Source organism: Eptesicus fuscus, chromosome 18, assembly GCF_027574615.1.
Source record: "Eptesicus fuscus isolate TK198812 chromosome 18, DD_ASM_mEF_20220401, whole genome shotgun sequence".
Taxonomy (NCBI): domain Eukaryota; kingdom Metazoa; phylum Chordata; class Mammalia; order Chiroptera; family Vespertilionidae; genus Eptesicus; species Eptesicus fuscus.
The window spans coordinates 6,007,347-6,145,525 of NC_072490.1; the positions used below are offsets into that span (position 1 = coordinate 6,007,347).

Here is a 138,179-nt window from a genome sequence, read left to right on the forward strand (position 1 = left end):
TCCCACGTGCTGCCCACGGTGCCCAGGCCAGCCCGTCTTCCTGTCTCTCTGTCTGTCGCTGTTTCCCTCTCGCATGGCCCACAGCTCAGAGTTGGTGCCCTGGTCACTGTCGCTGATCGCTGCTTCTGCCCCATCGCCTCTGAATGCCACTGGGCCTGTCCCTTGGTGTCATCACGTTTTCTGTTGCTTGAGACCCCCTCTCCATGGTCACCGTGCCTGCCGGTCACTCGTGCACAGGCCATCGGCTACAACAGCCGTTCTGGGTACAGTTAGAGCTCATGGTGACCTTCCTTCTCCCCCCCCCCCCCCCCCCCCCCGCTTTCCCTCGGGGCAGTCCCAGGCCACAGGTTTCACTCATTCAACCGCTAGTTGCCGGGGGAGAGGCAGCTGGGAGCAGGCAGTAACCAAGACAAGCCCCTGGCCTCTGGAATCCATACCGACAGCCCACGTGGTCTCCAGAGTGTGTTCCAAGGGGTCCCGGGCTCCAAGCAAACCTGCTTTCGCCCCTCTCCCTCCTCCCTTCTCCTTCCTCCCCTCCCCCTCCTCCCCCTCCCCTTTCAGGTCCACCGTGGCCCTCTTTGAGAGGTGGGTGTTCCCCAGGGAACTCCGAGCTCCCCAGGGCCTGCGCCCTGCCCTCTGGGCTGGCTTCGTTGCACCTGCCACGCCAGGCCTCCGCTTCTGTAACTCTGTATCTCTGCTCCGGCTGCTTCCCCTGGTCACGCAGGGTCACGGGCCAAGGGTGTCCCTCCCGCTGATAAGACCCGGTGGAGCGGGGCGGGGCGGGGAGATGAGTTGAGCCAGGGCCACTCGGGATGAGAAAGTCAGAAAGGAGCGACTTCTGGGTCTGGTGAGCAAAGCAGCAGAACGAAGAAAAGTCGCAGCTAGCAGGATTTAGGTCAGATGCGGAAAGAACTTGCACGGATGGAGGAATGAGCAAACCTCACACAGAGGTTTCCGGAAGAGTGGTGCCGGGGAGCCTGGGGTAGTTGAGAGTCACCTGCCGAGACGTAACAGGATTGAGAGCCCGTTCTTCCCCAGGTACCTCCCGTTCCGCGCTTCTCTCCCCTGGAACCGCAGGGCACACACTCAAGGGGCTGTTGGCAGAGTCTGTGCTTCTGACGAGTTCGGGAGTTCGGTTCCGTTTGCAGGGTTAAGAGTGTCTGTGCCTGCTTTGCCCGGCCGGCTCCCGGCTCCCGGCTGCTAAGCCTGCGCTCGCCGCAGCCTGTCCGCGTCTTCAGAGCCCCGCGTGCCGAGTCTGTCCTGAGTTTGCAGAGCTTTTGTCTTGTCCGAGGAGCCTGTGTCTGCCCTGAGCCTATTTTCGGAGCCTTGTTTTCAGAACCTGGGTCTCCTTAGCGTGCCCCTATCTCCCTGTGCGCGAGCCTGGCTTCGTGATTGCAGAAGCGGCTCTGCGTGTGCAGCCTGCCCCGTTGCACAGAGCTTGTCCGGGGTCCTTGTCGGGGACACGCCTTTCTGCCTAAAGACACTTCCTGTTGGCAAAGCGTTGCCCGTGTACGACACCTGTCCCCGTCGGAAGAACCTGTCTCCTCTGAGTGTCTCTAGACACTGTCCGTCTTTGGGGTCTGTTTCTGTTTCAGAGCCTGGTTCTGTCTCCAGAACCTGAGCCCTTTTGGTCCCGTCTGTGTCGTTTTCCAAGGCCGCTGCCTGCATTTCCCTGGATAGAAACGGCCTCTGCTTGCAGGACCTATTTCTGATGAAGAGCTTATCACGGTCGGGGTCACTGTCCCCCTGGGAGCACCGTGACGTTCTGCAGAGCCGGTGCCCGCCTGCACCCTTCACTCCTAATCCCACGTGTCCCCGCTAGCAGAGCCTGTCTCCAGAGCCCGTCCCTTTCTAGAAAGCCTGTCCCTGTTTGCAGAACCCGGGATCTCTCAGAGCCCCGCCGTGTTGCGAGAGCTAGCCCGTGTCTGCGGCATCTGTGCTTGATCACAAAGCTCCTTTCCCTGCCGGCTGCTTTCAGCAAACCCCCGTCTCTGAAGGAACTTTCCCTGATACAGAGCCTGTCTGTTTGCAGAGCCTGTGTGGGCTTGGCCAACCTCTCCCTATCTGCAAGTCCTGTCTCTAGAGGCCTGTGTCTGGGTCTTTTTTCAGAGCCTGGATCTCATTGTCAAGTTCATGAATGTTTGCCCAGGCCCCTCCCATCTCCCTGGAGGCTGGCTTCCAGTCTGCATCCCCCCCTCCCTCGGCCCCACCCTCCCCCTCCCACCCCTGCAGAGCCTGGCCATGCCTAAAGGGCCTCGGACTCAAGCGCCTGCTTCTGCCTGGGAAGTGTTTCTCTGACCGAAGATGCTGTGCCTGTTTGCAGACCTTAACTCCCCACCTCCCTGTCCATGTCCGCAGAGTCTGTCCCTTACGTGGTCTGCCCCCCTGTCTTGAGGATTTGTCCCCAACCACAGGCTGCAAAGCTCCCCAGACCTGCAGACCCTGTGGCTGCTGGCAGAGTCCTTTTCGGCATCCACCGTCTTTGCTTGTTGGCAGCCTGAATGAATTTCCCCGGGACGGTCCCTGGCTGCAGACCTCATTGTCGTTGGGAGAACCTGTGCCTGTTGCATCCTGTTCTTCCTCCTGAGGAAGCTGTGGTCCGCGTTTGCAGAGCCTGTGCTTGTGTGCCCAGCCTTCTTCTGTCCGCATCGCCTCTCCCTCTCTGCGGGTGCCTGGTCCCTTTGCCTTGCCTGTTCCTAACGGTCCGCAGAGCCTCTTGCCTGGTTGCAGCCCCGTCCCTGTGTGCGGAGCATGTCTGAGTCCGTAAGATTCAGTCTCGTTTCAAGAGCCTGTCCCTGTTTGCAGAGCCTGTCCCTGCCTCAGACTCTATTCTCACTAGCAGAGCCGTGACCTCTCTGCATAACCTATCACTGTCCACTGCAGATCCGCTGTCTGGCTGTCTGGCTGTCTGCATAGCCTGTTTCTAACTCCCGACTGTTTGCAGAGGATGTCCCTATGTCCAAAGCCTATCCCTGCCCACAGCGCTCAGTCCTGTTTCAAGAGCACAACCACGGATGACAAACCACGTCCCTGTTTGCCAAGCCTCTGTGTGGCCGTCTGCGGTCACTGTCCTGGCTCGCGGGCGTTTGTGCGTTTATAGAGCCCTCCTAAGGACCGGCAGGTGAAGGGCTATGAGGAAGGTGCTTCGGAGAGCTGCAGGCAGGGCGAGTCCTTGCTTGGAGGCCAGGGTCTGAGAACTCTGGCTCTGGTTTCCTTCCTCGCTCCCGTCTGGCCTAGGATGGACATCGGGAGCCTCCCAGACATCGAGAGCCACAGGGACCTCCAAATCTGGATCCTTAAGGTGAGGGGCATGGCCGGCCAGCAGTGTTGTGCCACAGAATGGGTGTGATCTCCGGAACTCGGCTTCTCTGGGCCTCAACTCAGAGTCCCGCCCACCCCAGAGGGCCATGGGTGTGTGTGTGTGTGTGTGTGTGTGTGTGTGTGTGTGTGTGTGTGTGTATGTAGGTGGGGGGGGCCTCCTGAGTTGTCACTAGGCACCTTCCTCTCCCAGGACCTGAAGTTGGTGCCCGTGCCCGAGGGGGCTTATGGGAACTTCTTCGAGGAACACTGCTACGTCGTCCTCCACGTGAGCACTGGGGAACTGGGGAGTCTGTCGGAGGGGGTGGCATGGCCCAGGTGAGGAGTCTGTTGGTGCAGAGTAAGCTCCGCCCCGGGAAGAGGCCTGCTAGAGTCCGTCCCACAAGGGGCTGCGGCCTCGGAGGCCTCTTCGCCCTCTCCTCCCCATTCCCGGTCCCCCGCCCGTGCTCCCCAAGGCCCTGGGCACATCTCGGACCTTGACCTCAGTGTTCACTCATGCCTTAGCCCTCAGCCCCTCCCCCACCCTGGAACCTCAGCTCCTTCCCCACCCACAAACTCCTGGGCCCTAGGTCCCCCAGAGCCTGAGGGCCACACGGGGGACGCCCAAGGACCTGCACTACTGGATCGGAAAGAAGGCAGACAAAGAGGCGCAGGGCGCGGCGGGCACCTTTGTGCAGCACCTACGGGAGACCCTGGATGGCGCCACGGTGCAGCACCGGGAGGTGCAGGGCCACGAATCCGACTGTTTCTGCAGTTACTTCCGCCCAGGGGTCATGTGAGTTCAGCCAACACCCATTATTGCGTACAAGTTTTGGTGTGGACGCGTGTTTCTCAGTTCTCTTCGGTACACACCCCGGAGTGGACACCCATGTTCTGAGTTTGCTTTTGTGTTACTGTGCCCAGTACAAACATGCCTTTTGCTGTAAATATGTATTGAATTAATAGTTGCAATACATTAGGTTGAACCATAGGAAATGGCCAATGTTCGATCATTTCTGTTTTATACAGTTGAATCTAATACATGCATATACTGTATATATAAACACACACACACATGTGTACATGCACATGCAGGAAACATGCCACTTCTAAATATGTTCACCTACAGATGGGCATACCCACACACACTCATCAATACCTAAGTAAAATGTGGTAATTCATATATCATGTGTTATATAATTCCATTTATATGAAATGTTCACCTACATACATATATGTTGTTGCCCGAATTCCACACACTCACATCTATACTCACATGGATGAACAGATCACATTATGCCCCCACAGGTATACATGTATATATGCATGCATGTGTCCACATGTTAACACATGGATAAACACATACACACTGTTGCACCACATGTAGCCACGTGCTTGCACACGTGGTCATATCTACTTGCACACATGTATTACGCACATGTGTGTCCCCACTTGTGTGCATGCATGTGCTCATGCCTGCACTCACTCCTGCACATGGCAGTGTATGTTCTTACAGGGACCCCATTCCCTCCTCAGCTACAGGAAGGGAGGCCTAGCCTCTGCCCTCAAGCATGTGGAGACCAACATGTACAACATCCAGCGCCTGCTGCTCATCAAAGGGAGAAAGCACGTGTCAGCCACTGAGGTGAGGACACCAGAGATGCCACTGGACTTCTGGGTCAGCTCGGACTTCGCGTACTGAAGCGCAGGGACGTGCAGAGGGTGCCGGGGGAGGGGGGAGGGGGACCATGGGCTGGCATCATTCCCAGATGAGCTATCTTTTCTCTAAATTTATTTTTCAGTCGCAGCTGACGCACATATTGTATTAGTTTCAGGTGTACAACATAGTGATCAGACGTGTATATAACTTACAAAGTGCTAAGGCCTATCTTGAATGAGGAGAGAAGGCAGAGCCAGGTTTTAGGCCCCACCCCTGCCATGGCCCCTGTGACGCTCTGTTTCCCCATCATCTCGTGGCCATAGTAAGAAGCTGGGGTGGGAAGAGGGGCGAGGCAGACAAGAGGGTGCACCTGGAAGGTCCTTCTAAGCAGTACCAGGGGGAGAAGCGTGGTTTGGGGTGGGGGTGCACAGCCCCACATTCGCATACACGTTGTCACTGTCACCCGTAGGCACGCACACTGTCTCCCACTGTTAGCCCTGGGGCCACTCTAGTGCGTTGAGTGCCCTTACGTCCATCTGTCTGAAAATTAGTGGGAAATACTGATCTTGGTAGAACAAGACCTTTTACTGCCATCCGACAGGAATCTGGTGCAATGAACATTCAGGTGTTGGATGTCTATGATGTGCATGGACCTGAGCTGTACACGTTAATGTCTACACGGCATGTGGCAGCCCTGTGACTCAAAGACAATCCCACACAGGCTCACACACTGTCCCCCACAGACTCAGGGGCCCACATCCCTGCTCCTTCAGGGACACCATGCAGCCCCAGTCTTTGCCCATTATCCGAATAACGGTTTACTCTCTGGATGCTAACTATGCTTATCCATAGATAACACACTGTTCCCCACACAGACACCATCACCCATGAGCCCACACACTTGTTCGTATTTTGTGTTCCCCGCATATATACAGGTACATGTACACACATGGGTAAACATGCACACCCAAATGGTATACATGTGTGCATATACAGCTACAGACATGCATTGCGTGCAAGTGTCATGGTCATGTCCGCCCTGTGAAATGCAGCATTCCCTGCAGCCACCCGTGCCTAGGGATGCACACAGCCACGGAGTGGCCCTCAGGGTGCCATATGGTTGCACAGATGTACGCCTGCACACCACAGTGGTCGTGTCATGGTCATACGCGCATACAGTTGCACACAGCTTCATGTACACAAGTGACATACCCGAGCTAGGTAGGGCCGGGCTGGGGAACCCCTCCACTCGGGTGCTGGAGGCCCGACGCCCCGCCTCCCGCCCTGCCCTCCTGGCTCTGGCAGGTGGAGCTCTCCTGGGAAAGCTTTAATAAGGACGACATCTTCCTGCTGGACCTGGGCAAGGTGATGATCCAGTGGAACGGGCCCAAGAGCAGCGTTTCCGAGAAGGCACGGGTCAGTGTCTGCCCCCGGAACGAAGGGGTGCAGGAGGTGGGGAGAGGGGTGGTCCTCCAGGGGTCCGTTCTCCGGCCTGGCTCTCAGCTCCAACCAGAAAAGCAACTACTAGATGTGGACGGGGTCCAGACCCTGCCCTGGTGGTCCCTCTGGGTGACAGGAAGGCCCCAGGAGGCTGTCTGAGGGGTAAGGGGCATGCTGGGGAAGCCCTGACCACCAGGTCCTCTCCCTCAGGCCATGGCCCTGACCTGCAGTCTTCAGGACAGGGAGCGTGCTGGGCGTGCACAGATTGGTGTGGTGGACGATGAGTTCAAAGCCACTGGCCTCATGGAGATCATGGAAGCTGTGCTGGGCCGCAGATTGGGCAGCCTGTACACCGCCATTCCCAGCAGAAGTATCAACCAGCTGCAGAAGGCCCGCGTCCACCTCTACCAGTGAGCAGACCTTGGGAGTGGGCAGGGCGGGTAGAAGAGGCCAGGCCTGCATGCCCACCGTTACAGCAAGAGCACAGGGTCCCAGAAAGCCCTTCAGAAAGGGCTCATGGGCTTCTGGGGCAGGCCATGTGGGACCTTGGGCCAAACCTATACTCTTGCACAGCTGCCTTAGAGAAACCCATTGTACAGACAGGGTGACTGAGGCCCTGAAAAAGCCAGGTGGTTGCCTAAGGCTCCACAGCTAGGCTGCAGTGAAATGAAGACTTCACCTCAATGCCCCAGCCTCCATGCATCTGCCTGGGGGGTCAAGGGACGGGGGAGGGGGGCTGAATATAGCTGGTGAGGAGCCAGGCTGAGCTGGAGGCTGAGCTGACCACATCTGGATCCCTGCCCCCCAGTGTCTACCAGAAGGATAAGGACCTGGTGATCCAGGAGTTGGCGACCCGCCTACTGACCCAAGACCTACTGCATGAGGAGGTGAGGCCGGCCTAGCCCCAGGCACCCTCTCTGTCCCCCACCTACCCCACCGTCCCCTCTGCCCAGCCTGGACCACCTACTGACCAGCCCCACTCTTGCTCCCAGGAGTGCTACATCCTGGACCATGGGGGCTGTAAGATCTACGTGTGGCAGGGGCGCAGGTCCAGCCACCAGGAGAAGACCATCTCCTTCAGCCAGGCTCTGGTGAGGCTGTGGGGGCCTGTCTCCGAGGGCCAGAGCGCCGCCCTGGTGCTGGGGGGGAGGCAGCCCTTCCCTGCAGTCTGAGCCAGGAGACATCCGTGTCCTGTCTGATGGAGGACATGGCCCTGCATGGAGCTAAGCCTGGAGACACACCTCCCTGTCCGAGGGAGGAGAGGCAGCTCTGCCCAGTGGTCTGAGGGGGGCACAGGGCCCTCTCTAGGGAACTGGAGGCATGTGGTCTGCCCTGGGAGCCCCGATGTGGGAGGGGTGGGGGGGCCAGTTAGCACCCAAGAAACCATGTGTCAAAGGACTATGTGGCCTTGCCTTGAAGTCTGATGAGCCCAGGGCACTGGGCGCCACCCCCCCCAACTCCTTTTCGAGGAGGGAAGACAGGCTCATGGCGGGGCCTTCCTGAGACCGGGACTAAGGGACCCTGCGTGTCCTCAGAGACCTCGGAGAAGTCGCTAGCGGCAGAGCCAGCTCCGAAAAGCGGGTCGTGAGCTCGGTTAATGACTGCTGCTCAGGGCTCGGCCGGCCCTGCAGCCTGAGCGGCAGGTCCCCACGGGTGGAGCGCGGGGAGCAGGGGGCCCTCGGACATGGATGTCTCCTGGCTCCCGCCCCAGGGCTTCATCCAGGCCAAGGGCTACCCCACCTACACCAACGTGGAGGTGCTGAACCAGGGCGCCGAGTCCGCTGCCTTCAAGCAGCTCTTCCGGACCTGGTCTGAGGAGCCGCACAAGAACAAGAACCTGGGACTGCTCCGTGAGTGGGCGGGGCGGAGCTGCGGGGGCGGGGCTGTGGGCGTGGTCTGGGCGGGGCTTAAGAGCTTCACCCAGAGCCTTGGCAGGATGGGTGAGGGGCGTGGCCTGTGGGCGTGGCCTGTGGGCGGGATGGGCGGTGGGGCGGGGCCTGGGGCGGTGCTGTAGGGCGGCACCCAGAGCCTGGGCTGGATGGGTGAGGGGGCGTGGCCGGAGGAGGCTCTTGAACGATGGGGGCGGGTCAGGTGGAGGCCGCTGAGGGGGCTTGTGGGGCCTGGACAGCGCAAGAGGCGCCTGTAACCTGTGCCCCACCCTCAGGTAAATTGAATCAGGTAAAGCTGGACGTGGTCAAACTGCACAGCCAACCTGAGCTAGCCGCCCAACTCAGGATGGTGGACGATGGCTCTGGGAAGGTGGAGGTGAGGGGCCCTGGCTTGGGGGGCTGCGAGGACAGGGGAAATGGGCACACAGCAGGGGGTAGGCTTTGTCTTCAGGTGAACGGTATGGCTGCTTAAAGCGACCCCACTACTCTCAAATACACATCTACGCACAAAAAGGGACACTCAGGGGCGTGGGTACATATGCATACACCCTCCCGACAGCACATTCATATCATGCCTAACCCATCCTACACAGACATGGCCACTCGCTCACATAACGCTCACAGTAACCCTCGGACACTTACTTGTGCCCTTTTGTCATATGCATGAGAGCCATACCTATGATAATACAGACACACATACACCTTGTAATTGCACTTAATCACAACCCAGCACACAACGGCAAGAATCAATTGCACAAATTCTACATCACACATGATGGGTCACATACAACCCCGAACCCACAGGGACACACCAACACAGGGACACAGTCCCATGATCAGTCATAGCCCCACACCCCCAACACACAGTCACATACCTGGCAGGCAAGAGGCAGGATTCTGGATGCTCTGGTCGGAGGAACCTCCCCCAGTGGCAGCTGTCAGCTCTGTGTGGGCACAGGATGCCCAGGCACTGTTTCCTGCCATGTCCAGGTGGGCGCTGTTAGCCCCCCCTTCAGGTGGGAAAAGGGAAGCTCACATAGGCTGACTGGGATTTGGCCAGGTTTGCCTGGTTCCAGAGCCCTGCCCACTACCCACAGGAACAAGAAATCACGCTGTTGAGTGTGAGGAAGAGTATTCATTGCAGTCTTTGCACAGGCTTTGTGTTGTCAAGTGACCCTTGAAATAGGGAATTTCTCCCAGAGCCCTAAGGCCTTGCTCCTGCCCAGCTCCCGCTGCCCTGGCCTGAGCTGCGATCAGTTCTGCCAGGACCTGTCCACCCCTCACCCGTGCTGTGGCTGATGGGGTCAGGCTGGGGGTGCTGTGGGGCAGGGGGCAGGTCAGCCTTGGCAGCCCCTGGAGTCCTCACCATTTGTTTGTCCCAGGCACCACATGCCGACTCAGAGTCCTGGCTGAGAACAGCCCAGCACAAGTGTGTGTGTGTGTGTGGGGGGGTCCCAGGGCCCCCCGGGGGAAAGGGTCAGCTGCAGATCCTTGCACAAGCCCAGCACAGAGCATGGGGTGGGTGCAGAGTTGGGGGTCGAGCCCCTTGCCTGCACAGACGAGGCTGAGAGCTTCCTGGCTAGGCACCGGGTGAGCTGGGGTGGAGGAGCCACCTGTGCCCCTTGGTCCCTGTTCCCCAGGTGTGGTGCATCCAGGACTTAGGCAGGCAGCCCGTGGACCCCAAGCTCCATGGACAGCTTTGTGCAGGCAACTGCTACCTTGTCCTCTACACATACCAGAGGATGGGTCACATCCAGTACATCCTGTACCTGTGGCAGGTGCGCAGGCCCCAGGGGGTGGCAGGCACCTCCCAGACCCAGAGCTGAAGATCTGAGAATGGGTTTGTAAGAGTTGCTCCAGGCCCTCTCCCCCCGGCCCCTGCCCCTGTCTGCAGAGCCACCAGGCCACCAAACAGGAGAAAGCGGCTCTGAAGAGCAACGCCGAGGAGCTGGACCTCATGTACCATGGAGCCCTGGTGCAAGCGCATGTGACTATGGGCAGCGAGCCCCCCCACTTCTTTGCCATCTTCCAGGGCCAGATGGTGGTCTTCCAGGTAGGACCCACCTTTGCTGCTGTGGCCGCAGCCTCATGGCTTCTCCCTGGGCCGGTGACCGTTATATATATACACTAGAGGCTCAGTGCACGAATTCGTGCACGGGTGAAGTCCCTCCACCTGGCCAGCGATCGGGGCCAATCAGGGCCATCTCACCAGTCCTGATCGGGGCCAATTGGGGCCGGTGGCTGGTGACTGGGGAGGACCCAGGGGAGGGACTTCAGGAGGGCTCTAGGGTGTGTCTGGCCCCATCTTGCCCAATCCCAGTCAGCCGGACCCCAGCAGCAAGATAACCTACCAGTCAGAGCATCTGTCCCCTGGTGGCCAGAGCATCTGTCCCCATAGTGACCAGTTGGTCAACAGGTTGGTCAACCGCTCGGTCAGACACTTAGCATATCAGGCTTTTATATATATAGATGCTATCACCTCTCCGGCCAGGGCCCAGTTGACACCTGCCCCCACTCTGGTTTCTTGGTGCTTGTCCAAGGCCCAGGAGTTCCAAGGGTGATCCCTGCCTAACTCCCCGCCCGCCATCCTCGGTCCTCAGAGCCAGCCACAAAGCAGGAGCACAGAGGAGGAAGTTTAATGGAAAGCCAGGACCTTGCCTGGGGTCACACGGGGGTGGGGGGGGGAAGCTGGTGCCCACTTTCTGCCTTCCAGCTGGGGGGACGATGTTATGCCCTGACTCCTTGGAGATGGGGCGAGGGATCCAGTTAGAAAGGCCTGGCTCTACCCTAGAGACAATGGACTCCTCACACTCCACACCCAGAGGGTCCAGAAAAACAGTGGTAGCTTGATCCCTGGGCCTCGAGGCAGTTTGTCCCCCGCTGGGGCGGGGGGGGGGGGGGGAAGCAGCCCCTGGGAGCCCTTGCCCAGCTGATGCCTAGCCCTCCTGCAGGGGAGCCCCAGGCACAGTGGGAAGGGGCGGCCAGCATCCGCCACGAGGCTGTTCCACGTGCAAGGCACCGACAGCTACAACACCAGGACCATGGAGGTGCCGGCCCGGGCCTCCGCCCTCAACTCCAGCGACATCTTCTTGCTGGACACCGCCAGCATCTGCTACCTCTGGTTTGGGAAGGTACCACCAACCCTGACCACTCCGGCCCCGGGCAGTGGTGCCGGGCAGGGATGGGGCCACTCCACAGGGGATGCAGACTTCTGTCCAACCTTAGATGGGCCTGGAGGGGGTCGGGGAGCATGAGTCCCCTCTGGAACCTGGGGGAAGTTATAAAGTGACAGGGGGGCCTGGGGCTGCACAGGTCAGAGCTAGGCTAGGCCCAGGCTGCCTCCCCTCCCTCCCGCCTGGAGTAGGGAGCCTACCCCTTCTCACGTCTCCTGGGAAAAGGAGGAGGCCTTTGCCAGAATTTTCCCTGATCTTCAGCCTCCTAAACCATAAATGATCCCCAAGCCTGGGAGTCCCCAGCCCGTGCTCTGGACCCAGAGAAGGTCCCCGTCCCTGTGATCCTGATCAGCTGGGGAGACAGAGGCCAGGAGGGGGCAGGAAGGGCGATCCCTTGTTCACGCCTGCCCCCCCTCCCCATCAGCCTAGGCGTCCTGTGACTCGCACCCCTGTGAGTGGGCGGCTGTGGGGCTGGCGGTGAAGACCCCTCCCCTGCAGGGCCTGACCCAACTATTTGCCTGCCAGGGCTGCAGCGGGGACCAGCGTGAGATGGCGCGGAAGGTAGTCACTGTCATCTCTGAGAACGACGAGGACAAGGAAACGGTGCTGGAGGGTCAGGAGCCTCCCCACTTCTGGGAGGCCCTGGGAGGCCGGGCCCCCTACCCCAGCAACAAGAGGTGACAGGGTGGGGAGGAGGTGGTTCTTACGCAAAGGATGAATCTGAGGCCCAAAGAGGGTGGACTAATTAAGGGTCACACATGGAGCTGGAGGAGCCAGACTAGAACTGAGGACTCTTGGCTCCCCACCCCAGGGGGTCCCAAGAACACAGCCCCTTCCAGCTTCTCTCCCCAGCCCTGGGTAACTTGCATCAGGAAGATGCAGGGCGAGCAGGGCAGTGGTGCCCTCTGCTGGTTGAATGTGCTCCCTGCATGGTCCCAGTCCTGGACCACTGGCAGAAGCCATTCCCCAAGCCCACAGTCCCCAGGAGGGTGGGGCTGTGTGTGTGTGTGTGTGTGTGTGTGTGTGTGTGTGTGGTGTGCAAGGACAGTGTACATGCGTGGTGTTTAAGTGCACAAGGGTGTGTATCAGGGAGGAGGGAGCTGAATCCTGGGCCCTTTGTATTGTCTGCAGGACCCGGTTTATGCACCTCACTCCCCCAAGTCTCCTGAGCTCCTAAGTAGCACTGTCGCCCTCTCTCAGCCTAACTTCCCTCCTCCCGCCTTGGGCCTGAGGCTGATCCCCAAGGGGTGGGACCAGGGGCTCCTCTCTGCCAAGGACAGCAGGGCTCCGGCTCAGGCCACCCCACGAAGCCAGCGTCCCTTTCTGGTGCCCACTCCTGGGAAACCTGGTGGCACAGCTCGTGCCACAGCTGGCTGGAGCTAGACAAATCACCCAATCTGCTTTCCCCACTGACAGACTGGGACACCAGGCCCAGAGAGGAGCAGGGCGGGTGGACTCAGAGGAGGGCCAGCCCCTGGGGTAGGCGCCCCTGTGCTGCAGGCTAGCTCGGCCCAGGCCGTACCCCTCACGGCCTGTGCCCACACTGGCCAGCCTCCCCGAGGACGTCTCCGGCTTCCAGCCACGGCTGTTTGAGTGCTCCAGCCATCATGACCACCTGGTCCTCATGGAAGTGGTGTTCTTCAGCCAAGAGGACCTGGACAAGTATGATGTCATGTTACTGGACGCCTGGCAAGAGGTGAGACGGCCGCCCCTGCCCTACTGGGGTGTGTCTGTATCTGTGTGACCGGGTGCGAGCGTGTCTTGGTGTGTTCCTCACCCTATGAATACATGTAAGGCTGCAGGTGAGTCTGTGCAACTGTGACTCCGAGTGTGCACAGACTGTGTGACCAAGAGTGTGAGACCCTGGATGACTATCACAGTCAGCCTTTGGGAGACTATGACTGTGGTCGGGAACGTGTGTGCGATTGTGACTGGCTTTGTAGTTCTGTGTAGCTCCCTCTGCCTTCAAATGGTGTCTGACTCCAGGTGACTGATGTGTGTCCATGTCAAGTGAGCAACTGTCAATTGAATGACTGACCATGTGTGAATGTGAGATGCGTTTGCCTTTGTGTGGAATGGCTATGTGGTCAAGTTACTGCCTGTAACTGGCCAGACCAGCCACAACTGAGACTGTATGTGTATGAGGCCGACTGGCTGTGGGTGTGACTGAGTGACTGTATTTTTTTTTTTTAGCATTTTTTTTTATTGTTTAAAATATTACAAATAGTAGTACATATGTCTCCTTTTTTTCCCCATTGACCTTCCCCAGGCCTCCCCTACCCCCCAGTACATGCCCTCACCCCAACCCCCCCCCCCAGTGTCTTGTGTCCATTTGTTATGCTTATATGCATGCATACAAATCCTTCAGTTGATCTCTTACCACCCACCCTCCCACCCCACCCCCGCAACACTCCTCAGCCTTCCTGCTGTAATTTGACAGTCTGTTCGATGCTTCTCTGCCTCTGTATCTATCTTTTTGTTCATCAGGTTATAATGTTGTTTATTATCCATAAATGAGTGAGATCGTGTGGTATTTTTCTTTCACTGACTGGCTTATTTCGCTTAGCATAATGCTCTCCAGTTCCATCCATGCTGCTGCAAATGGTAAGAATTCCTTCTTTTTTACCGCAGCGTAGTATTCCATTGTGTAGATGTACCATAGTTTTCTAATCCACTCATCTGCTGATGGGCACTTAGGCTGTTTCCAAATCTTAGCTATGGTGAATTGTGCTGCTATGAACATAGGGGGTGCATATATCCTTTCTGATTGGTGTTTCTGGTTTCTTGGGATATATTCCTAGAAGTGGGATCACTGGGTCAAATGGCAGTTCCATTTTTAATTTTTTGAGGAAACGCCATACTGTTCTCCACAGTGGCTGCACCAGTCTGCATTGCCACCAGCAGTGAAGGAGGGTTCCTTTTTCTCCGCATCCTCGCCAGCACTTGTCATTTGTTGATTTGTTGATGGTAGCCATTCTGACAGGTGTGAGGTGGTACCGCATTGTTGTTCTGAGGGACTGCATTTGCGTGGCCGGATAACTTCTGTGTGGCTAGATGCAATCGCGTTTGGGGCTCCCTGTGTTTTTCAGGCTGCATGTGTGCGACTGTGTAATCGAGTGCGGTTGTTTTTGTGCACAACGGCGTGTGACTGTGGGTGACAGTGTGTGGCCGTGATTTGCCGTCTGACTGTGGCCGTGGATAACTGTGTCTGTGTAGCTGTGATGCTGTGTGTGTGTCCGTCACTGTCTGTGACAGTCTATGAATGTGATGAGGCGTGTAGACCTCCATGTCACTCCGGGCAACGCCAAAGCCCCCGCTACAGCCCTGCATGGCCTGGCAACCCCACTTCCCCCGGGCCTGCCCCACTTCGGCCGCGATGGCCTCTGTGCCGCTCCTCCAAGAGGCCGGGGGGGGGGGGGCGGGGGGCTCAGGTCCTTTGCACTGGTCCTTTCTTCCGGTCACACTTTCTCCCCAGACATACACACGACTTGCCCCCTCGCCCTGGGATCTTGATTCAAATGTCATCTTCTCAGTAGGGCTCCCCTGACTGTAATTTAAAATTACATTATTTCCACCATCACCACGCTTATATTCTTTCCCTGCCTTATTTTCCTCCATCTGATATATTACACAGTTTTCTGTCTCCCCCAGTAAAAGGAAAGCTCTGGCAAGGGCAAGGATTTTTTGTCTTTTTTTTTTTTTCTCTCACTATTGAATCCCCTGGCCCCCCATAGGTACGCAGTAAATATGTGTGGATTGAATGCATGTATACACATATGCTTGTGACCTTCTGGAGTGTTTATGGGTGTGTGGACATGGCAGCCAGCCTGCTGTGTGTCTGGTATGTGTTTTGGGGGCTCTGAGACCAGCCGATGGACAGGGGTGGGAAGGATGCGGCCAGCTCTGGCAGCCCCTCCCCCACCCCCCACCCCCACCCCCCACTCTGTGGCCCAGATCTTCCTGTGGCTCGGGGAAGCTGCAGCCAGGCAGAAGGAGGAGGCGGTGGCCTGGGGCCAGGAGTACCTGAAGACCCATCCGGCAGGGCGGAGCCAGGCCACGCCCATCGTGCTGGTCAAGCAGGGCCATGAGCCCCCCACTTTCACTGGATGGTTCCTCACGTGGGACCCCTACAAGTGGACCGAGAGCGAGGTCTGAACCCCCAGCCCCACCCTAATCCAGGGGAGGGGGGCTTGCCCTGTGCAGACTGAGAGGAGGCATTGCCCTGCCTGTGGGGTGGGAAGGCCGGGTCTTGTCCTCAGGCCCTTCCCTCTCATCCCCTCTCTGACTCTTGCCCCCAGAACAACCAGTCCCACAGGGAGCTGGTGGAGGGCAGCCTGGAAGTAGTGTCTGCTGTCGCCGAGATAACAGCCGTGAGTCCCGGGGCCTCCCAGGCCTCCCCGGGGGGCTGCGCTCGGTTGGCGTGGTCCTGATGGGCAGAACGGGAAAGGGGGGAGCCAGGCCCTGGAAGGTGGCAGGGGTTGCAGCTGGGGGCAAGAGGGCCAGGGGGCTCAGTGTGGCCTCCCCGTGGGAGCCGACCCCCCACCTCCCCCAGCCTGAGTCCCCTCTCCGGACAGGAGGTCAACAACTTCCGGCTGTCACGATGGCCAAGCAACAGCAGGACAGGCTCCGTGGCCCCGCAGGCCCCCAGGGGCCCCCAGGACAGGTCAGAAAAAGAGCTGGAGCTGGGCCCCAAGGCGGGCGGCAGCGGCACCAGCACCGGGACCAGCACCAAGACCAGCACCAAGACCAGCACCAGCACCAACAGCTACCAAAGCAGCCCCAGACCCGTGGCCAACGGGTGCCTGTCCCGCAAGCAGTTGATGCACCAGGCCGCCAAGGACCTGCCGGAGGGCGTGGACCCGGCCCAAAAGGAGGTAGGTGCCGAGACCCCGCCACTCGCTGCCCCCGCCCTGGTACACCTAAAACTAAGCTGGAGGCGCCTAGGGCCGTGGTCGGCAAACTGCAGCTCGCGAGCCACATGCGGCTCTTTGGCCCCTGGAGTGTGGCTCTTCCACAAAATACCGCGGCCTGGGCGAGTCTATTTTGAAGAAGTGACGTTAGAAGAAGTTTAAGTTTTAAAAAGTTGGCTCTCAAAAGAAATTTCCATCGTTGTCCTGTTGATATTTGGCTCTGCTGACTGATGAGTTTGCCGACCACTGGCCTAGGGTGACGACACCCCGAGGGTGGGCAGTGGGCGGGCTGTCCAGGGAGTTGTGTGTTCCAGAGACAGCGGCGGGCAGAGGGAGATGGGAGAGGGGAGCCCTGAGCCCTGGGGTGACACCTCTGGGCAGGACGGAATTCTGGGCTCAGGGGCCCCCCTTCCCTGGCCCACAGTTCTACCTCTCAGACTCTGAGTTCAAAGACGTCTTTGGCAAGTCCAAGGAGGAGTTCTACAGCATGGCCAAGTGGAAGCAGCAGCAGGAGAAAAAGCAGCTCGGCTTCTTCTGAGCCCAGGCCCTGCCCCGCCAGGGCCCTCCCGTGGCTGAGCCCCCGCGGTAGCTCCCCAAGCGGACCTGAGCCCCCCAACCCATCAATAAAAGCTCGTGGCCCTCACAGGGGTGGTGCGTGCGCTTTCACGTCGGGGTCACTCCGCGGGTCCGCCTCTGGGGAAAGGGCCTGTGGGGCTGGAGGGGGTGGTCGCTCTGTACCCGCCTCCACGGAGGGGTTCGTTTCCTGGTCCCTCCCGCCCAGCGGAACAGATGGAGCCCTCGGTACAGTGTGAGAGTGGGAAGGGGGAGAGTGAGGTGCTGGGGTTCCAGGGCTCTGACACACACACACACACACACACACACACACACACACGTGCGTGCACTTACAGGAATTTGCTGGCGTGCAGGTAAAGAGGCCACGGAACTTAGTCTTTAAGATTTTTATAAAAACCCTCAACCGAGGGCCGGCCAGAGGGTGGAGAGGGCTGCAGTGTGTTCTTAACGGAGGTGAGGACAGATCCAGGGCCCAGACCAGCTCCTGGGACCCGGGAGAGGCAGCAGCACAGATAATGTGTTGGAGCTGAAGGCGGGGCGGGCCTCCAGCTCTGAGTGCGAAGCTGGGAGCAGCCGCGCCCGCCCTGCCCTCGGCCAGGGACAGAGGCCGGGCCGCTCCCAAGCCTAGCCCTGCAGGGACACCTTCACAAAGAGAGTGGCAGATGGGTGCTGGTCTCCGCTCTTGGACAAGAGGTGGACGTGGCGGTATCCTGGCAGGCGAGGGGGTGGGGAGGAGCACACAAGGAAAGTTCCAGTCACTCAGGCAGGATGCTGCGAGGGACAGCCACCCCCCGCCCAAGAGATGCCAGGCCCTGCCTCCCCCCTTCCCCCCAACCTGGCCCTCCCCTCCCCTCGACAAACACTCACCCTGCTTGAGGCTGTTCAGGGGGATGGTGCTCTGGCCGATGAAGTCGTTCTTGGAGGAGGCGTCGTAGTCCTCGACCACGAAGCGCACGAGGGCCAGCTCGGGCACCGCCACGTCAAACTCAAACTCCGTGTCCCACCACGGGTTGAAACCTGGGGGCACAGGCGCCGTGTCAGCGAGCGGCCGGGACACCAGCGGCGGTCGCCGGGCCCGGCCCCGCCTCGGCACGCACCGTTGTTGGTGACCACGGCGGTCTGGCGGCTGGCCGCGTCCCGGCCCACGCCGTGGACCTCCACCGTCACCTTGGGGTCCACAATCGAATTCTTACTCTTGTTGACTTTCGGCAGCTGCTGCCCTGTGATGACCTGGGGAAAGGGGATGGGCATCAGGGATGGTACGGAGGGGGAAGGCAGGCCCGCGGGCTCCTGGCCCTTCTCTGGCTGGCCATACCCGGATGTTGAGCCGCTTCCGAATCCACCAGGGCCCCTGAGCCAGGCTGCGCGGGTTGAAGGTGGAGTTGGGGTCTCGCAGGAAGGCAGGCTTCAGCACGTACCCACAGGCCCCGTTGTCCTGGAAGCGGCCCTGATAGACGTCCATCTCTGGCCCAGGGGTCTGGAAGTTCAAGGCCACTGCAGGTAGGACAGAGCGGTCACCGGCTGTGGGTTGGCTCCAGGGGCCCTAGAGCCCAGCCTCCTCAGGGCACACGGAGGAGGCCTCTGAGTCACACGGTGAGGCAGCAGCAGGGGCCAGGATCGCTGCAAGGCCTCCTGCCCTCCTAACCGACCCTCCGCACCAACCTCACAGCCCATCGCTGGGGCTAGGACTCCAAGGGCTACGATGCTAAGGATGGGGCTTCAGACACTGTCTCGCTGGTAGGGGGATAGTTCCCAAGTGAGGTCACCAGCTCCTAAGCCCACACACTCCGGCATCTGGCCCTCCCTAGGTCCCCCACCTCGGCCTCCTGGTCCCTGGCCCTCTGCACTGAAACCCTCAGCCCGGCCTCCTCCCGGGCCCAGCCCGTGCATACCGATCTGGCAGCCCCCGTTCCACATCTCCACGGGGCTGTAGTTGGAGGAGTCGGTTCTCCACCCAGCAGGGTAGATCCTGCTCAGGTGGTTCACGTTGTGGCGGACAAGGCTGTTTCCTGAGGGGGGTATGGGGTGGTCAGCCATGGAGGCCTCAGGTGTGCCTGAGTCCCTCCCACCAGCTCGGCTGGTAACAGCTGGGAGTGCTAACTTTTTCACAGGCAGTGGGGGGGGAGGGGGGGAGCCAGGTCGGCCCTGGCCAGCCCGGATAGTCAGACAGGGGCAGCACCCTCAGGGTGCGGGCCGGGGCTCACCTGATTCTTGGAGCAGTCGGAGGACACGGTTCTCGGAGAAGGACGCCATCTCGTAGAAGGCCTGCCCCGGGCTGCCAGGGCTGGAGAAGCCCCGGAAGTGGACGCTCTTACAGTAAATGACCATGTCAGAGAGCTCCTTCACTAGCCTGAGCTTGTCCTCCTGGGGGCCACGGGGAGGCCCGGGTTAGATTCAGAGGTGGGGGCAGGTGGGCACTGAGAGAGCCAGAAACCCAGACACAGAGAGACAGAGAGGGAGACAGACACAGAGAGGGGGCAGAGGGTCTGAGTGGCAGCCACAGAGAATTGAGACAAGGCAACCACCCCACCGGGTGATGGGGGGTGAGGATGGGGGAGGGCCCAGGGATGCCCTCCCCCCACAGCTTCCCCTCGAACCTTGGGCGTGTGCTGCACTCGGGTCCTCACGGCCTCATCCTCCATCTCGGCGGCCTCATCCTCGTCCGACACGACAATGGCCTCAGGGCCACCTTCCCCGCTGGGGGGCAGGAGTCCCCCAAGCTTCTTTCCCTTCAGCAAGATCTTCCCCTTCAGTTGCTACGGATGGAGGGGCAGCTGGTCAAGACCCAGCTGGCCTCCCAGGCAGTCCCCCTTCCCTCTTCTCTCGGCACCCCCACGCCCACTGTGCACCTCAGGGGATGGGAGGCTGGTGGTGGCCCCATCCAGCGGCCGGTCCAGCAGCATGGAGCCCAGAATAGTGCTCAGGTGTCGCGCCATCACGCGCTGCTGCTCCAAACTGCAGTGGTTCTCCAGGGACAGGATGACGGGGTAGGGGGACGCCTGGCGGACCAAGGCAGATTAGGAGGGGTTGGCCACCCCTAGCCTTCCCCTCCTCACCCCCCAGGGGTGTGGCCACCTTGAAGGCGTAGTCCCGAATGGCTCTGAGCACGTCGCAGAAGAGGATCTTGGAGGTGAAGGTGTAGCCGTGGTAGATGATGGGCTCCTGGTTGGGTCCGTCCCAGCAGTCCAGCTCCAGGCAGCGGCAGCCTTTGCACAGCGCCCTGTAGGGGGAGTGGCGCTAGGAGCCCCGCCCCCGCCGGAGCCCCGCCCCGCCGGAGCCCCGCCCCGCCGGAGCCCCGCCCCGCCGGAGCCCCGTCCCCGCAGGAGCCCCGCCCCCGCCGGAGCCCCGCCCCGTCGGAGCCCCGCCCCGTCGGAGCCCCGCCCCCGTCGGAGCCCCGCCCCCGCCGGAGCCCCGCCCCCGCCGGAGCCCCGCCCCCGGCCTCCACGGGCTGCCCCACCGGATGTAGGCCTCGGTGCTGCTGGGCCCCTTGAGCTGGTCCTCCAGCAGGTAAGTGTTGTGCGAGGAGGACACCAGGTAGTGGCTGAGCGGCTGGCCCATGTCCTGGTAGACCCGCCGGTGCGCCAGGTTGAAGGCGCTGCCGTCGGCCGAGAGCAGGTACATGAGGAAGCCGTCCTTGGTCATCTGCCGCTGTGCCTTGGCTGGGAGGGAGGCGGGGACCAGTCAGAGCCCTCCACCGGCTAGCCACCGCCTGGGGCCCTGTCTTCTCCTGTCTGCCACCGCCTGGGGCCCTGTCTGCCACCGCCTGGGGCCCTGTCTTCTCCTGTCTGCCCCCCACACTGTGCGGGGCCCTGTCTTCTCCTGTCTGCCCCCCACACTGTGAGGCCCTTGAGGACAGCGCTTCACCTCCTCCGGCTCTGTGCCCGCACACAGGAGCCCCCTCCAGGACAGGGCCGGGTCTCCAAGGTGGGCCCAGGATGGGCATCAAGAGGGAAGCAGGGACAGTGCCTGCTTTCCCAGCCTCCCCTCCCTCTTTCCTGGGAGAGGGCTCCTCAAAACCCCCTGAAGGAGGAACTGAGGCAGGTAGTGATCGCGTCTGCCCTCCGCCTGCTTTCATGGGCCGGCAAATACCGGCCGGGTCCTGAGGCTGCCCGAGCACCCCCGTTCCTGCAGCTCCCTGTTTTGGGCTGCAGTGTCCCCAGGGGTTCTCCCAGCCTGGTGTGGCCCTCACCAGTCTCGTTGGGCTCGTAGCGCTCAATGAGGGAGAGGGCCAGGGCAGGCCCGGCCGCCTCCTCCCGCTGCTGGTGCTGCAGGAAGCTCACTAACTGATCCACGGACAGCCTCTGCCCCGAGCCCGCAGCCTCCTCGAAGGTGCGGTCGATCTCCCTCCGCTGGGTCAGCATCTTGTAGAAGGCCTCAATCTCCTCGTCCTCCAAGGAGTCTGTCTGGGAGTGGTCACATTCCTGCAAAGCCAGGGCAGCCCCGTGGGCAGGCTCAGAGCTGGCCCTGGCCTAGGGCCCGGAACCCCACTGCCAGGGCGCCCTCCTGCCTCACCCTGAAGATCTTCCGGGCGTAGCTGTCGTCCACCTGGATGTTGAGCTCCTTCAGGAAGTTCTGCAGTTCCTTGAAGCTCATCTTGTTATCCTTGTTTTTGTCAGCTTTTCGCAAGCAGGAGTGAATCCAGCTGGGCAAGAAGTAAGGAAAGAACCCGGGAGCCCACATACCCCCAGAGCCATGTTTTCAGGCCCAACATCAGCTCCTGGGCCCAGGCAGACGGAGGCCACTGTACTAGTAGACACAGCTCCCTGCAGGCCCCACTTCCTGGAATCCGAATCCCAGGGGCAAGGCCTGGTGGCCTCTTGAGTGGAAATGTTACATCCTAGAACGGGGTCTTTTTCCTATTAGCTGGCTTTGAACCCTTTCCAATTTTAAAAATATGTGTTTTCTTTCTATGAAAGGTTTTATTGTAGATAATTTAGAAAACAAAGAAAAATAAACAAATCCCCCGTAGCCTCAGGGATAACTCTGTTAATATTTCAAGCTGTGTCCTCTCGTTTTCAATATATAACCGCTCGCCAACTTGACTAAAGCACTTGGGGCTTACTTTATAGGAAACAGCAAATGTCAAACCACTGATCATGTTGTGATGGGGCACTCAACCCCCAGGTCTCTCTTACCTCTATCCTCTCTCCCCTCAGCCTTGACCTTGAGAAATAGATGATTTAAATGCCAGAGACTAGGTCTCCCACTGAGGCAGATGACTCCCCTCAGCCTCCCAACTCCGTGCTGGTTACAGACGGGGGGATGAGGGGACATCGGGGGCCGCATAGCTCTCTGGTGCTTGGGTCAGAGTGGACCAAAAACGGCTCCAGAGGCCTCCCCTGCTTCCCTTCTTCTAGGGACTGAATTGCGTTCCCCCAAAATTTGTGTATTGAAACCCTAACCCACAGTATGTTGGTATTTGGAGATGGGGCCTTGGGAGGTTTAGATAAGGTCATGAGGTGAGGCCCTCTTGATGGAATTAGTGTCCTTATAAGAAGAGACACCAGAAAACTTGCTCTCTCTCCCTCTCTCTCTCTCCCTGCCATCGGAGGACACAGTGGGAAAGAAGGCATCCCTCCAGAAGCTAGGAGAAGGGCTCTCACCAGAACCCAACCATGCTGGCCCCCTGATCTTGGACTTCCAGCCTCCAGAACTGTGAGAAAAGGTATTTCTGTTGTTTGACCGAATCTGTGCTATTTTGGTATGATGGTCCGAGCTGGGCATCTTCCATACCCAGGCTGACCTGGGGACCACCACAGCCAGAATCCACAGGCTGGGCCTGGTCCCACCGCCACCAGAAGGATACTGCTGCAGCTTCTGCTGCTGGTCCATGGAGCCTGAGTGGTGGATGATCTTGCGCAGACCCTGCACCCAGTGCTGGGCGTCAGCTGGGGATGAGGCGATGAGGTCTAGTGTGTTTCGCTGGTCTTTAAAGACAATGGAGAAGCAGCGGTCCTCGGGCACGTCACGGGCAAACTTCTCCAGGCCCTCCGTGCGGTGTCCCATCCGTACCTCCTGAATGTCCTCGATGGAGACTGTGAGAAGGCGATGGGGGCAGAGAGAAGCATGAGGCCACCCCCTGCCCCCGACACGGTGGAGGCCACCGTGGAAGGGGCCACAGTTTAGAGACAGAGGCGGGGCTGGAGCTCAGGCATTGATGCAGAGAGAAAGGAGCCGGCAGGAGGACAGACAATGGCAGGGAAAGGAGGAAGGAAGGCAGAGACGGCGGTGGAGAAGGAAGGTGAGACACAGCTGTAGTGGGCAGAGTGAACGCACAGAGCGGGACTGACTTCAGGGTGGGCAGGCATAGACCCCAGACCCCATTGTTTCTGTGCTGTAGGGAGCAAGGCCCTGGGAGGGGATTGGGGCGGAGCAGACCATTCTGGAGCTTGGGGCCTGTGACCGAGAGGAGGCCACATACCCTCCTGATCGGACTGACTTTGGACCCGTTCTCCCCTCAGACCGTCGTGTGAGCCTCCAGGCCCCTCTCCTGACCATTCAGGAGACGCGAGCCACCCTCAGCCAGCCCTGGCCTTGGGGTCTGGGGGCACAGACAGAGGGAAAGGTGCTGTGTCAGAGGGTAAAGAGGACTGCACCCCATTTGTGTCTGTGTGTGTCCAGAACTCAGGGGACCCCTGGGCCAGGAGGGTGCAGGAAGGCTCTGCCCTCCAGGATCCCAAGAGGCAGACCAGAGCATGCACACTGGGGGTCTGAGAGATGACACCATTCTGCCCTTAGGAGCCAGGCCTTCCAAGCCTCAGGGAGCAGCAAGGCCCTGCCTACCCTCCCCAACCCCCGATGTATCTCCCCTGATCTGCTGGGAGCCAATCCCACCAGGCGCTGTGCCTGCCCTCCCCCATCCTGAGCCATCCACCTCCATCTGTCCTGGGTCCGAGACCAGCTCTAGCTGAAAGCCGCTTGTCCCCCCCTGGTGCCCGCACATACCCGAGTGCCCCGGAGTCTCCTAGCCACCTGCAGGCCCCATGTATGTGCCATGTGCCCAGCCCGGACAGCAGGCCCTGGGAAGTGGAACACGTGAGCCCTGGGCCATCTAATGTTCAGGGGATATCCCTGCTTAATCCCTGTGCCCAGAGCCTCCTGTGCCCCGCTAGGCCCCACACCAGCTGCCCCTGACCCAGGCTGGAGTGCAAACAGGAAGCCTGAGCCCTGGAGCTCCCGGGCCGGCACCCCCACCCGCACCAGAGAGAAAGTCCAGATGCCTCCACTGCTGATAATGCCTGTCTGCCCCTGGGAACCAGAGTGGGGTGGGGTGTGTGGGGGGGGGGGGGGGCGGGGGGCGGGGGTGGTCGGGGGACTAGTGGTGACAGAATCAGGGGAGACTTAGGGATCAGGGAGCAGAGGCAGAGAGAACCACTACTCCCTCACCTGGCCTCAGTTTCCCTGCGGATAGAGTACCGTTGAGGACAACAGTCTCACGCTCAGCAGGGAAGCAGCCAGCAGGCCAGCACAGCCCAAGGCCTGCCTCAGTGGCTCTGACATGGAAGGGAGCCTCTTGGGCCACTGTCCTCACCTGACCACACCCGACGCCCGACCCTGGACCTGTCGCCCCTGCAGCCCCCTCACTCATGTCCCGTCCTCAGTCTCGCCCTGCTTCTTGCTCACACTGGGTCTCCTGCTGGAATTCTATCCTGCCCTCTCTGCTCATCGCCATCCCAGTGTGAGGGTCTCACCCCGCCAGGGCAGGTCTGGAAAGGCCCGAGTCTCTACTCCGCTGCCGCCCCCACGCCCAGCCCCACCAGGTGGGAGGCACACACTGGGAACCATTCAGATGGACTGGCTGCTGGCCTCCCAGGAACCCCCAGGGCTCAGAGCGTAAGATGCCCCATTCCCACGGTGCCGCCACCCACCCACCAGCGTCGAGCAGGAAGCTCCATATCAGGGCAGAGGCCTGTGAAGAAGCCTGGCTGGTGCCCCAGAGGCAAGGTCAGGGTCACTCCAGTGCTGAGTGGCAGACATGCGCGTGGAGGGTGGTTTTCTGAGAGCGCTTCCGTCTCCATCCCCTCAGACCCTGCCCTGGCCCACAGCCCCAAGGCCCCCACCCAGCTCCCCGCATCTGCCCCTGCTCCTGTCCTGCCTCACCTCTGGCCCCTGAGGCCACAGGTCAGCAGGCCATACCTCCTTCTGCTTCTGCCCAGTGACCTGAGCCCCGGGCAGACCCTTCCTGGGGTACCTTCTGTGGGCTGACCCGCCCCTTCCTCCTGTGACCCTCCTACTCCTACCTGGGGCCTCTCACCTGTGTCTGACCTCATTCCCTATGGACCTGCCAGTGTGCTGACCCTGCCTGTCCCCAAACGGCCGAAGGCAGGTGAATGGGTGAGGGATTTCCTGAGGTCTGGGCTGTGAGAAACCCAGCTGCACTGGCCCGTATGGCAGCCACCAGCCGCATGTGGTCATTTAAACAGAAATTCATTAAAATTCAACCAGTGAAAAGTTCCGTTCCTCGGTCACACCAGCCACATTTCAAGTGCTCCGTGACCACAGGTGGCTAGTGGCAGCTGTGACAGACAGCACAGATCTCGGACATTCCCATCAGCACAGCTCTCGGGACAGCCTTGGTCTGAGATTTTCCCACCATGTAGAGGTGCAGCGTAGATCTCGCATTTGACAAAGACTTTGGGGCATTCTGTGTGAAGCAGTCATCAGAGTTTCCCGCGAAGGCCTTGTAGGGGACACTCTCCATTTGCAGGCCTGAGCCTTGGGTTCCTGGGCCATTTCCGAAGCTTCTGGAAAGCCCTCGGGCCCATGCCCTTGAGGGAGCTACCCTGCTGAGGCCTCTGTCTTTGTGTCCTAGCCCCGCTCTGCCCCATCTCCCTGCGATGGCCCCAGTCCTAGGGAAGGGCTGCCTCCTTCGGGCCCCACCTCACACCCTGACCAGGCTTTATCTGCCCCAACTTCGGGCTGGCTTTGGCCTCACCACACCTGGAGTCCTGTCCACCCAACTTCCCTGCTCCCCACAACTGCCTGGGCGGATACTTATGCGTTCACACAACACTGTCCAGCTCCCTCCCTCCTCGGAACCTGCTTTCCCCACCTGTGGTCATGGGTACGTGCCCCTAACCCCCAGAAGCCTTTAGCATCTCCATCTGTAGTCCTGGGTCCATGACCGCGCTCGCCAGCCCAGTCCAGAACTCAATTTTCACTGCCTCCTCCCCCAGACTCTGGCTAGCTGCAGTGTCCCCATATCTGGTCCTGATTGCTTGACGGACCTATGCCCCACCAGGCTGGGACTCAGTTTCCCTATCTGTGGTCCTGGTCCATGATGGACCTCCACCCCCAGCCAGCACCAGTGTCCCCATCCAAGCATGGGCTGCACACTCTGCCTCCTCCCCTGCAGCCCCGGGGCACTCACACAGCTGGGACTCGGGGCTCCGCATGACCTTGCGGGACTCCTGCCAGATGGTCTTGCAGTCCTCCTGCAGCTTGTAGAAGCGCTCTCGCCGCCATGAGTTGGACTTCACCTTCAGGAGCTGGGTGCCCTTCAGCAGCGCCTGGAGGTCCTCGTCATTCTGTAGGCCTAGGGGGCAGAGCTCGTAAGACGCCACCTCCTCCAGTGTCCCTGCTGTCCCAGACCCCACGCTGGCCACGCCCACGTCCAGACCCTCTAGGAGCCTCGTCCTCATCTCTCTGTTCACGTCTCCCTCCTTCAGCCATGCTCCACCCTGCCCTGCCTCCACCACGAAGCCATCTCTGAGCCAGCTGAGGCCATGTAAACCTTGGGATGCCTACCCACTCAAGGCCACACTTCATACACTGACCTGCCCCCCACAGCTGAATGGACAAAGGGAGGGCAGCTAATCTAAGAACTCCTGGTCCCTGGGGGATGTGGAAGTAGCCAGGAAGTAGCCTGGCTCTGAAAGACGAGGTGGGCCCCTCCTGGTCACACATAGGGGTCAGAGTGACCTGAAGGAAGTGGGACTAAAAGATCGGGCAGAGCAGAAAGAAAAGGGGCAGACACCGATGGCAACAGATCCTGAGCATCTCACAGCCCAACAGCCTCCCAGCTCCAGGGGCTATGGAATCACCTGTGCCTACGTCCAGGTCCCCCCCACCCCCACCCCCGACTAACTGTGTGACCTGGGCAAGTGGCCTCATGTTGCAGGGCCCCTGTGTCCCATCTGTAAACTGAGGATAAAAATAGCAGCCCCCTCAAAGGGAAGGGCTATGGTTCAATGAGATGATGCGCGATGCTGGGAAGGTCCCGAGGTAAAGCAGTGGTAGTTCTTAGTGCCAACACTGTCGTTACTGTGGGGCCCTTGTGCCCATCCCTGCCACCCCCACCACGACTATCGCCACCCCTGACTTGCACCTGCTTGAGTGGGTCTTGATCCTGGCCCCAGGAGTGAGGAGCCCACTGCAGCCTGTGCTTATCCCATTGGGGTGCCCCTGTCCCTGCACGCCCACCCCATCACTGAGTGTCCTGGGTCCGGGACGCCTCCGGGTCCAGCAGCCTTAAGTCACAGTGCAGCCCTTTCAGCAGCTGGGGCCAGGCCCAGCCCCACAGCGAGGACCAGAACCCTGGCTGCTTGGCACCCCCTTGCTGCTCTCAGAGACCCAGGCTGGCCTGAGGCATGGGCTCCCAGAGCTATGGTGCCCCAGCAAGAGGCACCAAAGGGATACTGTGTCCCTCCCCAGGAGCCCTCACCCCCAGCAGACCCTGTACCAAGTGTGATCAAGGAGAGACCCCCCCAACCCTAATAACCCTAATAATCATAGTCATATAGAGTGAGATCCATCCACAGCTGTGCCTGTACATATGACCCTATATCTGTATCTATAGCTCTGTATCTGCATGTATCACCCTGTATCTGTATCTATAGCTCTGTATCTGCATGTATCACCCTATATCTGTATCTCTAGCTCTGTACCTCTATATATCTATATCTGTGTTATCACCCTAGCCACATGCAGTCCAGCAGCCAGCTCCGTTCAGAGCCAGTTGGCCATTTCACCTCATGTCTGTCACCAACATTAAAATGATGTGGCCACTGCCATCTTTACCCTCTGCTCCAGCCAGGACTGTGTGGGTCCAGTCTGCGGGGCCTGTGCGTAGGCCTGTAGGCTTTTCTTTTCTGAGCCCAGATTCCCAGCCCCTCATAGCCTCTCCCGCTGTGTCCTCGCCTCCCCACTCCCTAGCCAGGCCCACACACCCACAGGACCCACAGAACTTTCTGGACCGCTTCTGTAAGCCCCCCGTCACCACATCCTCTTCCCCCTTGCCAGTCTCCTGCCTCCAGCGGGGACAAAGCCCAGGGGTAACGCCCGCCTCCCTCTCGCTTTGGGCAACTCCCTTCCCAATCTGTGCCCTGCTCCCCATCAGCCCTGGGCGAGGACAGTGTTGGAGGAGGCGTCTCTGAGCCTTCTCAGAGGCGATCTTCTGATGTGACCTCCCCCCACCTTTGTCCCAAGTCTCTCCACCCCAGGAGACCCCTCTGCCTGGGTGGGAGCAGTTCCCCTTCGGCCCCAGGGGAAGCCCAGTGGAAGAGAAGGGGGCTCCGTCCGGCAGGATGTCCTAAACTGCTGGTTGTGTCTGTGGAGCTCCAAACCAGAGGAAGGGGGAGGGGAGCCCCCAGGCTGCCAGAAGAGGCACCTGGGCCTCTGCCGGGGATCCCACGGTCCTTTCTGGGGCTGAAGTGCACCTGGGAGGGGCATCTTACACTCAGTCCGCACCCACCCCCCAAGCTGGGCACACATTAGGACCAGCCCCTGCCCACAGCACGGATGGGACTGTGGGGGAGGGGGTGGGAAAGGAGAATGTGAACCCCACCCTCCAGCTCTGGAAAACACCGCGAGGAGATGACATGTTCATCCTGTCCCGGAGCCAGGCTGTGGCCCTGTCTGCAGTCAGGCAGAGATAAGCCCCCTGGCTGCCGACGTGACTTCCGCACACAGACCTCCGCACACAGACCTCCCTCCCAAGGTGGGCGTTGATAACACTGCCCTCTGGGCCACTGGGCCACCTGGGCAGGCACCTCCACCTCCGAGCCTCATGGAGGCCCTTTTGTTTCGGAGGCTCCTGGGCTGCCCGCCCCCACCGCCCAGCAAGTGTGGGCACTCCTCACCCAGCCCCATTCACTTAGCTCTAGTGCTCTCTCCTGTGGGAGGGTGGGGGAGAGGCCTCTGAGCTCAGGGGCCCTGGGTTGACCTTGCAACCTCACTAACCCGCCCAGGCCCGCTGCACACAGCAAGGTGCCCAGGGGAGGGTGCTGTAGGCACCAATAGGAGGCTGAGGGGGATGCCAGGAGTCCTGACCATATACCAAGGGCGGGAGGGGGTGCATAATGGAGATGAACTGGGCTTGGGACTCATACTAATACATAGCAATACTGAGATAAAGTCACACAGCGATGTGCATTGTTACATGGAGTCACACACAGCCACACAACATACAGTGCCTTATCATCATCCTCATGATAATAATAGCATCCACCGTAATGTTAGTATTTGAATAAGATCCTGTTCTTAGCGCATGTATTTAACCTCCCTAACAACCCTATGAGGGAGGCACTGTCACTATTCCCATTTCACAGATGAGGAAATTGAGGCTCAGGGAAGTTACATGGTGGAGTCAGGACTCAGAAGCCTGCCCACAGGGTCCATGATAGGAAACATTACCGGATGCAGCCACCACGCAGGAGTACACCGTCACAAGTAGTAATGTCAGAAAGTCCACAAAACACACATCATAACGCAAAGTAATAGAATCACTCAGTCGCCTGGATCACCCACTGTCACATCTGTCACCCGTAATGCACACAGCATCACATTGGACCCCACATGGTTGCAGATCATCTCATAGGATTACAGTCATACCAGTTACGCACCAGGCCACATATCCAGTGTGCCTCATAAATCTATAAACAGGGAGGGAGGGAGGGGTGACAAGGAGCAGGGAGGCTTGGAGGAGCGGGGGTATGTCAGGAGGAGGCGTAACCAATGCCCCCAGGACTCACCCCACATGCCACCCCTGCAAACACAGCCCCACCATAGGTCACACACTCACAGGAATACTAAACAGGTCCAGTCAAAGGAACATATTTCTGCCTCCTGCCCCAACTGCCATCCCAGTCTCCACAGATCGCGGTGTTCCCTGCGACCCTTACCCAGCCTCTGCCCATTGAGCGCCGCCACCTTGAGGCTCTGCTCCTGCAAGTAGAGCTCTCTGGAGTGGCTCCGGCCCCGCAGAAACTGCATGATGCTCCGCAGTGGCCGCGCCGCCGGCCGAGCCTGGCCCGGGACAATGCACTAGTCTCCAGATGCCTAACAAGGCGGGGAGCAGGGGCGGAGACCAGGGGCGGAGACCAGGAGGGGGCGGGGCTAGAACCCAGCTGGAGGGGCGGGGCCTCCGCCCTAGAGGCGGGGCGAGAGGGAAATCTGGGCTGAAAGGGGCGGGACCGATAGGCCCTGGAGGTGGGGCGAGAGCGGAATCCAGGCGGGGAGGGGAGGAGCCAGAGCCCAGGGGGCGGGGCGCCCCGGAGGAGGAGCCCGTTCCAGGAGGCGGAGTGGGACACATCCATAATCCAGGAAGCGGATCAGTGACGAAAACCAGAGGCCAGAAAGCGGAACGAGGGCACAGCCAGAGCCAAAGAGGTGGGGACGGGGCGGAGCCGGGCTTGGGGGGCGATGTGGAGGCTGAGCTATACCCAGAGAGCTGACCCGGGACGAGTCAGGACCCGGGGGGCGAATCCGGGGCGGGGTCCTCCCTGGAAGGCGGTGCTCCGCAGAGGGGCGGGGTCCGACCCGGGGGTGGAGCCTGAGCCTGGCTTCCAAACACCAGCTGGGGGCTCCGGGAGGAGGCTGTGCCAGACAACCTAGCCAGCCAAATATTTTACCAAAATTACTCAACGAATTCATTGTGACTCAGCTGGCTGTCGCCTCACTTGTGGACCTCAGGCAGGCCTGTTTCCCCACCTGAGTGGGTCATCTCCAAGGTTCGGAATGCGAAAGGAATTCTTGGGGGGGGGGGGGAAATGCTGATCTTAAATGAGTCCATTAACACAGGCTTACTTTGATAAATACATCAGGACCACTGCCACTTTATACACACTGTGCTGCCAGTGTGCAGGGCAACAGTGGGGCCTTTCACTAAGGTACAACTGCTCTGTCACTCACCCAGCACGTTATTTATTGAGCCCCTACTGTGTGCCAAGGTCAGGACACCACCCCGGCAGGCCTGACTCACTCCTCTCGCGCTCCCTGCCTCTGAATAGTTCGCTTCACTTCAGCTCCAGTCCCCGGCGTTGGCAGTGAGTCACTGGCAAAGCCACCGAGTAGCACAGGCAAGCATAGCGACGATAGACTGGAGCACCAGGTGACCTGCGTACAGTCACTCCACAGAGAGTAAGTCATGAGAACGTGTTCGTGCAGACGAGCTGCAACATGGGCACAGACAAGTGGTTACTCATTTTGGAAAGGGGCGGGGAGCGGAGTGTAAGGGGACCTCTGTTTGAGAGAAACCATGCAAGGGTTGGTAACTGGAGGACCGATGATAGAATCACATCTCAATGTAATGTGCTCCTTTTGAATGATGTCTTTTATTGTACATTTAAAAACAAGATCCTGAGAAGGGCCTGAGGCTTCACCAACTGCCAGAGTGGCCTGTGGCACAGCAAAGTCACTGATCAGTGTGTGTCCGTGTAGTGTGGGCCTGGAACCCCAGGAACAGAACTTAGGACCATAATTGAGGTGGATAGGGGGTCGGCCACCCCAACTTGCTATGATGGTTCTGGAACCATTGTCTCTTGGGGACGGTGGCTTTTTAGCCAACCTAGCGCTCCCATGCCCAATTAGTGCCTTTATCTTCACACCTGTGAAATGGGTATTGTGATCCTGTGGATGAGAAAACAGGCCCAGAGAGGCAAATGGATTTGCCCAGGGTCACGATAGAAGGCCAAGCTAGGACTGGAGCCCAGGTCTCCAGAGGCCAAGATGAAGCCAGGGTCTTCCCAAATAGCCGCCTTCCCCTTTTTAAAAAATTTAATCCTAACCCAAGGATATGTTTTTATTGATTTTAGAGAGAGAGAAATGGGGAGAGAGGAAGAGAGAGCGAGAGACAACCAACTGAGCCACCCGGCCAGGGCACCTGCTTCCACTTTTACAAATGCCAGTTCTTACAGCGGGGCGGGAGGGATTCGGTGTAGGGAGTGTTCGTGGGGGTGGGTGTGCTCAGTGAGGACAGGGCCCTGGAAGGGTAGGTCCTTTCAGGCACATCTGGGGACCTGCGGGAGAAGCCAGTGCACCCCTGGCCACAATGGAGAGAGCAGAGGAAGGGCGTTAGGAGGAGGCGGGGGCCTGGAACTTCCGTCAGAGGGCTTCAGACTTGGGAAGGAGCCCCTTGATTCTTGAACCCAGTTCTAGTCACACTTTTTTCTGGCTAGGGATTGCCTGATGGCGTACCCTCATCTCCCAAAGAACTAGGCAGCAACGCACAGGGCATGGTCACGTGGGGGAACGTGCACAGGCTGGGTCCCAGGCACCGTTCTAATGGCCTGACAGGTATCACCTCGTTCAATCCTCACAGCAACCCTATGAGGTAGGTAGTATTCTTAGCCCCCATTTTACAGATGGGGCACAGTTCAATCAAGGGATTTGTCTTGATGAAAAGGCCAAGTAGTTTGCCCAGAATTCACGCAGGTCCACTACACTGCCTCTGCATGTATCTGGGGGTGAGGGCAGAAGGGACATGTCATATCCAGGGAGGCAGGTCTCAAACAGGATGGGCCAGGGCGGCCGAGCCCACGCCACAGGACTGGGAGGCCCCGGCTGAGCTTGCAGGCGGCCTCCCCTCCAGGGGAGACACCGGGGCTGCCAGCGGGGAGAGACTGGACAAAGGCACAGATGCCTGAGGTGGAGCCCATTCCGACATGGGCTGAGGCCGCAGCCGTGCCAGAGGCGACCGAGGGCTTTTAGGGGGTCTGGGTGTGAGGCAGGCGTGTGAGAGGTGGCAGTGTGCAGGGCAGGCAGCACTAGACCAGCTAAGGGATGATGAGAGAGAAAGCAGAGGTCCCCGGTGCGGTCCTCTGAGCTGCCAGTCTCCCCTCCTGCCAGGCTGGCAGGAGCATTGGGCACGTCTGGCCTGAGGAGAGAAGAGGGAGCACGGGAAGGAGTGGGGACCCCATGGCACGAGGTTGCCTCGAGGAGCCCGGGCTACTGGTATGAGGGTAACAGCTCTGGGCATGGAGCCAGGTCTCTCTGGGCCACGGGGACCAGGCCTGGCCAACTGGGAAAGGAGACAGACTGGGACTGGCTGATAAGAACACCTCCGAGTCGGACAGCTTGGGGGGGGGGGGGGGGGGCGGGCTCTGCCTTTCTCTTTTCCAACTATTATCTCCAGGTCTGGTTTAGAAGGATGGGTAGTGGACAGGAAGTCTCTAACCCTAAGGGTCCTAGGAGACTGAAGGAGGTATGGCTAAGCAGTGATTGGTGTGAGAGGGGCGGGGCTTGCTGAGCTGACTGACGGTGGGGTTGGGGGTGGGGACTAGAGGGTAAGCTCCCCAAGTGTAGGCGAGCCCCCAGGCTGGAGCAAAAAGATGCCAGGTCCAGGTTGGGGGTCCCGTCCAGCCATAAGGCCTCCAGGTCCTGGGGTCGGGAGCCCCCGGCTGCTCTCCCTCCAGGAGGGACCGCGTCAGGGCCAGGAGCCGGCTCAGACTCCGTTCGGGGTCGGAGGAGACAGTCCGGCTGGACACAGGATGGAGGCTCAGGGTTTTTCCAGCTGAGACTTGGCCCTGTCCCGCCAGGAGGATGCGCAGATGGAGGAACGAGGCTGCCCCCCACCCGCACCCCCAGACTGGGCATCGCGGGCTGAGTTCTGCGCGGGGCAGTTACGGCCCGACCGCGGCCAGCCGTGCACACCTCCCCGCCCCCCCATCCACCCCCCCATCCCCCCACCCCGCCACACCCACGCGGCCTGGAGCGATCCGGGCACGCCGGGGCTTTGCGGAGCTTCTCCGGGAGCCCGGACGGGGCGGGGAGAACTCGGTTATTCGTGGATGCTGGTTCCTTCCCTCCTCGGCCCCTCCGTGCGCGCTGGACCAGGGGCCCCGCCTTCCGTGACCAGGATGAGGGGGAGTCCCCAGGCTGGGGGGACCCGGGAAAAGTCTTCAGACCCGCACCCCGACCCCCGACCCCGGTTTAGATCTGGGGGACTGAACTGGAAACGCCCCGGGTCGAGCCTGGCAGTCCCACCCTGAGTCCTGGGCCGAGATTTCCCCGATGGGACCGGAGGGCCGCGGGGCGGGCCAGGACGGGGCGGAGGGGGGACGGAGGAGCCCGGGGTCTTCCTCCCGGAGCCGGGACGGCTCGCTGCGGGGCGGACCCTCGCAGGGGGTCCCCCGCGCGCCCGCCGGGCACTCACCGTGCAGGGTCAGGAAGTCCCGGCCCGAGTCCATGCCCGACGCGCGGCGCCTCCGCGGGGCGGGGGCAGCGCGGCGGGAGTGGGGCGCTGCGGGGCACACGCGCGCGGCGACGGCGCCGGCGGCCTCGGGTCCGAGCCGAGCGCGGTGGAGACGCGCAGGGACTGCGGTGGGAGGAGGCCGGGGGTGGGCCCGGGACACCGCCCCGCCCCCGCCAGCCCGCCGGTGCCCCCGCCCCTCCGGTCCACCAACCCGCGTCTCTCCCCGCCCCGTCCCGGGAGCCGGAGGGAGGGCCGAGGCAGGGGCTGGGAAGGCCGCCTAACCCCGGCCGCCGGAGGGTGGACGCGCCCCGGCCAGAAATAGCCGGCTCCCTCCCGCTTCCTCCGCCGCTGCCACCCACAGCGGCCGGCCCTGTCATTACCGAGGGCGCCCAGCCCCACGCCCTGCCCGCGGGCGCCTCCCCGGGCTGGAGGTGATGCTCCGAGGACTCTGGCGTCACCCTCGGGAAGGGACAGCGCCAGGTCCGACGCCCAGCCGGACGGTGGAGAGGGAGGTCCGCGTCCAGGCGTCCAGCCGCTGCTCCCCGCGGGGCTGCTTCCCTTCTGCAAAACGGGGGCGCGCGTTCCGAGATCCTCAGAGAGGGTTCCTGGACCCTGTCCGGAGGAGGGTCCCCTCCCCGCCAGCTGGGAAGTTTCTCACCCCAGGAGCGCCTTTGGTGGGGGCTGTGTGGGGCGGGGGCGGGAAGCTCACAGCAAGGGAGTGCAGGGAGCTCACCTTTGAGACCCCCCAGTCCCCACCCCAAACTCTGGCAATCTGTGCAGCAGAGTGGCTGACAGGTGCAGAGCCTGGGGTCGGGTGATATTCCCAGGCTCCATTCTTTGGATGGCCTCCCAAGAGGCTGTCTGGGCAAGGGGTCCCTATGTGGACCCCAGACACCCACCGTCAATTCTTGAACCCAGACACCCTCTTTACAGGGTACTTAGAGGACCCCCCAGGGAAAGTCTGGGGATCCTGCTACCCATCGCCCTTTGGGAGGGCCCCTTGGGAGAGCTGGGCTAAGTGTGGGAGAGCCCCAGAGGGCCTCCCAGGATGAGGGGTGCGGGCCCCTCCTGGGCCTCCTGGGCTGCTGAGCCCATGGGAGAGTCTGGCAGAAGCCAGTTGGGCCCTTCTTCCCAGCACAGCCAGCCTGGGCGGCCTTGTCTCTTGGATCTGAGGGTTGGGAATGGGTCGGGACTTCAGGACTTTGGAGAGCCCCTCCCTCCCCAGACCTCCCTCAAGCCCTTTACCTGCGTTCACTGTGGTTGTCCTGTCCTCCACCCCCGCCTGGCAGACCTGGCAGAGCCCTCCTGGGTTTCCCTTCTGCTCGGACCTCACTCTGGAGCCCGGCCTGGGGGTGGGGACGATGAGGGAGGATCCTTTCTCTGTGCTCACCTCTCCTCTCCCACCTAAGTCAAGATGCACCCTTCTAGGCCTGCCCTCTGGGGGCCTCCTTGAGGTACCTCTAATGTCCTGGGGGGGGGGCGCGGGGAGGGAGCAAGTCCCTCTATTCAGCAAGTCAGGCCTCCTCAAGCCCTGCTCCTCTTCCCGGGCAAAGACCCAATGACATTCTGACACCAGCGGTTGACTTGGCTTCATCTGAAGCATCATTCCTCTTTTTTCACATCCCCTCCCAGTTCCGAGCCTCAAGCCCAAACCGGGGCGTGACCTGGGACCGTCACCTCTCCCTGTGCCCCAGATGCCCCTGGTGAGGGCTGCAGCCGGGCTCCTTCTTCCTTTGCACACCCCCCCACCCCCCCTCACATGGGCCCTCTTTTGGCCTCTGGCCCAGACAGAGGAGCTAAGCCCCTCCCCGGCCAGGGTGGTTGGGCAGGATAGGCGTGGCTGGCTCCGAGTTGGCACATGCAACCAGGTTCTGCCAGGAGAGGGCTGGGCACACCCTGCTGCTGCTCCGAGGGGTCAGCCCACACTCTAGCACTCTCCTCACCTCTCCTGTCTGCCCCTTTCTCTCCTCCAGGCTGGGAGGCACTCTGCTGTGTCTGCTGAGGAAAGCGTGTGTGGTGGTTATGCCTGTACCTATGTGTGTGGAGGGACTAGAGGGCCCAGCAAGAGGCTTTGCACCCAACCACAAAGTTGCTGGATTCTGCTCCCTCAGCCTAAACTCGCCAGGTGCCTAAATGATCCGCCTCCCCACCCCATGCACCTCTCCCCTCTTGCCAAATCCCAGCTCTCAGCTACCTCTACAAGATGCCCCGGGATCCTGGTGACTCAGCAGGCTCCGCCGGGTGCACAGAGAGGTCATGCCTGCACCAAGACTAGTTGCCCAATGGTGGAGTTTTCAGGCATCTCCCCACCTCCCCAGCTGCCCATCCTGTCTTCAGGGTGTGTGTGAGGTGGGTTTGGGGGGCGGAGGCTCTGGGAAGACGAGACAGGTGAAACCCAGTGTATGGGCCAGTGACTGCCTCAAGTCACTTCCCTTGGCCCCTCGCCGCTTTTGAATGCCAACTCTCAGGAGGGTCAGGCTCCCCGTGTTCTCAGGGCTGGCCCTGCCCAATGCCTACCCCCAGAACAAACCTAGACAAGCTGGTGAGGTGGGTGAGGTCTATTCTGTCCCCTCCTTGTCTTTGGGGCCCCAGACCCAGGACATGAGGGGTGAGGGGCTGTTTAAACCTTGGCTCTGCTGTTTCCTGGTCTGAGACCCTGAGCAAGTCCCATCACACCCTGCAGCTCTGCAGTCGGAATCAGCTAAAGAAACAGACGTTGAGTCCTGGTATGAATACATGCCTTCTGGACAGACAGGGACGGGAATCCCCTCTCCCCACGGCTGTCCTCTTCCGGCCTCCTCTACTGATCCCGCGGCTCTTGGCCCAAGAGTGTGCCCGATGCTTGTGAAGGCTGAACACCCCGTCTGAGCTCCCTCCAGAGGGTTCCGGACCCAAGTCTGGATGCTTCGGGAGGAAAAGTGGAGGCTGCCTCTCCCAAGGGAGCAGCTGTGGCGAAGCGAGGGCGCTCAGATCAAGTCAGGAAGAGACTACTGACCGTGCAAGGATCAGGATGCCACGCCAGACCACAAGGTTTCTGGGCCTGTGGGTAATCCCAGGTCAGTATGGGACAATTTGGAGTCACTTTTCTATAATTATATTTGTGGGATCTTATTGCATATTCATTTGTGAATGTAACTGTGATTTTTTTTCAATCCTCACCTGAGGACATGCTTGTTGATTTTAGAGAGAAGGGGCGAGAGAGAGAGAGAGAGAGAGAGAGAGAGAGAGAGAGAGAGAGAGAGAGAGAGGAGAAACATCAGTGTGAGCGAGAATCATTGATCAGTTGCCTCCCATATGTACCCTGACCAGGGATCGAACCTGCAACCTAGGTATATGCCCTGACTGGAAATTGAACCCACAACCATTCAGTGTACAGGATGATGCTCCAACCAATGGAGCCACACCAGCCAGGGGTGTAACTGTGATGTTTATTTCACTGTGGACTAAGTCCCAACACTCACTCGCACCCTGCCCCACTCCACAGGCAGAGTCCAGTGCTTGATGTGGGGGAACAGTCAGATCCTCATCTGAGGGAGGAGGCACAGCCTTGAGGGAGGAGGCACACTTAAGGAATGAGCAAACTGAAGAAGAACTGAAACTCCAGTTTGAAAACTATTCTGTTCTTTAATTTAGCCAACAACTATTTATTGAGCACCTGCTCTGTACCAAGCACTGTTCTAGAGGCTTGGGAATCATCAGTAAAAAAAATATACCAAACCCCATGCCTCATGGAGCTTATATTCCAATGGAAAGAAGAGACGCTGTAAGAAACAAAAGAAGTAAATTGTTTAGTACATTAGATATAAGGACAATTTAAAGAGTAGGGGGGATTCAAGAATGGGAGAGGGTTAACTTTTAAATAGGTTGGCCAGGCTGGATCTTCTGGGGAAAGTGACATTTGAGCACAGACTTGAAGGAGGTGACAGAGTGGGCCATTCGGAGACATCTGTAGTAGAGGATTCAGGGCACTGCCAAGACCCTGAGGCAGGTGGGCGTGGTGGTTGGAGGACTGGCAAGGAGACCCTGTGGCTGGAGCAGAGAGAGTGAGGAAGGAGGATCCTGGGGGAGGACAGAAAGGTAATGGGGCCCAGGTCCTGTTGGGCCTCCCAAGGGCGTCCACTTGTACTTGGGGGGAAATGGGAAGCACTTGGAAGGTTTCACGCTGTGGAGGGACACGACTGACTTGTTCTAAAAGAATCACTTTGGCTTCTGGAAGGAGAAGTATCATGGAGGGACAGGGCTGAAGCAGGGAGCCCCCTGAGGAGGCACTTACAGCCATTCAGGTGAGAGTGGGTGGTGGCTCAGACCTCAGAGGGAGGCTGAAGGTCATGAGAACTGGTAGGAGTGTGGATGCAGTTTGATGGTAGAGCCGACAGGTGGGGGCTGTGAGAGAAAGAGAAGTCAAGGGTGACGCCAAGCTTTGGGCCCGGGCCACAGGAAGGCGGAGTTCCAGTAACGGAAATGGCGCTCTGTTTTGGACACATTAGGTTTGAGGGGCCTTCAAACACTCAAGGCTAGGTGTCAAGTTCAAGATGAATGTACAAGTCTGGAGTTTTGGAGGGAGTTGTGGGGTGGGATAGAATTCGGGATATGGCTTGAAGCATGTTTTCAATGTCCATCAGCCCTCACAGAATGCTCGTTGAGTCTTCTCTGGGATAATCTTTCCGGAGGGCAATTTGGCAACATTTCAAATATTTAAATGTGCATACCCTTGGCAAAGCAATTCTAATGCGAGGATATTATATTGTTGTCTAATTCTAGGATGTTATATAATACAGAGATATGATATTATATAGAGATATGATAGTGTCTCTATACTGTATACAGAAACACTGTGCAAGGTAAAGTTCATTAGCAGGGACCTGGTTACATAAGTTACATTCCAACATTAGGTCCCCTTGCATCTGTTTAAAAAAACACACACACACACAGTCTTCTGTGAGTTGATGTAGGACATAAGTGAAAAAAGCAAATGGCTGTGTGTGTGTGTGTGTGTGTGTGTGTGTATGTGTGTGTGTGTAATGTACAATAGGATGTCATTGGTGCTTTTCAATAAATTTTTTAAAAACTATAGATATTGATATTTGTGCAGGCAGGAAAAGTAGCTGGAAGGATGCAGAACTCATCCAGGGAAAGAGTTTGAGGACACTTACTTTTATTCTTTATGCACTATTTTATTTTTTTTTTTACCAGGATGACATATAACTTTTGAATCTTAAAAGTAAAACAATTAAAAAGGCCAAACAACCTGTGTGGGAACCCAGAGATAAACAAAGAAAAATGCTGGTGAGCAGCACACGTTAGGAAGTGAAGAAGGCAGCGGGAACTCCCTTTGTGCTGCTGAGTCCCTCCCGGGGGAGGGGCGGCCAAGTGGTGCAAAGGTGGCCCCGCCCTCGTTCCTGTGCCTGGTTTGAACCATTCACTTATTTGGTTGGTCAGAGAGCAAACAGACTGAATGCTGGGCACGGTGGAATCAGGGATGAATCCAGCTTATCCGGCTGAAAGATACCAGGAGAAGAGGGAGAAGAGAGGAGACGGGGGAAGCCACTTGGTCTGGGTTGGCCCACTCCTGATATCAGAGCTATGGCGGCCCCCAGACCGTTCCAGTTCTCCGGCCACACACACCTGCCTTGTGCACCACTGGGGACCCTGCATGCGTGTAGACAATTGGACAAAGCAGCCCACTTGCCCAAACTCCCTCCACCTCCCACCAAAGCTACCCCTTCGTGCAAACACCAGTGAGCAATGGGAGGAAGGACTTAAAGAGGCCTGCACAGGCCCTGTCAATGGCTCAGGATGTTTAGGCCAGTACTTTTGGGGCACGGTACCTCGGCCTCATGGTACCTCCTCACTCTGTAGAGAAGGCTGCGACTGGAGGAAAGGCAGAGCAGGGGCCTCTCTCAGGCACATCAGCAGCAGGGGCCCGAGATTGCCAGCTCTGAGGACAAAGTTCCGGGAAGGACCCATGAGGGAGGTAGGCCCAACCAACAGAAGCGGAAGTGGGCCAGGTCTGTGGGCAAGCATCCTGGGCTCATCTCAGGAAGTGGGTTTCGGGCTGTAAGGCACACAGACTCGCCCCAGGAGTAAAAGTGGTTGGTTGTTAGCGCCCGTGAGCAGAAGCCACGCTGTGCCAATGATGACAGTCCCTGTGATGTCAAACTGCTGCCCTGGACAGGAGCAGCCCTCCTCCCGAACATCTCATTGAACGGATCTTATAGGTGTCCACCTGGTTGCACATACAGGATATGAGGGAGTCATTCCTGACCCCTCTTCTGTCTCACTCCCATTATCCACCAGCAAGTCTGGTCCATTCTACCTTTCAGGTCTACCCCTCCCTCATCAATTCCGCTCCTGAACTTCTCTATGTCCTCCCGTGTGCCGTGTTCTCTCCCAGCTTTTGCACAATGAGGACCTTCTGCAGGGACTGCCCTTTTTCCTTCTCTCCTGGCTTACGCATCCTTATTTTTTTTCTTTTCACTTAAAAAATTGAAGTAGAATTTATATACAGTAAAATGTGCCCTTTCGAGTGTACAGATAGAGAGGAAGGAAGAAAACTCAGAAGGGCTGGCAGCTGGAGGTTTGTGGTCCATGAGGTTTGACAAATCCATAGTTTTGTAACCACCACCACAATCAACATAGATTTCATCACCCCCAGGGAAATTACTTCATGCTCCTTTGGAGCTCACTCTAATTCTTACCACCAGCACCTGACAACCACTGACCTCTTCTCTGTTTGCATTTTCCATGTCGTATAAATGGAATCATTAGTATGCATAGCCTGTTGGAATGTTGTTTTTTACCTAGCATGATGCATTTTGTGGATGAAAAAGGGGCCACATGCTAACCTGACTCACTCAAGGAGGGTCTGTGTGTGGTGGCCTTGCAAGCTCAGAGACCTAAAGTAACCACAAAGGATGGTCTGAAATGAAAACTTTTTAAATTTAAAAAAGCAGTTTACAGTGGGTAGTCATGTCCTAGGCCGGTATCTTCCCTGACAAAGATCAATTTTGATCTTAACTGAGCCTACTGTGTTTTGCATCTCCGATAACATACCTTTGGAATGTCAGGGTAACTTGTAACTTCCTTCAGGGCACAAGCAATGCACCAGGGCGAAACCACAAGTTCCCTCATTGTTACTGTTATCGTGTTGACTGTTAACTATCCTGTACTCTCCTGTGTAAAAGAAGCCTGTGTCTATCATTTTATTTTTTATCCAATCCCAGAGGTCCCCTCCCCCCGCCCTTTGCTTTCTCCCACCTCCCTAATCTATCACCAGTGGATTTCATGTGACCCTCTTACATCTCCTCCTTTGATGATACTTTATAAAAGTAGGTTAAAAAAAAAAAAAAACACAAAAAAAAACAACTGCCATTCTCTGGAGCATTGTCTCAATACATTGAGATTCTGTTTCCCGGCAGGCAATTGTCAACAGTTTGGCGCAAATAAACGCACAAAAATTCTTTGCAGGTTTGAATGTTTCTTAGGTGAGCAATTTGATAATTCACCTATGCTGTTGTGTATCAATAGTCTGTTTCCTCTGTATTGTTGATATTATTCTATTAGATAGATGTACCAATTTATTGATTCTTTCACCAGTGGATGGGACATTTGGTTTTTTTCCAGTTTTTGGAGGATACGAATAAAGCTGCCTTAAACATTTGTACATGGGATTTTCTGTGCCCATAAGTTTTCATTTCACTTGGGGAAATGCCTAAGAGGGGGCTGCTATATGAGTAACTTTATAAGAAGCTACCAAACCGCTTTTCCAGAGCTGCCACACTAGTTTGCATTGCCAGTGCAACATGTGAGAACTCGAGTGGCTTCACATCTCACCCGCACTAGGTTGGTTGGTTCATTTGTTTTTGTTGTTGTTGTTGTTTTTAAGTATATTTTATTGATTTTTTTTTAGAGAGAGGAAGGGAGAGGGAGAGAGTTAGAAACATCGATGAGAGAGAAACATCGATCAGCTGCCTCCTGCACACCCGCTACTGGGGATGTGCCCGCAACCAAGGTACATGCCCTTGACCGGAATCGAACCTGTGACCCTTCAGTCCACAGGCCAACGCTCTATCCACTGAGCCAAACAAGTTAGGGCAGTTCATTTGTTTTTATTGATTTGTTGATTGATTGACTGATTTCATATTCTACTAAGTGTGTAGTGCTTTCACATTGTGCTTTTAATTTCCACTTCCTTGATGACTATGGTGAGTCTACTCATTCTCTTAAATCTCTGCTTGGCCTTCCCTTCTTCCAAGCTCCACTGTTCACTCTCACTTTAGAGGCCGAGTAAGCGCCTGTCCTTTGTGGTTCCACGACCACCAACGTTTCTCTCCAGCTTGGCCTTAACCTACTAAACTGGAATTGTTTTCCTGCTCCCACCTTGTTCACCACCCTGGTGTCTCGCTCTCTTAATTACACACACACACACACACACACACACAGACACACACACACACACACACACACACACACACACACACACACAGTGAGCTACCTGAGGAAGAAGCAGCATCTTACTTCCTTTGGTGTCTCCAGCCCCCGGCACAGACCTGAAACAGAATCTTTATACAATAAATATTAAAAGAGCGAATTAATGATTGCTTAACACGTTAGAGAACGGACGGATGAAGGTAGGCAGCTAGGAACAAGGTTTTGCAATCAGACTGTCCTGGCTGTGTCCCTTAACCCTTTCTCCACGGAGTTCCACTAGCCTTTTCTCCAATAAGCTCACCTGCATTCCGGTGACGCGGACGGTGAGCCTATTGATGACGATGACGACACCGACGACGCGGTGGAAGAGGGAGGCAAAGCGGAAAAGGCGGGGCCAGGAGCGGAAGTGCAGTTCGCGGCGTCTTCGTTGCCATGGAGCCCGGACAAGCCAGAGACCGCCGCTCCTCCAAGTCTGGATCCTACGCGTTCGCGGGGGCAACATGGACGACAACCTCGCGTCTGTCGCGGATCTGCAGCCCCAGCCAGTCCGTCTGGCTGTCCTCCCTCGCTTACCCCGAGTCTTTCCATCACAGCTTCAGGGGGCGGCCCCGCCGCTTCTCGCAGCCCACGCTCCCACAGCTGCCCGAGCCGCAACTGCTGCGCCTGCGCCCCACCTCCCTGCGCACCCAGGACATCTCGCACCTGCTCACCGGCGTCTTCCGCAACCTGTACACGGCCGAGGTGTTCGGCGACGAAGGGAGCACAAATTTGATCAAGGCCCGCGGCAGCGAGGATGAGGTCCACGAGGAGTTCGTGGATGAGCTGCAGCAGGTAACACGAGCCCGCGGCCCTGCGCCCCCGCGCGCTCCCTACAGGTGGGGCCCGTCGCACCTGAGGACAGTGCTGGGGGCCCAGGACGCGCCCCCCAGAAAGCTGCCCCCCCCCCCCCCCCCCGCGGTATTCGCTGCTCGACAAGTGTGAGCACCTGCCGGCTGCCAGGCGCTGTTCCGGGCACCGGGGATGCAGCCGGGAAAGAGCCAATTCCCTGCCGCATGTCCCCGACGTTCCAGGAACACAATTAGACAAATACATGCTACACACAAAAGGCCTAAATCTGTAACACCTACCTTTCTCTGCACACACACACTCACACATTATATACAGGCAGACCTCGGAGATACTGCGGGTTTGGTTCCAGGTGACCGCAATAAAGCGAGTGGTAATCTTTTTGCTGGTGGAAGGTCTTGCCTTCAATTAGTAAAAAAACACACACACACACCTGTGAAGTGCAATAAAGTGAATCAAAATAAAACGAGGTATGCCTATATTTTATGACTAGGGCAGATGGCCGAATAATGGTTCCCTGGAGATAAAGCTAAAAGTCACCCCCCCCTCCTGGGAAAGTGTCTGCCTTTGTATCAGAAAGCACAGTCCTAACCGGGGCGTCCGTGCCCAGATTTTAGGAGGCATGCCCAGTCTCTGGAGCAGCAGCTCCACTTCCTCATCTGTGCAAAGACGAAAGCAGACAACTTGAGGCCTCTCTGCGGGGCTGACTGCCGACCGCACTGCTCATGACTCCCTGAAGGGAGGCTCAGCTGAGAGCCCTCGAGCAGCCCAGGTAAACTCCGAAGGGCTGGCAGCTGTGTGCTCGCTAAGCCCCCTGCAGCTCAGGAGCAAGTCCTTTGCACGGGGACCTGGGTGGCACAACCCTCTGTCTACCACGTGGTGTGCTAACTTGTATTTGGAATTTCAGGATGTGGATGGCACTCTCTTTCCTGTGAAGTCAGGAGACAGGTTTTCCTGCTGGCCTCTGTCCCTGACTTTCCTATGAAACCTTTAAACCATTTTCCTCTGTCGCTCTCAGTTTTCACATCTGTCAGGCTAGGCCCGACGGCCTCTCTAGTTCTGTGACTGTTCTGTGCTTCCCAAGAAGCCCTGATGCCGGGGTGAGGTTGAGTAAAGCTATATGTGATCTCACACTTCTGTGCATTTGATCCTCCACCTGCCAGATTCGGAAGTCCTATAAGCAGCGGTTGGATGAGTTTGAAATGTTGGAGAGACACGTCATTCAGGCCTGTGCACGGGCCATTTCGGAGAGGGAGCGGGCCATGTACCAGGCTAAAGTCCAGGAGCTTGAGCCCATCATCAAGATGCCTCCAGGTGTGTATAAACAACTCCCTGTCACCCTGACTCCCCAGCTGTGAGTACTCGTATATTACCGTATTTGCTCCGTTGCTCACTCTAGTCATTACCTGAACATGTGGACAGCAAGTTGCAGACACGATATTTCATTACCACAAAACACTCCAATGTGCATGTCTCCAACACAGGGACACTCTCCTACATAACCAGCATACAACCCCCCAAGCCAAGCAATCAGCATCGGTGCCACATTAATCTCCAGTTCGCAGACCCCATTCACATTTCTCAGCTGGTGGACAGTGGCTCTCGCTGGTCAGGCATCCTGTCCAGGAAGTCGTGTTGCATATGATTGTCATGTCTCTTTTATTAGACTTGTCATTTGGTGCAATTACTTTATCTCTTCCTGTCTTTCATGGTATTGATGGCTTATTTTTCCCCCCAATTTTTTTATTGTGGAAAAATGCACATAACATAACATAAAATCCACCTTCTTAGTCACTCTTAAGCGTATGTAGTTCAGTGGTTGATATAAATACATTGTAGCCCAGCTGGCGTGGCTCAGTGGTTGAGCACAGACCTATGAACCAGGAGGTCACGGTTCAATTCCCAGTCAGGGCACATGCCCAGGTTGGAGGCTCAATCCCCAGTAGGGAGCATGCAGGAGGCAGCGGATCAATGATTCTCTCTCATCGTTGATGTTTCTATCTCTCTCTCCCTCTCCCTTCCTCTCTGAAATCAATAAATACTGTGACATTCAGAAACAACTGGATACATGGGGGAAATTAAAATATGATTGCACACGCCCAAGGAAAGGCTCAGAAAAGACCCGAGAAGACCTTAAGTTGACACCTCAGGCGGACCCTCGGCACACAGAGCCTACAGGGATTTAAATTCACCGAGTTCGATGGTAATTTCTTAGTATTTCTCGGAGAGGCATCCTCGGGTTTCTCCAACATCTTGCTCCTCATCAAAGCTCCATCACCACACCACCAGCATTCACTGAAAACTCTTTCTTAATCAGCCGCCTCGACGGGGGTACAGTCTGTAATCAATGCATTTGTTAAAGAAACGGTGTTCTTTTTACTGCCGACGTCTCCACGGTCTGCTTATGCTGATTTCAACATTGCGGTGGTGTTGAACCTGTTCTTATGATGCCCCTATTGCCTGCAACTCAGTCATTAGTTCTAGAGGCTTCATGAGGTTTAGGTACAGTTTTGGGGGAGAGGCGCAGGACCAGTTCCCTGGTGCCGTGTGCTTCCTTCAGGAGGTACATGGTATCTGACGTCTCTCTCTCCATGACGCTGGCAGCTTGTGCCTGGACCTGTTGTTTCCTTGGGGGGCTGTCAATTATAGTAAAATGCTAATGGTACTGGAATACGTCCATAAAGAGAAACTTTTCAGCAACGACTTTGGTTACCCCCAAGAAACGTGCAGAATTAATTCTTTCCCCTTATTGGCCAGTTTTTAAAATAATAAGTTGGTCCCCCTGGCAGCACCTTTCAGACATGACTGATGAGGTTTTATTTAGTTTGTTTTCAGTACCATGATGAACTCATGGATTTCATAAGTACAATTATATTTATTACCCTTATTGATGCTCCAGCTGTCCCATCTTTGGCCCATTTGAGCCTTTTCAGGTTGACTCCTAACTCTTGGACACATTGTCTTTGATGATTTTCTTACCTTCTGGAACGGTCAGAAGGCTCATCTTGTGTGTTTATTGCCCCAGACCTAGAATCAGCCATTTCTCTAAGAAGCTCTGGTTCCCTTTATTCTCCCCCCCAAAAAAAACTTTGATCTATCCTCCTGCATCCCTGAGAGTCATTATTTTCCTGTGCAGGAGGCAGCAGGGACAGTGGTTTTAGGGTTGGAAGACCTGACATATTTGTGGCCTAGAGGGAGGGAGAAGTAGAAGATGCAGTGGCTTAGGAAGGCATTACACTTATGGGATGCTCTTAGGGACCAGATGCTGCCCAAGATGCTTTGCATAGGTTATGCCAATGAATCTGTCCAACGATTCTGTGAGGTAGATTTCTCTCCATTCCATTTTATAGGTGTAGGAACTACACTCAGAGAGAGGATCAGATAACTTCCCTAAATCCCCACAGCTCAGAAGGGCCGGGACCCAGATTGGAAGAATCGTTGATCAGACATAATGTCACGCTTGGTTAGATAACTTCCCTTAGGGGGTGGCTCTGAGCAGGAGGACCTGTCCTTTGTCAGGCCTGCCACCTCAGAGGCTCAGGTCCCATTAGATAGTAAATACTCAGCACAGCTTCCACATCTCCGCCTGTTCCCCCTCCACCACAGCAGAGCCATGGAGCTGCCAGAATCCCTCCCTCAACCACGTGTTTAGGCAGAGATTTTTGGTAGCAGATTCTCAGGAGGTCTTATTAATTGCCTGATAATCATCCCTGAGCCTTGGGAGTCGGTGTGTCCCTGTCTTTCCTAGGATTCCTTTGGCTAGAGATCAAAGGAGATTAAGTAATTGGTTGGTTGTCTGTGTGTTTTTTTAATGAAACTGAAATAAAACATTGAGAACTGGGAAACAAAGATCAGTTAGAAGAACTTTTCAATGACCTTCATTTTTTTACTCCAGATAATATTGAGTCATAATCAGATATTTTCTGCTCGGGTTTCTGAACCTTCTGCTGATAATGTTGTTTTTTTATTTCAAAAGTAGTAGAAGTAGAGATCTTAATCCAGTTTCCTGAACATGCCTCTGGTCCCTTCCTCTCAGTGTGGGGCAAGGTGACACAAGAAACTCTTCTTTTAATCCTCACCCAAGGATATGTTTTTATTCACTTTAGAGAGAGAGGAAGGGAGAAAGGGGGAGGAGGGAGGAGAAGAGAGAGAAAGAGAAACATGGATGTGAGAGAGAAAGATTGATTGGTTACCCCTACCCCACTACCCTACATGTGCCCCGACTGGGGGTGGAACCTGCCACCTTTTGATGTACTGGATGATGCTCCAACCAACCAACCTACCCAGCCAGGGCCCAAAAACCTTTTAACTTAGATCAGTGGTCAGCAAACTCACTAGTCAACAGAGCCAAATATCAACAGTACAGCGATTGAAATTTCTTTTGAGAGCCAAATTTTTTAAACTTCTTCTAACGCCACTTCTTCAAAACAGACTCTCCCAGGCCGTGGTATTTTTGTGGAAGAGCCACACTCAAGGGGCCAAAGAGCCGCATGTGGCTCGCGAGCCGCCGTTTGCCGAACATGGACTTAGATGATTGATGGAGAGGATATTCCCCTGAAACTTTCCTTGAGACCCAGAGGCAGCCTCCCTCTGTTGGCTAATACAGCTGTCATCACGTGGGAAACATACACAAATGGCTCCCAGGCAGAGGGAGAAAGATCAGAATTCTGCAGAACAATTCACGCTTTCATTCCCTTCCCTTGCTGGTAAACTTTCCACGTTACCTTGGGGGACTGGATGACCCAACCCCTTACAGAGCCGTGCTCAGGGGCCTGGGGTCAGTGCAGGAGGCCCACCCTGTCCAGTTCGGGGAGGATGGCCCCAAGGCCAGTGCAGGATTCTCCAAGGCTCACCTGGTACATAATCCAGGCCCAACCAGGAGAGAGACTTTCCAAAGATTCAGATAAACAAACTGCTCCCTGCTTCGCAGACCCAACACCCAGCCACCCACGCCCCGGGGGAGGACTGTGGAGGCAACGGTATCAGAAGGGAGAGGGTACATCTCCTTCCCACGTGGTCTTTGCGTTTCGTATGAAAGTTTGAACTCATGATGTTTCAGATACACCATCACCAAAGCCTTTGAGAACTGGGCTAGATTGTGTCAACTTGGCCTTGCAGCCACTCCCTGCTGAGGTCTCTGTGTTGAAAGGAGAGGCCCCGGGGAGGGGGGAGATGGGGGTGCAGTTCCCAGAATGTGCCTTTTCCCGACGGTGAGAGGCCCTTGGTGAGTTTTGCAAGGAGAGGCCACCGTTCTCAAGAAGCAGTAGCAGGCAGATGACTGAGCCGCCATGAATTTCACAGTAGCTTCCGGGGCAACTCCTCAAGAGCCCCCAGCCTCAGGGCTGCTGGCTGAACTTGATAATGACGGTCCCCTGACTTTCTCTCTCCCCCTCCATAATCCCCTGCATTCAAACCAACCCTTAACACATGAGTCACGTAGAGTGATTTCTGTTTTCCTGATTGAACCCTGACTATTACAGGGACTAAGCCAAATCTCAAAATCCCCAAACAACATATGATGGGAGAAACATGCATTCTTCACTTGTCTCTCCTCTACCCTTGGTTATAGGACCCTCCAAAAGGGAGGTCACTTAAAATCACCATGCTGGTTCATGGAGCGAGCAACGAAGTTTGCAAACTTCCAAATCTTCCACTCATCCTCTCTATTCCGTAATTTTTTAGCAATGTATTACTATACATGGTTTAAGAAAATGAAGTTATTCAGGAAAGCTTCTAGTGAAATACAAAAAGCCTTCACCCATGAATGTCACTTTACACTTGTCCAACCCCTAAGCATGTACAGCACCAAGAGTGAGCCGTAGTGTAAACTGTGGACCTTGGGTGATAATGTGTCAGTTGTAACAAATGCACCACTTTGGTGGCGGCCTCTGATAATGGGGAGGCTATGCATGTGGGGGGGGGGGCGGATAGACAGAATACATGGGAAATCTCTGTACGTTCTTCTCAGTTTTGCTGAGAACCTAAAACTGCTCTAAAGATAAAGTCCATTGGAAAAAATGCTCCACCTCCCCTCTTTCAACCTCAGTCCATTTGCTAAAGGTGGCCGTTGCTAGCTTTAATTCTTCTGTTCTCCTCTAAATAAGATGTCTTGACTACTATTTCTTGGCTCATCAACCAGAAATATTAATCATTGACGCCCCACGCTGTTCAGATGAGATGTTCTCTCTCACGTGTCTAGGGGTCAGCTGGGGGTTAGATGACCTATGTTGGCCTTGGTCGGCTGGACCAGCTTCAAGCTGTGGGTCTGGCTGGACTTGGCTCCTTGCTGCAGGTTGGGCTCAGGTCTGCTCCACGTGGATTCATGCTGGGGTCCAAAATGAAGGGGCAGGAGCTTTCCTCCTGGGCAGAGAAGCTCTCCTCATGATGTTGGCAAAGACGCAAGAGGGAGGAAGCTCAGCTGTACAAGCACATTTCAAACCACAGGCGACATCTCATCAGCAAATCCCATCCATCGTGTGACCAAAGTCAAGGGCGAAGTGAGCTCTGCCTAGAGAAGCAGGAGCCACATGGCAAAGGATGTGGCTACGGAAGCAATGAAGAACTGTGGCCCTTCATTCACTCTACCACACTTCTCTCAGTGCTGTTTTGTTAACAGGCCTCTCTGTCGGTAACAATATTTTAGCTCAGACCATATCACAACCCGGCCTTGCCCCATGGTTGTCCTCTTTGAAGTGGCTGGTAAACTTGCTGATTTGTTTCCTAAATCTCAGAATTACCACGGGGTTCTGAGAAAGACTTTGGTTAGATGGTTATGCTCAGAGGATGAGGGGAGCTTGGGGGTAGCTTCTCCAACGTCAGTCTGGCTTGAACCAGCCTTGTCCTTGCTCCCTTCCACTTAGTGAAGACCATCTTCAGATGGTGTGTGGACAACAAGTTGCTGCAGAAGTACCACATGATCTGCCCGAACGATTACTACAGCGACCCAGTGCCCTTTTCCTCGGCGCCTAAAGGTAAGGCTTCCGCGCTCCTTCCGAGCCTCTGCCGTGGTCCCAGCGAAGCCGGTCAGTAGCAGGACCATCTTTGCTGCCCTTTCCTTGTTCACACGGTTCGGCACCCCCTTTTCCTTTAAGTTTGATAGTGACTATTGGGAGGGTCAGGTCTGAGCATGCTCCTCGACACCTGCAAGGCAAAAGGCTCAACTCTTCAATGTGGAGTAGGGTGCTCTTGTTAGCTACCCGATGCCAAGAGCTAGAGAAACGGCTAGAAATGTATTTGAAGGAATCATAATACAAAAATCAAATACAAAAGCCACGTGTGTTTCAGTGAGACATAGATAAGCAAGGGAGCAAGTTCCTGATGGAGTTCGAGCATGGCCCTAGGGGTTTTCCCCTATCCCGTACAGGATCAGAACACCTTTTCTCCCTTTGCGTATGGGAGGATGGTTGGGGAGGAAGGCAGAGAAGGACGAGCGTGTGTGTATGACACGGGCGGCGGCGAGGGGGGGGGGGGGGGCAGGGGTGAGAAAGAGACAGAGAGACAGAGAGAGATTGGGCTAGTTTCTTGTGATGTGGGAGGTATAATCTGAGACTGAATGGGGTGGGAACCTGGGTTGTGGGCTTAAGCAGGGAGGTAGTTTTGGGGGGAGCCACTGTTTGGATTTTGTGGCCAGACATCAGGATGGCCTACTGGTGGCAGGCTCAGAAGAAGAGCTCCCAGCAGCCCTGGTCTGTGAGACTCCTTGCTGATCTCTGGGGCTTTGGAGCTGAGAAGGCATTTGAGGTGGGAAGATTGGGATCCAGGGAGCGGAGCGTGCCGATGCGGGAAGAGTCCACAGGCGGACTGAGCTGCATAGAGATTTAAGGCCGGAAAGCGGCAGTAGCATCAAGTGTCCTGGGAGGCTAAGCCGCTCAGACCTTTAAAGTTAGTTGGACACCCGCTATCTGATGCAGATAAAGGAGGAGGGACCCCCACTCTCTGATGCAGATAAAGGAGGAGGAAGTTCACATGCATTGAGGACTTATCAGGCGTTGTGCTAAGGAATGTGCGGGGTACCAGTTTCACTGCATTCTTGCTAGCCATGGATGTTCTCATTTAACCTTTAGGGGATGTTCGTAAAGGTATAAGAAGCCAATACAAACGGTGACTCCTGTGTGAGCTTTTAAGAAGCGTGTTCTCATATGGGGTATGTGAACATGCGTGTGTGGGTGACAGTGGCCCACTCATGTTCCACAACAGACACTCTACCACTCAAGTCCTAAGCCAGCAGGGACCTAAAATACGGTCCAGGAGCCACCTGTGTGCTGAAGAGCACGTGCATCTGGTAGTAAATGTGAAAGTTTAGGGCAAAACCTCGAGTGGCCTGTTCAGTCCACCGGAGAAATGCCCCGCCCCTCCCCTTGGCGTGGTCCTCAGTTGGCTTCCTCGGTGCCTTAGGCAACCGCGAGCCTGGATATTTGAAACTGACCTTCAGTTGTGAGAAGCGTTCCACCCCGAAGAAGGAGTGGACCAAGAAGCCCGAAGCTCGGTGCAGGAGGATTCGCCGGAAGACTGAGGACGAGTCCGACTACACCATGGACAGCCTGACGTGGGAATCCTCTTTAAAGGCCAAAGGCGGGACCACAGAAACGGCCAAGGTGAGGGCTGAAGCCTGTGCACAGGGGTCGGGGGGGGGGGGATGGGAGAGGGGGAGGGGGAGCAGGGAGATGATGAGGGGAAGGAGTTCCAGGGACGCAGGATGATGCTGTGCTCAGTCCACAGCCGAGCAGAGAGGAGAGTTGGCCTTGGCCATCCGTGGGTCATGCGGTTGCCACGATGTCAACACACACATCCCTCCGGCTGGCACTGACTCTGGACTCTGTTTGTGCCTCAAAGAAAGCAAGCCCACCGCAGAATAAGAGCTGGATGAACCACCTGCGCATGCCCCAGAGGAAACTGGAGCGGCAGCTCCTCGCCAAAATGGAGAGCCGGACCTGCTTCCTGAGAAACCCTCGCTTCTTCCCTCCTAACACGCCGCGTGGAGGCAAGTCCCTCATCTTTCCTCCCAGGAAGCCGGAGGGAGGCTTCCAGAGTGGAGAGCTGAGGTGTGTCTTTCCCCGACTCGCATTCTCAGAAAACCTAACCGTCAGAATCTTCACAGCACGCACTGCCTGACTGTTTAGCCGGGGCCACTGACCTCTCTTCCCTCAGGCCAGTGGTCGGCAAACTCATCAGTCAGCAGAGCCAAATAGCAACAGGACAACGATTGAAATTTCTTTGGAGAGCCACATTTTTTAAACTTAAACTTCTTCTAACGCCACTTCTTCAAAATAGACTCGCCCTGCCGAAACCGGTTTGGCTCAGTGGATAGAGCGTCGGCCTTCGGACTGAAAGGTCCCAGGTTCGATTCCGGTCAAGGGCATGTACCTTGGTTGCAGGCACATACCCAGTAGGGGGTGTGAAAGAGGCAGCTGATCAATGTTTCTCTCTCATCGATGTTTCTAACTCTCTATTCCTCTCCCTTCCTCTCTGTAAAAAATCAATAAAAATATATTTAAAAAATAGACTCACCCAGGCTGTGGTATTCTGTGGAAGAGCCACACTCAAGGGGCCAAAGAGCCGCATGTGGCTCGCGAGCCGCAGTTTGCCGACCACGGCCTTAGGCTGTCAAATCAAAGAATGACCACAGCCAACCCAACCACAGCTGTCCGGTGTAAATGAATCAAAATTATACCTTTTTTCTTTCTTCTTTTTTTTTTTGTCAGATCGACAAAACATCTGTTTTTTGGGGTGCTGCAGAGTTTTAGTAATTAGTTTGTGTGCGCCCTGAGTTGAAAATCGCTGCTTTAGAGTAAAACCCCAGAAGGTCCGGGTCTGGTCTGAAGGATCCTAGACTTTTGCAGGGGGACAGGGTGTCATTATCGGAACAGAGCAGGGTTTCAGGGCTCCCCCTAGACGTGACCTTTGGGTGTCCCCAGAGTCCTGGGTTTGTGCTTTTCTGACCTGCCAGAGTCTTGAAGAAGAGGGCTCAGTGTTAGTCCGCTAACATCTGGACAGACTGAGTCAAATGGGAGGAATCCCTACAGCCACGTGCTCCTTCCATTGGGGTTCATGTGCCTTAGATAATACAAACGTTTAAAATTTGATTAATCACAAATAATTAGTATAAATTGTGCTTTTTAAGAGAGTGCCTTTAGCTATATTCCCATAATTGTCCTTAAGAAGGAAATGAGTTGCTTCGTGAGTTAATAATCTTAATGGGCTTAAAACTATTAACCTTTCTTTATTAGACAAATACTATCTTTTTTATTAAGAAAAATTGGAAAAGACGACTATATTAAAATCTCAGTTAACATATTGGTGTTTAAGCATCCAGAGTTTTCCCCATGCATACTGAAAATGACATAGGTAGCTATAAATAGTTTTACAATGATTCAGTGATGCTGTGAAATTATTTCGTAGCCTGCTTTAACAACAACAGAAACCAGCCAGTGACATGTTGTGAGTCTCTGTGCTGGCTCAGATGTATTTATTTTACGTGAATCAGTCACTGTATGGCATTTCACCACGTGGACGAGACTGACGGCCTTTCTCCCCGCTTTGCCTGCCCGCAGCCCTGCCGATGTGCCGGTGTTCATCGCCCACCCACCAGTCGTATTTTTCACAGATTATGAAATTGGATCCGTTTATGAGGTAGAAATCTTATTTCTTGATATATCCTACTCCATCTGCTTCCTTATTTTTTAAAAGCTTTTATTATGAAATTCTAAAACCATACACAAGACTAGGAAAAGACTATAGTGAACCCTGTGTGCCCACCACCCAATAGTTAACTCCAGTCTGCAAATGTGGTTTCATCTATTACCCCACAATTTCCTCGTGTGTGTGTGTGTGTGGCTGTCTGTCTGTTTGTGGGCACGTGCGTACATTGGAGTATTTTAAAGAAAAGCCTGGATATCATGTCATTCTTATCTAATACTTCAGTATCTCTAACAGCTAAGAACTTAAAAAAAAAAAAATAACGATTATCACAGCCAGCAATATTAATGATGGTTCCTTAATATCAACTAAAATCCACCCATGTCTGATTTTCCTCCATTTGTTTTGTTTTTAGAAAGTCAATTTACAATTGGTTTCTTTGCATCAGAATTCAAATATTACATCTGGTTAAAATATCTCTTATTTCTCCCTTCTTTCAATTTTATTTATATTTTAATATATTTTGATCGATTTCAGAAAAGGGAGAGAGAGCGATAGAAACATCAATGATGAGAGAGAATCATTGATTGGCTGCCTCCTGCACACCCCACATGGGGATCGAGCCCGTAACCCAGGCATATGCCCTGACCAGGAATCCAACCATGACCTCCTGGGTCATAGGTCGACGCTCAACCTCTGAGCCACTCCAGCTGGGCAGATCCATTTTTTTTTTAATTAGGGGTTACAAAATGGTGATTTCTAATTCTGTTATTCTTCTGCATTTGATTAGCTGTGATTCCCTGTTCTAAAGACAACTTTCCCTCTAACTTCTATTCCTGTCCCCTCTTCCGTGTACTCTCAATACCTCTTTAGTTGACTATTTCATGGGTTCTTCCATTGTTTCTTTTTGGAATCATAAGCAAATATGTAGGTCTATTGGAACCCCGTCTCCTCCTCACTGTCCTCTGCACCTTGTTCCTTTCACTTAACAGCATATCCGGTGATTCCTCCAAGAGCCGTAGATAGACAATTTTCCTCATTCCTTTTCCCCAATAACCTTCTCAAATTAGTGCTAGCCTCCCACCGCCCTGGAGAATCAGGTCAAGACCAAGCCTAGCAGTTGCCAACTCTGCTCACCCGGTGCAAAAACACCGAGGCCTAATCATGACAATCCCTCCACATCCGCGTGAATTGTGCTTTGCAGTTTAAGGAGTGCTACTTGCAAAGCCGTAATTCTGATATGTTAGCCCTACATGTGAAACGTTAAATCATTTCACTTTCCTCTTGAACTTGTTAGTTATATGTTATCTTCGGGACTTCTGTGTCTGGTTATCACATTTCAAAGACAGTTGGGGAAGTTGGCAAAGACTCAGAGAAAGGGAGATAAAATAATTTTCGTTGGGGAGCGATAGGGCGAAGGGGGAGCTGCCCGGGACCCTATGAAAGCCAGTTCCATGCAGGGCTGGCCGGCCTCGCCTGCTGCGCATCCCTTGCCGCTTGCTTAGTTGTCACTTGTCTGGAAGACCACCCTGCCCTCTCCTGACGGGATTAGATTTCCCCATGGCAGCCTCTTTCTGTACCATTGGCTCTTCCGTGGCTCAGTTTTATTTTGATCTTTCCCACTAGGCTGTAAGTGAGCCCGACAAGGGCAAGGCTTATTTCTAGGTTTGTGTTACCATCTCATTATCGGTGCCTGCACACAGTAGGCCCTCAGCAAATAAGTGCCAACCGAATCCGTGAATAGTTGAATATGGGTCTACCTCTCCGTCTTGTCGACCCCTGCTAAGTAAGGTAAATCGAGAGCCAATGAAGGATGCCCTATTTTACTTTTAAAAATTGTGTGGTGTATGCGCGCACTCGTGTGTGTGTGTGTGTGTGTGTGTGTGTGTATGCGTGTGTGTGTGTATGCGTGTGCGTGTGTGTATGCTGGTTGTCAGCAGAGAGCTGCAGCTGTGTACCGGAGCACCGCCACGGCTTCTCCGCGTGGCCCAGGCTTCCCCACAGAATGGCCACCTCAGGGTAATCGGACTGTACACGCAGCTCAAAGTAAATAGCAGAGTTTCTCGGTGAGTTTCCTAGCGAGCAAGGTAGAGGTGGCATCACTTTTTATGACCTGACCTTGGCGGTTACCTTGAAGGAGTAGAGAAAGCCATTACTTCCTCAGCTTGCTATAGGTTACACATAAGTCGCTCAGGTCGGCCCAGACTCCCCTCTCAATGGGACGGGTGTCCAAGAACTTGGGGACGAGTTTTTAAACTGCTCTATATGAGCCCTGGCCGGTGTGGCTCCGTTGGTTGGAGTGTCATCCTGTGCACCGGGAGGTCGTGGGGTCAATTCCCAGACCTGGGTTTCAGGTGCCTTTCCTGGTCGGGACAGAGGCAGCTGATCGATGTATCTCTCTCACATCGATGCTTCTCTCTCTCTCTCCCTCCGTCTCTCTCTAAAATCAGATTTTTAAGAAAAACTGCTGCAGGTGATAGTTAATAGCCCGTGTAGCAGGCAAGCGGCCCAGACTGGAAGAGGCCCAAAGGCTCTAGGGGAGTTGACGTACGAGGTTGACATTGATAAGAGTCCCTGACAGGTCTGGACGTCAACACGAGTTATAAACTTGGAGATGTTTATGATACATCCCTTATAAAGAAACAGTGCCCAGCATTTATGAACGCCTACAAATTAATAAGAAAGAGACCGAGTATATTAAATGGCAAACTGGTAGAAGGCTATGAACTGACAACTCACACAAGAAGAAAACCAAATGGCAAATAGACCTACGAAAAGATGCTCAGCGCCATTAGTAGCATGATGGGCGAGGGGAGGGCAGGACAAGGGCCTGGAGGGAGGTGATCGGAGAAGGAGCTGTTAGGATTCGAAGACCACAATACGGGCTCTCCACACTCGGGCCTGGCTCACCGACAGAGTAGTGCAATATGTTGTGCTGCCCAACGTGGACTTAAATGCTGGTTTAGGAAGACATGCCTGTGAGTAAAACCGTGAAGACATGCTTCGAATGTATGTCGCTGTTACCTGGCCGGGGGCCGGGGCGGGCCTTCATCAGTATTGTTAACGTTTATTTCTGAAGCTGGATGACTTCGGGCATGTTATAATCTCCACATTTTCTCCCCCGTGTAGTATCTCAGGAGATAGAAGCAAAGAGGGGTGCATGTATTGAGCTCCTCGTCTGTCTGTGCGAGGTGCTGTGCGGGGTGCTGGTGGGGGTCAGGGTGTGTGAGGTCCAGGCCTTGCCCTGAGGGGTCTCCCGATCTGAGCGAGGGAAGGAGAAGGCAGGGCTTACTGGGCTGGGTGAAGGCCCGAGGATGACCCTGGCACACGGGATGTGTGGGGGAGAAGACAGTGGGTCAGAGGCTCAGCCCTGCTCCCCACCAGCGGAGGAGGCTGAGCTTCGCTGTCTTCAGTGTGAAGCACTGTCTCCAGGTGGTTCCCACCTTCCCCGGTTATTGCGAGGCCGCCGGGCGCGCGGCGGAGGCTTCCCACGCAGTGGCTGTCCTTTTAAGCAGGCAGAGACCAGGTCAGACTGTTTCCGCCTGCATGCTCAACCTTGCAGCTTATTTTTTCCCAAAAGAAAACAAAACAGAGAGACCAGCGTCATGAATCCCCACAGGCCCATCGCTCAGCTCAGCCGTTCCCAACACGTGGCCGAGCTGATGCATGTACACCCCTACCCCAGGCCGCAGGCCTCTCGCCCCTGCGGCGGCTGCCTCAGAGACCTGCCTTTGCCTCTGCACAGATGGCCATCTCCCTGCAGAACACCACCTCGACCAGCCGCTACCTGCGAGTCATCCCGCCCGCGACCCCGTACTTCTCTCTGGGATTGGGTGAGCACGGCAGGCCGCTGTCCAGGCGGCACCCAGTTCCTGGCCCGCCTGGCCCTCCGGTGACTCCTGCTCTGTGTCCTGAGCGGGGCCGTGAGCAGTCCCTGGGAGCCGCTCACCCTCTGCGGGACCCCTGCCTGCTGTTCCCGCCTGTGGGGTCTTCCAATCCTAACAGCTCCTTCTCCCATCGCCTCCCTCCGGGCCCTTGTCCTGCCCTCCCCTCGCCCTCCACGCTGTCACTTGCACCAGTACAAGCGTCCCATGTGACAATATGTTTCTCAAGAACAGCTTGTCCTTATTCAGCTCAGGAATCTTAAAGAGCTCTCCGTTGCCCACAAAAATAAATGCTCAGCCACGGGGTCAGGCATGGCGTCCCCTAACCCTTGTGGATGGGCCCTGTCACTCTCCCCACCCTGGCGTTTTGACCTGGGCCCCCGCCCTTGCACCCTGACCCCCACCGCGCCCCCCCACGCACACACATACCTGGTGGCCTGGCCTTGGCCCGGAGGCATTTGCTCACAGAGCAGCCCCAGCCGTGGAGGGTCTGCTCGTCCCTCCGGTTGCCGTCGGTTTGAATCACATCAGCCCAAGCCCTGGTCCCCAGGTCCTCAGCTGTCGCTTTTGTCACGTACAGGAATGTTCCCAGGAGACGGTGGGATGGTGGCTCCTGGAATGATCTGCCAGTACATTGTCCAGTTTTTCCCCGACTGCCTGGGGGACTTCGATGATTTTATTCTGGTTGAGACCCAGTCAGCCCACCCACTCCTGGTCCCCCTGCAGGCCCGGAGGCCGCCCCCAGTGCTGACGCGTGAGTGTGTGTCCTGTTCCCTCCCCCCCCCACCCCCACCCCGGGGGTTCGGTCAGGGTTGGCGAGTCCCTACAAGGACTGCTGGCTCCTGGGCGCTTTGTGGCAGCACACAGCTTGGCAGGGCCTTCTGGGTGCGGAGGAGGGACCTGCCAGCAGCGTCTCCAGTCTCCCAGTGGAGGCTGAGGGCATTAGCACAGCAGGGGAGGAGGCCGCAGCCCAGCTAACCCCAGCAAGGGCTTCCCTGGCTGGAGGACCCCCCTGAGCGGGCAGGGCCACACTGAGACCGGGAAGGAGCCCTGAGCCTTGCGGGGATGTTGCCTGCGTGGCTATGGGGCTCGGGGGGCGGGGGTGAGATGGATGAGGGGTTGGGGGGAGGGTTCTTCAGGAAAGCTGACTTTGGCTGGCTCCCTCCCTCACAAGCCTCTTCAGCTGGGACTGTGACCACAACCCCCGGGGCCATGCGGTGGCCCTGGCCAAGGCCTGAGTTCCCAGTGGGTGCTGACCCTGCTGCTCTAGCCAGGAGTGGGAGCAGGGGTCAGGGCAGGCCCCCATCCGCCCTCTCTGATCGGGGTGCTGGGCTGGGCCTCAGGGGGACAAGGGCAGCCGGCCCATTCCCAGGGGCGGGCCCTGCGCGTCTCTCCCTGTGGCTGCAGTGTCGCCCGTGCTGGACTGCGGTTACTGCCTCATCGGGGAGATGAAGGTGAGCACGTTCCTCTGCAAAAACGTGGGCTTCAGCGCCGCCAAGTTCTGTGTGATCCCCAAGAAGACCTGGCCGCCCACGAGTTTCAGGGTGAGTGATCACACATGCGGCCGGGCGAAGAGCAAACCCATCAGAGGAAGCGACCGCGGGAGGGGCTTGTGCACCGGGGTTGCGAACACGCAGAAAATGGGATCGTATAGCCTCTCCCGCTGCCACGTGCGAACGAGGTCAGCGTGCATGGAGACCGTGCTGTGGCTCTGGCTGTGCCACTCACGCGCGTGTGACCCTGGGCACGTTGTATCAGCTCCCGTGTCCTTCCGGGCCTGGCTCACTGTCACTGCATTTGCTCAGCCAGGCAGTCATGTGGTAGCAAAATCCCATCAGAGGTCACAATGGGCACCTCCTCGGCTGCATTCTGGGGCACATTTGCTTGGCACGGTGCTGAAACACTCTTTTGGAGCCAACATTTACCCATCTCCCGGAGCGTTCACATCAACATCAGCATCTCCGGGGTCTTTGGGAAACTTGGGAGACAGCCAGCCGTGGACCAGGATTTTCCGTGGCCCCGTCGGGAAGCAGGACACGTGTGCCCTCTCTCCTGTGTGCTCAGCTCCGCCCGTCCCCGCAGCAGCCGGGCACGCACGCGTCCTCATGCTCACAGCGCTGTGTTTGTTACAGCGGAGAGCGTTCTCTGTGCCCGTGTCTCCGGCAAACAAATGATAGATCCACGGGGCCACGTGTTCCAGAGACACGTTTCACTCGTTTCTGTTACCCGCCAGGCACCTGTAGGCAGGGGCTGGTGTCCCCGGCACGCGCAGGTGGTTCCTGTGGAGGCACCTGGGCTGGAGGCACCTGGGCTGCCGACGGGATGGCAGCTGCCCTTGGGACTCAGGAGCTTATAGGCAGAGGTGGATTGGGGATGGAGGCAGAGCCGGAAGCCGGCGCCTGCCACGGAGGGCGCTGTAGGAGGGCAAGAACTGTGGTTTGGGAACGAACCTCCTGGGTGAGGCCGTGTCTCAGGCCTCCTGCTTTGTGTCTGAAACGCTTGTCAGTGGCAGCCTTGTACCTCGCACCAGCTGTCAGCTCTGCGGCGTCCTTGACTTTAACCTCCAGAACCTCATCTGGTTTCTTCATTCACAAGGGACCGGTTGATCCTTGAGATCCTTCCCATTGCTAAGCAGATGTTGGGAGGAGAGAAGTGTGCAATCTGAACACTGGGTTTTCCAGTTCCTCCCACAGCTGTTGTGTAAGCTGCTTCTCTTTCAGGCTATCACAACCTCTGGCTTCGTTGAGCAACCTCCCTTTGGGATCATGCCTTCGGTGTTCGAGCTGGCTCCGGGGCAGGAGATACTCATGGAGGTGGGTGATCAGACCTGGGCACATAGTTCCTCCTCCGAATGACTGGTCGTGGCTATTTCTTCAACGGCTTGCATGATTCCGTCGTCTCTGTGTTCTCAGGACCCAAATTCCCACTCCCACCCCAGGTCCCAGCCTTGGTGGTGTCTGTGGAGGAGCGTGTCCTTGCATTCTGGTGGGGGGATGTCCCTTGACTGTCCTATGGCCTCTCTCCCAAAGCAAGTGCAGAAAACCCTGCTTCTCCGCCGTGATACCCGAGCATTGCTTGTCCGCACTGTCAGCCTGGGGGTCACTTTCACCAGCGTCCAAGCTGCTTCCCGGATCTTCCCATGCTTCTTCAGTCTCTCTTGGACACCCCTCTTCCCCCCCTCCCCCCAAGGTGGTACCTGGGTGATGACTGGCTTGGTTCTCTCTTTCCTGTTTCATCCTCAGTTATGTAGTCAGCAAGACTCACCTTCCTTAGGCGTTGCTCTGAGCCTCTGCAGAAGCTCTCAGAGTCTGACCCCCCTGGCCGTGGGGTTCTCCGTTCCAAACCGGCCCCTTTAAGTGCTCCCTTCTGCTCATCACACCTGCTCATTGGTTCCCCGGAAGAGCCTTTGAGAAACGGGATGTCTTCCTGTCCCTGTCTCCCTCCCCGACTCAGGGGCATCGTAGGGCTTTATCGGTCCTTGTCTACTGCTGAGAGGTCCTTGTCTACTGCTGAGAGGTCCTTGTCTACTGCTGAGAGGTCCTTGTCTACTTCCAATTATACGCTGGATCTTCTCGGCGTAGCCCAGGTCTTGTCAGAGCCTCGCCATGGCTTTAAGGAACTGGGACTGGTCCCCTCTGAGCAGGCCAGGATGCCCCCCTCATCCCATCTTCCTATGATCCCCAGGAAAAGGAAGAGGGACGCAGCAGGATTCTGGGGGGTGGGGGGGCAGTGAGGGAGTCAGCGGAGGGTATTCTTCCCTTTGCATTCCTTATGTATTTTTTTAAATATATTTTTTATTGATTTCAGAGAGGAAGGGAGAGGGAGAGAGAGATAGAAACATCAATGATGAGAGAGAATCATTGATCGGCTGCCTCCTGTACACCCCCTACTGGGGATCAAGCTTGCATGTTCCCTGACCCAGGAATGGAATCAAACATGACCTCCTGGTTCATAGGTCGACGCTCAACCACTGAGCCACGCTGGCCTGGCTGCATTCCTGTATTTTGTTTATTGGTTGTTTTGTGGGTCTTTTTGTTTTAAAAATTTATTCATATTTCCAATTAAGAAGTAAATTCACACTTAAAAATTCAAAAGATACAAACAGATAAACAGTGAAATGCTTCCCTTTCACCCCAGCTCCTCAGCCACCCAGAGGCCGCACGCTTACCCGGTTCCTGGGTGCGCTTCCTGAGACAGGCGGTGCCTGGGCAGGCAGATGCACACGCTCCTTCTCTGCTTTGTTTCCATTTCTCCTTCAGACAAACAGCTGCCCACTCTGCCCCCTGTTCTGTACTGTGTGTTTTCCACTTGTTGTGTCTCTTAGACATCATCCTTATATTTTCATAGTTGCATAGTATTCCACTGTGTGAACGAACCACAATTCAGTTCCCTACTGATGACCATGAAGAATTTTTTTCTGATCTCTGGCTATTTTTGCACATAACTTATGCATACATCAGTCTGGGCAAATAGGAGCCTGCCTGCAGGATACAGTCTTTGCAGTGGAGGTGCTGACCGGGGAGTCTCTGCTCATAACTGTGATACATGTTGACTAAATCCCCACCGTGTGGACGGCACCAATTATACTTCCAACAACAACATGGGAAGGTGTCTGTTTCCTCACACTCTTGCCAATGCAGTACGCTACCCAAATATTTTTAACTGTTATCTTGGACATTTTTAGGGTTGTTTTTTTTTTAAATATGTTTTTCTTTATTTCAAAGAGAGATAGAAACAACCATGAGAGAGAAACATCAATCAGCTGCCCCCTACTGGGGACCGAACCTGCAATCCAGGCACGTGTCCTGACCAGGAACTGAACCGGGGACCTGGTGCGCTTAACCAACGGAGCCACACCAGCCGGGCTTGGACGTTTTAAAGCACGTACAGTGCGCTCACTTCCCAGCTTTCATGTGTGTGAGCTCTTGGCGAACCTTACTGCACACGTTCCTCCACCTCTTCCAACCAGTCCTCACCTGTCCCTGTAGATGACATGGAAGAAAATCAAGATATCATTTCATGGCATTGGTGAGAGCTAACGTCCTGCTCTTTGCCACTATGAAGAGTGAAAACCTCTTCTCCTGGGTGGTTTTCATTTACATTTTTTAAAAATATATTTTATTGATTTTTACAGAGAGGAAGGGAGAGGGATAGAGAGTTAGAAGCACCGGTGAGAGAGAAACATCCATCAGCTGCCTCTTGCACACCCCCTACTGGGGATGTGCCCGCAACCAAGGTACATGCCCTTGACCGGAATCGAACCTGGGACCCTTCAGTCCACAGGCTGATGCTCGTCTTATGAGCCAAACCGGTCAGGGCTCATTTACATTTTGAATAAGGTTCAACATGTGGTCATTTGTGTGTTGGTCCCTGTGAACTTGCTCTTCATATCCCTTTGACCTTACTCTGGGGTGGAGCGGCAGCTGAAACCCCTGGCCTTAGGTAGGAGGGGGGAGCGGCGGGGAGGGCAGCAAAAATGGAGAGCAAAGACAGGGTGCGTGTCAGAGAAGAGGAAGGTGGGGGGAAGCCCCTTGCTGGGAGGTAACAGGGCACCGTGTCTCCCCAGGTCTGGTTTCTCCCAACGAGCTTTGGAAAGTCAGAGCAGACCTTCGTGATCACGTGCGACAACTGCCAGATAAGGGAGCTGGTGACGTCAGGTGGGTTGTGTGTGTGCCCGGGGTGGGGTGAGGGGGGTGGTCCAGAAGCTGCCGCTCTGGCATGGGCATCGGGGGAGACACTGTGAGGACTGCTGCACCAGGGTCTAGTTTGGGGCCTCTCACTCTGGTCAGACCTTGGAGACCCAAGCCAGTGTGGCCTTCAGGGCAGTCCCAAGGAGCCTTCTAGTGAGAGACAGATGGAAACCTGGGTGAGATCTTTCATCGTTCACTTTGAAACTCACCTTGATCTCCTCCTGGGGAGTTACCAGTGACTCCCATACAAACAACCCAGATGCACCTCTAGGTTCCTGTAGGGTTAGAGGGGCATCCTGCTGAATTTCACGATGCCCTTGTTCCTCCCCTTCTTCCGCCCATCCATCCATCCATCCTTCCTTCCTTTCTCCTCCCTCCCTCCCATCCGTCCTTCCTTCCTTCCATCAAACCTTACTTCCACCCAACCTTTATTTCCTTCCTCCTTCTTTCCTCCCATCTGTCCATCATCTGTTCGTCCATCCATCTGTCCATCCATCCATCCCGTTTCACTCAGCAAGCACTAATTGAGTGTCTGCAACGTGCTAGGTTATGAGAATCACCTCCTTTTGGTGTGTGAGGACGTGGGGATGTGAATCTGTGTGTTGATGGCCCCCAGTTCTCCTCTTGTGCACAATTCCCGGGGTCATGACCAAGTTGCATGTGGATGGTAGCGTGGGTCCTGCGGCAGCCTTTGGCCCGAGAGCCCCGATTTCAGCCCTAGTGTAACTTCGCTACCCTATTTCGTCAGGAATGGGGCAGCTGGTTGCTTTGGAGCTGGTCTATATTTCTGGTGAGAAAAGTCAGCCGGAGCCTGGAGAGCTCACGGACCTAACAGCCCAGCACTTCATACGCTTTGAGCCTGAAAACCTTCAGTCCACAGCGAGGAAACAGCTGCTTATTAGAAATGCTACGTGAGTGACCCCTGTGCTCAGCCCCCCAGCACACCCCCCCGCTCCTTCCTCACCAGGCCCCGAGAGCCAGGGAGGCAGCAGGTTCCTTCCAGGGGCCAGGGAGCAGTCTGGGCAGAGGATGGAAGGATCCAGATTTGCTGCCCATCACGATAGCCACTAGCTACATGTAGCTATTTCAGTGGAAATCAATGAGCATTCAAGAAAGTTAAAAACTCACTTCTTGCCCTGGCTGGTTTGGCTCAGTGGATAGAGCGTTGGCCTATGGACTGAAGGGTCCCAGGTTCGACTCCAGCCAAGGGCACATGCCTGGGTTGCAGTCTCAATCCCCAGTAGGGGGCGTGCAGGGGCAGCTGATCAATGATTCCTTCTCATCACTGTGATGTTTCTATCTCTCTTTCCCTCTCCCTTCCTCTCTGAAATCAATAAAAAAAATATATATTTTTTAAAAACACAACTCACTTCTTCAGTAGCACCAGCCACATTTTAAGTACCAGCCACACTGGTAGCTGGTGGCCTCGTACTGGACAGCACAGATAGATTTCCATCGCCGCAGGAAGCTGCACGGGGCAGCGGTGATCACCTGGGACCATCCTCAGCCAGGAGCAGGGCTCCGAGCGTTCCTGCCCGCCCAGGAGGGGGAGCCGTCCCAGGCCCAGGGTCAGACAGACCGGCCCGTGGGTTCAGTGCTCACTGCCATTGCACCAGGACACACCTCACGGAGCCTCCCACTCGGGCTGCCGAGTGACCCAGCCCGGCCTTACACAGGCCCCTGTCACCCGGCAGCTACCCTCCCGCTGACAGCTGCCGCCAGCAGCACCCGGAGGCCCGCCCCTCCCACGACCAGGGAGTTCTCACCGCTCCTGGCAGCCCGTGGGCACATGTCTTTCCGGCCAGAGCGGTCCTGGGAGGCCACAGCTGGAGAGGTGGGGGCGGGGGTGGGGGTCGATGTGGCAACTCTCGTGTGGTGGGAGACACTGAAGACACTGTCCTGAGATCTGGGGGCGTCCAGAGCCCCGCAGTTCAGTGGTTAGAGCACGCCTCCCTGTGTGTGCCATTTCCCGAGTCCCTGGGGCCCTAACCTCCCGCTGCTTGGGGTGTGAGAGGGGGCTCTTTTAGGGGGCCTCCAGCTTGGACTCCCTGACCCACGTGCTGCCCCTTCCCCAGGCTCCTCCACGGGGCGGGCCTGAGGCTGACCCGGCCATTTCCTGGCGGAGGGGGGCCAGGCGGGCAGGGACGAGAGGACCCGTTCCGACAGAATCGGGACCTGACCTGGGACCCGCTGTCCATGCCCTCACAGGCACGTGGAGCTGGCCTTCCACTGGCAGGTCATGATGCCCAACCTGCAGGCCCTGATGCCCGGGGAGCCCTACAGCCCGGACCGCATCAAGTGCCACCCCGACAGGGAGACGGCCTTCGCCATGACCCCCGAGCGGGGCATCCTCACCCCCTACGCAGACCACGAGTTCATCCTGAGCTTTTCCCCTCACCAGGTGACGTGATCGGGTCACCCCTGAGGGGGTTGTGGTGTTGGCACCCTCCGGGCATGCCCTCCAGTGACGGTGAAGCCGCCGCGGGGCCTGGCCAGGTCCCCAGCACCCTGGGGCGCTGACCCTTGCTGAGAGGGGGCCGGCGGGTGTGCGGTGTCAGGATGAAGGCGCTCGTCTTGCCTGGTCCCGCTCTGCACACGCCTCGTCTGCAGCCAGACCCTGGCCTCCATTCCTCGGTCTGGGTTCTCTGCGATGAGCTCCGTCAAGGGCATCCCCATCCTTGTGGACCGCCCCACCCCCCCAGCAGCCCCCAGAAAGCAAGAGGCGCAGGTCCCCGAGGGCGAGGTTAACAGCTCCCGGGTGAGAGGGCTTGAGCGCTGGGCGTGAAGGCGGTGGGGGGGGGGGGGGGGCGGGCGCTCAGGGACCCGTTGGTGAGGTCAGCAGGTCTGCCTCTTGGCCCAGCATCCAGCCGCCTCACTGTCTGTCCTGGGAGGTGGGGGAGGTGCCGGGGGGACACACTGTTGGGGTCTGGAGAGCCTTTTCTCCCTGACCCTCAGGCTCAGCTGGGCAGCGAGGGGTGGGGGGGCGCCATACCCGCAGCCACCCCTCTTCCCTGGGTGGTGGGAGCCCGCAGGGAAGCAGCACCTTCCTGGGGCAGCCAGGCTGGCAGGCGGCTGGGTTTCAGGGCGCTGTGTTTGCCTCGCAGCTGAAGGATTTTCACAGCGTTTTCCAGATGGTGATAGAGGAGGTCCCAGAGCTCGAGGGGTGAGCAGGGCCCGGGCCCTGGACAAGGGGAGGGAGTGGGGCCTGCCTTCCCCGTGGGGCTGCGAGGGAGGGTAATGGGGAAGGGGTGAAGGAGCCCCCCCCCCCCCGTTTGCCTGGCCCTGGCACCTAGGCCTGGCGTGGGCTCAGCACGCAGGGAGCAGAGCCCGCTGGGCTCACTGTGAGAGCTCAGGTCCCCCTGGAACCTCGGAGTTGGGCCCCGGGCTCATTGTTACCACTGGGCAGCCAGGCTGGTGGCCCCTGGGTGGTGGGGGAAGGGTGTGCCCCGTGGTGGGCATTGCTACCAGGACCCCCCAAGGGGTCTGCAGCCAGCGTCCTGTGGTGATCCCAGGCTGGGCGCTCCGCTGTGGTCCCTGGAGGCAGCGGGGAGGTGGCCCTGGCCCAGGCCGCAGGCTGAGTTGCTGTCGCAGCCACAGGCATTCATCACCGGTTCAGGGCACTGACTGACGGGTCTGATTTTAGGGGGCTTGGGAGCTAAGATCAAACCCTTGGGGCAGAAGCGGGCCGGGCAGGGCCGCGCTCGCTCGGGGCTGCGTGGCCTCCTAGCTCCCGGGGCTCTGTGTTCAGCTCGGACCTGGAAACCCCCTCCTACACCGCGAGCGACGTGATCGTCCTGGAGATCGAGGTGAAAGGCTCGGTGCAGCCTTTCCAGATCCTCCTGGAGCCGTACGCCCTCATCATCCCCGGGGAGAACTACATCGGCCTGAACGTGAAGAAGGACTTCAAGGTAGGGCACAGCTCTCCCCGCCGGTGGCCGGCCCAGGTGGCGCTGCCCTGGCGCAGGTGGGAGGGGAAGGTGCTGGACGGGTGGACGGCGGCCGCCTCCCACCTCACAGAGGATGGGCCCCGGGGCCCCGGGACCAGCTGGGTTTGCACGGATGCTGGGCTGGACGCGTCTGTCCCTTTACCAGCTTCCCAGCATCCTCCAAGCGACAGGACCGTGGAGCCCCGGGCTGTGTTCATGGGTCCTTGGCAGGATCTGGCGCCCACAAACCCTGCGGCGTGGGGTCGGTGCTGCTGGGAGGAGCTGGGAGGGTGTCCCTCCAGGCCCGGATTTGACGGTCGGGGGTGTCTTTCAGATGTGGAACAACAGCAAGTCCCGCATCCGGTACATGTGGGGGAAGATCTGCGACTGCCACATCATCGAAGTGGAGCCCTGCGCGGGGAGCATCGGTACTGCGGAGGGGGACCCGCCCGGGGCCGGGGCAGGAGGCCTGAGTGCGGGGCCTGTGCGGGTTCAGGGCGTCCCGCGATCAGCCCCGGCAGCAGCCCCGCACCCGTGGGCGGGAAGTCAGCGAAGGCCAAGCACCCAGGTACCCGGGAACCTGCCCCCGCTTCCTTTCTCAGCTCCCCCTTTCCCCCTCCCGCAGCGTCCAGCGAGGTCGAGGACTTTGAGCTGAAGTTCACCGGGGGCGTCCCGGGCCCCACCAGCCAGGACCTGCTGTGCGAAATCAAAGACTCCCCGTGGCCAGTGGTGCTACACATCGAAGCCACGTTTAAGGTGCGGCTGGGGGGCGGGGCGGGCCAGGCGGGGTGGGGGGTGGGGGGGACAGGGGTAGGGCACAGAGCCCACTCCCAGTGATGGCCCCGCGTGTCTCAGGGGCCGGCCCTCGTCATCAGCGTCTCAGCCCTGCAGTTCGGGCTGCTGCGCCTGGGGCAGAAGGCCACCAAGTGCATCCGCATCCAGAACACCAGCCCGCTGCCGGCCACGTGGCACATGCAGGAGAGCGCCGTCTGCCTGGAGGAGCGGCGGGAGGAGGTAAGTCGGGGCAGATTGACCTGGGCCCTGTTGGAACTGTGGGTCTTGGGCTGGGCCTTCAGAGGGTTGAGGCTGGGAGAGGAGACCAGACGCTGCCTGGTGGCTTCTGCCTGGCAGGGGCCCCAGTTCTCCCCATCTCTGAGGCAGGCGGGTCCCTTCTACCGCAGAACTTAACCCCAAACCGGTTTTTCCTGTTACTTGCCCTGCCGGCTGATGCGGAAATAGGGAAATAGGACCTGGGTTTCTCCCTCGGTCAGAGCAGCCCAAGTCAGGAAGATAATAGGGAGCTGGCTGGGCAGGAAGCTCCCCAGGCCTCCAGGGAGGGGCCGGCTGGGTGGGCTCACCCCCAGGTTCCCAACTTCTCAGGCAGGGAGTGTGCCTGCAATTTGAATACCTGCCACCAGGTGGTGCGTGGGCCCGGGCTCCTCCGCCAAACGGAAAGGCTCCGAAAAAAAGAGAACTCAAGATTCATTTCCACTCAAATAGCCCTTTTCTTTTTACTATAAACTAGAGGCCCGGTGCACAAATTCGTGCACCAGTGGGGTCCCTCAGTCTGGCTAGGACTGAAACTGGCTCTCGGACATCCCCAAGGTGTTCAGGATTGTGAGAGGGCCCAGGCCAGGCTGAGGGACCTCACCGGTGCACGATCAGGGCTGGGGAGGGACTCGGGAGGTTGGCCAGCTGGGAAGGGACCAGAGAGGGCTCCAGGGCATGTTCGGCCCATCTTAATTAGCGGACCTCAGTAGTAAGCTAACCTACCAGTCGGAGCATCTGCTCCCTGGTGGTCAGTGCACATCATAGTGACTGGTCGACCGGTCCTGTCTACCCCCTAGTGGTCAGTGCACATCACAGCGAGCAGTTGAGCAGCCTTAGCATTTCATTAGCATATTACGCTTTGATTGGTTGAATGGCCGACTGGCCGACCAGACACTTAGCATATTAGGCTTTTATTATATAGGATAAGAAAATACTAAAGGTGGAGAAATATTGTCACCCCCACATTCAAACTGTGGCATCACACTTGACTGTATGATGTGCGATCCAGAAGACAACCAAGTCACAGTGCTTGTTACTCCCCAGCGGCAGTTAGCGGTGAACCATCTACTTTTTTTTTAACCATCCACTTTTAAAAAATATATATATTTTTTATTGATTTCTGACAGGAAGGGGGAGAGAGAGAGAGAGAAGAGAGAGAGAGAGAGAGAGAGAGAGAGAGAAACATCAATGATGAGAAAGAATCATTGATTGGCTGCCTCCTGTATGCCCCCTACTGGGGATTGAGCCTGCCTGCAACCCAGGAATTGAACTGTGACCTCCTAGTTCATGGGCCGATGCTCAACCACTGAGCCACACTGGCTAGGCCTCAGCCACCTGCACTCTTCACCCATACGGGCAGCAGATCCCTGGGGGCTGCCTCAGGCTGTCGCTGCACCAGTGAGCCTCTGGCCCGGTCTGCTTGGTGAAGGCACCTTCCTCTGGCTGCTTCCTGCCGAGGCCCCGGTCTTGCATGTCCACTTGCCCTCCTGGGCAGAACGCCGCCCACTTTCCCTTCCACGTTCAGAAGCCGAGGAACGGTAGCCGCAGCCACACAGGCAGCATGGCAGCTAACATGTTCCCTTCCTCTAGGACCTCCCCTTTCCACTCGAAAGCCATCCTCCTTTCCCCACGGCCTTGCTTCTCTCGGTGGGCACCCTGGGACGTAGAAGCTGTGCCATTTGCATGGAGTCACAGCACCTTGCCAAGTGCCCTGTTAGGAGGCTTGGAGTCAGCACTGCCCCTCTGGGGCGCACGGGCCCCCCTGCTTGGACTGTGAAACCACAGAAGCCTGGGGCCGGGGCTGGGGGCAGGGCGGCATCAGCATCGAGACAGGAACCCTTTTCTTCTGTGAAACCTGACACGGAAGCCCGAGGCCTAGAATAAAGGATGACTTCTCAGGCTGCCCAGAGACCCCCTTGGTAGGCACCCCCGCCCCGTCCTGCCCCTTCTCGCTTCTGAGGAGTCCCAGCTGGAAACTCCCAGACCACAGCCAACCTCCTCACTTGATAGAGGAGAGACAGGGACAGGCTCACGTGGCTCATGGGTGGCGGAATCCCAAGAGATCCAGTTCTCCACCTCCCAGCCTGTGTTTTTCTCCCACTGAGAAGAGTAACTACATGTTAGAATTGGAGTAATGGTCGGTGGATAGTATATTAAAACACTATTGGGGACGGATCACGAGAATCCTCTTGTTTTCATATTACACAGTGTTTTTACAAAGTATCATACTTTAAAAAGATAATAGCTGGTAAGAACATGTAATGGATAACTTCAAAATGCAATGGGTATTTCATTTTAAGGCGTGCCTTTAACGTCTATGTAAAACGTTTCTTGTACTCGTTCAATAGAAACTTATCGGGCTACTGGGTAAAGCTCGCCATGCAACTACTGGGCCGCCATGTGCTAAGATTTACATCATCACCGCAGCTGGTGGGAACCCTGCCTCTGCGTTCTCTGCACTCTGTTCTTTCAGCTCTCAAGCCCGCGTTGAGATTTGGGATCAGTTAGGTGTGCTCAGTCAGGGGACCCCGAAACTCAGCTTGAGAGTACAGCCACTCCCCAGGACTTGAAGGGAGACGTGTGTGAGGAACAAAACCAAAGACAGCCAAGGGCTCTTTCCTTACCGATGGCGCTCAGGCCCCCGACTCCAGCCAGAGCACACAGGCCGCTCTTTCCGAGTTAGGCCTCCGCAGCCCGGGGTGACAGCCAGCCCCTGCCTCCCACCAGGGCCAGGGAGGGAACTCCAGAAGGCAGAGAGCACAGGGCCCGAGGCAGCCCGCACGGCAGCCTGGGTGGGAGGTCGGGATGGGACTGGGCAGGCCAGGCCCATGGGGGTGGACAGGCTGCCCTCCAGGCAGGTGCCCTGTGCTCATAGTCTCAGTCTCATGGAAGGAAGAGGCCAAAGAGGAACAACCTGCCTCCTGGGTGTGATATTTCAGCGTCCAGTGATAGCCTACTAGCCAGTCCGACTGGTGCATTTTATCTCAGTCAGGAACAGGAAGGAGGGGCAGAGAGCCCTGACCCTTTTCCGTCCCCTCTCCCTTTGTCTGTGTGGGGAGGGGGTGGACCTGCCTGGAGAATGGGGAATACAGGCCTGGGGGCTGGGGCTGGGGGGTTAGGGGAGCCTATGGCTACACGGAAGCTCCCCCCTCCCCCAATTTGGTGACTTGGTGGCTTTCCTTCCTTACAGCCATCAGGGTCTTTTTTTAAAAAAATATATTTTATTAATTTTTTACTGAGAAGAAGGGAGAGGGATAGAGTTAGAAACATCGATGAGAGAGAAACATCGATCAGCTGCCTCCTGCACACCTCCTACTGGGGATGTGCCCGCAACCAAGGTACATGCCCTTGACCGGAATCGAACCTGGGACCTTTCAGTCCGCAGGCTGACGCTCTATCCACTGAGCCAAACCGGTTAGGGTGCCATCAGGGTCTTGACCCTGCCTGCCCAGTGGGCTGGGCAGATCTCAGAGAGCCACCGCACCTGCCCCCAGCACGGTCCCCTCCCCGTATCCCCCTCCCCCAGTTGCCTCCCTCTGCCTTTTACCCCTCAGATCTTGGCCAGTGCCAGGGGTAACTCCTCCTTTACTTGGAGACCTGATCTGAATCCTGAGACGCTTTCGCAGCTGTGCTCCCCCTCCCGCCTGCCTCCTCCTGTGTCCTACGTGGCTCTTTGAAGAGCTGGGGGCAGCTTGGGGTGACCCTGGTTGGGCATGGCCAGCCCCATGTTCTGCAGTTCCAATTGATCGCACTCCTCATCCCTCCGGGTTGACCTCCCCATCAGGTGTCTCCGTTCGACATTGAGCCCTCCGGCGGCCAGGTGCACCCTCTGGGGGAGTGCAGGGTGAGCATCACCTTGGAGGCTCGTCAGGCCCAGTGTCTGCAGACCGTCCTGGTGCTGGAGGTGGTGAACGGGCCCTGGAGGTAAGCGGGGGGCCCCTCACAACACACTTTCTGCACAATCCCGGTATACTCACGTTTGTTATGTGTAATTTTTATCTGTAGACATTTCAGAATTTAAAGGTGTTAATACATGTGTATTCTATAAAATTTGGAAATTACAGAAAATGCCCATTATGGTAAAATATATGCCCACCCCGTGACCCAGCATTAGCCCTTCTGGATTAACCCCCGGAGAGACTTTTACACATGTGCAGCGGCAGCCGTGTGCTCACACGGGAATTCTCAGGGCCCGACTGTTCATTATAGCGGAAAACTGGAAACAATCAATATTCAACAGGAGAACAGACACAAAATAGTGGTGGCATATTTAAATGAGTGAATGCCATTGGTTCTGGGAGGAACACACTGAAGGTTTCAAAGGTTATTAGTGACATTCCTCCCTCCCTCCCTTCCAGAAAACTCCTTAAATATGTAAAAATGGAATCGTATAATGAGCCCCCATGTCCCCAGTACCTCCCTTCGTAATTATCCAATCACTGCAAATATTGTGTCAGTTACACCCTCAGCCAAGTTATTTTGAAGCATGATATTCGTTTCCTTAAGCTGCCTGGTGGAAATCTTCTGTAATAAGCTGAGTAGTAGGGGTACACAAGTGTTCTTATTTGTTAAACGGAATGTATTTACACTGTGCTTTATAGTCACTTCTGCGTGTGTTTCGTTACGAAAACATTTAAATGCTCATTTTACATCTTTATGGATCCTCCAAAAATACTGTGCTGCTTCATACTTCCACTGACCGAGAATGTGCTTTTCCCGGGTCACAGCACAGGTCTGAGTGGGAGTCTTTTCCCTCTCGGTCCCGCATGGCACCCTGAGGGCCTTGACTGTGAATGAAGGTTAAGTCTGTCTCCTCATCAGGGTGAATGCCTTTAAGTCTTTGTTTATTTCCTTTTCAATCGCTGATCTTTCTTTTTTTTTTTTTAATACATTTTTATTGATTTTTACAGAGAGGAAGAGAGAGGGAGAGAGAGTTAGAAACATCGATCAGCTGCCTCCTGCACGCCCCCTACTGGGGATGTGCCTGCAACCAAGGTACATGCCCTTGACAGGAATCGAACCTGGGACCTTTCAGTCCGCAGGCCGACGCTCTATCCACTGAGCCAAACCGGTCAGGGCTGATCTTTCTTCTTAAAGGACCGTGTGTTCATCAGAATTTTACAGGTGCAGGTGATGGAAACACGGATGCAACCAAGTTTGGCAAAAAGGGGAGCATGAGACTGGGCGGCCCTGCCCTGCTGATGGCAGGGGTCCCAGCCTTTCCCCTGCCTGCTCTTCTGTTTCTCATTCCCACCATCCTTCCCTCCACGCCACCCCCGCCCCTCCCCAACCCTCAACTCTGCTCCTCTCTCTGTTGGCCTTTCTTTTCCCTGTTGGAGAGGGGCCCTTGGCCACTCGGCCCTGAGGAAGGGGTCCACTTAGAACTCCAGGCTCACACACTCCCAGCTTAACCTCCATGAGAGCTGAAACCGGCTTTCTCCGGAGGTGGGTTCTGATAGGTTCTCTTTGGGTCACGTGCCCATCCCCCTGTGCCTGGGGAGGGTCTGTCTCAGAAGAAGGCTTGCTGGATCTTTACTGCAGGAATTTAACCATTTTTCTCATATTTTCTGCTTAGCGTTTTTGCTTCTTGTTCAGGGAGATGGCCTTGGCCTTGCATTTTACTAATTTGATAGATGCCCTTCTTCTGACAACCATGTTTTGAAATCTCAAGCTTTTTTGTTCTTGGATCGTTTGCTTTTTTTATAGTCATGCTATTATCTTATGGATGCTGCAGCCGCTTACATTTCCCCAAGGAAATGGATTTTTGTTTCCTCAGATTTTGGGTTAGAATCGTCCTGCACTGGTTTTTCTTCTATGTCTAGTAATCCTTGGCTGCCCATTGGTGTTTTTAAATGGAAGAGGAAGTTGATTTGCGTAAGGAGCTGATGGTGTAAGTTTCCTCTGCGTCAGTGGGTGTAGGTGTGTGCTGAGAGCACTCCTCTCCAAGGAGTGCATGTGGGAACCCTCAGAGGACAGAGCCACCTGACCCCGTGAGCGGAAGGGGCCTTGCCAAGGGGTTCAACAGGCCACGTCGAGCAGCGGGGAAGCCCACGCTGGCCAGCTACAGAGGTCATTCCACTCATTCGTAAACGGGCAGGAAGGACGAGGATGTAGCTATTGGGTTGCTTTCCCTCCATGATAGTTGAAAGGCCCCAGGTTACTGCAGGGTCTGCCCCAGACCCCCATCCCTCTGGGGGGATAAATCCTGCCGCAGCCCAGTCTTCTGTGCGTCGTGTGAGCTCAGGGCTTGGGGCACTGGACTGGCTGACTAATCTTACCCCCGCCCAGCTGTTTCCGCATTCATTCTGCAGGGCCTTCTCCTCCAGGGGTCTTAAGTAGTAGTTTTGTTCTGCTCTGTTTTATTAACTGATCTGATCACATCCTTCTTTTTTTCTCATTAGAATAGCATTATATTTATTTCTTAATGTTTATTCTTACATATAGTGTGTGATGTATCATAATACTAGGGTCCCTCGGCCTGGCCTGCACCCTCTCGAAATCTGGGACCCCTCGGGAGATGTCGGAGAGCCAGCTTTGACCTGATCCCCTCAAGCCAGCCGAGGACCCCACCAGTGCAGAATCCATGCACCGGGCCTCTAGTATTCATATAAGATCTTTGGTTAATCTCTTCCCACCATCTACCCTCCCCCCTTCCCTCTGAGTTTCATTAGTCTGTTCCATGTTTCCATGCCTATAGTTTCTTTTTTTTTTTTTTTCTTCCATGCCTATGGTTTCTACTCCTGCGCTGAGCATCTGCCCCCTGGTGGTCAGTGCATGTCATAGCTACCAGCCAGTCAGCCGGTTGGCTGGTCACTTAGGCTTTTATATATAGATATAGATATAGATATAGATATAGATATAGATATAGATATAGATATAGATATAGATTATAGATGTAGACATAGATAATGTAATGGTGCAGATCTAACAGTTGCTGACCCACTCTCCATCCTTCTCTATCTTCTCCACATCCTCAATATTTGTTACTCTCTGTCTTTCAATGATAGTCACCCCAGTGTGTGTGAAGTGATATTTCATGAGGATTTTATTTGCATTTTCCTGGTGGCAAGTGATGTTTAGCATCTTTTATGTGCATATTGGCCGTTTGTATATCCTCTTTGGAGAACTATCTATTGAGATCTTCACCCTTCTTAAAAATATACATACATAGGGTTGTCTTTTTATTACTGTTGGTGGTGCATCTCCCTCACCCACAGCACACTATCATGATTACTGTAGATATATAGTAAGTCTTAGCATCCAGTAGAGTGATTTTTCTATTTTATTGCTCTTTCAAAAAATTGTTTGGGTCATTCTGTGTTTTTAGTCTTTCCATATACATTTTATAACGAGCTTGTTTATATCTACAAAATCCTTGCTGGGAGTTTGACAAGAAATGTGTTAAACCTGTACATCAATTTGGGGAGAATTGACACTTTTACTATGTCGACTCACCCCATCCATGAACACACATGTCCCTCCACTTCCTAATTTCTCTCATCAATGTTTTGTTGTGTTTGGCACACAAATCCTTTACATGTTTTATTAGATGTAAACCTCAGTTTTTCCATTTCTGGAGTAATTTTAAGTTCCCGTTTCCACATGTTCACTGTTGACATATGAAAGTGTGATTGATTTTTGTATGTTGATTTTGTACCCTGTAACTCGGCTGCCTCGTTAGTTCTAGGAGCTTTTAAGAAATAGGTTCCTTGGGATTTTCTGCAAAGACCGTCACGTCTTTCGCAAATAGGGACAGCTTTATTTCTCTTTTCCTGATCAATATGCCTTTTGTGTCCGCGTGTCCCAGCTACCTCCCCGTGTACGCCGAGGTGCAGGAGCCTCACGTGTACCTGCAGAGCAGCCAGGTGGTGGTCAGCAGCCTCTACCTGGGCGTGCCCACGAAGGCAGACATCACACTCATCAATGGCACGCTCCTGCCCACCCGCTTCCACTGGGGCAGAGTGAGTGAGCCCTCAGCACTGGGGGCCCTGGGGAGGGCGACGCTGCCCCTCAGGCACCCCCAGGACAGATGCTCAGCCTCCCTTCGGTGCCCAGAAAAGCTGGGCCCCTCGAAGGAGCAGCACATCTGGTCTGGCTTTTCCTTGATTCGCCTTCAGGGAAGTCCAGTTCCCTCCTCAGGCAGGCACACAGCTAGACCGCCGGCCCGTGACTGGTCCCCGCAGCTGTGGGAGCCCCGATGGGGCACTGTCCACGGGCTGGCTGGAGCCTGCTCTGCCCGCCAGGGGCCAGGGGCCACATTCCTGTGCCTCAGAGGCATCTGCTCTCTGCTCCCCATCACCCTGGCCCCCCAGGGCAGCTTATGTAGTCCAGGCCTCCCTTGGCAGGTCCATCTGGGAGGGGGAAGGAGAAGAGAAGGGACCTGGGGTTCATCCCCACCAGTAAGCACCCGGCCATCCCGTCCTGCTGTGCCCCCCCCCCCCGCCCCGTCTGCACCTCCAGCAGAGCTGCCGAGCACCCTGGCCGGACCCCTGATCCATCCTGGGGGTCCAGCACCTGACAGCAGGCCCACCCTTGTGTCCGCCAGCTCCTGGGGCACCAGGCAAGCTTCTGCAAAGCAAAAGTCTCCCCGAGACGTGGCACCCTGGGCCCCGGCGAGGAGCTCCAGCTCAGCCTGGAGCTGACCGCTCATACCCAGGTGAGCGGGCATGGGAGGGCCGAGGGGCTGGAAGGCACGTGGCGGCTGTCTGCACCCGTGCGCAGGGCGGCGGCCTCAGGCCCACACCTGGTCTTTGGGGGTAGGGAAGAGATTTCTTGTATTTGGGTCCCCATTCCTGCCAGGCCTATTCTTTAGGGACACGAGGTCAGAAAGCTTGCAGCAGGCCTGAAACCCACTGGCCACATCCTGCCTTTGGCACCAACTTCAGCCCTCCCAGGCCGCTCTCTGTGGCCACGGGCGGGCCTGTCTTTCCATTTGCCCCGGGACTACCGCAGGGCTGTGCTCGGGGCAGGCCCTGTGCTGGTGTTGCTGGGAGGCTGACTGGCAGCCAGGTTCCTCCTAAGAAGGACACAGCTTCACCCGGCTGGTGTGGCTCAGTGGTTGAGCATCGACCCATGAACCAGGAGGTCACGGTTCGATTCCATTCCCGATCAGGACACATGCCCAAGTTGTGGGCTTGATCCCCAGTAGGGGGCATGCAGGAGGCAGCTGATCAACGATTTTCTCTCATCATTGGTGTTTCTATCTCTCTCTCTCTCTCCCTCTCCCTTCCTCTCTCTGAAATCAATTAAAAACAAACCACATATTAAAAAGCGGGACACAGCTTTTTCCTGTGCCGAGGCCCGCAGGAAAGCCATCAGGGTGGCCTATAAGAGGAAATTTCTTCCTTCAGAACTGAGCAGACCCAGGCCGCACTTCCTCACTGGCCACAAGGGGGCAGTGGCCTGTCTTACACAGCCTAGACGGCTCTAGGGGACACTGAGGCGGCCAGGCCTGGCCCGAGCGGACCCTCGCAGGAAAGGTTTGACTTCTTTTTATTATTATTGATTTTTCACAGAGAGGAAGGGAGAGGGATAGAGAGTTAGAAACATCGATGAGAGAGAAACATCTATCAGCTGCCTCCTGCACACCCCCAACTGGGGATGTGCCCACAACCAAAGTACATGCCCTTGACCGGAATCGAACCTGGGACCCTTCAGTCCGCAGGCCGACGCTCTATCCACTGAGCCAAACCGGCTGGGGCAGGAAGAGTTTGACTTCTGCGGTAGCAGTTCCATCAGAATAAACATGTTGCTTCTGCAGACACCCACCTGCAGGGTCTCCTCTCGTGTGGGCACGTGCAGATACTTGGAGCAGACACAGCCAGGAGCCCTGAGGAAGGGCCGGGCCCCCGGGGCGCAGGGTGTGGGCTGAGGCGGGGCCTGTGGGTGGTGGCTCCCTGAGGGACTGGGGAGCCTCCCACAGACATGGGCCTGGACAGACGTCAAGGCCTCCGTGTGGAGCGCCTCCCACAGCCGCCACCTGCGCCGGGAAGACCTCCGGCGCCCAGCCCGCCCCCCCGTGCTCACGTGCCCCGGTGGGCTCTGTTACAGGACGAGCTGACCGACCTGGCCCTCCCTTGTACCGTGTCCGGCATGAAGGAGCCGCTGGTTCTGGGCATTTCTGGGAAACCCCAGGGACTGCACGTGAGCATCACCATCCCTACGGAGGGCGCCAAGAGCAGGTGAGCCCAGGGGCCGGGGCCTGAGTACTGAGGCGACTTGTGAAGGAGCAGGGGGCCAGCCTCCTCCCAGCTGGTTCCTCCAGCCAGGAAGGGGCCCCCTAACCACCTCTGTGGGGACAGATCCCTCTACCCCATCCTCGCCCTCTCTGTGGTCTTCCCGCCCCCGCCCCCCACAGCTGGAGGCATGGTGTCCAGGCAAGTAGGAGATGGCAGGGGCAGGGCTGTGGGTACCGTGGGCTCTCCCGCATGAGGCTCAGCAACCGGGAGACAAGCCAGTCCGCTCCGGCCAGGGCGAGCTGGTGACATGTGGGCCTCCCTGGGCATCCTAGGCTGACAAGATGTCTGTGGGGTGGCAGCTTGACGAGGTGGGGGTCTGAGGGTGAAGCCTGGTTGCTGGACCACGCTCGCGCCCCCTCCCACGGTGGCTCACTGGGCAGGGCCAAGGGTGGCGTGTAACCTGGTGCCCCTGGGCACGGGGCAGTGTCCCCGGCACAGAGCCAGGCCACAAGGAGGAGCTCCGCCTGGACTTCGGCGCGACAGTGCCACTGAGGACCTGCGTGAACCGCCAGCTCATCCTGACCAACTGCTCCCCGATCCAGACCTCTTTCACCCTCAAGTTCAAGTACTTCGAGAGCCCTCAGAAACGCCTGAGCCAAAAGCCCAGCGTGTAAGTCTGGTTTCTTTCAGGGGCAGTCCCCGGGGAGGAGGTGGCCCGGTGGGGCGTGCCCCGATGGGCCTCTGTGAGGCTGGTGGCTGCGGGGAGGACGCGCTTGCACAGGTGGACACGGGGAAACGCAGGCAGGAGATGGTTTCTGCTGCCCAGCTCCCAGGCCCGGAGGGGGCCTGTGGAGGGGCTGGGACTCTGGCCCCTTCTCCTCAGCCTGGCCTGCCTGCTGGGTGGAGGGCTTCTGATTCAGGCCAGTGAAGGAGGGAGAAGTGACTGGGGCGGAGGGAACTGTGTGAGCAGAGATGTGGCAGCGAGGCAACCTGCAAATCTGTAACTTGAAGTCAGCCACGAAGTATTTACACCGCAGCAATTGGCAGTTTACCAGCGCACCACTGCAAACACCTCTCCTCCAGGTCGCCTCACACAGGGGAGCCCAACTTTAAAACCTCTGCTGCAGATGGCGGGGAGCCGCTAACAGCTCCTAAAACATTAACTCTCCCGCTCCAGAAGGATTAGTGTGTGCTCCATGCTGGACAGATGTCAGCAGGAAAGACGGGAAACGGGGGCCTTGGCAGAAAGCTGCGCAAGCGATGGGCAGTCTGCACTAGGCTCATCTCCGGGGGTCAGAAACTGGGCCAGGGGTGCCTACCCCAGAACCCCACCGAGTTTATGGGGAGGCAGTCCCTGGGGCTGGTGGGTGGCAGGAGTGTCGCTGGAGCAAAGGCCAGAGAAGGAGGTGAAGAAGAGACCTGACCAGCTCTCCCCTGGAAAGCTGGCCGCCAGGGGAGGTGGCTCAGGTCTGAGAAAGGGTCTGGATGGCTTGACGCTATTTCTGTGTCCTCCTGGTAAAGCCCCGACGTGTCTCCTGCCCTGCTGAAGACGGACCGGATTCGCCAGCAGTTGGCCAAGCGGGAGCAGCTGGGTAAGAGCTCCAAGGGGCAGGCGCCGAGCCCCGGCCTGGCCAGAGCGGGATCGTCCTCGGCTTCCTGAGTATGTGGACCCTGACCACCTCAGTGTCTTTTTTGTTTTAATATATTTTCATTGATTTCAGAGAGGAAGAGAGAGAAACATCAATGATGAGAGAGAATCGTTGATCGGCTGCCTCCTGCATGCCCCCTGCTGGGGATCAAGCCTGCAACCTGGGCATGTGCCCTTGACCGGAATCGAACCTGGGACCCTTCAGTCCACAGGCCGACGCTCTATCCACTGAGCCAAACCGGCTAGGGCTCCATGTCTTTTCTAGCAAGGTCCCTGAGCTAGCTGTGCCCCTCTCTCCGCCCCCCCCCCACTCCCCCCGCCGCCCCCCACCTGACAGCAGCCCTCTTTTGAGTGAGGCCATCCCCTTGTTAGGGCATTAGGCTTGGGCACAGGTCCAGGATTTGATTTGGGATGGATGGTGGCTCAGAAGGGAGGGGTCCCCTGGGGGCTGGCCCCTGGACTCCGGGATCCCAGAGGGAGGGTCTGTTTTGCTGGACCAGGGAGAGACTGGGGAGGCTTGTCTGGCACAGTGTTTTGCTAACACCTGAGGGTTTGGACCTCATAGCCCCCCCTCCCCGGGGTCCTGAATCCCCTTCCCTGGTCCCCCCCCCCCTCCAGAGTTCATGGAAAACATGTTGTCTCACGGGAAAGGAGCATCCTTCTTCCCCCACGTTTCCCAGGGCACGCTGGACGCCCACCAGCAGCTCCGCATCGACATCACAGCCTGTGCGAACATGTGGGGCGAGTACTGGGACAGCCTCATCTGCAAGGTGCGGGCTTGCAGGCGGGTCACGGCCTGGGGGGCGGGGAACCTGACCCCGGCCCTCGCCTCCACACTCTCTCTCTTCCCCAACACCTGGCCCCTTTGACTCTCAGATCTCACGGAGAAGAAACCCTTGGCGGGTGTGTATGTGTGTGTGTGGGGGGGGGTTGTTAATACTCGAACAAATAGCTTGGTGCCAGGTTCCTTTCCTTCTCCATTTGTAAACGGAGAGTGGGGGGAGGAAGGAAACAACCTGAGCATCCACATCTGTCAGTCGAAGATTTGATTACAATGTGGGCTCCATCCATCCGATGGCATTCTGCACAGCCCTTAGATGATGCTGTAAACCTTCGTTAGTAAAATTATATGTCACGAAAAGAGATGATCAAAAGAGATGCCGTATGCTCCTCGTGTATATCTGTTTCATGTACACAGAAGAAGTCTATCCAGACAGTTGTACATGAAAATGTTGGCAGTGAGGCATGCTGGGGGTGAAGGATTATGAGTGATTATCATACTGTGTTTTAAAAACATTTAAAAAAAACATTTTTAATAGATTTTTGTTGATTTTGGAGAGGGAGGGAGAGGGAGAGAGAGAGAGGAACATCAATGATGAGAGAGCATCATTGATCGGCTGCCTGCAACCTGGGCATGTGCCCTGGACCAGAATCAAACCCGGGACCCTTCAGTCACAGGCCGATGCTCTATCCACTGAGTCAAACCGACTAGGGCAAATTAAAAACATTTTTTACTTTTTATTAGCAGAGAGAAATAATAGTTATTTTCATTTAAAAGATACAGACATTGGATGAAAGGGCCTATAAGAGGTGAAAGATGGCCAGGCTGGGAGTCCTGTGCAGGTCGGGGGGGCGGGCAGGACAGCAGAGGGACAGGCAGGGAACTGGCTTTGGGGTGTCTGGGGTGAGCATCCACCGGTGAGGAGTGAGGCCAGGCCCTGCTGGGCCACGCCGTGGAGGCCCTGGGCTGGCTGGAGAAGGAAGGGCTTTGCATCGAAGGGAATGGGGAGCCAGGGAAGGTGGCGGCAGCCGGCGACAGGGGACACAAGATTGGCGTGTGTTTGCAGGTGGGAGACCTGCCGCCCTCAGTCATCCCGGTGCACATGGTGGTGGTGGGCTGCCCCATCAGCTCTCTGAGGACCAACTACACCGCTGACCCGCTGCAGAAGGAGCCTGTCCTCAGGTGCCCACGCCGCCGCCTTCTCCGCCCCCTAGAGACCCTCTGGCCTCCGGCCTGGCTGCTTTCTTCTTGCTTTTCGACTGGCCCGGGGCCACTTGGTGCCACCCAGCCAGAAAGCCCAGGACAGGGTTGCCCTGGAGGGGCGAGGCCTCAGGGGACATGGCTGTTGCCTGCACAGCTCAGACGGCTTGTGGGTAGTAATGAGCAGTAATGAGTAGTCAGTGTGGCCTCAAGTCCGCGCGTGGCCAGGGCCCCCTGTACCAACTGAGGTGGGATGTTGTCAGTGTAGTTGTAGGGAGAGGGGAGGGGTGTTACTGGGACAGTGAGCAGCCCTGAGTCAAGTTCACCAGGTCATAGTTCACCAGGCCCCGCATGGTCTTGGTGAGTCCCGGATGAAGACAGACCACGGTGGGGGCCTCCTCCCTGCCTGCGCCTCCACGCCGGCTCCCCGTGTGCCGCTCGGGGCTGTGCTGACCTCGCCTCCTGCCTCCAGGTTCAGCACGCAGGTCTCTGGAGGAGAGACAGTCACCCGTGTCCTTCGCCTGAATAACTCCAGCCCCTGTGGTGAGGCGCTCACGAGAGAAAATGGGGTTCTTGTTACAGTTTGTGGGCGTGATGGGCCGGGCTGGGAGAAGCTGGATAGAGCAGGAGGGTATAAACCTGTAGGTTGTTGTTGTTTTTTTTTAATCCCGGAAACATTGCCCGCAAGTGGCAGGAGAGAGGAAGTGAGGCCCCACACCGAGTGGGATAACGGGCAGCCTTGGAGGGGCTCAGGGAGGCGGGGCGTGGGAAGACGCACCTGCCTTGTCCCTCCTCCCCCCGCCCCCCCTACCCCACACCTGCCCCAGACATCCGCCTGGACTGGGAGACCTACGCTCCGGAGGTGAAGGAGGACCAGCTGCTGGAGCTGCTGGTGTTTTACGGGCCCCCTTTCCCGCTGCGGGACCAAGACGGAAACGAAGTCCTGTGCCCCGAGACCCCGGAGAGCAGCAGCTCCTCCCAGTCCCCAAGCGTCTCTAACGGGTCGTCGGAGTCGTCCTCCAGCTCGGAAGCGGCCCATTCTGTGAGCAAAGTTGCAGGGGGAGGGGGAGGGCTGGCCACCCGGGGGGCTGGGAAAGGGGGGCCAGCGGACCTGGAGCCTGAGCCTCAGCAGCATCTTGACGACAGGCCGAGAGCAGCGCCAGCGCCAGCGCCAGCGACAGGGCCGCGCCCATCATCTCGGTGGTCCTGCAGGAGCACGAGGGGGTGCCCTCGGACCACCTGTACCGCATCAGCCCCAAGCAGATGGTGAGTTGGGGCGGGGCTGGGAGCGGCCTCGACAAGTGCCCGCTGGCCAGACAGGGGCACCAGGCAGCACTGAGCCTGGGCGCCCGTGCCAGGTGGTCCCTGCAGGGGGCAGCAGCGCCATCTCCATCTCCTTCACCCCCATGGTCCTCGGCCCCCACGTCCTGCACAAGGTGGAGTGTGTTGGCTACGCCCTGGGCTTCATGAGCTTGGACAGCAAGGTGAGCCCTCCTGGCCTGGGGTGGGGCCGCGGCCGCCGCCTGCTCAGCCCAGCGACCGCCAGTGACCAGGCGTGGGCCCGTAGGTGGAAAGGGAGCTTCCAGGGAGGCGGCGGCGCCTGCAGGACTTTGCCGTGGGCCCCCTGAGGCTGGACCTGCAGGGCTTCGTGAGGCCCGCACAGTGAGTCCGCTGGGCGGCCCGGCCTCCCTCCTTCCCCCTGGGGAGCACCCTTACCCGGCCCTGGCGGGGACCAGACAGGGTTCTGGGAGCAAGACCACAGAAGTGGGAGGGGGAGGGAGGAGCAGCCAGCAGGTGAGCCCAGGTAAAGGCCGGCCAGGCCGAGGGGGGGGGGGGGCTGCCAGGAGGCCCCAGAGGCCCAGCCTGGCCCCGCCATGCCTGTTGCTGGCAGGCTAAGCGTGGAGCGGGACTACGGCGGCGGCATGCAATTCCGGCTCCAGGCCAGTGACCTCATCCCCGAGCAGCCCTGTGCAGGGGTGAGTGTGCTGCCCCCTCCCATGTCCCTGTAGGCCCTTCTGAGGCATAGCACCCCCACCCACCCCACCCCAGAGCCCTGGGCCTGAGGCGAGGGGAGATGCCTCCTAGCCCCCCGCTCTGTGCCCACCCAGGTGCTGAGTGAGCTGGTGACCACCCATCACCTGAAGCTGACCAACACCACAGACATCCCGCACTACTTCCGGCTCCTGGTCTCCAGGCCCTTCTCCGTGTCTCAGGATGGAGCTAGCCGCGCCCGCAGAGCTCCTGGCGCTGGCTGGGAGCAGGAGTGTGAGGAGGGGTCGGCCGCAGCCGGCAGGCAGCTGGTGCTCCACCCGCAGGAGAACATGCTGGTCAGTGGAGGGTCCTGGGGTCCTCAGCCTCGTGGGCACACTCCTCTGGGCAGAGTCACCTTCCTCTCTCATACATGCACACATGTGCAGACAACACACCTCACACATTTGTACGCAGACACAAACACACAGACCTGTGTATCCAAACCACACATTTGACCCCTCAGCCCATGCCCTGGGCACCCAGGAGGGCACCCAGGAGCGCACTCCCACTAGACACACCACTTCCAGCCAACACGGGCCCTCTGCACAGGTGGCTCACACATGGAGGAAGGACCAGGCATACCAGTGTGAACACAACTCAAGTCCCGGGCAAGCAGACCCTCTCAGTCCCTCTGCCAGCACCCCGGTCAAGGCCGAGCATTCCCACCAGCACCTCCACTTTGCACACAGCCTCCCCCCTCCCACGTGCCCTCACTCAGGTGAGTTCACAGCTTGATTGCCATCTGCCCAGGTCCAAAGTGACTGTCTCTCTTCTGTGACAATAGAACCCTGGATTTGCAGAACTGGGAGGTGGGGTGGTCGTGGGAATGCCAGGCGGTGGGAACCACAAACAGCTGCCTCCTTCCGTTTCTGAGGCACGTGGCACGAGGACAGGTCACAGGCCACCTGAGTGGCTGTGTGTATGCACCCCATCTTCACTGTGGGCTCCCAGGTGTGTGCAGCCAGGCAAGAACAGCCAGCCAGGCTGGGTGCCCCGCCCTCTCTCCGCACCCCGTCCTGCTTCAGAGGCTCCCTCCTCCTGTCCTCGGAGGGGCTGGGCCCTCCCCACCTCTCTGCACTCTCCTGGGTCATCTCAACCACATCCAGAGCTTCAGGGAGAAGCTGCCCCTTTCAAAATGTGTACTTCGGTGTGGGTGTCACGACTGTCGGCCACTTGCTGCACTGCCCGCCTGACTCCTGACCAGCATTCCCTCCCACACAGCACTGGCCCAAACCGAACTCCCGCCTCGCTGCACCCAGCCCTGCCCCCGCGTGCCTCCTCTCAGCGAGCATCATCCACCCTAGCCACCTCTGAGCAGCCACCTGCCGCCCTCTGCTCAGCCTCTCAGCACGCCGCCCTTCTCTTCATCCCACACCATGTCTTGGTCTAGGACAGTGGTTTCCAAGCCGGGCGACACACCGGTGGCCTTTAGAAAGCTTGTTAGAAGTAGACCCCAGGCCCAGCTGCAGAGATGAGAAAGAATCTGTACTTTTTTTTAAAAAATATATTTTATTGAATTTTACAGAGAGGAAGGGAGAGGGATAGAGAGCCAGAAACATCGATGAGAGAGAAACATCGACCAGCTGCCTCCTGCACACCCCCTACTGGGGATGTGCCCGCAACCAGGGTACATGCCCTTGACCGGAACCGAACCTGGGATCCTTCAGTCCGCAGGCCGACGCTCTATCCACTGAGCCAAACTGGTTTCGGCAAGAATCTGTACTTTTAACAAGTGCCTCAGTTCATTCTGATGACTGGGCCCAAGGAACACACATCAAGCCCCATCCTGCTGGGCCCACTTTGCACCTTGGCCCCTCCAGTCCTCTCACCCACTCGAGCTCCCCCAGCCCACCTTCCCGCAGCAGCCAGAGGCCTGAGGAAGGCAAAGCTGAATGGGACGTCCGTTTCAAACCCATCAGAGGCGTCGCCCTGTCCTCAGGAGAAAGACACAGGCCTTGCCTAGGCCGCGCGAGGCTGTCAAGGACGGTTTGCTGTCATCTCCCCTCTGGCCCCTCCGCTCGCAGGGGCAGGCACAGCCTCATCCGGGTGTGACGGGTGCTGGGCCCAGAGCAGGCAGATAGTGTCTGTGGGATGCATGCGTCTGACGGGGCTCTGGGTGGGGGTGGGGAAGCGCATGCTGGGCTCTTGGCTGGGCCGGGTCAGCCAGAGCCCTGCAGGCTGTGCTGTCATGACTGAGCTTCGGCCTTGTGGGGCCTGCAGGGGCCGTGGGAGGGAGGGCCGGACAGAAGCTGCCACCTGCCTTCAGCAGCCTCAGGTGACGGCTGGATCTTGTCTGTCAGGTGGACGTGTCCTTCTCGCTCTCCCTGGAGCTGCTCTCCTATCAGAAGCTCCCGGCTGACCAGATGCTGCCCGGAGTGGACATTCGGCAGAGCGGGAGTGGAGAGAAAGAGATGGTGTTTACCCAGAATCTGCTCCTGGAGTACGCCAACCAGACCACTCAGGTGAGTCCCAGGCCTGCCCCACACTGTTCTGGTGGGGTCAGAGGAAGGCAAACCCTGAGAGGGCCCTCAGAAATAAGAGGAGCCCAAGTCCTTACTGAGGGCCCAGCCTGCCTTGGAAGAGGCCTTGTCAAGGAGAGATGAGGGTCATTCATCCTTACTTTTCTTAGGAGCTCAGAGCCAGGTGAGGTGCTATAAAGGGAAAAATCAGGGAAGGCTTCCTGCAGGAGATGGCATGTGAAGCCTCCCATTTAATTACTGTTTAATGGAAAGGGAACCACATTGAAAGTCAGGCCGAGGGGATGGCCTGATGGGTGGGAATAGCAAGCACTTGAGGGACAGATGCTCCAGCTCGTGGAGGACCACAGGCCTAGTTCTGTGGACTGTGACAGGTCACGGGCTGTGGTGTGGCGCTGAGCTGGAGGGCCCAGGCAGGTAGAAGCCCATGAGAAGTGGTCTGGCCTGAGAGGTGGGTTCCAGAGAGGCCAGAGGATTTGAGCACTGGAGCTGGGGGCAGGGGAGGCCAAGGTGAGGCGGTGGGCTGGCAGTGCCTGCAGGTGAAGTGGTGGCAGAGGGGCTGTCAGGAGCTAGGGCACTCGCACAGGCAGGGCCCGATGTCAAGGGAAAGGGGGAGATGGCCTAGGGCCCAAGGAAAACAGGGCTGGGCCTTGGAGCCCCCGTGGGGGCAGGGAGGAAGGCAGGACAGCACCCGACCAGGGAGCAGAAGCCACAGAGCCTGATCAGGGCAAGGGTGGCAGGGGGAGCAGATGGCGCCTTCCTCTGTGCAGAAGCCCACCAGCAGCTTCGGGCTTTAGATACAGCGCCGGCCCCTCCACCTCCCCGTGCTGACTGTGCGCTCCTCAGAAGCGGCAGTCCTTGGGGTCAGCAGGGCTCGTGTGTCCCTGAGACGCTGGCTCAGAGCCCACCAGAGGTGGGCAAAGTCAGCTGGTCCCCACCAAGTTAACGGCTCTGTCCCGTAGGTGGTGCCCCTGCAGGCCACCGTGGCTGTGCCCGAGCTGCAGCTCTCCACCAGCTGGGTGGATTTCGGGACCTGCTTTGTGAACCAGGAGCGAGTCCGGGAGATCTACCTGATGAACCTGAGTGGCTGCCGGAGCTACTGGGCCGTGCTGATGGGTAGGCCGTGCTGTCCTTGCTGCCCACTGCTCCCCTGTGCAGCTGGGCCGGGCCCCCAGGAAGGTGGCTGACACCACCTGGGATTTCTGCAGGGATGGGCCTTCCTGGGGCAGCGCATGCAGCTGCCTGTCACGTATGCGCTCCCTTCCCCGCGGTGCAGGCCAGAAGGAGCTGGACCAGGAGCCTGCGGCATTCAGGGTCTTCCCGAGCAGTGGGCTGCTGGAGGCACGCTCTGTCAACGCGCCTCCCACCTCCATCGTCCTGCAGGTTCTCTTCACCGCCAGGTACAGCCCCTCCCAGCCCCCGGCACTGCCCAAGGCTGGAGCCCCCTCCTCACCTCAGCGCCCGCGGCCCACAGGAGCAGTGAGCTGTATGAGTCCACGCTGGTGGTGGAAGGTATGCTCGGCGAGAAGGCCTGCACCCTGAGGCTCCGGGGCCGAGGCTCTTACGACGAGAGATTTGTGCCACCCTACCAGCTCTGAGGCTCTGCCCTCAGAACCACCGCACCCCCCAGCCAACTCTGGAAATAAACATGGCCCAGAGCCAAGGACAGGTGTGCTGTGCAGGGCACACGCTCGAGGACCCCTGAGCAGCGCCTGGACGGCGCGTGCTGGTCTCAGCTCAGGTCCTGCATGGCCGTCCTCTGAGGCCGCCGCACCGTGCAGACTGTGGTGGTTAAGAATCAGTACTCAGACTGAGCCGAGGCGAGACAAACATGGTAAGAAGCTGACATACATTTACTATGTCTATTGCATCCTCATCCAAAGCCCCTTCCCCGTAATTACATGGTGGCCTTGTGGCCTGGGTGACCCAGTACCTCCCCCACTCCTGTACTGTGTCCTCAGTGGTCACGTTTTCCAAATTAGCTGAAGTGCCTCGATTTGCCCGCTGCAGCCACAACCACCACGCCGAATTTTCCCACGTGGCGTCACTCCTGTAGTGTTGCTTTCTTGCCTCCAGCAGAGTGGGCAGCGCCTCACTCAGTTTCCAGGGTATTCAAAGACAGCAGCAGCTCCCATTCCGGTGCCAATGCACATGGACACCACCCCGTATGCCCTGTGGAAGGAGCACCGTGCTGGCTGGGTGAGGGCAGAAAGGGCAGAAGCCCCACCAAGCTCTCTCCAGACCAGGCAGAGCTGGGTAGACCAAGGCCTTCATGGCACAGAGGATGGAAGCTGTGGGTATGGAATTCCCCGACTGCCCACCTAGGCGCCCCCATGGCAGGTGTCTGCTGCAGGCCAGGGTCCCCTTCACAGCGGCCTCTCATGGCAAACGGGGGTCACAGCCCTGTATCCTTATCTCGGAGTGTGTGCAAGTATACTTCCCCCTACTCCCCTCGGGTGCCCAGCTTGGGGTTCCCCCATGACACCCCCATGGAGAGTCGGCCTCACCTCTTCCCACGGCGCTTCAGCTCGTTGAGCAGCGTAACGACTTGTCGAGCCCCAGTGCAGCCCAGTGGGTGGCCCAAGGCGACCGCACCCCCCAGAGGGTTCACCTTCTCGGGGGGCAGTCCTAGCTTCTCCACACAGTAGACAGCCTGAGGGGAGGCAGGCATCAGCTCTCACTCCCTCCCGTCCCCTCACCCCTGACTCCACCTGGGCTGCCGAGGGCCCAGGCCGTGTGGAGAAGAGGCTCACCTGGCTGGCAAAGGCCTCGTTGATCTCGAAGATGTCCACGTCGTGCACCGACAGCCCTGCAGGCAAGGGGGACAGACCCAAGCTGACCCAGCGGCCCCTGACCCTTACAGGACTCTCAGTCTCGCGAGGTCCCACCCCATCCCTGGCCTTGGGCTGCCTGGTGTGTCTGTCTCTGTCCCAGATGAAGGAGTGGGTCCCAGCGGTGTGGTCAGGAAGGGCTCTGCCAGGGGTGCTAGTCTGTCCCACCTTCACTCTGCAGCACCCACAGGACCACCGCCCTCCGGCAGCAGCATGAGAGGCAGAAGTGGGATCCAGACCTAGGGCATGGAGGAGCCGCCTACCTGCTTTTTTCAAGGCTTCCGGGATGGCATAGGCAGGTCCAATGCCCATGATGTCAGGTGGGACCCCAACCACTGCATAGGACCTCAGGATCCCAAGGATGGGCAGGCCCAACTCTTCTGCCTTGGACCTCCGGGCCAGCAGGATGGCAGCTGCCCCATCGCTCACTTGGCTAGAGTTTCCTAGAAGCAAACCATAGGGGTAAGGAGGCCTCAGAGCAGGTCTCAGGAGGCCCAGGGCCCCCGCGCCCACCCCACCTGGTGGCGCCAGGCTCCCAGTCTGTCCAGCATGGACGTGCCCCAGCCCAGTCTCACCGGCAGTGGTGGAGCCGCCCTCCTTGAAGGCAGGCTTCAGCTTGGCCAGGCCCTCCAGGGTGGTGCTGGGGCGGATGCCCTCATCCTGGGCCACGGTGATCCTCCTCTCGGTGCCCTTGTCATCATGGACCGTGGTGGTCACAGGCACAATCTCAGCTTGGAAACAGCCCTTGCTCTGGGCTCTGGCTGCCCTGCCGTGCGGAGCACCATGGACAGTGAGGCTCCCTGCCTGCCGGGGTCCCTGTGCTGCCTCCACGTCCTCCCCACTGGGGCCGACACGCAGCTCAGACTGCAAGATGCTGGGTCACCCCCGCCTTGGGGGAGCTCTGAGGGACTGGTGTGGGTGTCCCACTACCCCATTGACCTCAGATCTTGGCCAATCCCAACCTCAAAGGGAAGAAAATGGGGTGGGGGCGCCCCATTTAGTCTGACAGCCATGAGGGACTGAGCCTGCTCGGCTTTCTGTGCCAAAGCGAGGATGGAGCCCCAGGGGTATCTGTGCTGGATTCTGCCAACTTTTCTGTTTGATCAGAATGGCTCAGTTCACCTGTCCCCTATTTTAGGATCATGTTTACAATCACAGGCGAAATGTAAGCGCCCAGGGCATTCCCCTGGGAGAAATCCACAGCTCTCACCAAATTCTCACTTTACTGACGCCAAGTGGCTAAGAACCAGTGCCTCAGAGAAGCTCCCTCCCTTTGCTGTCCTCTCCCTGGGCAGCTGGGGCTTGCCAGCTTCAGCCTGCCCCTGCCCAGAGCCCCAAGTCCTGGGGTTCTCCTGATGTCATCCCCAGCCTCTGCCTCAGGAAGCTGCCCCAGATGCAGGAGTGGTCCAGAAGCTGGGATGCCCAGGTCCCCAGCAATGCTGGCCCCACACTCAGGCTATCCAGAGGAGCCTGTGGCTACCATGTCTAATCACCAAACCACAGCAGTTAGAGAAGAGTCCTGGCCCTCATTACACGCCCCCCCCCCCAAATGAACAGATGGGGAAACTGAGGCCCAGTAGGAAGAAGACACTCAGGGTGAACAGACAATAGTAGGATGTGGAAGTGCTAAGAATGCACACTGGCCCTGGCTCGTGCCCCCTCTCCCTCCTGCAAGGCACGAGACGTGGGAACCACTCGCTGCCCTGTAGTTGGTCTACGGACAGCCTCACCGGAGACCACTTAGGTCAGCTCTTAAACACGCCACCCCACACAACACTCACTTTTGCTGGGAAGCCAGTGCAAAGGTATCCTGCTTCTCCCGTGAAATGCCAAACCGCTCGGCTACGTTCTCCGAGGTTATCCTAGAAGACAGACAGCAGCAGTGTGGGTGAGTCTGGCAGCCTGGGACTGGCCAGGCAGTGGAACTCGGCACCGGGAGGACAGGAAGGCCAGTCCGTGGCAGAGACAGGAATGCAGACTCAGGGAATGTAGGGGCACAGACAGGGAGTCACCCAGATCCTAAGAAGCTCGAACACCAGAGGCCAGAAGAGAAGAGGGGCAGAGGAGGGCCTGGGAGGGGGCACTCCTGGGGGCTCTTGGCCAGCTCCTCCTACGCCTCAGGAAAACGGCTTTAATGTGGGGGATGAGGACTCCACGGCCCCTCTGGGAAGATCCCACCCAAGCTTCCTGCTCACTGGAGGTGAAGCCCACCTTCATCCTGGAACCCAGAGCCACAGGGAGGCCTTCTGGCTTTAGGGGCTTCTCTTGGAGATATGGTCACTGGGTGTGGAGGCAGCCCGTGCACTGCCCTCTCTGAACTTCAAGTGGAGCCAGGATCCCCTGCCCACGGACTCCGAGTGGCCCAGAAGCTCTGACGCTGGCAGCAGAGCTAACATGCTAGGCAAACAACACGCTTTCCGTGTTGCATCTGCTGGGCCCAAGTTCCTTCACCAGCATGTCCAGTCACCAAAGCTTCTTAGTTCCTCCTCTTTCTAATTTTCCAAGACATTGGGTGCAGCTGCATCATCCCTCGTGTGACTGAACCCCCAGGGAGGGAGGGACAGGCTAGGCCATGTTTGGGAACCCAGAGGCACAGAGAGGGCCTGGGGGTGCAGGAAAGGGCAGCATCGAGTCCCATCCAGAGTTCCTGCAGAGCAGACCAAGCCTGAAGCAGGCCAGGGTTGGCAGCACCTGCTGCAAGATGACCCGAGTTGCCGGGCCCCTGCTCCAGGCCAGGCAGGGAGCTGAGGGACGCGGCACACGGCTGCAGGTGAACACTCACCCCATGGGAATCAGGCAGTCCCTGGCCTTCTCCTTATCCACCAAGCGTGAAGTAATATTTCCAGGGTTCCCTCTGTCAGCCAGGGACATAGACTCCACTCTGAGAAGGAGGAAGAGGGGATCATTCGGACTCAGCCAAGGATTCCGGTGCATCTGACAAGTGCTGGGAAGCAGGGAGCCCCAGGACACGGCCAATGAGCCAGAGCTGGGGTGGGGGACAGAGCACCGCATGGTCCCCCCTCACGGCAGGATTATGCTTCCCTAACTTAGCTGCTCCCCTGGCTTGGGCTAGCGTCAGCCACAGAGGGGGAAACGTCCATCAAGCCCAGGGCTCTGTCCTCAGGGATCAGATTCAGAGGAGAGAAGAGACAAAAATTTTACAAGATGCAAACCAAAGAGTGATGTGACCGGCTTGGATGAGGAAGTGCTAGGAGCCGCGAGGAAGTGAGATCGGTTTATTGTGGTGAAAGGGCTTTGAGGAGGTGGGGAACACAGGCCTCAAGGGCTGATAACACATAACCCTGACGGAATGCTGCTCTGTGCCCAGCACTATTTTAAAGTCCTTCCAGGTCTTACGTACTCAGAACAGACTCAGTCACATAGATGCCTTAGAGCGTTAGCTGTTGTTAATTCAATCTCATCAACTTCCACAGGGCGGAGGTGGCTCTCCCCATTGTATAGATGAGGACACAGGCCCAGAGAGGCTAACTTGTTCATGGTCATTTAGCCGGGACCCAAATTTAGGTGGTCTGGCCTCAGAGCCCACTCCTAACCAGGATGTTCTGGGATACTCTTCATGATCGAAGCTACAGGGACAGCCAGCCTGTGACATGGGGGGCAGTCCTGGCTCAGACCTTAATACCCTAGTAACAAGGTCTTAACCTGCTAGGGGGCCTCAGATGTGTCTAAGAAACTCACAAAGGCTCCAGCCTTCTCCCCAGTGACCCCACTCCTCCCTCCCACAGTAAGATAGAGGGACGTGAGACTGATCAGAGAGCAGACTGGGCAGTGGCCCTCTCCTGGCCAAAGTCCCTGTACTGCAACCTTTGGTTTTATTTAGTTGCAGACACAGGGCAATGCAACCCAGCGCCAGTGGGCACAGCCCTGAAAAGGCCCGGCGACGCTCCAGTGAAGAAATGCTATCAGGGGGACTGAAAGGGGCCACTCGCCACCCCCTCCCCACCAGGCCTGCCAAAGCCCTCGCTTGGCCTGCCCTCCCAGCACCGGGTGCCCACCAAGCCTGGGCCCCACACCCTGTCCCTCCCGGGAGACTGCCCAGTACAACTTCTGCAGCTCCATAAGCTGCAGCCAAAGATGGAGCCACAGCGGACAGTGACCAAACCACCCCAGATCTGACCATGCCCCCCAGAACCCAGGAGGCAGCCAGAAGTTTCCGCCTTGGTTCCAGGGTGGAGGACAAGGAGACAGCCGCAGAAAGTGGATAAACCAGTTACAGAGTAGGCAGCTGCCCCTGGCTTTAGGGAAGCAAAACCGCAACTTCTCCCTCAGCAGCATCGTGAATGGACAAGGGCCGTGGGAGGAAACCCGAGCGCTCCATCTTCTCACGCTTGCCCAGTTTCCAGCCTGCCAGGTTCCAAGAAAGAAAGCTTTGAAAAGCCCACTTCCTTTCCCCATTGGTGCCGAGAGGTACGAACAATTCCTGAGCAGCCAGAGCTGAGGGCTACTTCTCAGCCGAATTTGTAGGAACCCTCTCCCAGGCAGCTGCCTAAGGGGGGAAATCCTGAAATCATGGGCCTCTCTGAACTCAGGAGATGAATATTAGTTTATTGTTACAAGCTGGTTAATAAGCTCTGGCAGAAAGAAATTCTTACCCACAAGCCATGCCAATGTCATAAGACCCATTTCTGATGCCACCTGCAACAAAAGCATTTCATAAACATCCTTCAACAGAGTCGTCCTGCTCTGGGAACGGGGGGGCCTCTCCCCACCTGGTCTCTACGTGGGCTCCAGCCTCAGACTGGGAAGGCCCAGGAGTGCCCAGAAAAGCCTGGGGGTAGTGCAGGGGGCTCTCCTCTTTCTGGGTTGAGAGTCCTCTCAGACATCCTCATTGCTTGCCCAGGAGATAGTGACTCAGCTGAGCCAAATTCACAGAGCCAGGGCAAAGGCCAGGCTGTGGCAATGGGCACCCACCCAGTCACAACTTACCAGCGATGTTGGCCACTGCCTGGAGCCCGGAGGAACACTGCCTGTTGACAGCGGTCAAAGGCACAGTCTCTGGGATGTCACTGAAACAGAAGGTGCGGCCAGTCAGCCTGTTCCCTCTCTAGGCCAGATCCCTCCTGGGCAGACCCCATCTCTACAGGCACTTGTTCCCAGGCCGTACAAGCACATGCTCCCCGCGCCCCCATCCTGTGATTCTCTTCAATCAAGGGCAAGCAGAGCCAAAGGCAAGGGAAGGCTAGTTAGGCCACGGGGATCCTTCTTTCCCTTTGAAGATTAAAAAAATGAAAGCTATAGTATATCTTCTTCTCCCAGAGAACAGAGAAAAAGGAAGTATTAGGCCAGAAACCATCTCTACTCCTCAGCCTCAGGAGTAACCATGTGGCCTAACCCTTTCTGTTCCCCTTCTCTCTGGAAAGCCTGCTCCCAGCTGGTCAAAGATCCTGATGGGTACCAGATGTTCTAACATTTCTTGTTCTGGTGGGTTCCTCCAGGCTCCCAGCCGGGTCCCTGCCCTGGAAGCTGGCGGGGCTGCCCCTCCTTATGTAACCTGCCCTGGGGAAATCACCAGGCCCTCCCCAGATCCATGGACTACACTGTAGGGGTGTCAAAGCACTCTGGTGATCCTGGTGTGCAGATCGTCTCCTAGTCCCCTAACTCTCTAGTTACCATCCCTTCACCCAACCCAAGTGTACACTAAGCATCTATTCCGTATAAGATACCACCTGAAGGGTGCTGACATGCTCATTATAGAGTGCCCTAGAGCCGTGGTCAGCAAACTCATTAGTCAACAGAGCCAAATATCAACAGGACAACGATTGAAATTTCTTTGGAGAGCCAAATTTTTTAAACTGAAACTTCTTCTAACGCCACTCCTTCAAAATAGACTCGCCCAGGCCATGGTATTTTGTGGAAGAGCCACACTCAAGGGGCCCAAGAGCCGCATGCGGCTCAAGATCCGCAGTTTGCCGACCACGGCCCTAGAGGATGCCTGACCGACACAGAAAATGAATCCGCTAGCAGAGACAGAAACAACAGAGCAAGATGGGAGAGAACAGCACAAGGAAGCACGTGGCTAGCTCCTGGAGGGGTCCTCATTTTAAGCCTGGGAGCTCAGGGAAGTCATGCAAATGGTGAAACTAGGCAGAGTTTAGCCAGGGCAGAGCGGAGGCAGGGACAGCACTGCAAGGGGACAGAATGACCAGCATAGGGAACAGCAGGCACACAGGCTGGCTGAAAGGGGGGGTCAAGGCCGGTCAGCAGCTGGGAGATAAGGCTGGAAGGTAAGTCTGGAGCCAGATCCTGGGAGTACTTGAACTCCAGGCTAAGCAGCCGGAACCTCTTCTAGTCCCTAGAGGTTTGGCCAGTGTTCCTGTTCCTTCACCGGCCAATGTTCCCCTTATTTCTTCTCTAAGCAGTTGGCGTACGTAGCCAAGTGGGTCTTAAATCTACACGTGAAAGTAACGTGAGCACGCCTCCTCTGTCTTGGGACAGCAAGAAGCGAAGGGCAAGTTTACCAGGGCCCCTCCTGGGCCACCCCTCGCCTAGGGCTCTGCCTTGTCCCCAAGCCTCTACCGATGGGATACGCCTGAAGGTCCCTACATGCTCAACTGGCAAAAAAGCTGAGTGTCACTCTTCAGTGTACCTGCCTGGTTACTGACCTAGCAAAGGAGGACAGAGTCCAAACAGTACTTACAAACATTGACTTTGGCTAAATTGACTGTGACTAAAATTCAGGTCACAGAGATCTCATAACCCCACAGGCCCTGTTGGTCTTGGCCCCGAGGCAGGTAACCCATCTCCCTTCAAAGTAGAGGAAAGGTAGGGTTCTCACAAGCCCGGTGCCGAGGACCCTGGCTGCCTCCAGGTCTGGTGCCCAACCCGATTCTCTCCCATCCACAAGCCGAGTTCCCCAAAGCCCAACCTGATCCTCTCCCACTTGAGAGTCCACATGGCCAACCCAGAGCTGGAACTGGAAGTTTACCTCAGAAACTGGGCGATTCGGGCCATGACTGCCCCGGCCCCCGGCTGGAGCACATTTCCTGTGGACAACAAACCTTTATTCAGTGCCCGGGGGTGGTTGGGGCACTGAGGTACATGTGTGAATACCACAGAGGGAACATTCCAGATCTTTCTTCAGAAACAGGCTCCCTTGAGGCTCTGAGATTTCAAGGTGTGGAGCTGGGGGAGCAAGCTATATAGCAGCTCTTCCTGGTCATACACTAGGCACAGTCCCTGAGGGTCCCAAGCTCCCTCACCCCGTGCACCCCACCTTTCCAAATCGGCACACAGTGGGCTGGTGGCCTGCCTTGAAAGGTGTCATGCAAAGGAAAGAACGCAATGCAAAGCCTGACGTCAAATAAACTGGTTCTGTCAGTTAGGGAAATGGGGCTCTGCGCACGCACACCTCCCCAAGTGTCCTCTGCCAATCCCTGCCGTCACCCCGTAGGTGGAACAGTGATTTCCAACCTAGGGGTGGCGGCCTCCACAGTGTTTTAACGAGGCTCTGGCCACACGATGTCATGTTTTGAGGCTAGAAGAGTAGAGGTGGGGGGGAAAGGGTTGACCAAAGTTCAGGCAGCTCTGGATTCAGGTCCAAAGCTCTGCTGCAAATTCCCAGGCCTCAGTTGCTCCATTTTGTAGGTGAGGAACTGGACTAGACTGTTTTTGGCACTCGCTCCATTCTGTTGTAGCAGAGACTGGATGTCGGGATCAGTATAGAATCCTATAGTTTTCTGTCTCCTGGGATGTCCTCACACCCCTGTGCCAAGTCTTGGCGTTGGAATGTCTGTCACTTGACAGCCCTGCTTCCTGCCACTTAACACTGGGAATGTGCTTGGAGGGCCAAGCGAGTGCCCGGAGGCGGGGGCGGAGTCCAGCCCTAAGAAGACAAACTCTTCTTGGGGCGGGCGGACTCTCCTCTCGGGAGAGCACCAGGACCGAGCCTGGGGGTGGTGACGTGTTTGAGGACTTCAGCGGGATGGGAGGGCGAGGAGCGCCGAGCCCGGGGCCTGGGTAGCGAGCTCACCCACGCAGATGTCTCCCAGTTGGGTCGGGCTCAGCTTGACGTCCTGGAGAACCGCGGTCATGACGGCCGAGAGGAGCTCGTCGGGGGTGGTGTCCTGCAGCGGGAAGCGTGGCCGCGGTGACCCCGTGACCCGCGCTACCCGCCCCTCTTTCCCACCCCAGGGAGGCAGAGCTGTCACCGCTGGGGCGCGGAGCCACCTCCGGCGCCGAGGGGAACCGAATGGAGGGATCGGGCCCCAGTTCGCCTCTTGCCGCCATCTCACACCCGCGCCCGGAACCGGGGCCTCACCTTGAAGCCGCCGCGGCCCCCTCGGCCGATGGCCGTGCGCCGCCCGTGCACCACCACCACGTCCTCGGGCGACGCGCGCGGAGAGCCGCTCCAGCACGGCGCGGCCTGCAGCGCAGGCTTCGAGCCCGAGTCGGGCCGGCCGTTCAGGTGGCCCAGCACCACCTGCAGTCTCCGCATCGCGCAGCTCGGCCCGATAGCCCCCTCCACCCGGCCCGGTACCGAGGGCCGGAACCTAAACACGGTCGCCAGCGAAACCGCGAAACCGAACCTTTGCCCTCCAAGCCTAAACACCGCCCACAGCCCACCGCTCTGCGGGATGGACACGCCCTTTCCCCCCAAAGTCCCGCCCACCCCCGCCGTAGCCAACCAGAAGGCGAGTCTGCCTCAAGGCCCGCCCCCGCCGCCACTAAGCCACCTATAACAGGTCACAGCCACCGCCGAAAGGGTCTTTCCACTCAAAGCCCCGCCTGCGGCAGCCCTGCCCAGAAGTGCGGGCGGAAAGCTGGTTGCCGGACCGGAGGCGGGGCTCCAGGAGCCCTCTTGGCAACGAGAAGACACTCCGCCGCGGCCAGGCTCCCTTCCCCAACTGCCCAGCCCACTGCCCGCCGCCAGGGCCTCTTGCTCGGGATGGAGGCCTGGAATCTAATCCGTCTCCCCTGTTCCTGGTCATCTCCGCTGTCCCCTGGGTCCCAGCACCTAAACAATTCTGAGCCGCCCCAGAGCCCTACCCCACGTGCTTGGGATTCTCCTGTGAAGGAAAGGAGCCACATGCTAACCTGACAAGCTCAGGGGAGGCCTGCGTGGCCGTCTTGCAAACTCAGAGACCTGAAATAACCACAAAGGATGGTTTGAAAATTAAATATTTAACTACAAACAGGTTATAGTGGGCAGTCATGTCCTAGGCCAATATCTTCCCTGACAAAGGTCAACTTAGATCTTCCTTACTGAGCCCATTTGCCTTTTTGCCTCTAAGATAACATATCTGTGAGATGTCTGGGTAACTTGTAACTTCCTTCTTTTGCTGGAGCCCCTGGGGCACAACCAAATGTGGTGGGCGCCAGGACAGATACTTCAAATTCCTTCATTATCATGTTAATTGTTCCTGTACCCACCTAGGTATGTGTCCATCATTTTACTTTTTATCCAATCCCAGGGGTTTCCCACCGTTTGACTTTAACCCACCTCCTTAATCCGTCACCAATGAATTTCATGTAGCCGACCTATGTCCCTCCTTTGATGGCAATGTATAAATACAGATGTAACCCACCATTTCCTCGGAGCATTATCTCAATTCATTGAGGTTCTGCTTCCCGGCATATGTCGACATTTTGGCTCAAATAAACTCACTAAAATTCTATACAGGTTTCAATGGTTTTTTCGTTAACACTCCTGGGAAGTCTTTCGAGAAGACTGAGGAATTTGGGATTGTGAGGCGGCCAGAGAATGGATTTTACAAAGGTGCGGAGATGTGACAAGCTCCTATCTGGAGAGAGAGCACCATACACGTATTGAAATGACCAATTTTACAGTCATTTGGGGTGATTTGATTGGTGCCCACCGAACCACTTGGCTGGGGTCTCCCCACCAAGGCAGGAATCCGTGGTGCCCGCAACATGCTGGACACCCAGTAAGTGTCCCATAAATACCTATAGAATGAACGAATGGGTGAATGGACGAATGACCCAGAGCTCCCCAGGTGTCAGGGCTGAGTCTCCCCCAACCCTCAAGAGCAAGGCCAGATGCCCCCTTGACTCCCGATAGTAATGTGTTTCCCTTGAGCAATGATTTCAACCTTTTGCATCTCAGGACACACATAATTACTAAAATTCTGGGGCATAACAAAAACTATATTATATTTTTTGCCCATCTGACAAAAGGTATATTGTCATAATTTTGATTCATTCACCCGGGCGGCTATTGCTGTGTTGACTGTTGTCTTTGGTCGTTTGTTTGTTGTTTTACAATCTAGTGAAAAGGAGGTCAGCGCCCCCTATTGAGTAGTCAGGTATTGCATGTCTTAAAAATTCCTATGGCACAGCAGTGTGCTTCCGGCGGCACGCGGTGGAAAATTGCTGCCCTAGGGAGTAGCACTGTTTCCCCAACCCCCAACCCCCAACTCGGGAGGTGGGATTGTGCCCCCCACCTTTCAAGGGCAGGGCCGGGGCACGCCCCAGACTCCAGAAGGCGGTATGGGTTTCCCACCTCTACCTCTGAGTGGACAGCCCAGCACTCCCCACAGTCCTATGGACAGGACTTTGCGTTCCCAAGAGATGGGGACACAACCCTTGTCTCCTTCCCACCAGCCTCGAGGGCAGGACGGCACGAACCCTTCAGAGCCCCAACTGGAAAGATATGACTCCACCGGATCCCAAAGAGCAAGGCCCGCTTTTCGTACAAACCCCGAAGGAGGATCAGCATCCCCCTCCCCCCACCCCCCGCCCCGCACCAGGACCCCGGGCACAGGTCGGTGGGCCTCCCCAGACCACTTAAAAGGCAGGCACCCAGTTTCCTCAACCTACCCCCAGGGTCCCCCGAGGGCAGGGGCGGGGCGCCCCCGCCTCCGCGCAGCTGCGGAGGCTCCCGATCGGAGGATAGGGCGGCGCTTCTCGGAAAGGGAAGCCCGCGGGGCGGGGCCGGGGAGCCGGGGCCGGAAAGGCAGGAGGAAGTGCGGGCCCGAGATCCGCCTCGGCTGTGCGGAGGCTGCAGGGCTGCCCGCCATGGCCGCAGCGGACCCGGGCGCGGGGTCCGCGCCCCTCGCGCCCTCCACGTCCTCCCTGCCCCTGGCCGCGCTCAACGTGCGGGTGCGGCGCCGCCTGTCGCTGTTCCTGAACGTGCGCACGCAGGTGGCGGCCGACTGGAGCGCGCTGGCCGAGGAGATGGGCTTCGAGTATCTGGAGATCCGGCAGCTGGAGACGCACGCCGACCCCACGGGCAAACTGCTGGACGCCTGGCAGGGCCGCCCCGGCGCCTCGGTGGGCGGGCTGCTCGGGCTGCTCGCCAAGCTGGGCCGCGACGACGTGCTGCTGGAGCTGGGGCCCAGCATCGGTGAGGACGCGCCGCGGCCGGGCTCCCCCGGGGGACCAGGGAGCTGCCCTTCACCGGCCTCAGCACACAGCCTCCTCCCCCCCCCCCCCCCCCGCGAGGCCCTCGTTTCCTGGGGGGTACGGGGTAGAGAGGGGACGCGGCCTGCAGAGGGCTGCAGAGGGAGAACCGTGTGGGACCAGTTCCCTCTTCCAAAGCCGAGGATGAGAGAGACCAGAGAAAGGAGGTGGAGGCCCGCAGAGAACGGAGGGAAACAGCTTAGGCGAAGGCTTTTGTGTAGGACCCGGGGTCAGCATCCGGGTCCTCTGGGGGGCGGGGTGGGGGGGGGGTCTGGGCTGCTTCAGGCAGAGCAACAGGGCAGGGGAGGGACTGAACTCTGCACACCTGAGTGCGGACAGTCTTGGACCCTTCAGGTCCCTAAGGGAATGCGCCGCCTCCTGCATAGGCACGGGGGTGGTTGTCCCTTGCTTGCTTGGAGCCTCTGCCCTCCCTGCGCATAACCGCGGTCTCCTGAGCCCGGCTTGCGTGCCCAGCCCCCTGTTCACATCGGCTGTGGGTTCTAGAAGAAACAGACCTTGGGTTCCATTCCCAGGAAAGGGTGTCAGGGCAAAAGGACAGAAAGATACAAACCCAACCTTGATGGCGTCCCAGATGGACACACCATTGGCATCCCTCTGGGATGGTCAGAGCCAGATGCGAGCTCAGCTTTCCGGAGCTGTCAGACCGCGGGTGACACCGGTGGCCTGGGGGAAACCTAGCGCACAACATGGCCAGGGTCGTGGGACGGGGTGGGTCCTGGCTGTGGGTGGTGGCCTGGGCACCCGCGGGGGAGCCTGCCCCACTCTCTCTCTTCCTGGCAGAGGAGGATTGCCAAAAGTACATTCTGAAGCAGCAGCAGGAGGAGTCGGAGAAGCCCTTACAGGTGGCCGCTGTGGACAGCAGCGTCCCCCGGACAGCAGAGCTGGCGGGCATCACCACGCTCGACGACCCCCTGGGTAAGGGCCCAGTACGTCTCCCCGGACCCAGGTGGGGCAGGGGGGCCATAGGACATTGGGGTGTGTAGAGCGTGACCGTTGAAAGCAGATGAACTGTGGCACTTTGGGCAAGTCACTTAATCTCCCTGAGCCTGGTTCTTCACCAAAGAAATGGGAAGAATAAGAAGAGTCCTGCCTCTGGGTGGGTGTGAAACTCCCATGAAATGATGTATATCTGTCTCACGGGGAACCCAGGGCAGGGGTGCTGGGGGGATGCTCATCTTTCCTCTCCTGGGGACAGCACTTCTTCTGAGTCGTGTCGTCACAGGGTTGGTGTGGGGTCCAGGACCAGGGTCACCTAGGCGGGGTGGGGGGTGCTCCTGGCTGGCCTTCTCCCCAGCCTTCCACAGAGCCCTGACCATTACCCTTATTCTCTGCACCCAGGGCAAATGCCGGAGCGCTTTGATGCCTTTATCTGCTACTGCTCCAGCGACATCCAGTTTGTACAAGAGATGATCCAGCAGCTGGAACAGACAAACTACCGGCTGAAGTTGTGTGTGTCCGACAGGGACGTCCTGCCTGGCACCTGTGTCTGGTCTATTGCCAGTGAGCTCATTGAGAAGAGGTTGGCTAGGTGGCCAGGGCGCGAGTGGGTGGGTGCACAAAGCCCCGCCCGGGGACCCGGAGGCTGGGGTTTTCCCAGCTGGGCCCTGTCTAGCCTGGGCACAGTGGGCTCCTCCCAAGGCCGTCCCTTGGGTTGCCACAGCGCCTCCACTCTTCCCTAGGTGCCGCCGGATGGTGGTAGTTGTCTCCGATGATTACCTGCAAAGCAAGGAATGTGACTTCCAGACTAAGTTTGCACTCAGCCTCTCTCCAGGTGAGCTCAGTCCTTCCCTTGCCACAGAAGAGTGGGTGGGTGGGGCTTCGGGATGCCAGCCTTCCTTCACCAAGGACCGTGGATGCCCTACCGAGGAACTCTGCACTCCTGAGTGCCTTTTGTGGGGGTGAATGTGTGCCAGGGATGCTTCGCTGAGGGAGGGCTGTTGTTAATCCCTGGTCTGGGGACTGGCCCCTCCCCACTGTGGGATGAGGGCCCTGGTGACAGCTCCGCGCCCCTTGGCTTGCAGGCGCCCATCAGAAGCGACTGATCCCCGTCAAGTACAAGGCAATGAAGAAAGAGTTCCCGAGCATCCTGCGGTTCATCACCGTCTGTGACTACACCAACCCCTGCACCAAGTCCTGGTTCTGGACTCGCCTTGCCAAAGCCCTGGCCCTGCCCTGAAGACTGCCCTGGTACCCGGGGTGTACGTGTGTCCGTCTGCCTGTACATGCACTTCTGCCCCTGCCTCCCCCTGCGATTGTAGGGGGATTCCTTGAGATGCCAGCTCCGCAGGCCCATCTGCAGCCACTGTACGCTCCTGGACATCACACCGCATGTCCTGCGTGGAACCAGCGGCTGCCAGGGGATGTGCCAGCTGGGACTAACGGGCGCCATCTCTGACCCATCCGCACACCTTAGACCTCAGTTTCTCCGCCTGGTAACTCAGTAGGGTGGGGAGAACAGGCAGTCACTATGTTCGAATCGCTGTGGGAAATGGTGGGGCCTTGTTCTGGGTCTCCTGGGGCAGCCAGATCTTGGCTGGGAGAGAGCTGGCTGCTGGGGCCATTTGCTGGTTACTGCCAGGGCAGTTGCTTCCACAATGGTGCCTACTCGTTGCCCGCCTCACACCCCACTTCCTCCTGCCTCACGGGGTAGATACGGGCCTAGCACAGAGATCCCGCCTTTGAGCCCGATTCCCCCGTGGGTTCACCTCTCTCTGCCTCTTGGATTCCTCGCAGCCTCTTGCCACCTTCAGTGTGACAAGTCCTCTGAGCGGTTAGGGCTGCTTTCACGTCAACCCATCGAGGCGCCTGTGGTCACACGCCCACCTCCGCCGGACCACCATGGTGGGAGGAGCAAGGAACCTTCCTCCCGGGGCCGCCCACAGAGAGCCTGCCCACCAGCCTTTTGTACCTTGATTGCCTTACGGAGTTGCTTGCGGGGACCAGTTTACAAACCATGGCCACCGAAGAGCCTCCTGCCCCAGAGCTTGTGGGCACATGGACATACACACATATACACACACATGCAAACACACACATCATTTCCCCCACTTCATTGAAACCAGCCTCTAAACAGGACCAAATATGCCAGTATTTACGCCCTCAGAGAAGCACAGAGCAGGGGAGAGAGCTGCTTGAACTCACGCAGCAAGCCAGCAGCAGACGGCTGTTTTCCTTCTCCCTCTCCAGGGACTTTGTACGTCAGTTAATCTTAAGCTCTCCTTTGGGGAGAAAATACCATGGTCTCAGGTCTCTGTCCCAGAGCAGATCCCAGGACCCTAAGTCTGATAGAAAATGCGTGTCTTTGTTCCACCTCCAGCATGGCTGGTGTGGGGTACCTTCCCTTGGGGTCTGGGGAGGGCCTGAGGGCCCCTCTCTGCACGATCATGATGAAGCACTTGGCTCCATGCACCTGTCCCCGCTTTGATACTGGGGAGTATTTTTTTAAAGATTTCCAGGAAGTAGTTCACACCTATTTTGTATGCGTTGCGAGAAGTTCAAAGAGAGCTGAGAAATGTCTGTGTCATTTCTCCTGTATCCTGGGTTTATAATAAAGAGTTTTCTATTTTGGGAACAGCAGGTTTCATTTGTGTCTGGAAGGCCTTTGGAAGCAGTAACCTGGGGTAAGGCTCTCCTGGGTAAGAGAAACTGGCCCCTTGGGTAGATTCCTGTGGGTTTGGCACGGGTTCCTGAAGGCTGGACCCCCTCCTCCTAGGTCCCAGGCCTCACGGGGGCTGCAGGCAGAACTAGGAACAGCAGTCTCGGCTCCAGACGCTGGGAGACTGCTTGCCTCCACCAGGTTGGCCTTCCCTGGATTGTGCCATGCTCCTGGGTCCTGGCCCAGCCAGTGGGTAGGGGCTGCTCTTCTGGGTTCTCCAAGGAGAGTCGGACAACGCCCCCTTCCAGCCACAGCTCTCGGGAGAAACTCGGTTGTCATCAATAGTGGTCATCCGTGGCATATCTACGTCACCCCTAAAGATGTTGCTCCAAGTAGAAGATCACTTTTTCACTGTTCACTCAAGAGCAGTTGGAAAATATACAGGAAAAAAATCACCCATAATCCTAATCCCAGAGATAACTCTAGTGATCTTTTCGAGTGCCCAGACATCAGCGGCCATAGCTTTTCTCTCGGTGAGTCAGGTTACCATGACTCCTGGATGCTGAAGGCTCCCCAGCCTTACTGTGCCCTCAGGGACTCCTAGGAAGGCCCCAAGTGTTCAGGGCAGCTCTGGGCTAGGACCTTCTCCAGTGTTCCCTAGGGAGCAGAGCCACAGTGTGGTCCTGGCGGTGCCCCCAGGATTTACCTTGTGCCATTCGTGGTGGGGGGAGACAGTCTTTAGGTGGTGGTGGGGGGCAGCTGGTCGATGTTTCTCTCTCATCGATGTTTCCAACTCTCTATCCCTCTCTCTTCCTCTCTGTAAAAAATCAATAAAATATATTTTTTTTAAAAAAGACATTCTCAGAATTAGAAAAACTACTGAGAATTTATCAACAGTAGACCTACCCTTAAAAAATAGCTAAAGGAAAATTTTGAAACAGAATATAAATGATTTTTAAAAGAATCTTGAAAAACATCAAGAAGGAAGAACAAGAGAGTAAAATATAAGTTAATACAATACGCTTTACTTCTCTTGAGTTTTCTAAATTATGTCTGTTGATTTAAGCACAAGATCCGTGGTTGTGTGCAGGATAGATTAGGGAAGTTGATAAGCACAGTGGTAGTTTCTGCTTCCAGCAATTGCGCAAAGGAAACCGAGAAATGAAGTGACTGCTGCCTGCGAGGAGGAACTCTGCAGTCCCCACGATTTCCTCTTTCCCCAAAAGATCAAAGCCCATGAGGTCCAGTTCAGTGTCCCTCAGATATTTTATGTAGATAACAATATTTAATATAGTCATAATTTTTTTTTAAAGATACTGTAGTCATAAATATGGGAGAGGGAAGGGACTTAAAGGGAAGAAAGATTTCTATACTAAAACTGGTAATGTCGAGACAAGCAACACTAGATAAGTTATATAGAAACAATGTTATACCTAGAGCACCTACTAAATATCTGTAGATAAACTCTCCAAACATTATAGGTAAATCAAAATGAAATTCTACGTGAAATTACCAAAATTATAGAATGGAGAATAGACTAGTGATTGTCAGGAGTTAGGGATGGTGGAGGGGGGCCGGGTTGTGGGGTGTATTATAAAGAGATAGGGGAGGGAGATCTTTAAGGTGTTATAATAGTTCTGCATCTCTATTGTAGTGGTGGTTAGATCTACACAGGTTATAAAAATGGCAAAGAACTGTACAGACACCTTGTACCAATGTCAAGTTCCTGGTTTTGATAATGTACTATAGTTACAGAAGATATATCCATGTGGGAAATGTCCCATCATTATGCCTGCAACTTCCTGTGAATAATTATCTCAAGACTAGAGGCCCAGTGCATGACATTTGTGCACTGAGGGGGGTGGGGTGGGTCTCTCAGCCGGGCCTGCACCCTTTCGCAGTCTGGGAGCCCTCGGGGGATGTCCAACTGACAGCTTAGGCCCACTCCTGCTCCAGCGAGCCGTGAGCCCAGTTTCTGGCTGAGTGGTGCTCCCCCTATGGGAGTGCACTGATTACCAGGGGGCAGCTCCTGCATTGAGCATCTGCCCCCTAGTGGTCAGTGTGCATCATAGTGACTGGTCGTTCCATCATTTGGTCAATTTGCATATTACCCTTTTATTGTATAGGATAATATGTTTTTAAAGAATTTAACATAAAAATGAAGTAAAAACCAGAGCCCCTGGGTGCTTATGCAATGGTTAAAGCTTAATTTTCCAATTTATCCCCCCAGTTTTATTGAGATATAATTAACACGCAACACTATATAAGTTTAAGCTGTAGAGCATAATGACTTTACTTACACTAGTGGTAATTATTTTACAATTATTAATTGTAAAATAATTACCACTAGTTAACATCCATCATCTCATACAGATACAAAAAAAAAAAAGAGAGAAGAAAAAATAATTGTTTTTCCCTAATGAGAACTCTTAGGATCTCCTCTCGTAACAACTTTCAAATACATCATGCAACAGGGTTAATGATAGTCATAGTGTTGTACATTACATCCCCAATACTTATTTATCTCATAACTGAAAGTTTGTACCTTCTAACCACATTCATTCAATCTCTCCACTTCTCACCCACATCTCTTTTTCTGAGTTTTATTTTTGTTTGTTTAGATTCCACATATAAGTGAGATCATTCTATGTCTGACTTATTTCACTTAGCATAATGTTTTCAAGGTCTATACAATTGGCAGGATTGCCTTTTTTTTTTTTTTAGGATTGCCTTTTTTAATGGCTGAATAATATTCCATTGTATAAACAGCTGGCCCTCCACATCTGTGGGTTCCTCATCTTCGAATTCAACCGCAGATCAAAAAAATACAATTACAAATGTTACACTGTTGCTGACATGTGCTATGTAGTTAGGCCTACAATGGTTGTGTCAGGACTAAATATGTACAGTCTTTCTTTTCTTGTCATTATTCCCAAACAATATAGTACGTATAACAACTATTTACAGAGCATTTGCATTGCATTAGGTATAATAAGTAATCTAGAGGTGATTTAAAATATATGATAGGTGTAGGTTATATGCAAATGCTATGCCATGTTATATAAGGGACTTGAACATCTGGATTTTGTATCCATCTGTATTTGTGTGTGTGTGTGTGTGTGTGTGTGTGTGTGTCATCTGTGTCCTGGAACCCATCCCCTGTGGATACTGAGGGATGACTCTATATATCACAGCTTTTTTATCCATACATCTATTACTGAGTAATTAAGTTGTTTCCATGTTTCCACGCTTTGGCTATTGTAAATAATGCTGTGATGAACATGGAGGATATCTCTTTGACATAGTGTTTCCATTTCCGTTGGATATACACCCACACGTGGAACTGGATCACATGGTAGTTCTCTTTGTAATTTTTTGAGGAGCCTCCATACTGTTTTCCATAGTGGCTGTACCAGTTTACAGGCCCCTAACAGTGCACAGGTTTGCCCTGTTTTCCACATTCTGGCCAGAATTTAGCTACCATCTTGTTTTTAAAAAAGAATAATTTTTATTATAAAAATGATCATGGATAACATATTTGTGCAATAGAAAAGTCTATGTGTTTTTAACCACCATTTCATTTTGTTATGTTTTTTTGAGGGCCAGTGTTTTATTGGTCCAGGTCAAAAGCGGAATATAAACATAAACTAAGCAGAGCTCTGCCCTCATGGAACTTAAAGCCCAGTTGGAAAATAAAGGAACAAACGCAGAAATCTGAATACCTCAGGAATCAGGCAACATAGCCCTCCACAGCAGATACGCTGGCTTGCACCAAAGGCAGGGTGTCCTATGTGAGTAAGTCCTGTAGACAGGCCCCTGTGGGCCAGAGGTCCTGAGCGGCCTCTGAAGGCAGTTAGCCTGGAGGTGGGCTTTGAACTGTCCCTCGTAGAGTAGGGACTATGAGACAAAGAAGGAGACTCGGCAGTAAAGGGATAAGTTAGACAGATAGGGAAAGTGAGGGGCACATCTGAGGGCTGGGAGACTGGTAGGACGGGACCCTCCAGGAAAGCAGGCTGCCAGCGGGTCCAGGTGTCTGGGCATGGAAGGACCGGTAAAACCAGGCTGTGGACAAGATTAGTTTAGCGATGATGTGCAGATAGGTTAGGGAAGTTGATAAGCACAGTGATAATTTCTGCTTCAGGCAATTGCATAAACAAGACTGAGAAATGAAGGGACTGCTGGCTGGCTGGAGGAACTCTGGGATTCCTAAATTTCTCCTTTTCTCAGATCCGACTTCACCAGGCCCATGGCAGGGCCCCCCTCCTAAGCACTCATGCATCAGTTCCACCTGCAGTTACCTCCCCCTGGGGTCCGGAAGGAGGGCCAAGTCCAAGAACCCAGCAGGTGAGTGTCATGTGGTCTTCGCTATATTAGGCTCTTCTGACTGAGTATCCAGATGTGGAAAAAGTGCTTTCAGAATATCAGCCTCATTCACCTCAGGAGTTACCTTCTTCCAGAGCAGCACTGAGCAGCAGAAATGTGAACCACATATGTATTTATTCAATTTTATTGTTTTAATCCTCATCTGAGGATATTATTCCATTGATTTTTTTTTTTAGAGAGAGTGGAAAGGAGGGGTACATGCAGGGATGGAGCCTGCAACTGAGGTACATGCCCTTGATTGGAACTGAACCCGGGACCCTTCAGTCTGATGGCGACGCTCTATCCACTGAGCCAAACCGGCTAGGGCCCTACATATTTTTTAAGTTTGTAGCAGCCATGTTGAAAAAGTAAAAACACGGGACTCTTTCCCCCTCCCCACGTGGGAGTCTGTGCTGTGAGATTCTTTCCTCTTCCCCACGTGGGAGTCTGTACTTGCTCTTCAATAAATTCCACCTTTGCTATACAAAGAAGAAAGAAGAAAGAAAGAAAGAAAGAAAGAAAGGAAGGAAGGAAAGAAAGGAAGGAAGAAAGAAAGAAAGAAAGGAAGAAAGGAAGGAAGAAAGAAAGGAGGAAAGAAAGGAAGAAAGAAAGAAGGAAAGAAGGAAGAAAGAAAAAGAAAAGAAGTAAAAACGGGTGAAATTATTTTTAGTATATTTTATTTAACCCAATGTATCTAAAATGCAGTTTCAACATGTAATCTATATAAAAACAATTGATGAGATGTTAATTTTTTTCATATTAAGTCTTCATAATTCAGAATGTGTTTTACACTTACAGCACATCTCAATTTAGGCTAGTGTTCAATAGCTACAGGGGGCTAGTGGCTCCTGCATGGGGCTATGAAGCTATAGGAGCTGGTTACTCAAAGTGTGGTCCCTGGACCAGTAGGATTGACCTCACCTGCTAGAATAAGGACTCTCAGGCCCCACTTCAGACCTAATTAATCAGATTCTGCACGCTAATAGGATTCCCAGGTGATTCGTTGATACAGAACGATAGAACAGCTCTGCCCCATACATTTGGTAAGACAGATATGGGGTATGGCTATGACTTGGAGCTATTGGGGGCTCTTTTCCAGACCACCAAGATAAAGTGAGTATTGCAATAAAGCAAGTCATAATCTTTTTGAGCATCTTCCCTCAATTTGTTAAAAACTCAACATCTGTGAAGCACACTAAAGAGAAGTTCAATAAAACCAGGTATGCCTGTACATGGGGTTTTGGCTACCTAACATCAACATTTCTCCTCCTAATCCAGGTTCCATGCCAGGATTTCCCTCAGCCCTGCTCCAGACTCAGATCTAAATAAGCAGCACCCGCCTTGATGCTGAACACTACGATTGGTTCAGGCATGACATGTGACCCAATCTTAGTTAAGGAGACCCTTGAAATCTGTTGATAGATTCCATTGTGCTTAAATGAAAAAGGCTGTTTAAGGTCAGGACCCACCTTGGAGCATTATGGGAAAGCCTGCCAGTATGCCAAAACTTGTGACTGGAGGAAAAAACAGATTCTGATGACCTCATTTGAGTCCCTGCTTCAAGCCTTACAGCTTGACTTTTCAGTCACGTGAACCAGTAAGTTCCCTTTTGTTTAAACTAGTTCGGCTTGTGCCCGGTGGGCAGGGCTCAGTGGCAGAGCGTGGACCTCTGAACCTGGAGGTCGTGGTTCGATTCCAGGTCAGATCAGAGCACATGATTGGGGGCTCCACCCCTAGTAGGGGGCATGCAGAAGGCAGCCAATCAGTGATTCTCCCTCATCACTGATGTTTCTATCTCTTCTCCTTCTCTGAAAAACAAAAAACAAAAACAAAACAAAGCTATTTTCAGCTGTAGGCTAATGAGCTACTATACTACTCTTGTATCCAAAGTCACTGCCTCACTGTGTCTCCTTCAACATTCTACCTGTGCTCTCCAGGAGAACACAGGAGATCAGTTAGTGCAGGAAAAGGAAGCACAGACTTCTCTTACTGACGGATGTCCACATGACCAGCCACAAGGGGTTAACTGTCAGTAGGGAAGGCACATCTCCAGTGGGCAGCACTCTGCTGTTCTCTTTAAGGTGCAGATCGAACTTGACTCGTGGGCAGTGGCTAACAGGATGGCCAACTGGTTAAGAATTTGGAAAGAGCCCTGGCCGGTTTGGCTCAGTGGGTGGAGCGTCGGCCTGCGGACTGGGGGATCCCGGGTTCGATTCCGATTCCGGCGGGGGGCACGTACCTGGGTTGTGGGCTAGATCCCCCACAGTGAGGGGCGTGCGGGAGGCGGCCGATCAATGATTCTGTCTCATCATTGATGTTTCTCTCTCTCCCTTTCTCTCTGAAGTCAATGGAAATGTATTTTGGGGGGAGGGGGAAAGGAATTTGGAAAGAAAAGGATTAGACGATTAGTGACAAGGAAGTCTTGCGGAATGAGGGCCTTCTTGCAATACATAGAGTATAAACATGTTCTTGTCCCACATAATACTCATCCAAGGGCTCTGTTGTAGATGAGATGCTCAACAATCAGGAGACAAGGTGACCCAACCTGGGGACATCGACTGGTCTCTTCCTCAGGTACTCTGGTGCTTGGTCAATAGACCCATTTACACAGTGGCCATGATGACAGGTAAGGAACTTATGTGTGGGCTCAACTACACAGAGTCGCCCTCATCAAGTGGATCTGGCTCCTGCCACCATTTTCTTTGTGGGAGAAGGTTTTAACTACAAAATAAAAATTCTTAATAGATATAAGTCAATGCAGGTTGTCTATTTCTTTTTAAATAGCTTTAATAATTTGTGTTTCAAGAAATCTTTCCATTTCATCTAAATTGTTAAATTTATTGGCATTAAATTGTTTATAATATTCTCATATTATCCCTTTAATATCTGTAAAAACTGTAAGTCACCTCTCTCACTCCTGATACAGGTAATTTATGTCTTCTCTCCTTTTTTCATGATGGGTCAAACTGTAGAGATTTTTCTCAAAGAATCAGTTCTTGATTTCATTGAGTTTCTCTATTGTTTTTTGTTTACTATTGTATTGATTTTCACTCTGGTAATTATTATTTCTTCTGTTTACGTCGAGTTCAAATTACGTTTTTTCTATTTCTCTTTTTTAATTTATATTTTTATTGATTTCAGAGAGGAAGGGAGAGGGAAAGAGAGATAGAAATATCAATAATGAAAAAGAATAATTGATTGGCTGCCTCCTGCATGCCCCTCACTGGGGAATGAGCTTGAAACCTGAGCATGTGCCCTGACCAGGAATCGAACCATGACCTCCTGGTTTATAGGTCGATGCTCAACCGCTGGGCTATGCCGGCTGGGCCTTTTTTTCTATTTCTTAATATGGAAGCTGAGGCTATTGACTTGTGATTGTTCTAAAGGGCTGGCTATAACTGGACGCATTATGTGCCCGCCCTCCCTATAGTTTAAAACACAAGAAGGGCTGGGGCAGGGATGCACATTAACTCACCCAACACTCAGAGGTGCAAAGACAACGTAGCTTGTTTTCTATAACCTAATCTTGCCCATGAGCCCCCACCCTGTTGAGTGGGATGGGGAGATTCAGGCTTGCCAGTAAACGATATATTAGATTCTTTGGGTTCAAACAGCATCTTTGGGGTAACTTGGTCTCTCTTAAGTAAATGCTACTTCTCAGACTTCTTCCCCTTTCATCTTTTTTAAAAAATTTTTTCTTTATTGATTAAGGTATTACATATGTGTTCTTATCCCCACATTGCCCCCCATCCCACTCCTGTTCATGCCCTCACCCCCCTGGTGTCTGGGTCCATTGGTTAGGCTTATATGCATGCATACAAGTCCTTTGGTTGATCTCTCTCCCTTCACCCCCACCCTCCCCTTCCTTTCCTCTGAGGTTTGAGCATCTGCTCGATGCTTCTCTGTCTCTGGATCTGTTTTTGTTTATCAGTTTATGTTGTTCATTATAATCCACAAATGAGTGAGATCATGTGATATTTATCTTTCTCTGACTGACTTATTACGCTTAGCATAATGCTCTCCAGCGCCATCCAAGCTGTTGCAAATGGTAGGAGTTCCTTCCTTTTTACTGCAACATAGTATTCTATTGTGTAGAAGTACCACAGTTTTTTAATCCACTCATCTGCTGATGGGCACTTAGGCTGTTTCCAAATCTTAGCTATCGTAAATTGTGCTGCTATGAACATAGGGGTGCATATATCCTTTCTGATGGTGTTTCTAGTTTCTTGGGATATATTCCTAGAAGTGGGATCACTGGGTCAAATGGGAGTTCCATTTTTAGTCTTTTGAGGAAATTCCATACTGTTCTCCACAGGGGCTGCACCAGTCTGCATTCCCACCAGCAGTGAACGAGGGTTCCTTTTTCTCCGCATCCTTGCCAGCACTTGTCATTTGTTGATTTGTTGATAATAGCCATTCTGACAGGTGTGAGATGGTACCTCACTGTCGTTTTGATTTGCATCTCTCAGATGATTAGTGACTTTGAGCATGTTTTCATATGTCTCTTGGCCTTCCTTATGTCCTCTTTCGAAAAGTATCTATTTAGGTCCGTTGCCCATTTTTTTATTGGGTTGTTGATCTTTCTTTTGTTAAGTTGTATGAGTTCCCTGTAAATGTTGGAGATTAAACCTTTATCGGAGATAACATTGGCAAATATGTTCTCCCATGAAGTGGGCTTTCTTGTTGTTTTGTTGATGGTTTCTTTTGCTGTGCAGAAGCTCTTTATTTTGATGTAGTCCCATTTGTTTATTTTCTCTTTAGTTTCCATTGCCCTAGGAGCTGTATCTGTGAAGATATTGCTTTGGCATATGTCTGAGATTTTGCTGCCTGTGGATTCCTCTAATATTTTTATGGTTTCCCGTCTTACGTTTAAGTCCTTTATCCATTTAGAGTTTATTTTTGTGTATGGTGTAAGTTGATGGTCTAGTTTCATTTTTTTTTTTTTGCATATATCTGTCCAATTTTCTCAACACCATTTATTGAAGAGACTGTCTTGACTCCATTGTATGCTCTTGCCTCCTTTGTCAAATATTAATTGAGCGTAGTGGTTTGGGTCGATTTCTGGGTTCTCTATTCTATTCCATTGGTCTATATCCCCTTTCATCTTTTCAAGATGGTGTCTGGGAGTGAGGCACCCAGGAGAGGAGAGGCTCACATATGACTTTGTGATAGAGATAAGGACCCCTGTGCGCAGGTCCTTGAAATGCCTGGCCTGATTTCTGAGTTCTTATAATTACCTGTTGAGATGCAAGGCCCTCATTTGGCCTTTGGAGTGTAATGCCAGCACCCAGAGCCGAAGTCTGTCGTCCTAACCATTTGCCACCAAGTCCTACTTCTGCAGCCTTTTCATTCCAGCTCTCTGTACAAGCCTTGTCAATACCACCTCATGCCTTCATGGGGCACGTGCAAGCTTTCATTCTCCTGAAGACCAAGTATAGGCTGTTAGGGACTGGACATGGAATCCTGGTGTTTATGGGCCTAGACTCTGCCCTCCATCATTTCTACATTATTGTTCCTACAGTATGTTGGACATGATGGAAAGCCAAGTGCAAGTCTTCTCCAAGTGACTTTCAGCCTCCCCCAAGTCATCCCCGGGGAAGCAGTCAACAAGCTCCGATGTCCTTTGGTTCTTCATAGCTTCCATATCTGTCTTGGATTTTCTATAGCTTTCCCCTGCCAAGATTTGGATGGGTTGGGAAGATGGATAGGAGAGGTCCTTGGCACTCCAAATTTGTTTCCTTCCTACCTGCCTCCTTCCAAATTTGCTATCCATTGGGCCTGGTTAACACATTGTACACACATATGCACGCACGTTAACAGGTGAAATTACCCTCCTGCACACTCAGAAAACAAAGGTTTTTTTTTCCCCAGCTGCAACGTAATCTGTACAGCTTTACTTTCTGAAGACCGACTCGGTGCTTGTGCAATAGGCAGTTAGTTCCTCATGGTTTCCTGCTTTGAGGCTGTGTCCCAGGCATAGTGGGTGCATGAGAAGACCCATTATAGTACTACTCTTTAGTAGCTACCACAAAGATGCCACATCTTTCAAATTATTTTCCTCTCTGGGGTTTGAGTGGGTTAAATTCTTGGGCAGGCCATTCTGTAGGATTCTTTTATGTGATTCTATGAAAGGAGTTAATGTGGACTTTATTATCCTCATGTCCAACTAGATGCTCTGTGGGAGGATGGAATGGGAAAATGAGGGGTGTTTTGGGTTAGCATCGTGGTCGGCAAACTGCGGCTCGCGAGCCACATGTGGCTCTTTGGCCCCTTGAGTGTGGCTCTTCCACAAAATACCATGGCCTGGGTGAGTCTATTTTGAAGAAGTGGTGTTAGAAGAAGTTTAAGTTTAAAAAACTTGGCTCTCAAAAGAAATTTCAATCGTTGTCCTGTTGATATTTGGCTCTGTTGACTAATGAGTTTGCTGACCACTGGGTTAGCATTGACCCAAAGACAAAGTTACTTTCAAAAGACTGAGCCAGAAGAATGTGCTAATAGTAGAATAACACCTTCTCTGACTGGGGTTGGGGTAGCCATAACGTAGACTCTGCTGTCGGGTCACAGAGAGGCCTCCCTCTGCTATGCACCAGGGAAGTAACACCGATTCTGGAACCTGGTCCCTGTGGAAAATAGTTTCCCCTTAGACAGACTGCTCACAGCTGTGCACGTGGAGAATCATTCATAAATGTCTGTGCACTGCATTTCATAGGGCATTTGATTGTCCTCATTTCTTGGTGTTCTGAAATTTCCAACTCAATGGCTCTCTAATTTTGGCAGTCAAGGGCCTCTCTAATTATGGTAGACCTGAAACCCAAATTCACTTGATCATGTTGGGTGCTAATGGCAAACAAGGCTTCACAATCCGCTGAGCATCAAAGAGAACTCCTTCATTTCCTTAATCAGCTTTTACAGTAAGAAATTCAGCAGTGCTACTAGTCAGCCGTGGTCTGATGTGAACCGTATTATGCAGATGGTGGTTGAAACCTGCTTTTCCTGAATAAACAGACCTGAGTCAGACACATGGCAAGCACTGCTGCTTAACCTCCATTCCCATAATGCTTTAGGAATGCTCTGTTCCACCAACTAATAAATAACAGCTGTCCCTTACTGAACACTTACCACAAGCCAGGTACTGTGCTAAGCATTTCCAGGAATTTCTGGAGGCAAGTTTCTCTCTCTCTCTCTTTTTTAAATTGATTTGAGAGAAAGGGAGAGAGAGCAATAATGTGAGAGAGAATCATTGATTGGTTGCCTCCCACATGAACCCGAGCAGGGATCAAACCCGTGACCTGGGTATGTGCCCTGACTGGGAATCGAACCTGCTACCTTTTGGTGCATGGGACGACACTCCAACCAACTGAGCCACCTGGCCAGGGCATCTTTTTTTTTTTTTGAGGCAAGTTTCTTAACCTTTCTGAGTTTGTTTCTTCATCTGTAAAACTGGCATAAAAACCTCACAAGGCCATTTTACTGACTACATGAGGATTTTGTTTTGTTTTGTTTGTGTTAATCCTCACCAGAAGATAGTTTTTCAATGGAATTTTTGGGGAGAGTGGAAGGGAGGGGGGTGGGAGAGAGAAAGAGAGGAAGAGAGAGATATATTGATGAGATTGAGACACATGGATTGACTGCCTCCTACACTCACCCCAACTGGGGCTGGGGAACGAGTCTGAAACCCAGGTATATGCCCTTGACCAGGAATCGAAACCTGAGACCCTTGAGTAAGTGGTCCGACACTCTGACCACTGAGCACCACTGGCCAAGTGCTACATGAGGTATTTATATTAGCACATTGCCTGGCCCACTTTAGGCACTTATATCTGCTGTGAAGATTTTATTGGGCTTTTAATCTGAATTTACATTATGAAACTAGGTATCAAATTCCATGCTGTCCAAATTGATTCAGTTCAGAGTGAGTTAAGAGAGTGAGGGATACCAAGTTATCAGAAGATAAATAGGAATATTTAGTTCCTGAGCGTACTAGTGAGATAGCTGTTGTCTTTGAGTGTTTTTATGAATTACACTCATGCCTCAGAGACTCTGATACCCCTGCCTAAGGTTGAGAATTAAATGGTGTACACATTTTTGCAAATTTTCCTAAAAAGTAGAGAAATGCAGCTCCTCATAAATTTTTGACCATCATCATGCTGGCAAGGTTTATGGTGGGCAGAAAAATACCAAACCCCAAACTCCACAAAAATCCTTTACTCCCTTCCTAGTGATAGGGTACACCCCTGGCCTCATGGTCACCCACAGCCTAATTTGAAATGCAGAATATTCACAGAAAGAGAAGACGGTGGGTACATGGCAGCACAGGCTACATGCCCAGAAATGAGGCGGTAAGTGTACATGACTTCCCTCGGGGCTGGAACAATCTCAGAAAAAGCATTCAAAGGAGGGGGAGGGGAGGGTGACCCGTCAGCTGGACCCGGCAGAGCCAGTAAGACCTGGGCAGGTGGAGCAGAAGAGACAAGGCATTCCTGGAAGGAGGACGGGCCTGAACAGTGGGGCAGGGGGAGGCGCAGTGAAACCAGGTGGAAGAGAGCGTTGAAGTCCCCTCAGTTTGAAAGAAGGGAAGTAAAAACCTCATTTATTGCCTGATTTATGAGAAACCAAAATTTAAATTATGAAATACACTTTAACAGAGCACACAAACATATATGGATAGTTGAGCACTTATGTACCCATCATCAGGTGGAAAACTGGAATATTACCTGAATCTTGTAAGTCTTCCTTGTGTCCTACCCTAGTTGCATCCCTCTCCTTTCCCCTAGAGCTAGCTGCCAAACTAAATTTCTTTGTTTCCTTGCTCTTCTTAAGTTTTTAAAACAGAAAAGTTCAATTGTGACCACTTTTGACCTTTTTGTGAATGCAATCATACTGTATGCATTCTGTTACTTTGGTTCAGTGAACCTGAAGCTACTCTCTGCTTCAAAACAGCTTGATGCTGAGACTCTAGCATTGTTTTGAGGTTGAGCTGAGTTATTTTATCTAATTGTAGTAAGTACATTTCCCCTGTTGTTTAGTTTCCATTGTATGAATATTTTTACATTGTGTTTGGGTGATTTCCTTTGTTTAGCTATCACTGAACATGCTGATAGAGGCATTCTTGTATCTGTTACTTGGAATATATGAACGAGAGTTTGTTTAGGGTATACATGAAGGAGTGGGAGTGCCCGGCTATAGGGGAAGCACAGGTCCTGTTTTCTAGGTAATACCAACATGTGTTCCAAAGAGGTTGCACCAGTTGACATCCCAACTAGCAGAGGACCACAGTTTTTGTTGTTCTTCATCTTGGCCAACACTTAGTATTCTCTGGCTTTTGCATTTTGCTCTATCTGGTGAGAGTAAAATGGCATTACATTTTAGTTTGAATTTGCATTTACTTGATTATTAATGCAGCTCGAGTTTACGTTTATGGGCCCCCAAAATATTTTTTTAATATATTTTATTTTTTACAGAGAGGAAGGGAGAGGGAGAGGGATAGTTAGAAACATCGATGAGAGAGAAACATTGATCAGCTGCCTCCTGCACACCTCCTCCTGGGGATGTGCCCGCAACCAAGGTACATGCCCTTGACCGGAATCAAACCTGGGACCTTTCAGTCTGCAGGCTGATGTTCTATCCACTGAGCCAAACTGGTTAGGACCCCCAAGAGCCCCCAAAATATTTTTATGGAATTGATCTTATTGAATTGCTTTAAGGAATTCTCATTGTTAGTGTTATACAGTATTGGACTACTTTCTCCTTATATTTCAAACAATACACATAAAGCAAATCTGTACTACAATTCCATGGGTCTCCCAGACCTGTTTTACAAATTTACATATATGTATGTTATAGACTAACTAGAGGCCTGGTGCATGAAAGTCGTGTACGTGTAGGGTCCATAGGCCTGGCCTGCGATCAGGGCTGATCGGGGCCTTCCTTTGTTCTGAGCCGCCCCCAGGTGGTCAGCGCACATCATAGTAAGTGATCAAACTCCTGGTCGAATTCCTGAGGGGACACTTTGCATATTAGCCTTTTATATATATAGATATTTATGTCTCCCACAAATTCATGTATTGAAATTCTAACCCTCATCCCCCAATGTGATATTGGTAGATGGGGCTTTGGGAGGTAATTAGGTCATAAGGGTGGAGCCCTCATGAATGGGATTAGTACTCTTATCTGCAGAAACACAGAGCCTACTCCAGCCCTCTGCCATATGAGAATGCAATGAGAAAACAATTGTCTACAAACCAGATCTGCCAGCAGCTAGATATTTAGACTTCCCAGACTTCAGAACTGTGAGAAAAAAAAAATGTTTGTGGTTTAAGCCACCCAGTCTATGGTAATTTGTTATGATAGCCAAAATAATGCAGAAAATCTAATTTATCTACAACTGGCTTGTTTACCTTAATTGCTTGCTCACTTAGCTTGAGCTCATCAAGTTGGCCTGGTGCCAATCTGGGTGAACCTGAAGCTACTCTCTGCTTCAAAACAGCTTTATGCTGAGACTCTATTTTCTGCACTTTCCTACAATAACTTGTGCACCCACCAGTTTCTTATAGGCTCTGAGCATCTGTCACTTTGGACATTCATTTCCTGGGCCTCAAGGTATCAGCATTTCACCAGGCCCCCAGACTCCTAACTTGTTCACATCTCCTCTACTTTCACACTCCATCTATCCTATATAATAAAGAGGTAATATGCAAATTGACAATCACTCCAATGCACAAGATGGCCAACCCCATGTGGTCAAAGATGGCCACCCCATGTGGACACAAGATGGCCACCACAAGATGGCCGGCAGGGAGGGCAGTTATGGGTGATCAGGCCAGCAGGGGAGGGCAGTTGGGGGGGACCAGGCCTGCAGGGGAGGGCAGTTGGGGGGAACCAGGTCTGCAGGAGAGGGCAGTCGGGGGGGACCAGGCCTGCAGGGGAGGGCAGTTAGGGGTGACCGGGCCTTCAGGGGCGGACAGTTGGGGGGACCCAGGCCTGCAGGGGAGGGCAGTTGGGGGGAACCAGGCCTGCAGGGGAGGGCAGTTAGGGGTGACTGGGCCTTCAGGGGCGGACAGTTGGGGGGACCCAGGCCTGCAGGGAAGGGCAGTTGGGGGAGACCAGGGCTGCAGGGGAGGGCAGTTGAGGGGGAACCAGGCTGGCAGGAGAGCAGTTAGGTGTTGATAAGGCTGGCAGGGGAGTGGTTAGGGTGTGATCAGGCTGGCAGGCAGAAGCGGTTAGGGGCAATCAGGCAGGCAGGCAGGCAGGTGAGCAGTTGGGAGCCAGCAGTCCTGGATTGTGAGAGGGATCCCAGATTGGAGAGGGTGCAGGCTGGGCTGAGGGACACACACATCCCCCATGCACAAATTTTGTGCACCGGGCCTCTAGTTTAATCATATGTGCCTGGCACAAGGCGGGAAGCACGCCTACATGAGGCATGGGTGTTGTCCCTCTCATAACAAGAGATGACATTACACTCCATGTGACATGTGATAAGGGATAGATGAGGGGAACAGATTCTAGCAGTCTATCATGGTTCTGGCACTGACACGGAACTGCTGAGAAAATCAGCTTATGACAGAGACATACAATTTTGCTTTTCTTTATATTCAGGTTTCTCATAGGGTGCACATTAATTTCTAGACTTCAAAACCTCCATTGATGGAGCCTATAAGACTTGAACGATTACAGCTGTAATTACCACGTCAAGGCAACACTAGTCTTGAAATCAGTCCTTTTCCCCCGTACCCTGCCAGGTGCCAAAAGCAAAGCACAACACAGATAAGTTGCTTAAAGGCAACAAAGAAAGGGAAGCATGACTGTACTCTCTCCTGGTTTACACATTGTAGTAGATGCTGTCTATGCCGCTCATGTCTTTTGGGCCTCCTCTTCGGAAGTTTGCTCTCAGAGAGTTCTGGTACACGAGGAGGACTGCCTATGGCTCTGGCCTAAGTGCCTTCTCTGACTTTGGGAGTGTGCTTTCCCCAGCTGGGAGCCGGGCAGAGGTGCAGGAGCACTAACACGCTAAAGAGGGAGAAGAGTTGGTGGGCAAGTGCCTCAGCTTTCTTGCCTGTTAGTGGGGCAATTCTGACGTGTGTTCCGTTTCTCAGACAGTTCACAGCAGGACTGAGCCCACACAATAAGACCTCACTAATGTGCCCTTTAAGGACATCCCTTCCTCTCCTGTCTCACTCCTTCAGAGTGCCTCTTGGAGTCACCTCTTAAATCAACCATTGGTATCTCAATCCTGGTTCAGAGCCTGATTTTGGGAGGAACCTGAACTAAGACAAGGACTCCTTTGAAAATGTTCGGAAAAACAAGGTCCCTCTCCCAAGGAAAATAAACCTACTTAAAAAAAAACCTAGATAAGATTTGGTAGTGTTTGTTTTTTTAAATTCTCACCTGAGGATATTTTTTCATTGCTTTTGGGGAGGTTGGAGGGGGGAGGGGAGAGGGGGGAGAGAGAAAGAGAGAGAGAGAGAGATCAATGTGAGAGAGACCCATAGATTGATTGCCTCCCACACGTGTCCCTACTGCACCTGCAACCAAGGTATGTGCCCTTTGACTGGGAATCAAACCTGCGACCCTTTGGTGCATGGGCTGATGCTCTAACCACTGGGCGACCGGCCAGGGCAAGATTTGGGGGTATTTTAATATTAGGGCCAGGGTTCCAGAATCACCCTAACTTCTCTTTCCCCCCCTTTCCCAAAAGATTACTGCGGGAGCCATATACAAGGATCAGCAGCCTAACAAGAATGAGATTACTAATAATTTTGAAGCGTCTAAAACCCCTTTATACCCTGTTTAAAATTCTCTTTGTGTGGCTGGCTCCTTCTCCGTTTTTCTCCAAACTGCACATGACCGTAGAAAAGGTGTCAGTAGGAATGGCTGACACCTGTGTCTACAGCAAGTTTCTGCTATGCTTTCAGACTTGGCAACTCGGGCACCTTTGCTGTGACTGGAATCTTCCATCCTCTCAACTTCCACCTGTTGAAATCATGTTATCTTTGCAGGGTCTGGCACAGATGCCACCACCTCCAGAAAACGTTCTCCAATTACACCAACCAATCAGAAACCTGCCACCAGCTCCGTTCCCACAGTTCCTAGCGCTGGCTTCGGTTTCCGGTCAGCGACCTGCCCGCCACAGCAGAGCGCAGCGCCCAGGGCCTTGGGAAGGTCTTCCTTCAAGACTACAACTGGTCTGAAAGATGTTCGGCTAAGAACAGTTTTGCACCTAGCCCAATCCATGTTGATACCTTTTAAAATAGGTTTTTATTGACTTCAGAGAGGAAGGGAGCGGGAGAGATAGAAACATCAATGATGAGGAATCATTGATCGGCTGCATCTAGCCCGAAACCCGGACATGTGTCCAGGCCGGAACCGAGCCCTGACCTCCTGGTTCATAGGCCCACGCACAACCACTGAGCCACGCCAGCCTGGTGGTTGATACCTTCTTTTTCATTTTACCAAGCGCGTTTAATGTTCACCTTGTTAATTTCCCCAACGGGCCTAAGCGGTCAACCTGAGAGAACAAGTTCAGCGAGGTCACACCAAAGGCAAAGCCCTTGGAAAACGGGCCAAATCTCACTTGTTCCATGGCCCAGGATGCTTAAGGCGGGGGGGACCCCAACTTTCAGAAGCCCCCAAGTCAGAGGCTCTTGTGAACTCCAGACCCAAAGTTGAGAACGGAGAGAACTCGCTCCCGGCCCAATAAGGTGGCCGAGAGAACCGCGACGGGTTAACGCGGAGAGAACTTCCTCCTGGAAAAAAGTGTCGTCATGGGACAAGCTTCCAGTTCCACTCCGTACGTGGCCCGGGCCTTTATCCTAGTTGGCGGATTTCCAGAGCCCGAGGCTACCCCACCCTGCGGCTCCCCCGGGCTTCTCCACACCCAGCGGAGCCGTTCGCACGTCTCGAGGGTGTGACGGTTACGCCGTGACGTCGCCCGGAGACTGGCCGCGAGCTGAGTACGTACTAGCGATCTCGAGGGACTGGAGCCCCGGCGCAGAGAAGCGCGCCGAGAGCATGGGGGCGGGACTAACACATGACTGATGTCCACACACGCCTATCACCTTTCCGATTCCTTCTCAAACAAACCAATGAATGCGACAACGGAGACGGCAACGTGCCCCCCGCCGCCAGAAGTGGCTCCGCCCCTCCCCTTGGACACCTTTGGTCGCCATGCTTAGTGTGGCTACCTCGTCTGTGCTACTTTAGGGCCTTCTCTGGCTCTCCGATGCCCTCGCTGTACTCCTTCCTGAGCATCCCTTCCTTTTCACTGTCAACTTCCATCTTCTCAGGCTCCTTGCTTGCTCGCTGCTAATTCAGCCACACTTCATATGGCGGAAGGGGGGGCGTGGCAGAGGCGGGGCGTGACCGGCGCGGTGACGTCAGCGCGCTGCGTGTCGGCAGGTGAAGGGAAAGTTTGGCCCGTGCGTGGGGCCGGGGTGGAGGGCGGGACGGAGGGGCCGGGCCCAGGCGAAGCTCCAGTTGCTGCTGCAGCGGAGGCCCAGGCCGGGACTTGGACCGGACCGGGGCGTGCCGGACGCAGAGGAGCAGGAGGCGAGATCCGCCGGAGCTTCGAGCCCCCGCCGCTCCGCCGCTCCGCCGCTGGGTGACCCCGCACCCAGGCGCCCTTCGGACCTGGTTCTTGAGGAGATTGGTGGGGTCGCGGCGGCAGCGGTTGGGGGTGGGGAGAGGCGAGGCGAGGCGAGGGAAGGAGAGAGGTCAGCGAGTTTGAGGGAGGATCGAGAGCGGAGCTGCCGTCATGTCCGAGGACTCGAGCGCCCTGCCCTGGTCCATCAACAGGGACGATTACGAGCTGCAGGAGGTGATCGGTGAGAAGCTGGCGCCACTGAGGGGGGAGGCACCGCTCTGGGCAGCGGGTGGCACGCGGGATCGTGGAGACCCGCGGGGTCCTGGGGACCAGCGGGAGCTCGGGAGCGCAGGACTCTCAGATATGAATGGGCACGCGTGGGGCCCCCGGGTCTGCAGGGCGCGTGGGTGAGGCTCCGGGTTCGTGCAGCGCGGGAGGGGACGTGGAGTGACGCGCCTGTGGGGCGGGGTTGGGTAGGTTCGAGGGGCTCAGGGAAGACGGACGTGGGGATAGATGTTTGAACCTGAGCGACAGATGGGTCTCTTGGAGAGAAAGAAAAGTGCAGGCTTTTCCAGGCTGTGCAAAGAAAGGGGATATTGGAGTTGAGACACAGCCACCTCTTTGGGGGGGTTGTGGGACGGGGTGCGTTAGCTCCTTCCCGCATCGGGGGAAATGCCCACGAAATGCCAGGCACTGCTGGGGTGGAGCTGGGTGGGGATCCTCTCCAGACGAAGCTGCAGGTACCGCTCCGAGCAACGTGGGCACAACTTCCTACTGCTCGGGACTGGCTTTCTATTCCGGGAGGCAGACGTGAAATAAGGAGACAAATGAAAACAGTGACAGGTTTTGGCAGGTGCTAGGAAATAAGATGTTCTGATAAGGAATAACCTGGTAGACCTCCTTAGGGGTGATTGCAAGGGAAAAAAAAAATCTTTTCTGAGTCATTGAAGCTGAGCACTGAAGGATGAGAAGGAAGCCGAAGAGCCAGGGAAAAAGAGGGAGGGGAAAATGCAAAGGTTCTGAGGAGGGGACCAGCTTGATGGATTTGAGGAGCTGAAGGGCAGACAGAAAGGCAAGGGAGAGGCCGGGTCTTAGGGACCTTCCCAGCCTCGGTAAGGATTTCGGAATTTTAAGTGTTAGTGGAGAGCTTCAAGCAGGGACACGACATCTAGTGGGTCTGGCTGTTGTGTGTGGAGTGGATTTGAAAGGGGTCCAGGAATACCAGTTGGCATAGCACAGAACTTGCATGGAGACTGTAATTCTCAGAGAGGCACGTGTGACGGGGGAGGAGAGGGACCCGGGATGCTGAGGGAAGTATTTGTTGGAAAGCAATAATCCAGTGACTTTAGAAATCAAAAAAGGGATGAGTGTCCTTAAACAGAAGCTCAGTCCAACCAACCCGAGCAGACCCCTGTTATGGAAGGAAGGAGGTTGTCTCCTTTGCTAGATCAGCACCCTGTCCCAAAATTAGTTTTATAGCAGAGACTGGCTGAACACTCACTAGCTGTCACGGGGGTGTGAGTGTTTATTGTACTGTATCTGCGTTTTAGAGAAACTTGGTCATATTTCTTTCCTTTTTATTTTTTCACTTGCCTCTTGTTTCAAAACAAATCTGGGCTAAGTTTTGTCTGAAAGACATCACACTTTTCCCCTTAAGCCACTCCATGGGCCTGTGTTCTCGTTACGTGCTGTGTCTTGACATGTACTGGTTGGTTCTGAGGACAGCTAGCTAGCTAGGTCTCTGTCTTGATAGATTGCTCTGGGCCCCTCAGAGTTTCATACCGAAGAAAGGGACTAAGGGGGCGATTCCAAAGCTGTGTCTGAAAACTAAGAAAAGCGTCCCTATGATCGTTTTGGGAGTTTTTGCTTTCCTTTTGGGTGTACATCTTTTTAGGGTGAAGAGGATGCTTGTGGTCATTCTTAATGCCTTTGCTATTGAGGTGGCATCAGAGTAGAAATTGGGAGACCAACTGGGTGTCCGGGAGTGGAGAAAGGGGAGTCTCAGTCCTCTGTGATAGGGTTACTCTTGATCTCATTCTCAGCGTGGTCCATGGATCAAAGGTTAAGAATGCCAATGTAAAGATTTGACCACCTTATTTTTTAAAATAACTTTACTGAGGTATAATTTAGTACCATAAAATTCAGCCATTTTTAAGTATAAAATGCAGTGATTTTTAGTAAATTTACTGTGTTGTGTACCAATCAGCATAATCCAGTTTTAGAATATTTTCATCACCTCATTGAGATCCCTTGTGCCTGTTACAGTTAATCCCTGTTCCCACTCCCAGCCCCAGGCAACCACAAATCTTTCTGTCTCTATAGATTTGCCTTTTTTGGACATTTCATATAAATGGGGTCATATAACATGTGGTCTTTTTTGTTTGGCTTCTTTCATTTAGCATAGTATTTTTCATTTTTAAAAACAATTTTATGGAGGGATAAGTTATATACCATAAAATCCACCAGTTTTAACTGTATTGTTCTATAGGTTTTTCGTAAATTTACAGAGTTGTTCAGTCATCACTACAATCCCATTTTAGAACATTTTCATCATTCCAAAAAGATGCCTCATGTCCATTTGTAGTTACTCCCTGTCCCCACCCCCTGCTTCAGGCAACCACAAATCTACTGTCTGTCTCTCCATATTTGCCTTTTCTGGATTTCCGTATAAAAATAATCATATAATATGTGATTCTTTGTGTTTGGTTTTTTAAATTTGACATACTGTTTTTTTGAGGTTCATTCATGTTGTAGCCTGTAGTACATATTATGTCCCTCACCACCCCCTCACCCCCTTACCACTTGCTGGACTGTAGGCTTCTGTTTTTTGGCTGTGAGCATTCACATCAGATCTTCACGTGAACATATTTCATTTTTCTTGAGCGGAATTGCTGGATAAGAAGGTAAAGTGACTGTACCATTTTACATTCCCATTAGTGATGTATGAAGGTTCCTATTTCCAGCATTTGTTTGTCATTTTGATGGTAGCCATTCTAATGGGTGTGAAGTGGAATCTCATTGTGTTTTTTTTGCATTTCCAGGATGACTAATGATGTTGAGCATCTTTTCATGTGCTTGTTTATTAGCTTTCCATATATCTTCTTTGCTGAAATATCTTTTCAAATCTTTTGTCTTTTCGGGTTGTGCTTTGGGTTATGTTCTTATTGAGCTGCAGGGGTTTGTCTGTGTATTCATTCTGGATTTGAGTACTTCGTAACCTGATACATGATTTAAAATATTTTCTCCCAGTCTGTAGCTTGTCTCTTCAGTTTCTTAATGGTGTCTTTTAAAATACAAAAGTTGCCCAGCCAGTGTTGTTCAGTGGATGAGAGGACCTATGAACCAGGAGGTCACGGTTCAATTCCTGGTTAGGTCACATGCCTGGGTTTCAGGTTTGGTACCCAGTCCGGGTGTGTGTGGGAGGCAACCAATCAGTGTTTCTCTCTTACATCGATGTTTATCTCTCTCTCTCCAAACAATAAAAACATTTAAAAAATACAAAAGTTTTGAATTTTGATACAAGTTTAATTTATCACTTCTTTCTTTTATTGATTGTGCTTTTTTTGGTGTTGTAGCTAAGAAATCTTTACTAATTCAACATCAAAACATAAAAAAAAAAAGCAGTAACCCGATGTTCATCAAGTGATGTCTGAAAAAAAAAAAGGGAATATAATATATGCAACCGGCTACAACATGAATAAACCTCAAAAAAACATTATGCCAAATAAACCAAACACAAAGAATCACATATTATATGATTTAGGCCTCTGGTACATTTGGGTTAATGTTTCTGTATGGTGTGAGGTAAGGTGAATCATTTTGTTTTACAGATGAAAACACTGAGACGTAGAAAGGCAGAATGACTTGTGTGGAGTCATAGAGCTAATCAGTGGCAAAGGGAGTACTGGTATCCAACTCTCCTTTTCCTATTTCAGGGTCCTTGTTCCTACATCTGTATTTGATTAGTTTTTGGATATAAACTGGAAGGTGATGGTCAGAGTTTGACAGATTAAAGGAATATCCTTACAGTGAAAGTGTCTGGCAGGAGCAGATATTTTGTTGATAACCCTTTCGGATGTAGTAGGATTTGTTCTCTTTTGTGTATACTATTTTTATAATGTTCTCCCTCTCATTACTAAGTTCCTGCCACTCCACTCCTCATACACTTGCACCTATCTTTCCAACAGAGAGGAAAAAAAAGATTTTCCTCCAACTACAGCCTAGTACTGGTACAAGTAGCAAGGCTCAATAAAGCAGTGTATTCTTATTCTAACGTTTCTTCTGTACTGAAATGTTTGGGGTACAGGATTTTGTAATAAGCTGTGGTCTTCGAAATAAATTCTTTGATTTCTTCAGATTGCACTCAAGTTATTTTCGGGAAACAAATGTCTGGAGTCCAGAAAAGATAAAGCTTGGGAAGGGATGGTTAATTTGAATTTTTTGTTTTCAAGGGATTGTATTATAAGGAAACTAGAGGCCCGGTGCACAAAATTTGTGCACAGGTAGGGTCCCTAGGCCTGGCCAGTGATCAGGGCTGATCAGGGCCTTCTGGCTGTTGGCCGAGGCCTCCCTTCATTCCGCACCGCCCCTGGTGGTCAGCGCACGTCATAGCAAGCGATAGAACTCCCGGTCGAACTCCCGTGGGGACACTGCATATTAGCCATATATATACACACAGATGGTATAATGTCTTTCTTACCAAAGCACATCATATTTATTTGAACTGTAATTTTTTTTCATGTGTGCTGCTAAGTACTATAATATTTATGGGGTTAATATGTCTGTTTTGTTCTCTCCTTTTCTGGCAAAATTCTATAGAGAAAAGAAAATTTCTTAATTCAAAAAAAATAAAAACATACAGATTCAGGATTCAAAGGACTTCCTCTTAAAGAATTTTATTATCTTAAACATTTTTTGATAAGATTTGAATTTCTTTAAGTTTACTTACTTGTAACAAATGTTAGTATTGTTCTCACTATAAATCATTCATCTTTTCAGTTTTTGAGCTCCTTTCTAACCCCTATGATTGTGTTAGAATTCTGACCAGGTGTTCAGTAGCCACACGTTTTGATGTCTGACACAGTGATTTCCAAATGCAGATTTCAGGATCCCACTCTAGCCCCCTGCATAAGTGTGAAAGGCATTTGCTCTGTCAGCAGTGATGCTTAAGCAGTGGTTAGTGTATTTTCTTCCCATGATTGGGAGACTTAATTATGACAACATTTTTTAATAAGGCCAGCTTTTGGGCCTACAACCTCATAGGCTTGTATCAAACAGGGATTGCATTTGGCTGCATGTAATGGGAAATAAATAATAGTAGCTCAATAAAATACTTTCCCCCCATTATATAACAAGAACACTGGAGTGGCAGCCGAGTGCCATCCGACACCCAGGCTCCTAGTTTTCACTCCACTACACTTAGCACATGACTGTCATTCTCGAGATAATTGTCCCACCTATATACCTCGTGCCTGTGTTCGGCTGGAAGAATATGGCAAAAGGACAAAGGCACGTGACAACTTAGTTGGCACCCTTTCATAGGACTTTCTTCCTGGAAGCTTTACTCAGTGGCTTCCCTTTCTTTTACTGGCCAAAACTGTGTCATTGGGCCATTTGAAAGGGGGGCTGTGAAATGAAGCTTTTTAGCTGGGCACATTATTACTTCAAACACATTTAGCTAAAAGTTTTGTTGTTTAAAAATAAGGGGAAATTGTTTGGCGGATGGGCAACTAAAAATGTGGGCCTCCGTGTTTTGAAAAAATTAAAATAGTTAAATAAGACATTTCAAGTAAATAATTTAACCTGACACATAGTATTCAGTTAATAAATGTTAGCTTTAACCTAAAGGGGCAGCTGCCTACCAGTTAAGAGCATGGTGTTGAAACATCATGTAGTTCTGGTTTCTAGGCCCTTCCCTGCCTCTTACTAATTTATGACCACCTAGTCTTACACTTGCTTACATTGCTCTTCCTACATTGCTTTGTAAGATCAATAATACCGAACTCATGAGATTATTGTGAGGATTGGATGGAAAAAAGCCGCACAAGTAAAGAGAGTGCTCAGCAGAGTACTTGGCACAATGAGCAAGTGTTCAATAAATGTTAGCACGCACGGTAATCGTGAGGAAATGCCCATAACACTGGGCTGCTTTTGTGTTTGCTCTGTCCCAAGCAGGTAATTATTTTTTCCTTGAAAACATATGCCACTACTTGATTGATTCATTTGTTCAACAAATATTGAACTCCTTATGTGTCAGGCACTGTTGTGGATGCTAGAGATAAGCAGTAAAACAGAGAGGAATCCCTGCTTTTTTGGAGTTTATAATCTAGTGGTGAAGGACAAAAATAAAGCAGGGAAAGGGGTGGGGGGCTGCCAGGGATGGAGGTGAGTTTTAAATAAATCAGGATAACTTGGGCCGCTAGGTGGAGAATGGTGTAAGGGTTTAAGGGTGGAAGGAGGTTATCCAGGGGAGAGACGCAGTCATAGAGGGGGTGAGAAGCAGTCAGATGCTGGATATGACATATTTCAAAATTAGAGATGTGTGGTTGGATGAGATGTGAGAAGATTTGAAGATTTTTGGCTGGAGCATCTGGAAGGATGAGTTACCATCTATTGAGATCGGAGATCACCGGAGTGAACAGGAGAGAAAGGGATGATTCATTGCAAAACCATCCGGCTGATTGAATACTTACTCAAAGCATATGGCAGTGTGTCTTTATTTCCATCTCTGTATGGAGAGAATAGCATGCCTTTTATGATGACTGTTCTTACAGCTGTTTCTCCAGTTCTAGGAGCTTTAATTTTCAACATGACTGACAAGAGGCCTTATTTAGAAAAGGGTTTACAAAATTGTAAATTCCCGTATGTTCCATGGTTCAGGTGACAATGCTTTAGTCATCTTTCATAATGAACAGTCTAAGCTAGCTCTTTAAAAAAATATATATTTTATTGATTTTTTTACAGAGAGGAAAGGAGAGGGAAAGAGAGTTAAAAGCATTGATGAGAGAGAAACATCGATCAGCTGCCTCCTGAACACCTCCTACTGGGGATGTGCCTGCAACCAAGGTACATGCCCTTGACTGGAATTGAACCTGGGACCCTTCAGTCCACAGGCTGATGCTCTATCCACTGAGCCAAACCAGTCAGAGCTAAGCTAGCTCTTTAGTAAATGTAAAACCTTATTAAAAAAAAAAATACTTAAGCCCTAGCCAGTTTGACTCAGTGGCTAGAGCGTCGGCCTGGGGACTGACGGATCCCGGGTTTGATTCCGGGCAAGGGCACATGCCTGGGTTGTGGGCTCGATCCCCAGTGGGGGGCGTGAAGGAGGCAGCTGATCAATGATCCTCTCTCATCAATGATGTTTCTCTCTCCCTTTCCCTTCCTCTCTGAAATCAATAAAAATATATTTAGAAAAATACTTAGAATCTTTAGAATGTGTATCTGCTATAGTGATGGCTGGTTAAAATTTTGTGAGAAAATATCTTCAAGTAATTTGGTTCATTTGATAGGAATAATATCCTTTTTTTACTTTCTCTTATTTTTTTTAAAATATATTTTTATTGATTCCAGAGAGGAAGGGAGAGGGAGACATAGAAACATAAATGATGAGAGAGAATCATTGATCAGCTGCCTTCTGCACACCCACTACTGGGGATCGAGCCCCAACCCCAGGCATGTGCCTTTGACTGGAATCGAACCCAGGACCCCTCAGTCCACAGGCTGACGCTCTATCCACTGAGCCAAACAGGCTAGGGCTTTACTTTCTCTTTTAAATACCTGGGTGTACTAAAGTGGAGAGAGAGACTGAAAGATTTGTAGTACCCATCATGCTTTTGGGCATCTCCTTTTCTGTCTCAAGAGATGAAGTTACCCAATTTGAAGGATTTCAGGAGAAAGGTCATTCATATTTTTGTGCATTAATCCATTCTGTTGTATAATGTACGCTAATCCTGCAGTTAACTAACTATAGAGGACAGAAGAGTGTAAGAAGTGGGGATGTAGGGAAATGGTGCATTGAGATGCACAACAGTGTAAAACAGTGAAAGTTTGAATTAGGATGTTTTATTAGAAATCGTTTTATACTTGCCATTATATAATCTTCACATCAGGCTGATGCTTATTAGAAGGCATTGGTGTAGTAGCTTTCACACCTTGGCTAAACCATTTTTAGGAGATACATTTTCTTTTACTATGTATGTGCAGTGCATACTGATGTGTTCTATTTGGTTCTATTTACTGTAAGAAAAATGGTGGTTGAAACCTGTACGTTGATTTGTAGTTTGAAAAATTCCACATGAAGGGACCTGCTTTAAAGAAGAGATGAAATATTTTCAAAATTTCTATCTCTAATCCTGTTTGGTGCAGCCACTGTGGAAAGCAGTGTGGAGTTATTAAAAAAATTAAAAATGGAACTGCCTATGACGCAGCGATTCCACTTCTGGGAATATATCTGAAGAAGCCTAAAACATTAATTCGAAAGAATATATGCATCCCTGTGTTCATTGCAACGTTATTTACAATAGCCACGATCTGGAAGCAGCCCAAGTGCCCATCAGCAGATGAGAGGATAAAAAAGCTGTGGGACATTTACATAATTGACTACTACTTGGCTGTTCATAGGAAATGTAGCCCTTTGCGACAGCATGGATGGACTGGAGCGTATTATGCTAACTGAAACAAGACAGTCAGAGAAAGACAAGTACCATATGATTTCACTTACATATGGGATCTAATGAACAAAATAACAGAAACAAAATAGAATAGACTCACAGATAGAGAACAGACTGACAGACGTCGGAGGGGAGAGGGGCTGTGGGGCTGAGTGAAAAGGTGAAGGTATTAAGCCAAACAAACCAAAAAACCAAACAAACGCATAGACACGGACCCCAGTATATTCACATAGCTGTGCAGCCATCACCACTGTAATTCCAGAACATGCGCAGAGCTCCAGAAAGAAACTCCATTCCCATTAGCAGCACTCCTCACTCCCCCTCTCCTCGGGCCCGGCAACCACTAACCTATTCTCCATGTCTGTTAGGTTTGCTATTTCAAGAGTGTTACACAAATGGCGTTATAAAATATGTAACTTTTTGAGATTAGCTTCTTTTCACTCAACTTAATGCCCTTGACATTCCTTCAAGTAATTGTGCATTTCAGTGGTTTATTTTCATTGCTGAGTAGTATTCCTCCATATGGATTTACCCGCATTTGTTTAACCATTCATCTGTTGAAGGTTTTTGGGTAGTTTACAGCGTTTGGTTATAAATAAAGCTGCTATGAACATTCATAAATAAGTTTCTGTGTAAACATATGTTTTTATTTCTCTGGGATAAATACCCAACATACAAATGCTGAATTATACAAGGCCGTTTTTAGTTTTAAAAGAAATGGTGAAACAGTTTGCCAGAGTGTCTGTACCAGTTTTTCTATTTCATCAGCAGTGTTTGAGTGATCCAGTTTCACCATATCCTCACCAGCATTTGGTGTTCTCATTACATTTTTCCCCCCAGCCATTCTGATAGGTTATCTCATCTCCATTGAATTACTTTTGCACCTTTGGCAAAACCAGTGGGACACTGGTGTGAATCTGTTCTCGGTTTTCTATTCTGCTGTGTGTGTGTGTGTGTGTGTGTGTGTGTGTGTGTTGTGTGGTGTGTTGTGTGTGTGTGTTGTGTTGTGTGTGTGTGTTGTGTGTGTGTGTTGTGTGTGTGTGTGTGTGTGTGTGTGTGTGTGTGTGTGTGTGTGTGTGTGTGTGTATGTGTAGTCCTTTGCCAATACTGCAGGTCTTGATTACTGTTAAATATGAGTCTTGAAATTGGGTAATATAAATCCCTTAACTTTGTTCACATTTTTCACTATTGTGATGGCTATTCTAGAGTCTTCCCTTTTTATATACATTTTAGAATAAGCTTTTCTATGTGTACAAAATACATTGCCAGGATTTTGATAGAATAGCATTAAACCTATATATAGTTAATTTGGGAGTAATGACATCTTTATTGTGTTGAGTTTTTTAAATTCATGAACACGGTATGTCGCCTCAATTATTTAATCCTTTTTTATTTAATTGGAATTTTGTAATATCAAGCATATTTTTCTGTTCAGATTTTTTTTTGGATTTGTACCTAAATATTCATTTTTTTGGGATTGACTGTTAATGTTATTATGTTTTAAAATTTTGGTTTCCACTTGTTTGTTGTTAGTTTATAGAAGTGGAATTGGTTTTTGTGTGTTGATCTTATGTCTTGCAACCTTACTAAACTCTCTTTTTAGTTCTAGGTGCTTTTCTTGTAGATTCCTTGGAATTTTCTTTATAGATAATCATGTCATGTACAAATAGGGATAGTTTTATTTCTTTTCTGGCTGTCTTTTATTTTTATTTCTTGATTTATTGTGGTGGCTAGGACTTCCATTACTATGATAAATAAGAGTGATGAGAATAGTCATCAACTAATGAGTTTGCCGACCCTAGTCCAGTGGTCGGCAAACTCATTAGTCCACAGAGCCAAATATCAACAGGACAACGATTGAAATTTCTTTGGAGAGCCACATTTTTTAAACTTAAACTTCTTCTAACGCCACTTCTTCAAAATAGACTCGTCCAGGCCGTTGTATTTTGTGGAAGAGCCACACTCAAGGGGCCAAAGAGCCGCATGTGGCTAGTGAGCCGCAGTTTGCCGACCACGGCTTAGTCTTTTAGGGAGAGCATTTAATATTTCATCATTAAGTATACTGTTAGCTGTAAAGTTTTGTTGTTGTTTGGTAGATGTTTTTTATGAAGTTGAAGAAGTTTTCCTCTATTCTTAGTTTGCTGAGAGTTGTTTTTTTTTTTTTTATCATGGCTAAGGTTGTGTTTTTTTAAAAAATGTTTTTCTGCCCTAGCCGGTTTGGCTCAGTGGATAGAGCGTCAGCCTGGGGACTGAAAGGTTCCAGGTTCGATTCCGGTCAAGGGCACATGCCCGGGTGTGGGCTCGATCCCCAGTGGGAGACTTGCAGGAGGCAGCCGATCCATTATTCTCTCTCATCGTGGATGTTTCTATCTCTCTCCCTCTTCCTTCCTCTCTGAAATCAATAAAAATATATTTTAAAACAATGTTTTTATGTGTCAATTAATAGGATATGATTTTTCTTCCTAAACCTGTTTGTATAGTGTATTACATTGATTTTGATTAAAAAAAATATTGTACCAGCCTTGCGTACCTGGAATATGTACCACTTGGTTGTGGCATATTATCTATTGCTGAATTTGACTTGCTAATATTTTTTAAGAATTTTGCAGCTAAGTACACGAGAGATATTGGTTTGTGTATTCTTGTGATGTCTTTGTCTGGTCTTGGTCTTGGTCATTCTGGCTTCATAAAATAAATTGGGAAGTATCTTTGTTCCATTTCTTGGAATCATTGTGTAAAATGGCTATTAATTCTTCTTTCAATTTTTGGTAAGATTCTCCATTGAAACTATCTGTGGCGATTTTTTATTTTAATCCTTACCTGAGGATATGTTCATTGATTGTTGTTTTTTCAGAGAGAGAGAGAGTGGGGAGAGGGGGGAGAGGAAGGGAGGGAGGGTGGGAGGGGAAGAGAGAGAGAGAGAGACAGACAGACAGACATTTATCGGTGGCTTCAGGTATGCCCCAAGTGGAGATCATACTAGCAACCTAGGCATGTGCCCTGACTGGGAATTGAACCCAAAACATTTTGGTGTTTGGGATGTCGCTCCAACCAACTGAGCCCACCCAGCCAGGGTGTGGGGTGTGTTTTTTTGTTTTGTTTGTTTTTGTGTGTATGTGTGTGTGTGTGTGTGTGTGTGTGTGTAGAACTTTTAAATTACAAATTTGATTTTTAAAAATAGTTATAGGATTAGTCAAGTTACTTCATCTTGGCTGAGTTTGGTTAGTTGTTTTCAAAGACTTGGTCCATTTTTTTCTAAATTGTAGAATTATGAGTTAAAGTAGTTTGTAGTGTTCTTTTATCATTATAAAATTGAAATAAAAGTTACATAAAATTTACCATTTTAAAGGGTATAATTCAATGGATTTTAGTATATTCATAGTGTTTTGTAACCATCACCACTGTCTAATTCAGAGTATTTTCTTTCTTTTTTTTAAAACTTTATTTTTATTATTTATATATTTTTATTGATTTGAGAGAGAGAGGGAGAGAAACATCAGTGATGAGAGAGACTCATTGATCGGCTGCCTCCTGCCTGCCCCACATTGGGGATTGAGCCCCCAAGTGTCCTGACCGGGAATCGAACCCTGATCTCCTGGTTCATAGGCCGACACTCAACTGCTGAGCCACAGCAGCCAGGCCAAAGTATTTTCATCACATCAGAAAGAAATCCTGTACCACAAGCAGTAACTTCCCATTCTGCTTTTCTCCCACCACTGGCAACAATTAATTTACATTCTGTCTCTATAGATTTGCCTGTTCTGGACATTTCATATAAATGGAGTCATACAATATGGGGTTTTTGTAATTTTTTTTTCATAGCATGTTTTCAAGCTTATCCATGTAGTTTCATGTGTCAGTACTTGCTCCTCGGCTCATAGCTCTTATCATCCTGCCCTCTGCTTTAGGGTATTATATCCTTTTCTAACCCTGCTGCTTCCCTTTCATAAAGACCCCAGGACAATCTTCTCATCCTTAATTTCACTTAATAACATGTGCAAAATTTTTGCCATGTGAGGTCACATTCACAGGTTTCAAAGACTAGGACATGTACATTTTGGGGGGAGGGGCATTATTCTACCTACCACATGGACTTTAGATCTTTTATTATTATCTAATCTACACTGCTCTCTGAGGTCCTATTTGCATTTTTTTCTTCTGTTAAGATGTTTAATATCAGAATATTTTATCTTTTTTGTTTTAATTTTTCTTTATTGTTGAAAGTATTACAGATGTCCCCCTTTTTTCCCCATTGACCCCTTCTAGGTGGCACCTGCCCCCCGCCCCATTGTTGAAGCATTTTTATAATAGCTCCTTTAAAATTCTCCATCATGTGATTCATTTTGGTGTTGGCATCAGTGTGAATATCTTTTCTCATACAAGTGTGTGTGTTTTTTTCTTGGTATGACATGTTATTTTTATTTTTTAATTGTATTCCGTACATTTAGGGTACTAACGTTAGGAGACTCTTGGTTCTCTTTAATCTTCTGTTTTAGTAGGCAGCTACTCTATTTAGGTTTAATGGTAGGCCCTGGCCTACTTTTGTGAGTTGTGTAATTCCTGTGGTCACTTAGTTTTCAGAGCCCTTGTAGTGCTAGTCTCTTCTGCTTCATTCTTCCGGTACCTCAGGAACTCCTGTCTGATCTCTACACGGGTTACTTGGGCTGACTGGTGGGTGTGGGTCCCCAGTTCTGCTGCTGCTGAGGGCTGATTGGCTGGATGTTGCCCCGGGTGTGGGACTGGGGATCTGGCTTACTGCTGTCTGGGTTTGGGTGGACCCTGCTGCTGCTGACTGATGCTGCGCTAGGTTGGGTCCCTCACTGTCCTGGGTAGGGATTGGGGAATCTATCTCCCTCTGGGTCTCTGCCTAGCTTCCCTTTCCACAGTCGTTTGGCCAGAAAGCAGGATCTTCTCGTTTGTTTGTGTGTCTGTCTATCCCTATTGGTGGTTTCAGGTTGCAGGCTGTCCTGGAGCCCATTCATGGATATTTGGGCGATAAAAGGAAAACCCAGTGAACCCACAGTGGTGCTTTTCCTCACACTCTGAGGTCCTTCATCAGTTCACCTCTTTCTACATTTCATAGTCACTTTATGATTGTTGAATTATTTCCAGGGCATTTAGTTTTATTTAGAGGCAAGGATCAGAGAAATGTGGGTCTATACCATCAAATTCTAGAACTGGAACCCTAGCAATTTTTTATTTTTATTTTTGGTACTGGTATTTATTGGCAATTCTATGGAATAGTTGAGGCTTTTGCTTTTATAGACACCCAGCTTTATAGAGTGTTTTTTTGCATCTATTGAGTGTAGGAACAAGATAAGGGTTAACTTCTCATTTAAATTGTGTGGGAATTAGAAATGTCATGTTTTTATCTACCCATCTATTCATTTACTCTTTTATGTCTTTATCTTTAGGGAGTGGAGCAACAGCTGTGGTCCAAGCAGCATATTGTGCCCCTAAAAAGGAGAAAGTGGCAATCAAACGGATAAACCTTGAGAAATGTCAAACTAGCATGGATGAGCTCCTGGTATGCATGTCTCATATTTCTTAAGTGGAGAGGTGTACTCTTGTACATTCATGTTGGAGTGGGAAATAACTTGAAGTTTTTTTATTCAT

The 138,179-nt window shown here is 53.8% G+C and overlaps 6 protein-coding genes and 1 long non-coding RNA gene across 8 annotated transcripts in view; 4 read left to right on the plus strand and 3 right to left on the minus strand.

Moving 5' to 3' along the window:
- The first annotated feature begins 940 nt into the window (after positions 1 to 940).
- VILL (villin like) lies at positions 941 to 17,012 on the plus strand. Its single transcript, XM_008154934.3, has 20 exons — positions 941 to 1,038; positions 3,238 to 3,301; positions 3,512 to 3,586; positions 3,888 to 4,093; positions 4,834 to 4,942; positions 6,263 to 6,373; positions 6,608 to 6,807; positions 7,206 to 7,284; positions 7,390 to 7,488; positions 8,109 to 8,247; positions 8,562 to 8,662; positions 9,927 to 10,064; positions 10,181 to 10,339; positions 11,238 to 11,417; positions 11,985 to 12,136; positions 13,011 to 13,155; positions 15,414 to 15,608; positions 15,758 to 15,829; positions 16,034 to 16,333; positions 16,794 to 17,012. Exons 2-20 carry the CDS (start codon positions 3,239 to 3,241, stop codon positions 16,905 to 16,907), a joined length of 2,637 nt encoding a protein of 878 aa, XP_008153156.2. The 5' UTR covers positions 941 to 1,038; position 3,238; the 3' UTR covers positions 16,908 to 17,012.
- A 301-nt stretch (positions 17,013 to 17,313) lies between these two features.
- On the minus strand, positions 17,314 to 34,481 carry PLCD1 (phospholipase C delta 1). The gene is made up of 15 exons (XM_054729850.1): positions 34,314 to 34,481; positions 26,313 to 26,477; positions 22,749 to 22,977; positions 21,455 to 21,584; positions 21,132 to 21,363; positions 20,400 to 20,601; positions 20,018 to 20,162; positions 19,792 to 19,941; positions 19,540 to 19,698; positions 19,147 to 19,306; positions 18,835 to 18,951; positions 18,258 to 18,436; positions 18,040 to 18,172; positions 17,810 to 17,959; positions 17,314 to 17,652 (listed from the first exon to the last, which is right to left on the minus strand). Exons 1-15 carry the CDS (start codon positions 34,345 to 34,347, stop codon positions 17,567 to 17,569), a joined length of 2,271 nt encoding a protein of 756 aa, XP_054585825.1. The 5' UTR covers positions 34,348 to 34,481; the 3' UTR covers positions 17,314 to 17,566.
- Positions 34,482 to 39,527: 5,046 nt separating this feature from the next.
- LOC129152144 (uncharacterized) lies at positions 39,528 to 43,122 on the minus strand. The gene is made up of 4 exons (XR_008558866.1): positions 43,084 to 43,122; positions 42,847 to 42,913; positions 40,181 to 40,290; positions 39,528 to 39,850 (listed from the first exon to the last, which is right to left on the minus strand). It is a non-coding gene; the product is annotated as an uncharacterized LOC129152144 (long non-coding RNA).
- Positions 43,123 to 43,214: 92 nt separating this feature from the next.
- Positions 43,215 to 88,918, plus strand: DLEC1 (DLEC1 cilia and flagella associated protein). Its single transcript, XM_028132070.2, has 37 exons — positions 43,215 to 43,613; positions 44,792 to 44,942; positions 50,489 to 50,599; positions 52,023 to 52,222; positions 52,461 to 52,669; positions 54,179 to 54,257; positions 58,009 to 58,096; positions 58,728 to 58,901; positions 59,555 to 59,691; positions 60,868 to 60,960; positions 63,714 to 63,804; positions 64,586 to 64,748; positions 66,046 to 66,238; positions 66,942 to 67,000; positions 67,586 to 67,745; positions 68,098 to 68,191; positions 68,389 to 68,519; positions 68,619 to 68,777; positions 72,598 to 72,737; positions 76,621 to 76,774; positions 77,359 to 77,469; positions 78,864 to 78,994; positions 79,476 to 79,661; positions 80,513 to 80,583; positions 81,258 to 81,409; positions 82,487 to 82,602; positions 83,093 to 83,163; positions 83,448 to 83,662; positions 83,767 to 83,886; positions 83,979 to 84,104; positions 84,188 to 84,282; positions 84,512 to 84,596; positions 84,729 to 84,947; positions 86,952 to 87,113; positions 88,091 to 88,244; positions 88,405 to 88,528; positions 88,603 to 88,918. Exons 1-37 carry the CDS (start codon positions 43,215 to 43,217, stop codon positions 88,724 to 88,726), a joined length of 5,247 nt encoding a protein of 1,748 aa, XP_027987871.2. The 3' UTR covers positions 88,727 to 88,918.
- Positions 88,919 to 88,963: 45 nt separating this feature from the next.
- ACAA1 (acetyl-CoA acyltransferase 1) lies at positions 88,964 to 98,539 on the minus strand. The gene is made up of 12 exons (XM_008154916.3): positions 98,238 to 98,539; positions 97,950 to 98,043; positions 96,906 to 96,963; positions 94,907 to 94,986; positions 94,573 to 94,615; positions 92,742 to 92,840; positions 91,741 to 91,821; positions 90,535 to 90,725; positions 90,223 to 90,402; positions 89,882 to 89,937; positions 89,636 to 89,781; positions 88,964 to 89,300 (listed from the first exon to the last, which is right to left on the minus strand). Exons 1-12 carry the CDS (start codon positions 98,412 to 98,414, stop codon positions 89,225 to 89,227), a joined length of 1,281 nt encoding a protein of 426 aa, XP_008153138.1. The 5' UTR covers positions 98,415 to 98,539; the 3' UTR covers positions 88,964 to 89,224.
- A 2,340-nt stretch (positions 98,540 to 100,879) lies between these two features.
- Positions 100,880 to 104,930, plus strand: MYD88 (MYD88 innate immune signal transduction adaptor). Of its 2 annotated transcripts, XM_008154904.3 has the most exons (5): positions 100,880 to 101,282; positions 102,140 to 102,274; positions 102,698 to 102,878; positions 103,039 to 103,130; positions 103,381 to 104,930. In XM_008154904.3, exons 1-5 carry the CDS (start codon positions 100,955 to 100,957, stop codon positions 103,533 to 103,535), a joined length of 891 nt encoding a protein of 296 aa, XP_008153126.1. In that variant the 5' UTR covers positions 100,880 to 100,954; the 3' UTR covers positions 103,536 to 104,930. The 2 variants fall into 2 exon arrangements, with proteins under 2 accessions (XP_008153126.1, XP_054585813.1); XM_054729838.1 differs by lacking the exon at positions 103,381 to 104,930 and having other exon boundaries at positions 102,698 to 102,859; positions 103,039 to 103,124.
- An 18,788-nt stretch (positions 104,931 to 123,718) lies between these two features.
- The window catches only part of OXSR1 (oxidative stress responsive kinase 1), a 75,669-nt gene continuing 61,208 nt past the window's right edge, over positions 123,719 to 138,179 (plus strand). Inside the window, exons 1-2 of the mRNA XM_008154895.3 lie at positions 123,719 to 124,135; positions 137,978 to 138,090. Coding sequence (XP_008153117.2) covers positions 124,066 to 124,135; positions 137,978 to 138,090 — 183 coding nt within the window. The 5' untranslated portion in view covers positions 123,719 to 124,065. The remainder of the gene's footprint in view (positions 124,136 to 137,977; positions 138,091 to 138,179) is intronic.

Coding starts and splice junctions, on each gene's coding strand:
- VILL (XM_008154934.3), top strand. CDS start 3,239: ATGGACATCGGGAGCCTCCCAGACATCGAGAGCCACAGGGACCTCCAA. Junction 8,663..9,926: donor ATGGCTCTGGGAAGGTGGAG/GTGAGGGGCCCT, acceptor CCTGTTCCCCAG/GTGTGGTGCATCCAGGACTT. Junction 13,156..15,413: donor TACTGGACGCCTGGCAAGAG/GTGAGACGGCCG, acceptor TCTGTGGCCCAG/ATCTTCCTGTGGCTCGGGGA.
- PLCD1 (XM_054729850.1), bottom strand. CDS start 34,347: ATGGACTCGGGCCGGGACTTCCTGACCCTGCACG. Junction 21,364..21,454: donor ACGCCCGGAAGATCTTCAGG/GTGAGGCAGGAG, acceptor CTGGCTTTGCAG/GAATGTGACCACTCCCAGAC. Junction 19,942..20,017: donor TTCGGGACTACGCCTTCAAG/GTGGCCACACCC, acceptor TTGGTCCGCCAG/GCGTCCCCCTACCCCGTCAT.
- DLEC1 (XM_028132070.2), top strand. CDS start 43,215: ATGGAGCCCGGACAAGCCAGAGACCGCCGCTCCTCCAAGTCTGGATCC. Junction 63,805..64,585: donor AAGGGAGCTGGTGACGTCAG/GTGGGTTGTGTG, acceptor CTATTTCGTCAG/GAATGGGGCAGCTGGTTGCT. Junction 88,245..88,404: donor CTACTGGGCCGTGCTGATGG/GTAGGCCGTGCT, acceptor CCCGCGGTGCAG/GCCAGAAGGAGCTGGACCAG.
- ACAA1 (XM_008154916.3), bottom strand. CDS start 98,414: ATGCGGAGACTGCAGGTGGTGCTGGGCCACCTGAACGGCCGGCCCGAC. Junction 90,403..90,534: donor GGGCGGCTCCACCACTGCCG/GTGAGACTGGGC, acceptor GTTTGCTTCTAG/GAAACTCTAGCCAAGTGAGC. Junction 89,782..89,881: donor ACGAGGCCTTTGCCAGCCAG/GTGAGCCTCTTC, acceptor GCCTCCCCTCAG/GCTGTCTACTGTGTGGAGAA.
- MYD88 (XM_008154904.3), top strand. CDS start 100,955: ATGGCCGCAGCGGACCCGGGCGCGGGGTCCGCGCCCCTCGCGCCCTCC. Junction 101,283..102,139: donor GGAGCTGGGGCCCAGCATCG/GTGAGGACGCGC, acceptor TCTTCCTGGCAG/AGGAGGATTGCCAAAAGTAC. Junction 103,131..103,380: donor TGCACTCAGCCTCTCTCCAG/GTGAGCTCAGTC, acceptor CTTGGCTTGCAG/GCGCCCATCAGAAGCGACTG.